The sequence below is a fragment of the Balearica regulorum genome, chromosome Z (genome assembly GCF_011004875.1).
Source record: "Balearica regulorum gibbericeps isolate bBalReg1 chromosome Z, bBalReg1.pri, whole genome shotgun sequence".
Lineage (NCBI taxonomy): Eukaryota > Metazoa > Chordata > Aves > Gruiformes > Gruidae > Balearica > Balearica regulorum.
Window position 1 is genome coordinate 17076297 of NC_046220.1, and position 136074 is coordinate 17212370.

General features: G+C 42.6%; 3 protein-coding genes and 1 long non-coding RNA gene across 6 annotated transcripts; 2 read left to right on the forward strand and 2 right to left on the reverse strand.

The window, feature by feature from the left end:
• Positions 1-36993: 36993 nt before the first annotated feature.
• LOC142599400 (uncharacterized) lies at positions 36994-49234 on the reverse strand. Of its 2 annotated transcripts, XR_012832953.1 has the most exons (4): positions 48037-49234; positions 47471-47572; positions 44630-45761; positions 36994-37513 (listed from the first exon to the last, which is right to left on the reverse strand). It is a non-coding gene; the product is annotated as an uncharacterized LOC142599400 (long non-coding RNA). The 2 variants fall into 2 exon arrangements; XR_012832952.1 differs by lacking the exon at positions 36994-37513 and having other exon boundaries at positions 43644-45761.
• On the forward strand, positions 42670-45426 carry LOC142599399 (cyclin-dependent kinase 4 inhibitor B-like). Its single transcript, XM_075739542.1, has 2 exons — positions 42670-43237; positions 44853-45426. Exons 1-2 carry the CDS (start codon positions 43097-43099, stop codon positions 45114-45116), a joined length of 405 nt encoding a protein of 134 aa, XP_075595657.1. The 5' UTR covers positions 42670-43096; the 3' UTR covers positions 45117-45426.
• Positions 49235-49346: 112 nt separating the features above from the next.
• Positions 49347-59301, forward strand: LOC142599398 (cyclin-dependent kinase 4 inhibitor B-like). 2 transcript variants are annotated; one of them, XM_075739540.1, is made up of 2 exons: positions 49347-49816; positions 58035-59301. In XM_075739540.1, the coding sequence occupies exons 1-2, from the start codon at positions 49553-49555 to the stop codon at positions 58341-58343; spliced, it is 573 nt and encodes a 190-aa protein (XP_075595655.1). In that variant the 5' UTR covers positions 49347-49552; the 3' UTR covers positions 58344-59301. The 2 variants fall into 2 exon arrangements, with proteins under 2 accessions (XP_075595655.1, XP_075595656.1); XM_075739541.1 differs by lacking the exon at positions 49347-49816 and adding an exon at positions 55609-55876.
• Positions 59302-73199: 13898 nt separating this feature from the next.
• Positions 73200-105412, reverse strand: MTAP (methylthioadenosine phosphorylase). Its single transcript, XM_075740308.1, has 8 exons — positions 105376-105412; positions 100475-100561; positions 93639-93697; positions 91115-91282; positions 84154-84256; positions 80429-80668; positions 79797-79919; positions 73200-74169 (listed from the first exon to the last, which is right to left on the reverse strand). The coding sequence occupies exons 1-8, from the start codon at positions 105400-105402 to the stop codon at positions 74131-74133; spliced, it is 846 nt and encodes a 281-aa protein (XP_075596423.1). The 5' UTR covers positions 105403-105412; the 3' UTR covers positions 73200-74130.
• Between the last annotated feature and the right edge of the window lie 30662 nt (positions 105413-136074).

Sequence of the window (136074 nt, forward strand, 5' to 3'; positions counted from 1 at the left end):
CACTTGAAGGAACACTGCTGTTTGTCCCATCCCCAACTGAGATTCAGTATTTAACAACGGGGATCCTTTGTTCCATGAACAGAGGTAAACATTCATATTTAGGAGCAACAGGATTTCCCCACACACCATCTGCAGGCCACAGAAAGAGGCATGTGATTTATGTGCAGGCAGAATGGTTAGACTGGATGGTAACCACTTAAGATCCTATATTAAGAAAATTACAGGATATGAACCATTTTCTGTGGGCTTTTCTTTCTTCAGTAGATTTCTAGTTTAAGTTTCCACTGACTCCTGAAAAGCACCAAGTGTACAGTTACCTTTTTCGGCCAGTCTCAATTTTTTTAGACCTGATAAAGTTATATAATTCTAGGATAGGTTTATGTTTGAATACTTTAGTTTTTATAAACGCTTAGATCCTTTCAAAGTCAGCTTTACTGCACCCACATATTGTATTTATTACCATCTACTTTCATGTGCTATCCACACTTAATAGGATGGAGTAGGATTTTGCCAGTAGTAGCAAACTCCACATGCTTTTCCCAGCATCTTTGCCAAATGGCCATAAAAGTTTTTTTGGTGGATGGCCAATGAATGCTGGTGGTCTATAACCACAATTTCTCAAACAATATGGAAAGAAATCTGTTCTGGAATATCTTTGATCTGCTAGCAAACAAAGCATTTATTCATTGGGATGAAATAAGAGGCATTCTTCAAATCATAAATACAAACATTCTGAAGAGAAAAGAAAAATCTCTGCTACTCTGTGCAGTGGGACCATACATGCACCCCAAAATGTCATAATATTTTTTAAGTCTACTGAGCATTGGTACCTGTATTTTTGTCTCTGTGATGAAATGAATATGTTGTACATTGGAGAAGGGCTCCTATGGCTAATGCATCTATCACTGTATGCATCCCTAACTTGCTGCTGCTGCAAGCAACACAGCCCGGCAGCGCTCCTGCCTTTGCAGCTGAGTGATCAGGTGTAACACCCTGCAGCTGTAAGGAAGGAGTGGGCTCTGGATCTATCCCATACCTCCTGCGGACTCAACAGGTGACCTTCCCAGCTATTCTCTGATAATAGTCAGTTAACCAGGAAGTTCCCAACAGCACTGATGGCAGGGTTAACTTTCACTTATTTTGAAACCACCCTGTATATTTTTTTTGCCTTTGCTACCTTCCTTGTGAGAAAAAAAAAAGGCTCTAATACCACTGCTATATTTGAAAAGCAAACACAGGCTTTTGTCACACATGATTTGTTGGTCACTATATCTCTCACATTTTGGGGAGGGTTTAGAGATCTTCTGAGCAAGAATATGCACTTGGCTGTTTCATTCAGGTCCAACAGCCTTGCAGAGAGAGCTCCCACAGGCTTTCAAAGAGGAATGAGATCTGTACTGGGAGCTTTCCAAACAAGGCGCTCTAAACCTTTCAATTTCTGGTTGTTGGTTTTCTGTTGGTTTTTGGTGGGTTTTTTTAAATGTAGAACATCTCCATAAACTCCAGTGGGTGTAAACTCAGCCCAGCTTTCATTACAACTCACCTTAAGATCCATTTGAGAAAGAAATTTCTCAAACAGGCCATGTCTGGCACACTGAAGAAAGCAGAGTAGAGAGGCACATTTCCAGAGATTTCAACATCCCTGCTTTGCCTTCTGATACCCATGTAGCTGGTTGTGGCACACCTGCATGTGTCCTTGCCCTGAAGCAATAACCGTCCTGAGGAGCTGTGAGGATGCATCTCTGCCAAGAGCCCGTTCAGACTTATCTGCAGAATGCCTGAACGGAGCTTCTCAGGCCTTGTGGCAGTAGAGAGCCCAGGTCTGCATGAAACAGTGAGAGATCTGGGTGAGCTAGAAGGCTATATGCAGACTGGAAGAGGAGAGGGTTGCTACAAAACAGCCATCAAGGGGTTAACAGCCCAGCCCAGAAATGCTTTGGGATAATGCCATGTGCCAAACCTGCTTTCCTTCCTGTTCATTCAGCAGGAGTCATCCCCGTCACACACTATTAGGATGCAGCTGAAATAAAAATAGCCTGTTCCCTGCAATTCTCTCTTCAGCTGGGCAGGGGTTTTTCATCCAGGAGGAGGAATGGAGCAAAACGGGAGGAGAAGGATTTAACGGAGAAATGCCTTTGCAAGTCTTGCCACCTCAGGCAAAGGCAGCTGCCTGGGTATCTGTACTAACATCAAGATGTCCCCTGCTTACAGCCAGCCCCCTCAGGACTCTCAATTTCTCCTGCTTGCACACCAGTCCCTCACAGCACTCTAGAGCAGTGGGATGCTTTGTGCTAATCTTGTTTTCATTGGTGACAGAGAAACACCACCATTAGAGATAAAGCTATAACCCTTTTCAAATCACAGAACAACACTGCACAGTGATGTCGTTAGGGATTTTTCTCACTTTCAGCCATGTAAAAAATCAGGAAATGAGGCTACTACAGCTGTTTAGCATTCCTCTGCATTCAGGGACAGTCATTTTCAGGACGCAGCTGATCCCATTTGTCCTAAACACTCAGTTTAGGGTTATTCTAATTTTTCCCTAAGACTAGATTAATACAGTCTCCAATAACTGGCATTTCCCATCTCTAAGTCCCATCTGACTGAAAATAGCTATTTGAGGCCTTTGTAAGAACTACACACATACAGCTCATAAAGCTATAGTCACAATGAAATGATGGTGCCAACTCATGCTAATAAAAGTATGTTAGCAAGGGTTAGGGCTCTATGTTGCTTTTGCAAATATCACAGCAGTTGCAGATGGACCCTGGAAATCTCTGTCCAGTCCTGATGTCTATGCTTCAGAGTATATTCTGGCAAAAAAGCCACAAGAACACTCCTTAGTCTTGAAAATTTTCTTTGTAATAAGAAATACTTGAGAAATCTCACTGATTAACACAACAAAAACTTAAACAGGGATTTGGTCACAGCCTGGCACTACTTACATTTGGGGGATGTTTTCAATACTGTATGCTTCTTTCAATCAAGCAAGTAAAAAGACATGAAGTCATTCAGTGGCTGGAAGCTAAAACTGAGAAGAATGAGGGCTACAATAAAGATGTATATTTTTCAAAAGGAGGATGATTGGCCACTAAGGTGGTGATTGGTTTTCTGCCAGTGAAAGCTTTTTGATAAATAAGATTGATCTGTCCACAGACATACTGAAGCACAACTGTGGGGTTGATACAGAAATTGCTTGTGGGGTTGATACAGAAATTACTAAGCCCATTTTGGAGGTGGTAGTAGTAACTCACTTTTCTCCCTGGACATACAATAGTGTCTTTGCCTCAATCTTTAGGGCTTCCTTCAGAAGTTCTCCACACATCTCAAAAGATGGAAAGGAAGAGAAAGGAACATGGGGAGGTATTATAGAATATTTGAGACAGTGATAGGTAACTGGTGAACTAGTAATTCTCAAGTGTGTTTGCAGCAGAAAGCAACAAGGTTCTTGATGCAAACCACAATGAAGAGAAGATCTATCTGTTTGATGTGACAATGACCGTAAGAGGCAGATATATGCAATCATTATGACACTGCAATATGTCATTTTTTTCCTAATAGTAGAATCCACAGTTGAATAAAAGATCAGAATCTCAAAAAATAAGTCTTCGCTGGCATCTCAAGAGTATGGCAGCCAGCAGTAAAAGAGAAGCAAGACACCTTTCTAGACTTCAAACCACAGAGGAGATAAAAGAAAATTACTTTTTATCCTCTTTTTCTGAACTTCTAGGTTTTCCTACCAGTGAAGGAATTGAGAACTATATCCAGACTGTCCAAAAGAGGAGCATACTAGGTGCATCATTCCCACCATCACACTTCATAGTGGAGCAGGGCTCTGATGCTTCAGGCATGAATAAACCACACAGGGTCAGCAGCCAAAAAAAAAAGACATTCTTGCCCCAATCCAGTGAAAGCACAGATGATAAAGCCTTGTCAGGCAACACACACCTACGTAGCTTAGAAAACCTGCAAGTGGCAAACAAGGTTACAATCAAGGAAAACGTGGAGATTTATCGATGGGCTCTTTGCAGTGTTCTCAAAATTCCCTGATAAAGGCAGAAGGTTAGTTCTAATGAGTCTGCTGGCAGAAACATCATATTTTCCTCCATCCAAGCGATTGGATGATCACACTCGTATGATTGCCTTTTGTGCGCTGACTCACCAGAGGGCAGCAGCTTTCCAGATGTGATGTCAGCCCATAAAAACGCAAGTCGTCCCTCTTGCTCACCCGGTCGGACTATCCCTCTTCATACTGTACACTGATGTCAGCAATCCCATTTTGCATGCTCTGCTGGCAAGCTAAACATCACAATGTTTTGGGATAATGACAAGTCAGGTAAGGTATCTGATCCATGGTTAATTCACAGTTCAGTCTCTCAGTGTGTCTGTAGTATAAAAACCATCTCACACAATTAGTCTGCAATGAGTAACATGTCTAGGATGATCTGCTGCCTCATACAGACAGACTTTTCTGCTACATCAAGGCAAATTGAAAAGATTTTTTTGAAAGACTCTTTGCTTTAGCACCTAGATATGCTGGCAGCAGGACACGCCTTCTTCCCCTCAGTTTTCTACTTTTAACTGAAGGATGAAGAAAATTACATCTATCCTCTATTAAGACAGGCAAAACCTCAGTCTTCCAGGAGTATCCCCTAGCAGGGAGAAAGCCTGACATCTGTCTGTCGCTGGTGATGAGTATGTCTGCAGCTACCCTTCGTTATTAGCTCCATTCCCTTTCCTATCCCCTCATTTCCCATGCCAAAATCAGGATACTATTTCCTTCCCAGTGGGGAGGTTAGAAGAGTTTCTGGGAGGCACTGTGTTGTATGTGCCATACAGCAGAACAAAGCACAACAAGCAGGAAAGCTTCATCACAGTGGCATTTCTGTTCTTGCTGCCTGGCTTCTAGGTGGCCAGGTGTAAAACAAACAGCTCAAAACTTGCAGCACAGACTTGGTGGTGTCATTCATACCAAACTGGAGATAAACCAGCTGCAGAGACTGAAAGGCTGAGTCCATTTCCATTTCAGCTGAATGGGAATAGTGCCACCGTTCACAGCAGGGCCTGCAGTTTGCCACCAGCCATGTGAGGAAATATGCCTTTAGCGTTCATCCCGAGGGGAGCTCATTGAGGGAGCACACAGGACGTATGTCCTCTGAGCAGCGACCAAGATTTTGGACAAGCACAAGATGCAGCCATGGCATAGTTAGAGACAGAAAAACAAAACCCACTGGTGGTTGCTTTAAATACCTCTGCCTAGTCCAGTGCTTCAGGGATGGTGAGAGGAATTGGAACAAACATTATGGGAATGCAAAGTCTTATCAAAAAATCCCTATCAAGAGTCTATAAGAATTTGTCAAGTACCAGGGAAGCGTGCCATACATGCGCAGGAGTGCAGACTGGAGCATAGTAGGATCATAGCAACACGTTCAAAGCATAAACCCCTCTCCATGCACCCTTTGCACTTGAGACCAAACTTCTCAAAGATCCTTAAGTGTTTAGTTGCATGTGGAAGCACTGACTCAGAACAGAAATAGTGAATGCTGCATAACAGAGGGGACTTCCACCTTCCATCAGCAGATACCACTTAGAGATTAATTACTTGGACCTTAAACATGCATTTTGGGTCCTACTTGAACTGGAGCCGCAGTGCAGATGAAATCACCAGTGTTTTATGTCCACATGAACACTGTCAAGAAAAGGCAGGCCCTGCTCTAAGTCATTCACTGTCTAAATAGGCTGGAGGAAGGACGGGAAAGGAGGGACACTGAGAGGCCAAAGGGCTTAGTGAAGGTCCTCCCACAGCAGAGCAGGAGCAGGTCGCATCCCCCAGTCCAGCTGGTCTCTCTGCGGTCATTCGTGCAGTCAGTGCTTATCAGCTTTCCCCTCCCGGCCGGCTCAGCTTTCTGCAGTGTTGATATAATTTCTGGAGCAAGATGAGAGATGAGAGTGAGAGTGAGAAACACTGGTGGTAAGGTATGCAGGTCTTCCAACATGTCTGGGAAAACACAGCACATCAGAGGGAAACGGAATAAAATGATTTCTTGTGAAGGAAAAGACCTTTTCATGACCCAGTGGAGACGAGAGTGCTTGCAGCTCATCCCCCAGGCAGCGGGACCACCCCTGGCTGCCCAGCCATGGTGCCCATGCTGCAGAGGGGTTGCACAGATGCCCTCCCCAGGGCCATGTGCTCCTGAAGCCCACACAGGACTCTCTCTGGCTTTTATCACACAGATTCTGACTAGCAAGTAGGGAAAAGACCAACAGAACAGGGCTGAAGTTGTCTACATGGGGAAAGCACCTTTTCTCCAGCACTCCAAAAGTTGTATGGCTACACTTGAGCAGAAGAGGACTCCTCGTCACACGTGAGCCCCCCTGCATCTGGTTCATAATGTGAATTCAGCCTTCAAGAGCAAGGGCTAAAGTCCTACTTTTCTTACAGAAGTACTGGTCTCCAGTAAACCCTTCATGTGTCCTGTACAATTCATCAGGACAGATACAATGTTCTTCAGTTACTATCCCAAATCACCTGGATTTTTTTCCTCTTCAACTGAAATCTCATTTGGTTCAAGTCTTTCTAAAATATCTTAACTAAATTAGTCAAATTATTTTCTCTATCCCTGTTTTTCTAAGGTTGTGTGCAAGCGGGTTTTTTAAAATACGGGGGTAAGGGGCATGGACACATACATCAGGATCGCAAAGACCATTGTTTTGGATTGATGAGAAGAGCACGCATCTAACATATATCAGGTTGCATGGAAACATATTTTTGCCTAAAGTGTGAATTCTTTTGTCCAAGATCATTGACAAGGAATTAATAATGATGCAGCCAAACAAACATTTAACCACTGTAAACTGTAGAGACTTTCTGACAGCTTTAACAAAGTTTATCCTTCCAGCAGTCCCTGTCAAGCAGTACGGTATTGCTTAGCCTCAGGAAGGGTGGCACAGAAGACTCACAAAATTTAGATTTAACAAGAGTGAGGGGAAGCAGGCAGGAAGGAGACACATTAATTATTCGTATGAGCTTCAACCCTGCAAATTAATTCTTAGTGCAGGAGAAAGACACTCTTGCAGAGGTTACAGCAATCAAAGGGCACCCTGCAGCATCAGCAGGGCTGCAGCCAGAAGAGGTGTCACATAAAATGTAGGATATGGGTGCAAAGAAGAGCTGCTGGAAGCTGTTGCCATCAGTTTGGAGGGCAGTGTGTTAGGTTCCTGGACTCATATTTCGGAAGGACCTCCTTCTTTGTGGTGGGATAACAGCACTGCAGGTGTTTGTCTTGGAAAGCACGAAACTTCCCCTGTACTCCACCAGCTTCACCCCACGGATGTGGGCATTGCTTTCTGCTGTGGCTGCTGGGTGGCTTCAGAGGAAGACAATGCCTAGCCTTCTAAGAAATAGGAAGAGTTTTTAAACACCCACCCTCCCATAACCACAGTTCCTTTAATAGATGATAATTTTATCACCAATTACTAAAATTGAGCACTTGCAAGCCTGCAGCTGTATTTTTGTTTACCAGGCTTAAAACTTCAGTCCATGGAGTCACCAGGAGATCAGGCCCAGCGATGTCCCCCCAAGTTTCCTCCAAGATTGTCCTCCTTCTCCTAGGACGCCTCCAGGAGCCCCCACCCTTGTTTACCCTCCCCTTCCCACCTCAGCAGCATCCCAGCTCTCTGTGTGTTGAGCACAGCTTGTGCTTCCCAGAAGGTTTGTTGCCTCTCGCACCATCCCTGTCTCAAGCTAGTCATAGCACTACTCCTTTGCTTTTCAGATTGCTGCAATATAAGGGATAAAGCATGTAAGCAGCCATGGAAGCCATCAAAGGGGACTTACTTTGGCTTTTTTTTTTTTTTTTTTTTTTCTGTCATTTGCATGGCAACTCTTCTTTAAATCTGATTCAGCATTGTCATTTGCAGCTCAGCCAAAACCATCTATACAACCACATTCATACCAAAAAAAATTATTTAACAACAAAAAATCTAACCTTCAGGGAGCCTGTTTGCAGAGGTAACTGTCATTATGTAAGGTTAGGTTTCTATACATAATACAGATTTTCAGGCACTTGATAGTTTCCTAAGGGAAAAATATAATTTAGATCATGCATTATAAGAGTAGCTGGCAGCTACTGGTAGCAAACAAAATATAGTTACAAATGTTTACTTTTTAACAGATAAGCAAGAGTCTTGTGTCTTCCTGGAGCCCGACTGGAATTCAGATATTGTTTGACTTTTTCTCTCCCACAACACTCATTTGATCTTATAATACTTTTGAAACCTTGAGCAAATAGAATACTGCAAGTTAAACATTACATGAGTCAGATGTACCCATTACAATGACTTCAAAACAACTGCTCAGAAGAGCGTATATCTGTAAGCAAATATGTTAATGAGGAATTAAGAGTAACCAGTCTTTACCACACATCACTTTCCTAATAATTCACCTACCAGCTCTGTGAAGATTTCTGAATATAACACCACTCCTAACCATTCCTACAGCTTCTTTTTATTGGTTGGGTGTTTTTTTTCCCCATCGGAGAAGCCCAGAGCATTTGACATCTGTTCGTTATTTACCCAGTGCAATGCACTTGGCAAGCACAGCCAGTTCTGCTCATTTCATCACAAGAGTAAACCGAGGCATGGTGAGGCAGAGCCTCACTGCCAGTGTTAATGGCTTATATGGTGCTATGACAATTTACACCATATAATGATATACCTAAGGATGTTAAATTGGTTGCCAGGACTGTGAAACAAGTCATGGCAGAGCCGATAGCAGATGGAGACTTTGCAGTTCTGGTCACCTCTGCTGACAGCACAGCACCTGCAAATTGGACCACTGGTAGCCCCCGAGAAAATGCTGTAGGAAGGGAGTTTGTTGTCATGAATCTCAAGAGTACTTTTTTTTCGTATTTGAAGATTAAAAAAATAACCCACTGATGTACATAAAACTTGTATTTGAGACATATTTAAATATCCCAAAAATTAAAATACATAAATCCAATTTTTATTTTCAAAATTATATTCATCTCCTCTAAACTGAATTTTCAGTGATCAAACATAAAACAATGACATTTAAATTCAAGGGTTTCAATTTAATAGTTTTTTTAATTTCCAAATGTAGAAAAGTGATTGTTGACCCCATCAAAAACAATGCAAGAACTACCAGTAACCTCAGTGGATTTCACCCAAAATAAAATGTGAACTCCTGCAGGTAACAGCTGAGGACAAGCATCCTGAAAATGGCACCTTTGCTTGCTTGGGGTTGAGAGGTAGATACTTTTTTAAGCTGAACATAGCCTACAACATACTAGCTTTGATCTCTGTAGCTTTCTCAGTGTCACACTAAAGCAGTCCAACAAACAACCTTGTTAAAAAAAAATGTCTTGCATAAGGTAAAAGTTGGTCTAAAACATCTCTTTAGAAATGAAAGTATTGATGATACAATGTCTGAAGTAATACCTACACTTTTTATTCGAAAGGATCTTTGGATTATTTTATTTCACACAGATTGATGTTACCATATCTTCTCTAACCTTCTATGTTTGGGAGTATGTTTTTCAGTTTTAAACATTATTCTTCCTTCTTTGTTGTCTGCAGAGGTATATTTTAAGATAGTATGACATTAGTTCTCCACCAACAAACCAGTTACCTGACCCCAAATTACGTTTTCATTTCCATATCAAATCACGTGCATTTATGTTTACTTCAGTAATTTTCTCAGAGCTTTAATAAGGCAAAGTAACTTCATTTATTTAAAGCTTTTTTGAGTGCTTGTTATTGTTGTGTGTAAGTGCCAGTAGGAAAAGGAAGTGACAAATAGTAATTTTCAGGATTTTATTTTTTTAGGTACAGAATTCCGCACCAGATTAATAAGAACTGACAGATTCTACATCTAGAAGTGTGTTAAGAAGACAGTACGTGTATCCATGAAAGCAATGGAAAGATAATTTAATGTTCTTTGGTATTGCTAGCTCCAGAAATTATGAGTTTAAATTGCCTTTTTCTTGACCAAACAGGTATTTTCAATAGCACTGATTCAGAACTCACAAGCTTTGAGACTATGTAGTCCACCAAAACCATTAACAGAACCTTTATTTATTTTAACAAACAAATGAATGCAAGCTCCCTCCTGACCTTGGAGCCAAGAGAGAGTGTGTGTAAGTCAGTGCATTTGCTTTCCTTCTGAAAAGATTTCTGAGTAGTGTGAACATCCCAGAATACCCATACCACTTTTTCTGGTGCATTGAGATCTAAATCGTGTAGTATATGAAATTGCTTCATCATGTTTTGTTTTGTGACCTCTGCCCCACTTAAAAATTGTACAGAGAAGACCATTAAAAGGGTGAAGTTATTATTATAAAAAGCTCGGTCCCCAGCACAGGCAGGTTCTGTGGCTAATGAGAGGACAGATACTTCCACTTACGTGGATCTTTTCTTGGACAGATTTGCCCAAAATACACACAAGTACAGGAAAGTTAGCTGATTTCACCTCAGCAACCCAAACCTATATTACAAAAAATATTAATAACTTTTTAGTTAGTTTCTACCTATAGTAGAACAGCTGTGATTTTATGGTTATTGATTTTTTAAAATTAAGGATTCCGGTACTATAAGACTAATTTTGTCCGTAGTATTAACAGAAACTAGACTTTTTTGCATGTTGGCTTCTAGTTTTACAGACCTCCACTTTAGCACACTCAGTGAGTACAGAGCTATTCTTCTCTTCCCAAAGACCTTTCACCTTTTTGGCATTTCACTCTAATGGAAACCGGACATGCAAGAATGAAAGCAGAGCCTGAATCCCACAAAGCAAACTTTGGCCGCAAAAGGCTTTAGCTAAAGCTGCTTTCTTCATCTGTCCCCTTCTGCCTGGATTTCTCCTTGGCTAGACAAAGGTCTCCATGGCCACCAACATTTCCATGGCATCTTTCTCTGTTGGTATATCGTGTGCATGGCCTCTCTTTCCCAAAATCAGATGTTGGTGGACTGGGGCAGCTGAAAGGAAGGTGCCATGAGGCCATCAAGACAAGCTGTTTCCTCCTTGTATATGAAGACCATGTTTTTGTGGGCATGTACTCGAAGATCTGCAGTTCTTTATTTTCTTTTTCACAGGTGCATGACAAGTCCTCAGCTTTTGTTTTGCCCAGTGGTAGGCTCTGACGTGATTTCCATCCACCTCTCTCAAGATACTGCAGTGACAAAAATAAAACCCACCAGGCGTATTCCTACCACAGCCATAGCAATTAGTCTCATCCCAAGGCAGGTTGAGATGCATATCATGGGCTCTGATGTAATGGCCTTGTGCTCAGGAGCTAGACACAAACTGTAGACTAAAATATTTCCTCCTGAAATACAGAGTTCCATGAAACTAATGTACTTTGTGGAAAATTAAATGGGGTTGGTATTTTGATGTGAATATTTTTCTAACAAATCTTTAATATTCAATCACTATTTAAAGGTGGATTCTTTTTAATTAATCAAGTGGCTTCAGTCTCTGTTAAAGAACTTTGAAACCAAAGCCCTCTGATCAATCTGTCCTTGAAAAATGTTGCTGTTTTGATTTGCTACCTCATTTCTTTAACAAAGCCTGAGAGCTGAAATGCATCAGGATGGAAGCTGCGTTCTCAAACACACTATGGAGGGCTAGCCACAGGCCCACCAAATCAACCCTCATCTAATAAACCTCAGTCGACCACTGTCAGCTCCATGCAATAGCAGCCTTAGATTTCTTTCAGATGACCCATCAGTACCTTCCCCGCAAGCCTTTGGTCCCTCCTCTCATTCTCCCAGCCCCAGAAAGTACCAGCAGCAGCTTATGCCCCTCGCTCCTCTTCTCCTCCTTCTTCCCCAGAGGTATTGTCTCAGCTGCTTTCCATTCCTGAGCATGCTTCACTTTGTTCCTCTGCAGAGGGGCAAAGAAGCCAAATGAGAGCTTTTTTTAAGGGTGTTCCTTCATCAAGTCTTTTGAATGTTCACTTGCACTCAAAATAAAAATGAAACTCAGGGCTCCCGAGCACAGTACAGCAGTGGTCTTGTTTTGTTGCAGCTCTTGTTGCAGCAAGTAAGCTACGAAATCTTGCAATGGACACAAACCCAGATTATAGTTGACAAATTGGGTGAGTGTACTCTTGGCTATTTGACACACAATTATATTAGAGGTCAGACGCAAATGCTACACATATTATATGTTGCACAGATAGACATTTCTCCAGAGCAAACCCAGTCCACATCAGAATAAAAATTGTTAGCAATGCTGCCAGATTTGAAATACTCATGTATTTTACCCTCTTGCTCTCAACTGTTATCCTTCAGGGCATCACAGAGTATCTTGGAAAACAGCTAGCATTTTGCTCTGCATAAAACTGCTGAAACTGTGTTTGTTTTTAAAAATTGCCTAATAACTGAGAGCTTCCTTGCCAAGATTCAAGCTTGAAGCCAAGTGCAAAGACCATATTAACATCTTGGAGTGGGGGAAGGAGAATTTGTGTGTGAAAGAAAGAAGTAAATCAATCCCCTATCACAGGGAGAAAGTAGAGAAAGTTCAAAAATCAAAGCACTTAAAAATGAGTAAATGACCTGAAACATAAACTTGAGGGAGGGTGGAAAAGAATCTTGTTTCCCCATGGATATATCATTGTATTATTTCTTCTAAGATCTAAGACCTTAAAGCAACCTTTTTTTTTTTTCTTTTTTTCTAGGAAAGGGGATGAGAATAAATTTAAATTCCACAATTCTTTTAGAAGTTCTGCTTTCATTGTTCCCTACATTGACAGTGTTAAAGACACTCAGATTTCAGTGACATGCCATTTTTTAAAAAATTAGAGCATCAGACTTCCAATTCAAAATCTTCTTCAAAATACAGAGCATTAACTTTTTCACAGGACCACCAACTTAAAGCAAACAGCCAACATAAAGCAAAACAGATAGTTTCCTGAATCCTCTCCATAAAAGCTTGCAAGACTGTCATCTGACAGTTGCAATATCACTCTGAGACTCAGGATCTAGGTACCATTCCCAGCTGTATCCCAGTACTCCTTTATGCACTTTGGACAAGACATTTACCTCCATATGCCTCGATATTCCAAATGTAAAATGGAGAAAATAGCTTTGTGCTACCTCATGGTACTTATATTCTCTATACATGTTGTCCTGGTTTCAGATGAGAGGGTTCATTTTCTTCACAGTAGCTAGTATGGGGCTATGTTTTGGATTTGTGGTGGAAACAGCATTGATAATATAGAGATGTTTTTGTTCTGTGGACCTATTGTTGAGCAGTGCTTACACAGAGCCAAGGCCTCTTCTGCTTCTCGCACCGCCTTGCCAGTGGGACGGCTGGGGGTGCACAAGGAGTTGGGAGGGGACATAGACAGGACAGGTGACCCAAACTAGCCAAAGGGGCTATTCCATACCATGTGACATCATGCTCAGCATAAAAGGGGGGCTAGCCAGGGAGGGGCGGTAGCAGCTCCAGGATGCGTGGCTTGGGGACAGTCCAGTTTCGGGACAGGCCTGAGCGTGCAGTCTGAGTTGTACGGTCCTCAGGTGACAAACTGCATTGTGTATCACCAGTTTCATATACTCTGTTAAGTACTGTTTTGTTTTGTTTTGTCTTCCCCTCTCCCTTTGCTATCCTAGTAAACTGTCCTTATACCAATCCACCAGGTCTTGCCTTTTCCTTCCTATTCTCCTCCCCATCCCACTGGGGAGGGGGGGAAGTGAGTGAGTGGCTGCGTGGTGCTCAGCTGCCAGCTGGGGCTAAACCACGACACATGTACACATTATTACTCCAGTCAGAATCATTTTTCCCATATTCACTTGCAAAAGCTATTGACATTTACTGGACTCTCCTTCTCTGGCTTTAGTATTGAACACATATCCTTCGATATATAATTTTAAATAAATTAATTTAGGATGCAGTGCACCTTGAAAACCACCAGCTCAGTACAAATAATAATAATGAGAAGAAAGCACCTGTTAATCAGAAAAGGGCAATTCCTTGAAGCTTGGAGTAGTTTATTTAATATATTGCAGGTAGGATCTCTTGCCCTGCCTGAAATCCCAAATCTCCCTTAGGCCCTTTGCAGCTGTCAGGGGAGCTTATCCCTTTCAGAAAATTTAGGTTTGGATCAAAAAATCAAGACTTCCCCAAAGCCTGAAACTGCATTTTGCCTGGTATGACTCCTGAGACCAATGTGCATATTAAGTGTATTTTTTTCACTGTGTCCAGTTTATGAATGGGTAAAACAAACACGGAGGTTAAATGATTTACCTACAAAGTCCTTTGATACAAATAGAAATTCTTGGTGACTTGTATTTCCAACCACCAGATCTAAAAAAAAGACCAATGCCTCATGCCAAGCAAAGTCTGATACCAGACAGGTCCATTTCAGAAGGAGGAGGAAGTCCTCCAACAAATGCCACATGAGTGCATTCCTTTTAACTGAAAAGAAAGCTCTGCCCTTAAGCCATAGCCCTCCTGGTGCACAGAAACCTCACAGAAACCAATTTTACACAGCTGAATTTTGAATCTATTAGGCTAATGCACTATTTTCCTTCCCGTTCCTTGACCTGAGACATACATCTCATAGCAAGCTGGGAGAGATGCTGTTGTTGGTTACCAACTGGGAAAGGGCCAGGAGTTCTCATAATCCTGGATATGCCACCTGCATCTCGCTGTGGCCTCAGGCAGGCAAATGTCTTCCAGCCTTTCATTCTCCCAACTAGAAATAATATCTGCAAGCTGTGAGTGCTCCAAGGCTCATCTCAGTCACTGCACTCCATGACTTGCATTCAAGATTGCAGGTGCTTCACATAGTGCTCTGCTTACACCACAATATCAAAAAAAAAGCAGTGCAGCCTTGCAGCCAAACTTGCCATTTCAGACGTCCATCTTCCTGCTCTGAAGGAACATTGCTAGTCTGTGACTATCCCATTCCGTGATTATTTTGAAAACTAATTTGGTTAGGCTGGACCATACCTGAAGGCTTCCCAAAAAAACCCAACAGCTTTTGTATATAAAACTTCTACCTCGTGAAGCTCAGGCCCTTTCTATTCCATTTCCTTTGTTGGTGTTCAGATTTGCTTCTAGTAAATAGTTTTGTTTTTCAGATTTAACCAATACGAAGAATTTAAGCCAGCCAGATGGAAATACCTTCAGAAAATTACTGAGAAATGTCATGTAGTAATATGGTGAATGAGTTCCAGGAATTACTGAAAGTCACTTGCTATTTATTGCTTAGTAATATAGTACTTGAGGTTTCCTGTCACTAGTTCAGTTGTGCCAAAGCTTAAAACACTAAAATACAGTTTCACATGCTTTGCAAATGCCTGCTTCTACAGGATCACTTTACAAAAAGAACTGACCTGGTATTCAAGCACACATGAGGAAGATTTAAGGACCTTTCTTTATTCACTTTGTGACCAAATTTCTTGCAAAAACTAACTGTGAGAGCAAGAGCAAAAAGGATAACACAGAATTAAACTGCAGTAGGCATCATTCTCCCATGATTTCAGCCAGATAATTCTGTTGCCCTTAACCAATAACTCAAGCACATGTTCATTTCAACTTGCTGCTGCTAGTCCACATTGGCTAGGCAGAGCCCCGCACCAACACAAGGAGAAGGGCTACTCCACATCCGCCTCTACTCCCGCGGCTGTTAGCTGAGACCACAGCGTGGCTTTCACAACCACAGGGAACCAACTTCATCAGCAGCAACACGCAAATGCTCCTGTTCCCGACTGAAGCACATCTGAGCATCTCAAGATGCCCTGCCTACGTGACTGAGGACCACAGACTTACACAGCCCATCAGGGACCTTGGGAGGACTCCAGTCCAAGCCCCTGCCCAGAGCAGGCTCAGCTGTGGAGTCAGACTAGGTCCCTCAGGGTTTTTTATCCTGCTGGGGCTGGCCAGTACTCCAAGGATGGAGATGACACAACCTCCCTGGGCCCCTGCTGCACTGCTGGGCTGTCTTCATGAGTGTTATGGTTTAGACCTGGCTGGCATCTAAGCACCATGCAGCTGCTTGCTCACTCCCCGCTGGCAGGATGGAGGAAAGAATTGGAAGAGTGAGAGAACTTGTGGGTTGAGATAAAACCAATTTAATAGGACAAACGCAAAAAGGAAAAAAAAAAAAGAAAAAGAAAAAATATACAAAACAAGTGATGAACATCACAATTTCTTATCACCCGAAGTCAACGTTACACACGACCTCCAGCTGCCCAGCCTTCCAGCCCACACATGCAAGCTAAACAAGCCAAGGGATTCATTCACCACTGCCCACGAGCAGGCAGGTGTTCAGCCATCTCCAGGAAAGCAGGGCTCCAGCACACATAATGGTGACTTGGGAAGACAAAAGCCATCACTCCGAACATCGCTGTGCAAGAACCCCAGCTGCCACACCAGGCCCCCAGTTCCTGCACAGGGCCTCCAACTGCTGCACGAGGCCCCCAGCTGACCAATTGACACACCTCTCAGCACACACCCCAGTTATAAATGAGATATGATGTCGTATGGTATGGAATATCTCTTTGGCCAGTTTGAGCAGTCCTGGGCTGTGTCCCATCCAGCTTCTTGGGTGCCCCCCACCTTCTCGTTGGCAGGGCAGTATGAGAAGCTGAAAAGTCCTCGACTGCTTGGCAACAACTGAAAACATCAGTGTGTTATCAACAGATTGTTCTCATCCTAAATACAAACCACAGCACTACTGCAGCTGTCAGAAAGAAAACTAACTCTACCTCTGCCAAAACCAGGACAATGAGGAAAGGCCTTTTCCTTACTGTCAGGCTGAGCATCTCCTATTTCAGTGAATGACCATTGCCTCTCACCCTCCTGCTGTATGCTGCTCAGAGGAGCAGCTTTGTCTTCTCCGTAACAGCATTATAGATATTGGTGGGCAGGAGGGCTCAGCAAGAACAGGGCTGCTCCATGGTAGGCACAAACAAGGAGATGTGGGTGCCCCCAGCACAGGCAGTGCCCACAGCCATGTCAGCTTGGTGAGAGTGACCAGTCCCATCTGCAGCCCCAGATAAGGTGAGGTAACAAGTCAGTCCTGGGGTCCACCAAGGGATTCCAGCCACAAACAGCAGGAGACAGGGCTTGGTGCAGGTACGCTATGGTGTAGTGGTCTGATAGGCTGTTGGGTTGTACTAGAGATCTCAAAGGTCCCTTCCAACCTGCACAATTCCATGATAGCTCATTTCCGACCTCACGTTTGTGTTTTGGTGAAGGAGTAATCAAAAGTAAAGCATTTGACCCATACACTGGATGATTGCAGTCTGGTGGACAGAGAATGAACTCCAAACTCTGAATCCTATTTTATAAGAGTAGGTGCACAGTGAACTGAGCCAAAGGAAGAGACTGCGTTTGATTAATTCCCTCATGAGGTTTCTAACACAGTCTACTTGCACACCCAAATTCTGTAACACAGAATCTCTTAGTAGGTTCCTCAACCTTTTTCAGAAACAGCTTTCAGTATGTTCAGTGTAAACAGGAAAATCATTGTCACTGTTATGCACTGTGTCCATCTTTGCTTCTGTCTCCCCTGATAAGCCTCAAACTCATGAATTTTCCAACTTTGGGAGGCATGGTAATATTTTCCAAACAAAGATAATCCTGCCAAGTAAGTAAATGTCATTGGCATTCTTGTTCAGGGAACTATCTGCAAAACCCCAGCCTAGTCAAAACTGATTTTTCTGAGAGCCAAAGCAGGGCATACTGATCAAAAGGAGAAAACAGGGGCAACTTTTACACATATTTACAGCAAAACAGTGAGCAGAATATGGTCTGGACCCATTTTAACTGCCCCAAGGGGACACGGCTTACACAACCAAAGCCACCTCCATGCTTCGTGTGCTGCCACCCTCAGCAGTGAAAATACAGACTTGACTGGTGACAGAAATAGCTCTATGTTCCAAGCCCAGACAGAAGTGGTACTTCTGGGAAATAACTTCTACTAGTCTCTGCATGTTTCCTTAGAGGGAGACTGGTTAAGTCATGTACTCTTCCTTGGAGACGATCAGGATTTTAAGCGATTCGTCTTTCTGCCTCATAGAAAGTCATGTCTGTACACTGGCTCAGCTCTCTGATGTGGTTTTCCACCTATTTATGTGAGTAATGTCAACAGTGACTGAAATGGTATGGTCACCAGCTCCCAGGCAGCACCCCACATCCTTCAAAGGATGTCTTCTGGCTCAGGTCTGCCAGGAAGAAGGCAAGTCTACCAGGACCCTCGCAACAAGGACAGAGGAAACAAGATAAAATAGTGAGAACTAGAGCAAAGGAGAGACTAGAATCAGGAATGCTCTAATTCTACTACTCTGGAGTAAAATCGGGTGTGCTGGGGGTTTCCAAAAAGAAGGATAGCAGCCCAGAGCTCAGACAACTTGGCATCTAGGGACAGAAGGTGAGGGCAGCCTTTATTTTACAACCACAAGGAAGAGACAGCAAGTCTGAGTTTTAAGGGCTTTGCTAAACTGGCAGAGATCTGAGGCTGATTGGCATGTTAGCTTAAATAGCATATATGATCATCAGGGAGTGCAGCCTCCCTCCCTCACTGTCTATACTCCCACCACAGTTCCCAGCCTCTGTTTCTCATGTCCTCCCTTCCTACCCGTAACTCCTGTCCTTCTGCCCAAATAGTTACTCCAAATGACATCTGTGATTACATAGCTCCTCAAATAAGGAAGAGCATCTCCCAGGACTGACCTCCACGTGACCCTTGTATTACAAATACGCCACCAAGACCGACAGCCTGACAGCTAGAAGGCAAGTGGTTCAGGTGGTATATAATGACATTTTTACAGTTGTCTGCCAAGAGCACTGTGGACATTGTTATCAGCATCTTGTGCTTAGGAAGAGCATCTACATAAAGAACTTGTTGAGACAGGAGTAACGGCACTGCAGATTTGTCCCATGTTGATGGTGTTATGTGAGGGGCATAGGTCAGAAAGAGAAAGGAATAGCTGAAGGGTAAAAGAGAATGGTCATCTGGTTACTGTCTGGGCAGTGAATGGGCATAACGTCACTGAGACTGGATGAGTAAAATAGGCTATTAATTCTCCAATTTAATGTTTTAAAGAGAAAATCAGTTTAAATCAATGCTCCTCTACAACTTCCTTTTACATGCTTTGCTGTGCAAGAAGAGGGGTGGTAAATACATACATCTGCTATGCAGTTTGAAATATATTTATTTAGTTCCAGAAATAATTTTGCAAAGATCGCTAGAAGGAATACATTATTCTTAAGTCTTGGAAATGAAAGAAAAATGCAAACTGATCCAGTGGCAGGCATACCCAGAAAGCAAACAAATGAGAAATGTTTCATCTGTTGTTCTCACAGAACAAAGAAGAAAAATGAAAAGACTTTTCATTTCACAGTTTCTTCTCAGAGCAGTCCTCTCATCAGGCAACACAGGCTAACACTGAAGGTTTACAATATCCATGAGGTCTTGTTTCTGCTGCTATTAAACTCTGCAGCTTTACTCACGTCATTTAGGGAATCATATTTTAGAGAAGCCACTGACTTGACAGTGCTTCTGCTTTTGGAAGTATACTTTTTAGGAGGTGTACAATATTTCCTCTTTTCTGATATTTTGTTGTCAGCAAAGCTTTTGATCCTGACATTTCCAAAACACGGCACACAAAAATCAGGTTACCTAAAATAAACCTTCAGATACACTTGTGAAGTAGGCTGTGTACTTAATATTCTGGAAGTTCCCAGAAGACTCAGAAGTAGCATATGCACTGAAAGGGAGAAAGGCAACTCTTTTGTGGTAGGCACATTTTATTGCATGAATTCAGGAATATTTCAAGAATTCCCTCCCACAGTCATACGACAGCTACTTCTGTGGCACTGGAGAAGGGAGGAAGTTATATATTTCTACCCAAGCCAGTGATATAGGAGGCATGCAAACTATGGGTCTTTATACCAGAGAACAAAACCAGAGCTTAAATAAAAATGTTAGTCAATATTTATTATTGAAATGTTAATTTCACAGCAGTGTAAAAGGAGGTGAAAAGTAGAGAGGCCAACCAATGTTTTCCAGTTCTTCACCATTTTCCTGGAGAAGCACAAATACAACAGCATCAGAAGCAGGAATAAGAGCACAGTTCCTGGTGGGGACAGCCTCAAGATTCTTCACATCTTGGACAGAGCAGAGGACACTCAGCAGGAGATACATAGGAAGGACAAATACCTGACATCATCCTGCGAGGTGGCTGTTTCAAGATTCAGTCAAAATGAGGTGAAGGAAGGAAAAGACTTGAACAGTGGTCTTTCACACTTCTGGTCAGAATGTGGACAAAGGGGGAAGATACACAAAGCCAAGCAAGTACAACCCAATCCTGCTCTTTTGTCTAACTCCAGGAAAAATCTGTGGCCAAGAACTCAGATAGATGCACTTTTCCAGCTGGTTGGCACTTTTTAGGGTCACGAAGCCTTGTCTGCAGAGAGTTTCCTTGGGGTGCCTTACCACCTTACTGGCTTTTGTGAATCACCTCTGTCTGGCATCTGGCTCTGTGAAGCTATCATCAGGGGTTTAGGTGGCTCTGAGATCCAGTAATGACTAAACACTAATCTAACAGTACTGGTCTAGCAATGACTGGTGATGACTAGGCTTTCTTCTGTGAAAAAACTTTGATTTTTCTTTCATAAATACAGGAGGGCAAAGACTCCTGCAACAGCATGCCTAACTCGGTGGAGGAGGTCTGAAATGATGCAGTCTACCAGTGTCAGCTGCCCTTTCTGTGATGGGACCTCAAGCTCACCAGAGCTTTGAGATAGACTTGCTGAGACATTTTTCTTATAATGAGCTCCCCAAAGAAATCCAAAAAGCTTCTAAACTCACAAAGTCAGTTTTATTTTAGAATTGGGAAGGTGAGGTCAACAGAAATGTAAAGATGTTTATAACTAATTCTTTCCTGGCACTGGTATCCCTGCTTCCATGCCTGACCAGCCACTTCAGGGGTTACCCAGACTCCCTGGTCCCTTAGGAGTTTCTCTGTCCATCACCATAGGAGCACCTTTTTGGACTTGTTGAATATGTCCTGCCCTATTCAGCAGTCTCTGCTGCAAGGACCTTGCTCTTTCCTCTGGGTCTAGACAGGTATCAGGGTGTCTCTCAGTGCCTGGAACCATATCTACTTGAGCACATTCAGCTGCTTTTGCAGGAAAGGATACTTTTCTCTTCCTTCCAGAGGGGTCCACCCAACACAGTTCTTATAAATGAGCTTAACATACGAGCTGAAAGCAAAAAGGGATAGACACTGTTCACCACCCCATCAGATTCACAACAGGAAACAATTAACAGAAATTTCCCCTACATCACTCTGAAAGTCTTTCAGTAATGCTGGGTTTTGCAATTCAAGTATATTTTCATTTAAATGGTTGACCTGTTTATGTATTAATTTCTTTAATTTTCATATCAGTCATTTTAGTTTCTTATTTTTTCAGGTGCAAATCTTAGTCATTTTGACCCTGAGGCAAATTATGACTACATCAGCATGTGTGAAACCCAGAACTGAAGTTAGATAACATTGCAAACAAAACCCTGAGAGAGGAAAAACTTTCTATTTTGAATACATGTAGAATGCAACTATTGTCACCATTTTGCCCATTGAAATGTAAAAGAAAACTATTTACATTTGGGTCTATTCCTTTGTGTATTTGTAGCACTGTTTCAAGTCCTGCATCTAGTATCCCAACTCACAGCTTCATCAAATTCTTGGGTGAGTGTAGGTAAAGGAGGCAGACACAAAACCCTAATCCATCTCAGGTTTATATGCCTCTGCCTCTGCTCAACATTTTTGGATCTCAGCTATATCTGCTAGCCAATATGAGTAGAGGAAGCTCAGCACATGATATGCTAATTATTTCAAATATGTAAACAGATGGGAGTGAAGCTAGGATACCAGGTAAGAAGGAGAAAGGGAGGTGCGATAAAGTTCTCTGGAGTTAAAAATAGTGGCAGGTATATCTATACAGCAGTAGAAAAGGAAAAGTGAGATTTACTTTTCATACAGGTATGTACTAATCAATGATAACTTCTGATGAGATATAGTATGTTCCTGCATCTCTCCAGTAGCACCATCTGACAGGTAACCCTCTCCATTTCTTTCATGTTTACTGCAGGACAAATGTGAAGCACTGACAATGCATTCTAACTTTCCAGATTTATCTGTTAATCAACGTCACGACTTACCTCATCAGCACAACCTCTTCTCTTACAGGAGAACAGAATAAAAACTCTCCCTATGCTGAACCCCTGGGTAGCAAGAGTTTGCAATATTCAAACTTTTAAGTCCTTTCACGACTATGGGTAGCAGGCTTTGGAAAAGCTCTAAGAAAAAAGGATTGAAAATACACCTCCTTAATCCTGTACTTGTCCTGATTATGTCAATGGAGTCAGGCCCTTTGAATTCAACTGGCTGCAGGGAATAAGCACTGAGCCCCACTTCTGAGAACCACTGACATATCTCAGGACCTTCTCATACCTTCTTTTACCAGACACACTGCTTGGGAGACAAGAAGGAAAACACAGAAGTTCTCGTCTTTCTCCTTTTCTGCTTTATGTGATGGCCCAAATAGGGGAAGATCTTGGAAGAAATGCCCCTGGATTTGGGTCACCTCAGTGCCTGAGTGGATGCTACAAAAGGACTAAGTAGCCCTAAAATGTCTCACCTAGCATGCCACCACTGTCAAGCCAAGCTAGTATAGCTAGGAGCACTGCAGTAAAATCACCCAGGTGCAGTCACTGAATGCTGCTGTTCACAGGAAAGGTGCTTACGTATCCATCCCTGAGCACTCATCAGGTATGAGCATCTGATCTCAGCAGGCACGTTTGCAATAAACATCCCCAAATCTTCTGACAGAAACACCTGGAGTTCTGTAACTTAACAGACTATTTCCTATTTTGTAGTAAGAATTTAGTAAGAAATTGCATGAAGAACGATAACCCAGCATGGTGACCCAGCTATGATATGAACCAAGCCAGAGTACTAATAAATCAAGTGCAGGAACCTGGTCAGAAACTGCTAATGCTTTGATTACTTCTCCATTGATATTTGGAGACTTTCCAATACACCAGAAAACTATGGCAGGTGATTTCCTCCTGGCCAAAGGAAGTTTACAGAAACAATGTCTTGAGATAGGACTCCTTTGTCTCTGACCAGAATCATGTCTTTCAATATACAGAAAGAGAGAGCAAAGATACTTATAAATTCCTTGTTAATCTTTCCAACAACTCCTCTGAAATGAGAATAAGCACATGCAACTGACAGAATAAGTTCAAATTGAGCAATTTGATCAATGCCACAGAACAAAGAGCAGCCAAACTAGAACTCAATCCCATCCCCTAGCTATCCTTTTTGTCTTCTTGCCTGACACGTACAATTAAACTAATAGTTAAACTAATATTTTGTAGGAACTGATCACACTATCTCCTCTCTATTGCTTGAAGTAGTGAGCATAGAGTATCTGCTTACAATGTTACCCAGCAAAAACTGTTGCAAAATGAAAGCAGGAAGTCTACAGAGTCTGTACTTTTATGATTGATCCTTTAGCTTTTAGTAAGCTGAAAAAGTCTCTAATTCTCTTTCAAACTCTCTGTTTCTGCTGTACCAGAAACCCTTATTATCCAATGTTGTAATTTTAAGCAATTTCTTTTTCGTCAGAATTCCCGATAATCCCCATTTCAGGTATAACTGTGTTGATTTTATGTTCCTTTCTATTGCCCTAAACTGCATTAAATTTTCTTTTCTGGAAAAGTATTCATTAGGCTTTAGGGATATCTGAGAAGCTATTTCAAGCCAAGCTGCCCTACGCTGAGTGTCATGATGTCCATATCCCTCCTACAGGATATCAGTGTCTCCTTGTTGTCAAATGTCTCATTGTTTAAGCTTACAAATCATAACCACAGCTCTAATCACATAAAGATTCTTAAAACATGCCAAAATGTTACATTTTTTTCACAAAGCAGAGCCAGAGTTAAAGGTGAAGGAGCCTGAGATTTCAATCTCTCCCATGAAAGCTGCTCCACTTTGTGAAGACAGGACAGGAACCTAAGCCCTGCCTCCTTTCCTGATGGTACCTTTCCTTTCAGTACCAGAGGTGTTGGTTCCACTGACATTGAACCTAGGGGCTGACAGAGCAACTGGAGAGTACGCCACTGCCCAGTGGTCAGAGTACTCATCTGTAAAATGAGAGCTGTGGTCAAATGCCTTGAAGAAAGGAGGGAGGGATTCAAGTTCAGGTTAATGAACAGAAGGTCTCCAACTCCATCACATCATACAGATGTTTTTCTGTGAAACTCCTACTTTAGTAACAATGCAGTGATAATTCCTACTGCATCCAAGTAGCACAGAAATGCCAACATTATTCCATCAGGGATCAGGCATGGCTGACACATTTGGCTCTCCAGTGTGTTTTAAAATACAGATTGCTTTGGTAATGTATGTAAAGAGCTTCAGAAATCCAAATCTGTGCATCAAGGTCCTCAGATACCTCTAAGACTAAACAAGGGAGGATCTCCAGAACATAAATTTGGCACTTAAATAACCATGCCACCTTACTGTGGTTATTTCCAAATGACACCCAGCTGGTGGGAAACAGAAACGCAGTGGGCTGTGTCAAGATGAACTACATCTCCCTCCAACATATGTGTTATTGCTTAAGGAAGTCTAGTAGTGTTTCCAAATTCACAGAAATGTAGTTTTCACCAGGTGGCAGAAGACTCATGACTAGCCTGCAAGCGTTGGACTTCAACCAGCAACCGGTGGACTTTGTTTCATTATTAGCTAATTGCTATCTCCTTTTATGGCAAAACCAAGCAGAATGACCCACAAGTAATAGTGACTTAAGTCCCTATACTCTATGTTGTATTTGAAGATTTCTTCTTGTTCTATTCAAGATGCCTTTTCACACACAGAGAAATGTGCCAATGGCACTTTAAAAATAAACCAAATAAACACAGAAAATGAAATGTAAGCTGTGTAGCATCCTGAACTTTATGAATTAGCAGGTGATTGATAAAATCTTTTGGTGGGAAACAGTAGGCTGGATCCATAGCTAAAGCCCACGAGCTTAGGTCTGTGTTAATCTCCACCACAGTTTACAGCAACTGGGGGTCTGTGCCGTGCTCTGCGGTGACACAGCCACTTCTATGTTGTCCATGAGCACAGCCTTGACACATTTTACTCACCATTGTGAGTAATTTTTCTTGGCGTGTAGATACACCAAAATTTATCATTCAGAACCAGATTGTCACAGTATTTACTCAGCTGTGATTGCAAGCCCAGCTGCCAACAGAGACAAGAAGAGGTACTAATTCCCATCTCTAATATGGGTACAGGAGCCAGTAAGGGAGACAAGGCTACAAAAAAAAGTAGCACTCCTTACTCCAGAGCAACCCAAAGGGAGAACAAGGGGTTTCTAGCCAAAGGCATGTTGTCATCTGCCTACTGAGTGATGCAGGTTATAATGATCCTGACTGCACTATCAGTGTATCTAAAATGGGTGGGAAAATATGAGGTTTAAGTTGGACTGGAAGATTTTCACAGCAGCTAGTAAAGTTGTTTCTCTGGAGAGAAGATCCAAAACTTGTTATTCCGGCCCATTATTTAGGGCTAATTTGATCTATAATCTGGTTTCTAGTTTTTGAAGTTCCTCTCCTTCCAGCTGTACCACCAAATGTCCCATAAAATGAAACAATAACAGCAAAAGGAAGAAGGATAGAACTTACAAGAGAGAGAAAGAAAAACAGAAAGACTGTGTGAGAAGAAAGCTTTAAAAAGAGAAAAAGATTTAATACATTGCTCAGAAACATGTATTTTCTCAAGTGAACTGATCGCCTTCAAAGCAAGCATGCAAAAAAGCATCTTCTTTCTTGTTTGCCACTTATTGTGACAACTTTTACAGTTCTTTGTTTTGGGGTGTTTCACAGACCATGAATGAGCAAAAGTGAGAGACGCTTTCATGCTGGAAAATCAAGAACAAAATTTGTATATGCAAGATTCGAAAAGCAGCTGGTGAATTGGAGCACTTTTCTGAATACTCACAAGGCTTGATTTTCGCAGGAGCCCTGAGCGTGTACAAGTCAGCAAAGAATGAGGAAACCCAGTAGGATATAACTGTTGACAGAAAGAGAGAAGACAACACCCTGTGCTGTGCAATCACTTGACAAAAAGGGAGGTCTGAAATCTAGAGGTGGAACCTGTCATGCAGTTTTGTGGTGTACAGTATCTGACCTCAACATCTTGCACACTAAAGACATTTTTTTATGAGAATATCAGCACTTGTGGTGGTAGCTCCAGGCACTCAGAAAAAAATAATCAAATTCAGCTCTCCCATACCAAATCACATCACTGTTATGGTCTAAATTAAAAAGGTGTTTGCTATGGATTTCAGCTCCCCTGTTGTCAAATCCTTTGCTCTTCCCGCATCTGAACCCCACCAAGGGCTAAATCCAAGAATGACTGCTGAATAAAGCCATTTTGTGCACACACAATGAGCATTTTGTTCAAGACATTTAAGACATATTTTACAATAAATCTTTTCATTATCAGAGGCATTTTAAAAATGTTTCGCCTTTAGTCACAGTTTACAGATTCACTGTGTGTAGTATTAAGTTTGGTATTTGATGCACAACACTTTTTTTTTTTTTTTTAAATGCTTAATCATTTTTGAACCACCCCATGTTTCTAGAGACGGCCAACCAAGGGTAAGTAAACATTTTTGTCCCTAGCATATGTTTTCATATTTAATCTTGTTTCAATATGCAATAGTTTCTTTCTCAGAATAGAAAGTTAGGTGACAATATCTATATAGATACAACTGCTTTATAGCATTGGATTCTTTACGGCATTTCCCTGTGAGGATTTATTTTTTAAAAGATCAATCATTGTGTATTCTAAAGGTGAGCTGTGACATGCCCTTGGAAATATTTTTCTTACACAAATACTCAACTAAAAAAAAAAATTACTTTTGAGATGGTCACAGCCCTATAGCTAAGTATGGCACTGATCTAGCAAAAAATATTCCCTGTACAGCGTTTTATTTTTTACAGTCACACAGTGTCCCACTCATCTTGCTTGCAGAAGCAAGACTGGTTTGCTGGACCCAACCATGGTAGAAATAGAAACCATTTCTTAGCCTTCAAAATGAATGTAATGACAGCTTACATCTCTGCTGAACTTTGCCTCTCTTATTACTGCAAATCACAACAAAAACAAACTCCAAACTCAGCTCCTAGTAAGCACCTCCTATAGGCTGAAAAATCTCATGACCCCCCCCCAAGGAGTCTGCTTAGAACTAATGAAATGAACTGACCAGTATAAAACCATCTCTTCAGGAAGATCAAGCATCAAAGTGACTCAATTGAAAACTCTGCCTGCTGATGCAGGACCAATGATGGGTTAGTAGAAGAACCACATTTCCCTGTGTGAGAAGCCTTCTTTATGTTAAAAAGAGAAAGGGACTCCCCCATACATCTCATTTTTCATATTAAACCTGACCCAGAGATGACTTCCTCAACAAAGACATCTGACCCAAAAGTAACGGGAAGGAGCACAAGTTTACAGCCACCTCCTCATCTGCTTATCACTCCTTTACTCATGACTTCACCTCTCATTCTCTAATAACTTAATTTATCCTGTATTCAATTCTGAGAAGTATATCGATCACCTTATCATGCCGGGGAGGCTGTATTTTTCTTCTTCCCTGGAGTGGGAAGCTGAACATTACCGCTCTTCTACACACAACACAAGAGGCTAATGAGTTTCATTAGACCAGAAAAGCAGCAGCCTCTACATACAGGGAGGCGACAGGGAGGCACCACTGCAGTGTATACATGCTGTCAGATTTGCTTTAGATGCTTTTTAGCTAATGTGGGTACAGGAAATAATGAATTTGCAGCAGCATAATGCTGAGTACTTAGCAATTGAAAGCACTTTCACCCTGACTTCAATAACCAGGCCAGGTAGCTTGAAAGTAGTGTGAGTATGTCTGTGTATGTCCCCCGATGCTGTGCAGAGATGTCCTGAAATGCCTGATGCTGCCATGATGTACCTGCTTTTGCAAGCACAACTGCCCAGCATTACTCATTGCTGCTGTGCAACCTCCCAGATACAGATCCTTTTGCTGCTGCACAGGGCGTTATGGTCAGCCACAGATCTGGCCAACCTCAGTGGACAATGACCTCAATAAATAGAGCAGAGTAAATGAGGGGATGAGGCTGCCTGTTCTCTTCCACAGACAGGGAAGCTTCATCATGTTTACACCAGTTAGACAGTATCATAGAGTAGGAGACAAGCCACAAGTTGTCACCTGAGCTTGCCCCACTGTGTTTGCACCTTCCTCAGCTTCTGCCTGTGAGTGAGTGGCTACAGGGCAAAGTACTTCCCATTTGTCACAATTCATTGGTTCATCATTTGCAGAAAACGGAGATCCCATGGTGTCAAAGAGTTAACAGATGTTATGGAGTCTCCTTGTGAGTGAGGCCCTTGTGTGCGAGTCTGATGTCATAAAATGAGGTCACTGAAAAAAGCCAGGTCAGATATACTCTGACCCTGGTTAGTCATCCCCTAATACTAGTCACTTACCAGAGAAGTCATGAAAGATTTGAAAATGTGGACAGAGTGCACTGTTTATTAACTGTTATTCCAAATTACTTTGTAAGCAATGTGACAATGAGCTTTGGGGAAAATATTTAGTTCTTTAAAGCCACTGAGTCAGTACAGCTTCTGTTTAGAAATCTTCAAATGAGGCTTCAACATCTTTTAGTACATTGAAATCAGGGGAAAGTTAGCAAACATGCCAAGCTGGCCTTACATCACTGTCTATACTTTCTGCAGCAGCAGTCACTGGGTATTTCGCTGTGCTTCAGCTTGTACATGTCTTCAAGGAGAAAGTGCTCAGCAGAGCTCTGATTAACAAGACCTAACTTCTCCTCTGCTCCTTCATCTTGAACCTGTGGCCCAGGGACAGGACTGTTGCCTTTAACTAGGTCAGTTCACTAAAATAGACACATGATCCGCAAGCAGGGAACTGACCTTGTCAAGCAATGACTGATGCACTGAAATCCTGCTTTGCAGTCCCAGCAGCACTTGAAGATTCATGCCTGCAAATAGTTGAGGGTGTCTTACCCACAAGAAACTTTGTGCACATGACTCCACGCAGAATCATCTCCTTGCTGGCGTAGGTCCGACTTGAACAAGTATTTATGGCACGGGTGGTTCGGCCACACTTGAAGCTCTATATTCATGAAAAATAGAGTTTAGTCATCCCCCAAAATCTCAGTACTGGAACTACAGTGAATAAAAAGGAAAGGATCCAAATCTGGGTCTCAGATTTTCTGCTACATTGTGAGATCTGGGGAACAGGGAATGAGGTTATGAGGCTCTGCCTCTTGCTCTCGAGCTACTAACACTCTCACAAACATTACTTTGAATTAGAGAGCTTTAGCAGGTGTCCCTGCATTCCCAACTTCACAAAGGCACAGGCATGGTAAAAATGAGCATTGCAAACAGAAATTCGAAAGAATAAGTTAAATGTGCTCACTGAAATCAGTCCTGCTCAGAGGTCAGTTCTTTGTAAGATCCTATTATGGGAACCAGGATTTATGTAAGAGGAAACCATCTGGATGCCTGTGACCCTGGTTCAGGAGTTGCTTTGTGTCTTAATAAGAGATACTACAAGGAACTACATGAACAACATCCATCACAGCTGCCTTCTGGGTTCTGCACTTCTGTCACAACAACCCCACGCAACACTACAGGCTTGGGGAAGAGTGGCTGGGAAGCTGCCTGGTGGAAAAGGACCTGGGGGTGCTGGTTGACAGCCAGCTGAACATGAGCCAGCAGTGTGCCCAGGTGGCCAAGGCGGCCAACAGCATCCTGGCTTCTATCAGAAATAGTGTGGCCAGCAGGAGTAGGGAAGCAATTGTGCCCCTGTACTCGGCACTGGTGAGGTCACACCTCAAGTACTGTGTTCAGTTTTGGGCACCTCACTACAAGAAGGACATTGAGGTGCTGGAGCATGTCCAGAGAAGGGCAACAAAGCTGGTGAAAGGTCTGGAGAACAAGTCTTATGAGGAGCAGCTGAGGGAACTGGGGTTGTTTAGCTTGGAGAAGAGGAGGCTGAGGGGAGACCTTATTGCTCTCTACAACTATCAGCGAGGAGGTAGTAGTGAGGTGGGTGTTGGTCTCTTCTTCCAACTAGCTAGCGAAAGGACAAGAGGAAATGGTCTCAAGTTGCATCAGGGGAGGTTTAGATTGGATGTTAGGAAAAATTTCTTCACTAAAAGAGTGGTCAGGCATTGGAACAGGCTACCCAGAGAGATGGTGGAGTCACCATCCCTGGAGGTGTTCAAAAAATGTGTAGATGTTGCACTTTGGGACATGGTTTAGTAGGCATGGTGGTGTTGGGTTGATGGTTGGACTTGATGACCTTAGAGGTCTTTTCCAACCTTAATGATTCTATGATTCTCTTGGGGAAGGTGTTCTGCAAAGGACCAATGATGCTGCAGGAATAAAAGGCTACCATATTTGTCCTGTGAATTTCTTTGCTTTCACTGTCCTTTTTCTAATATACACTATTTTGTATTTGTAATTCCCATTCTTGCTTTTTCGTTCTGTCTTCTGTCTTCCACTGTCTTACAGTTCCCATTCCTCACAGCAACCACTCTCATTTCCATCTGCTCCTCCCTGTGTGGACTCATCCTGAATATGAGATCTCTTGAACTTTCTGTCACCTGATCTAAAGCTGGTACATACCAGAAGCATCAGATCATGCAAGGTTCAAAAAACAAGGAGAAACATTAAAACTGAAGGTTCTAGCAAGAGGGAAGGATGACTTCTGGTTTTGCTAGGTCAGAGCTGCTTCTTTCTGCATCTTAGAGACCAGACAGCATTAACAAATGTCAGGCCTACTAAAATATGCAAACAAAGGCATTATCTTTTTTACTGAAATGGAGAAGGATACAGTGTTCTTAGTCTCTTTTCCAGATATGCAAAAGCTTTGCAAACACAGGCACAGCATGCCATTTACTGAGATTCCCTAAGGGAATTCAGTCACTGCTGGGTGTTGGGGGTTTTTGCAGATCCCCTACAGGCATCAAACTTCAGGCCGATGTTTTGGGTTGCTCCATGCCCGGCAGCGGCGGGGGCAGCGCAGTGTCCCCTGTCCCCCCTCAAAACGGCCGCGCTTCATCTAGGTGGCATACGTACCTCTCCTAAAATTTCACACTGAGGTGGGCACCTGCCTCCGGCACTGCATTAGGCAGTTTTTCTATGGGTTATTGCAATTTTTAAAAGAAAAAGGCAGCTCAGCTGCCCCGGGCTCCGCGAGGGCGAGGCAGGGCGGTAAGTGGGAGATGGGGCATTGTGTTTGCCATCCTCGATGAAAGTTATGAGTGTAAAGAGTAAAGGTCGTCATCAAGCAGAATGCTCTTGAAAAAATGCCATTGGTTTTCAAACTCGTGATAGCACATGGAAACTGTGGGAACTGTTAAATTGTCAGACTTACAAAAAATAGATATTCAAATATAGCAACTGTGTGCAGAGTACAGAAAAGCTTAGTTCTGCCCCAGAGCAGCCTGACATTTCCCACAGACATCCACATGCATAACATCAGCCCCAAAAGCAGGACTCATGTCTGCTGGGGCTGAAGTGTGCCAAACGCCTTTGTGTGTGCTGCCCCTGAGTGGTCTGTATTTGCAGCCCGCATGGTCAGGGGCTACATCTGTCACAGGTATGATGTCCATCCATCTGCTACTCATATTAAAAGTGATATTTCAGTGCTTGCAGACATTACCCACAGATGAATGGGACATTCACCACACATCCCTTTTCTCCACTACTGTGAGCGGCAGTCTTGTAGTCTTGTTGACCACTTCCTTGCTGTACTATTACCTCTGTATTTGGAGGTCCTCGTTCTTACTCCTGATGCTTGAATACAAGCTGTTAAAAATGTTTTTTTGGGGGGAAGGGACAAACAAATAAGCAAAGAGCCGTATTATATTTATTGTTAAAGGCCTTATTCATACTGCACTCACAGAAGTGATGCTCTACTTTGCTGTCATCTCTAAGCAACACCACAGATCTAATTAATAACATATAAACCTAGGATGGCCACAGGTCATGACCCAACATATGCCATATAGATATGCATACAAAAAGAAAATGCAAAAAGATACAGTTAAGATGGTAAGGAGCACTTCTCCAAGTCTTCCAAGATACTCCAGTTTCAAAGTGCTGACCGTTACGCAACCATTTTTTGATCTTTTAAAATTTGCTTTCAAAAACCACATAAAACTTTGCTAATCAGCAGCCCTCCCTGTTCAACTGAACAGACAGAGAACCTACAGCCAGCACATGTGGAGGAAATCACATGCCTGGTCACCTGAAAATGCCACCAACCAACAATATCCTGCTGTTGGGAGGCCAGCACTCCATCAGCTGCAGCAGCTGACACTCCTCTGTACCCAGGGTTTTCTACCTCTCTGTTTGGTACAGTCACTGCTTCGGAGTCCAACCAGGAGGATTGCTGGAAACCCAATGAAAGAAGACATGACAAGCAGACTCAGTCTGTGACATTAATGGTCTGCCTCTGCAAAGGAGGCTGTGCTGCCAGCTGGAGAAGCCCTGTCACTCCTCAATTTGGAGTCAGACAGGGACCTGCACCTCACATAAAATTTTGCTGTGGAAGTAACAGAAGAAGGGCTCCTGAGATGTGAAATGTTAGACTTTAAAGGGGGCAGCTAGTGTGTGGGCTATGATCAAGCAGATGTGGTGCATTAGTATGTTAAGGATCATTGCAATATCACACACTGTCTGGAAGATGTATTGAACACAGCAGCAATCAGTGACTGGAAAAAAAAAAAAAAAAGAAAAAGAAAAAAGAAAAAAAAGGCAACTCAGCTTTCCCTTATTGTAAAGATACTTTTTTTTTTTTTTCCCAGTAGAAGTATTTCCAATCACATTCTGGTTGTAAATAAAACTTGGAGGTAAACACATATAGCTTTATAGAGGACTCCACAGTGGTTAGAGGTACCTGAGACTACAGGAATGGTAACTAATGTGCATGTGTGCTATGACAGGTGGGCACAATGCCATTCCAGAGGCAAAAGAAAGTGAAACACCTGTGTTTCCTGGGTAATCACCTCTTTCGTGAATATGTAACTTGAAAACAAACACATGACCAAATGTACTTGATAGCAGCCATCATAGGCTGTCCCCCAAAAAAAACCATAATAGTGTGTCATAACTTGTAGCACATATGGCAGCTTGCACTGCAGCATCAGCAGGCACAGCAAAAGCAGTGAATTAGCTGTATCCTCCTTCCATGAATGGCAGCCGCTTCTGCTCACTACTTAACCTCTGCAGGAAAACAATTAGGGAATCAGAAGCTATCCCTGTGCCTGAAACGTGATGCCACTAACTGATTGTCCAGCATCACAAATAATCCTGAACTGCTTTTGTTCACAGAAGAAAACATGCACACCTACACAGAGTGCCAAATCTGTTGTCTTTTCCCCACTTTGAGTACCCTCTGTGGCTTACAGCCAGGAAAAACAGCTTTAGTGGGATTAATTTTACAAAAGGCAGTGATGCTGTAATGACTATATGTAACCAAGTTAAATGGAAATATGAAGAGGCTTATGGTAATATAGCAGCGTAAGAAACAAGGCTAGTCAGATAACTATTTTTAAGAGAGTATATTAAGGTTACAATCAGTGAGGAGTCTGCTACCATGCCACAGATTGGATCTTCAGAGTCACAGTGTCTCTTCTACCGTGAGAAGACTATACTTGTTGATAAAGAAAGATGACTCAACCCACATTTCTGGACAGGATTGTTCTTTGATAAGTAGTCTTATCAAAGCTTTTGAAGGAAACACTGCATACATAAGAAGTATAAAATGCAATGCGGCACAAGTTTAACATGCTTTGTTATTAAAATAAAATTAATAATTAAAAAAATAATTTAAAAAAATCTGCCAAAGTGAAGTTTTAATGACAGAAACATTAACAGCTTACCTGGTCTGACAAGGAAAGGATAAATCACAGATAGCAGAGATCTCAGGTAGAAACAGTTTTGTTCTAAACTATACCATAACATGCTCTCATTATTGCTTAAAACCACATAAGCTATACACATGTTATAAAATATCCTGTTCTGTTTGATGAGATCGTATATGCATTATTTAAATCACAACAATGCCAGCATTGCCAAATTATAAATTTGAAGTTATTTTAAAACATTTTGTGCCAAGACATTCTGAGTTTGCTGAGTTTGTCTTAAAATATTTGATACTAAAACACACTTACCGTTCCACTAAAACATACTTACTGTTCCAACTACTCACATTTCACTGAACCTTTGATAAATTACAAGGCAAATCTCTTTCATTATTCTATTTACAGAAAGCATCTGTGTTCTCACGTTAAAAATAAACCCACTATATCTCAAGCCCAAGGTCATGGGCTTTTAGAAACCAACACAATATCAAGGTAGGCCTTTCCTGACCACATGGTGTCTCCTTGCTTATCCATAATTATGACAGCTAAGAACAATAAAAGTGTTTTTATAACTGAATTTTTGATTTAGATATTCTTATATAGAAAACTCTGTCACTGAGGATTAAAACATTTGTACACATGACACCAGATTTGATTGCCTGATTAGTCTTGTTCTATGGTGGGAGATGTTAACTTTGACTGCATCTACAGACCTAATCATAACACAAGCATCCCGTGAAATTATTTAAACAGAAAAGGATCTTATGAATAAAACAGGGCATTTAACTGTGTTGAAAACTGTAGAAAGGATATACTTCAGGTCACAAGGCATGAGCCAGAAACGCTAGTAAATGCAAAGTGGAGCACAGAAAGAAACTAAATCATGTCTTCGGAATGTAGGGAAGACTTAACAGTACCTCATTCACCCAGCACAAACCTTTTAGCAGTAAGTATGAACTCTACAAAGCACATGTTGCATGGACAGACACTGCACACGTAATATGCACTCAACATTTTATTGAAGCTTATTTTACTTGTGTAAACACTTTGCAAACAAGTTAACCGGATAATGGGTCTCATTGGGGAGGCTACTGTATATAAAAACACAGGATAGTAAAGGAATCCAAATGCCCAACACCATCCCATCATCAGTAATGCAGAAATACTCAATACCTTCAACCAGATTTACTAGGTTCCCCTCCCCCACAGTTTTGGCTTCAATTCAGGCTCAGACTCAAAAATCATCCTTCTGCCCTTCACTCTGCCTCTAGAGCTGCCTACTGCTAGTTTTGGCAGCATATCCTGCAGCTATAATACACAGTTTTTAACAAATGTATTAAGAAAGAGAAAAATAGTCTCTATTGCAAAGTGGAATGCAAGCTAGACAGGAACTAAAACTTCACCCTATGTTTTTTTCTCTCCTGTACCGTCCCTTCTGCAGCACAGAAACCTATGCTTCTGCCTGCCTAACAGTGGGGTTTGACCAAAGCCTAAGACATCAGCTGCGTCTCCATGTTTTCACCTTCTAGCCATTGCAAAAGGGCTTTGAATGACAAATAGCAAAAGACAAAGCCAGTGGGCAGACTTATTTCTGATGTTTAAAAGACATCAGGTAAAGTTGGAAAGTTAGTTACTTTCCAATGACTTTTCAGAGTGCATATCTCCTTTATTTTGGAAGGCTGTATGAAGCATGGAGAATGAGGGAAATTACAACATGCCAAGAGGCAAAGAACTGGAAGTTCAACATTTGGAAAGAAACTGCTTGAAGAATTGAAAATATTATTCTAGTTTTCCACTAAACACTTACTTCTAGCATTTAATGAATGCTCTGGAGAAAGAATGCTGTGATTGGAGTCAAACCGTTACTCCTCCATTGGGATTAATTTTTAAGTACTTTGGTATGGCCAGTCCAGGGAGTGATATTATCCTGTTTCCTGCTTTTTTGATAGTCCCAGTTTCAGGGTTTACGCAATTAGGTAAAAGGAAGATCTTAGCTTTTTGCAATAGATTTGAAAAGACAACCCTGGGAACTGATATAATTAATAGACAAGCTAAAGATGTTTGAGTGTTTGACAAGCCAAAATGTTTAATGGTGTGATAATTTAAAGCGTGTTATATGGTAACTCATTGCTTGGGCTTTACAATAGCTGGACTAACAGTATACAGACGACTCATATCCTCAGTAGTCTGCCAGCCAGCTTGGGAAGATCAGGTTTGGTATTCCTAACAACTAATTTTCAAGACGATCTACAAAAGAGAGTGGGATGCAGAGAAAGAAAACTTCTAATACTTTTTCATAAAACTTCGTGGACTTTAAAAAAGCAAGACAAAACTAATTTAATATGAATTCTTTTCAGGTCAGCTTTTAAAAAAAAAAGTCTTGACATCCTTCATGTGTTCCTTACTTAAAGGTAGGGCAGGCACAGCTGCCAAATGAAAAATTCAGAAACATTCACTAAGCTCTCAGCTAGCAAATCTCAATCAGTGGACAAGAGGTCTGAATAAACATTGGAAAAAGTAATTAGTCCTTGACACCCATGGGCTCAGGTAAATCAAAATTTCATATTCCAAGATATCTGTATGTTGAAATAATGCATTAAATTGCAGCACCTCCAAGCCCCCAAACCTGTTTGGAATAATTCATATCCTTGAGAATATGAGTTGGCTGTAAGTAGGAAATCTTTTCTGTTCCCTGTGAAGATATAACTACATAGTTACAGAGATAGAGCAATCAATAAGGGTAATTTACTACAAGATGAAATTGAACCTACATATTCTCAGCATGTCTTTATATGCAGCTAAACTGTAGTGAGATAGTCAATAGCTTTTAGCAGCTAAACTCAACCACTGCACTCTTGATCAAAATAGAAAAAATCAGCACAATGTGACTGATTCTCCAATTCAATCTGGTAGATGCATTGCAGCTTAAGCAGAAGAGTTGTCATTAACAATATAAATCTACATACATACACTTGAGGACTGGATTAAATGTTTAATTAAAGACCTGCTTATTGTGAATTTTATGTGATTCAGTAACATAGTCATTGATTGTGGAAGATGTCTGACGTCTGCCTAACATGTTAAGCACTGCTTAGCTCTCAGGCAGCACTTTACCTGACTCACCCTCTGGTCAGACACTCCAAAGATGACAGTTCCTTGCAACTGCAGAATCACAAAGCCGATGGACAGGGTGCACAGTAGTTTTTACCATTTAACTTTGTATGTTGAAAACACATCTCAAACTCACTAGCCTTTCTCCTGCTGTCCCACAGGCCTATGAGCACAATCCTTACCTATGTATGTGAGCCAGAGACACAGAGTGATTTGCTCAGCGCTGTGATGGCGACATGAGAATTGTTTCTTAGATTCCAAGTTGTTTTGCTACACAGATGTCACAAAAGCAAGCTGGGGCTGTGCTAGACTCTGTGAACCGGAGAATGTGTCCTGGATTCTGCATTCATGTCTTTCTCCATAGTCAGCTAAATCTTTGGATATGGAGGCATCTAAAATAAAAAATAAAAAAATAAATAAAAATAAAAAAAATAGATCTAGATGGCACATTTTCTGATGCTGTGGTTTATCAGCACTTCCATAGTACAAAACACAGTACCAAACCTTTGGGCCATCTATGTATCAGGAAACTCTGGTGGAACAAAACTAAATCCAAAATAACAAAATGAGGATAGCTTACAGAGAAGATAGTCTGGTAACATCTGCTTACGTTTTGGTAGCTTACAGCTCTCTGACATAAAAAAAAGCCATTGATTTGTTTCCTAGTTTGAGTGCTTCCTCTACCACTGATTCAGCTATTCTTGGAGAATATTTTGTCAAAGACCCCCAAAGAAGCAAATGGCATCTCCAACATGGTAACCAAACATAGAAGCAAGTTTCAAGGTCTCTCTCACTGAATCTCTAATGCTAACACCTCCAATGAGAATAACAGTGCACACAGAGAACTCATTGCAATTACAACTAGGCAACAGCCATCAAATTGCCAGAAGTGTGTCTATACAGTGTTTTGTAGTGCTCATGTCCACATTGTTTGAAGGAATACATAAAGAACAATGGGGTAAAAAAGAGAAAGTCCACTTCCAAAATAGTGTCAGTACTATTGAAAAGAGACACAAATAAATTTGAGTTAGTGCTTATACTTCCACTTGAAAGAAATCCAAAACCAGCATGTTTTTCTGATTTATTTGTATATTTATTTTGATCTGTGCAAGGAATGTTAGGTCACCAGCGCTGTCTACCTTCCTCCTTCCCAAAGAAAGAGACCCAACTGAGAGAAGAACAGAACCTCCTACTCCAAACATAACTCCCTAAAGGGTGTTAGCAGGAAGGAAAAAACATCTGTGACAAACCTGCCAATAACTTCTTTTCCTGTCCAGTGATAACTAGCCTAATTTCTTGCCAGATCAAGCACAAGAAATTGAGGAAGAAACAGACTTTTTCACAAAGCCAGATTCTCCCCTGCTAAGGTTAATTCTCCCTGATTTGGCAATTAGTATCTGAGGGGAGCACAGAATTGTCACATTTCTCTTACAGGTAGGCAGACTGCCAGAGCTGGCACTTAACTACTTTCAGGTGCAGTCCGTAGGAGAACTGGCCTGTGAACAGCTGACGTTCTTGGAGACTGGAAGCTCACTGCTCTTGCAGTCATGTTATTGCCCAGCTTGAGGATTTTAAAACCTTCCTCCTTGTTTCGTTTGTTTTTATGATTTTATTTTGTTTTCAAATCCTTACCACTGTGCCGCCAAATATTCCTGTTATGATACTCCATTCTTCTTGGCAAACATCCCTGGTGATTTCCTACAGGAGTCAATGATGTGTGTTCTCCCTAGTGAAAGCAGTAACATAACTGACGATGGGGATTTTTACTCACATCTGCACCTACTTTATCAGAACGTGATATATTAAGATTATTCTGCAGAAAAAAATTATTGACAGATTTTTCAAAATCCAAAGCTCTTTAACCTGTACTAAATTACATTTCATTGTGGCAGTTTGGACTAATTACAAAACAATGTTTTGGAAAAACTTACTTAAATTTCTCTGGAGTCAAATCAATGAAAACTAAGAAAATCTGCTGTGAGTAACATTTTCCTTTGTGGTAAGCTGGTTTTGAGTAATATTGAGCTGATTACACATTATGCATACTAACAATTATCTTCCTGAATCTCTTGATATTTCTCTTTTTTTTTCCTTTTGACTGTAGAAATCAGTATCATTGTAGTGCTTGACAATGTAACTTCTTGAGGTTTGTAAGAAATGCTAGCTTCTTCTGAAAGCAGTATGAAGTAATATTTTGGGGTTTAGGTATTTTATTTACCACATAGCCTTGCAGTAATAGGTGAGTTGAACAAATGAGTAGAAAGCCTATGTTTCTTTAGATATGATTTTCATGGGGTTTTGTGGTGGGTTGACCCTGGCTGGGGGCCAGGTGCCCACCAGAGCCGCTCTATCGCTGCCCTCATTCACCAGACAGGGGAGAAAAGGTACAATGAAACGCTTGTGGGTCAAGATAAGGACAGGGAGAGATCACTCACTAAGTATCGTCACGAGCAAAACAGACTGAACTGAGAGAGGGAATTCATCTAATTTTTACCAAGCAAAACAGAGTAGAGGAATGAGAAATAAAATCAAATCTTAAAACACCTCCCCCCACCCCTCCCATCTTCCCGGGCCCAACTTCACTCCCGGCTTCAACCTCTGCCCACCCAGCGGCACAGGGGGACGGGGAATGGGGGTTACGGTCAGTTCATCACACGGTGTTTCTGCCGCTTCTTCCTCCTCAGGGGGAGGGCTCCTCTCATCATTCCCCTGCTCCAACATGGAGTCCCTCTCACAGGAGACAGTCCTTCATGAACTTCTCCGACGTGAGTCTCTCCCACAGGCTACAGTCCTTCACGAACTGCTCCAGCGTGGGTCTCTTCCATGGGATGCAGACCTTCAGGAGCAAACTGCTCCAGCGTGGGTCCCCCACGGGGTCACAAGTCCTGCCAGCAAACCTGCTCTGGCATAGGCTCCTCTCTCCATGGGTCTACCGGTCTGGCCAGGGACTTGGTCCAGCATGGGCTTCCCATGGGCCACAGCCTCCTTCAGGTGCCGCCACCTGCTCCGGCGTGGGGTCCTCCATGGGCTGCAGGTGGAATCTCTACACCCCCTCATCCTTCCTCCATGGGCTGCAGGGGGACAGCCTGCCTCACCATGGTCTTCTCCAGGGGCTGCAGGGGGAATCTCTGCTCTGGTGCCTGGAGCACCTCCTCCCCCTCCTTCTGCACTGACCTTGGTGTCTGCAGAGTTTCTTACATCTTCTCACTCCTCTCTCCGCCTGCAAAAACTCTCCCTGTTTTTCTCTTTCTTAAATATGTTATCACAGAGGCGCTGATGGGCTCAGCCTTGGCCAGCGGCAGGTCCGTCTTGTAGCCGGCTGGCATTGGCTCTGTCAGACACAGGGGAAGCTTCTAGCAGCTTCTCACAGAAGCCACCCCTGTAGCCTCCCCCCGCTACCAAAACCTTGCCACGCAAAACCAACACAGGTTTGTTTGTTAAAATAACATGCCCTGCTTAAAACTTTCACACAATTCCAGCAGACCTGGACTGCTTTTTTTTACCTTATGGATATATCATTGGCACCAAAGCCCTGTCAGAATCCTTTTTCTATCACTAGTGTATGGCTGTCCTGTAGCTGAGAATCAGGATCAATATACTATCTCTACTGAACTGAAAGTATACCTTTCACTACTGGAGTGTTTCTGCTGTACAGTGGTCTACACACCAGGGCATATAGATTTAACTCTTCCTCTTATTTCCTTTTTTTTAATACAGAGGTCTGAAATATCTTTATTTTCTCATTTTTATGGCATTCAGTGCTTGAATAGCAAATTCATTAATAAAGAAAGAGAGAAAAGAAAAAAGAAACAAATAAACAAACCCCACAGAACACTAGGAAATCACCAGACTGTGTATAAATGCTCAATTACTTAACCAGATGCAACTATTTATATGAAGAAACTCTTTATCATGAGTGGCACTCCACACATTTTTACATATCTGAGTATAGAAATAGTAGGCAGTGTGAGTGAAGAAGCAAAATCTGGCACTAGGCTAATTTGATTATAGGAACATCCCAAGTGTTGCAAATAAACCCACAAACTTAGTCACTTTATATAGACAGTCTTCACTGGTCACGCCTGTTAGCATTTTTGTGTTTGCTGCTGATGTAAATGGCTTGCACCATTTAGCACTGCAAATAGAGAGCTTTTTTGGTAGTCTAGCTGTGCCTTTCTGAAGTATAATGCCAAGAAAATTATTTCATTGTTTTGATAGTGTGTATTAATTGCTTCAGATAAAGATGCAGGTAAAGAAGTGGGCAGCATAATTGCCAAAGGATTAAAAAGCAGAGAATGGCGATATGGAGTAGAATTATGATTACAAACTTAGAGATCCTGTGTATCTCACAAAGGTTGCATCCATGCACTAAGGTGAGGAAATGGGTGACTTTATGGACACTTCACAGTGAAAGACGCAAGGGCACTTACAAACCTCAAGAAGCAACATTGTGAAACGTACCTGAATGAAAAAGTGAGCTCTTACTTCCTCTGAGTCTTTGCACAACACTGTGCGCAGTAAGACCCAAGAAACCTTTAAGTCCCTTTGTAAACCACATTTATTGGTAGTACAGTGCGATTCACAAAGCAACCTTTAGGATGAAGAGGAAGCTCGCCCGCCACCGCACTTCACCAATGCAGTGGTTCGGTGGGTTCAGCAAAGGATATATTTTTTTTTCTGTCAGCTCCGGGCCGTTTTTTCCCCCGGAGCGGTGGATGACAAAAGCCGGTGGTCAGCACGGGGGCGGCGGCGTGGGGGGTCTCCCGTCCCGGCGGGCAGCTCGGGGCGGTGGCGCGGCGCGGCCGGCGGCGGGGGGGGGGAGCTGTCCGTGGTGCTGCCGCCTCCCCGCACCCCCCTCCGCCCCGCGGCCCCGCCCCGCCGCATCCCGCCCCCACCCGCCGCTCCCCCCCGGGGCTGGGTCCCCGCCGGGCGGCGTTAGAGCAGCGCAAACGCCTTGTCATGCCGAAAGAGAGCTTGCCCGTCCGCTGTGGCCTTTGGAGGAAAGGTTCAAAGTCTCGACTTGGTGCATTATTTTATTTAAAAAAACAAACAAACAAAAAAAACCCCAGCCGGTTCAGACGGAGGGTGGAGACGTCGCTGTCGCGGTTCGTATCTCCGGGCAGGCTGTCTGCGGCGCTGTGCGCATTGTCTATTACTAAGTGTCTGTGCCAGCTGAAAGAGCTCGGAAGAACTCGCAGTTCACCCTACGAGAAGGTGAAGAAGGGCGGCCACCACTGCCTCCTGCGCCCCTGGTGCCGGTGGGTGCCCGGAGAGTGAGGCCCCGTTAACACCAGGCCCGCGGTCCCCCGTCAACTCTCGTCCTTAAATCCCGCTCTCGTTAAATAAAGCGTTTTGCTCCCTTTGCTCCTACCCTTCCCTCCGGCCTCTTCTACCGGGTCGATCAGGCGCAGGTTAACACGCTACTGCCCTTAAGAGGGAGCTGGGGGGGGGGGGGGGGGAATAAATAAAATAAAAAATATTGGAGAGGCCGCCCCGCCGCCGGACGCTCTCCCGGGAGCCCGGCCCTCCCGGCCCTCAGATGGTAGCGCAAGGCGCTCCGCCCCGGGGCAAGGCCGGGGGCCGGCCGCGGCCGCTGCGCCCTGCCGCGGTGACGGTGACAAAGGCGCACGGGCGAGGCGGGGCCCGCAGGGCCGGGCCGGAGCGGTCCGGGGCGGAGCGGCACCAGCTGTGCGGGGAAAACAAGCTCCGGACGGCTCCGCCGCGCCCTCGCAGGTGAAGGCGGCCCCGGCGACGGCACCGCGCAGACACCTCCGGGCCGGGGCCAGGTCGCGCTGCCCGGGGTGCCGAGGGCTGCCGGGGGCGTGGAGCGGCGGGGCCGGGCGCTCTGATGGGTAGGGCGCCCCCCGCGGGCCGCCATCGCCGCCAGCCCCGGGCAGAGCGGGGCGGCCGAGCGGCGACTGCAGCGCTCCGCGGCGCCCGGCCGCCGGCCGTGTGAGGCCGGGGCGGGCAGGGGCATGGCGCGGCGGACGGGCGTCGCTGCGGCGGACGAGCTGGCCAACGCCGCCGCCCGCGGCGACCTGCAGCGCTTGAGGGAGCTGCTGGACGGCGCGGCGGACCCCAACGCCGTCAACTCTTACGGCCGGACCCCCATCCAGGTAGGGAGGCTGAGGAGGCGGGGGGGGGGTGGGGGGGGTGGGGCGGGTTAGGGACAGCGGCCCCTCCGTGCCCGAGAAGCAGCGGCGGTAGCACCGGGGCAGCCTGCTAGCGCCGGCCGGCCGCCCGCCGAGTACTGCGCTCGGCTGCTGTCGAAGCGGCGCGGCGCAGCGGTTCTTCTCGCCTTTCTGGAAAGGCGAAAGTCTATGACGGCCGCAACAGAGAGGTTTTAGTCTTAGCAACCCATGAGTTTATTTTAACCAACTGAGATAGGATGACTCAAACCCGAGAACTTTAATGCTCATATCGCAATAAACGTGCAATAAAAAGTAACAAGTCACCTTTTCAGAAAGAATTACCCTTTCGTCAAACGTCTCCTGCTTCAGACATCTATTAGTATTTTCCCTCTCCTCTCCCTTTCGTCTTACCTCGTCTCCGGCTGTATACATCTATTCGTATTTTTCCTCTTCTCTCCCATGAAAAAAGTATATTCAGTGATCCTCACGATATACTCACTGACCCGTACGAGCAGAAACATGCAGCTGCGATAGCCTTGCCCAGCAGATCCTGCAGGTACACAGCTAGCAGTCCCAGAGGGGCTCAGTCTGCCCACATTTTGCAGTCGCATGAACATATAGATAGATGTAGGGCCCGGAAGACTAGTAGATACTCGATTTATAAAGCTGAGTTAATTTCCGAGGTAGCTCTAGCCAGCTTCATCTTAAATTTTCAAAATAAAACGAAACTGGAATAATCTGAGAAGCTGTATTTAAGTTTTGCAGACAGTGCTTGCGAAACTCTCTCCTACAAAATGTCGGTGCAGCATTTCACTCGAAACAGGTATCTGTTGCCCTCCTCCGACATGTTGGTTTTTTTTTTTTTTTTTCTGCACCTTTGCGTGCCAGGGATTTAGACCGTGTGCTGAACGCACTACCTGGTGCGCTGGGGGGAAACGCAGCTTAAAAAACGGAGACCCCGAAGGCGAGGCCTCCCGGGCATTTTGGTGCTGCATTGGGCAGGGAGGTCAGGCTAAATGTGCGTTTTCAGTCTGTCCTGAGGCCGAGGGAAGCGTGGGCGCCGCGCTGCAGGAAGGGCAGGTTTCCTGCACACGAGTGTCCCCTTGCCAAGGACCTCCTGGAAAAGCGTCCCGGGTGCGAGGGGGACGGCGACAGCCCCGGGAGCCGCTCCACCGGAACAGTTCCGCGGTCGCCGTTGCAAAGCGGCTCGGGACTTGCCCTCGGTTCTTGCGGAGGTGCGCCGGGAGAGGGGCGAACCCTTCCCCGGTCTCTCCGCCCCGCGCCTGCCGCCGCCCTGCCGGTTCCTGTTGTGGAGCAGCCCCGGTGCGGCCCCGCACGCCTCGGCCCCGACGGTGCTTCCGCGCCGCATTGCCCCACCTGCCCCGCCGTGTCCCGCGGCGCGGAAAATGAGGGTTTCCCGGGCTGCGCATCGCTCCCGCCGGGTCTGTGCTCTCCACCGTTCGTGGCACCTCCGGAGTCGATCTCTAGGCCTCACCCACGGATTTTCCGCTCCTTTCCGCGGGCGATCCCCGCTCCTGCGGGGCTGAACGAGAGAGCCTGAGCGGGGCGGGCGCGGCGCTGACGCTGTCTCTCCCCGCAGGTGATGATGCTGGGCAGCCCGCGGGTGGCCGAGCTGCTGCTGCAGCGCGGAGCCGACCCCAACCGCCCCGACCCGCGCACCGGCTGCTTCCCGGCGCACGACGCGGCCCGCGCCGGCTTCCTGGAGACGCTGGCGGCGCTGCACCGCGCCGGGGCGCGCCTGGACCTGCCCGACGGCCGCGGCCGCCTCCCCCTCGACGTGGCGGCGGGGGGCCCTCACGGACCGGTGGGCCGGTACCTGCGACACCCGCCGCCCCGCGCCTAGCCTCCTCCTGGGCGACCCGCACCCCTAATTTATTACCCGCGCCCGACTCGGTAGACACGAAGTCGAGCAGCACTCACGCGTTGTAAATAATCCCGGGATCGCGTCTCACTGTTTGGATGCACGAAGCACCGGCAAGATATGTATTGTTTTGTACGCTATACTTTGCACGTGTCCATATGTTATCTTGCACTAGAAACCCTCCACGCACCCGTTTTTTTTCACGCTAGAGTCCAAACACTGTGAAGAGAAATAATTACGAAGGAAAACCCTCTCACGGAGATGGCACAATAAACCCTTCTTGTTTTGTCAAGGTCGTGTCTGGGCTTTCTGTTTACCTTCCTTCCCGAGGCTCCCCGCTGGCACTTCCCAGCCCTCCGTCTGAAGGGGACGAGAGGGCCTCCCGAGCCCGGGCCGACTGCTCCCCGTTTGATTTCACTCTCGACTTAAATCGGACTCAAGGGGCGCTGAAACCAATCTCTGCCTCTCCCTAGCAAAACCGGCCGGGACAGCAGCGAATTGAGGCTTCCTGGTGCGACTGCGGCTTTGGCAAATACCTGCTTAAAACCACGTAAGATGCTGTGCATGTCCGTGCATGAGCCCGTGGCGCATCCGTGGCTCTTCTCATGAAGGTTGTAAACATGGGACCTGGAAGGAAAAAATAAAGAGCGAATTGTGTCTCTGCAAGCCCGATACCGCCCTCATTTGAAGTAATAGGTGTTTTACCAACTTGCAGGTGACCTTCCCTGAGTGACTGTGAGTTTAACAGTATTTTGAAGAAATCGTGACGATTGCAAAATGAAGGTAGCATGGAACTAAAAATTAAAAATCGTACCTCCAAGCTCGGCCCCAGGGTTTCCCAAGCTGCTCGAAGGTGGCATGTTTGGTAAAGAAACAAACTAGCTGTTGTAACTGCAAGTAGTTGTAACGGCTGTGCTGCTGCAGGAGAAACGGGCGCGGCGGGTACGTTAATTACGTGAGAGCTGATCCCTCTTTGACTGACTGCCCCGGCGCGGGGAAGCTGAGTGTGAAGCATCCCACAGTAAAGCCGTAACGGCAGCCCAGCTTCCGCCAAGGGGAAGCAGACGGTCGGGGAGACCCGCTCCCGCCGCGGCGGATCCCAAACGGGGACCGGCAAGGACGGCGCTTCCAGCCTGTGCGGCTGGCGCCGCTCCCGCGGCACGAGTGGGAGACCCTGCCTCCTTCCCCGGACCCCACGCGGGGCTGTGCCCACACGCCCACGGGCGTTACGAACAGAGCAGGGGAAGCAAGGCGTGTAGTGGGAGAGCTCTGGTCTCCTTTCCCAGTGCAAATCCTGGGCACTTTGCAGGGCTACCTGTAAGGAACTAAAGGCGGGGGGGGATTCTCTTCATTTTGCAGTCCTACTGATTGTCCGCGTCTTAGATATTTCATACATAAACCTTAAAAATAACATATATACTTTTATATAACGTATTGGAATAAGTAAATTATTACGACATAATTTCCTACCTTGTGTGCTTTATAATTACTTTGTATGAGTTGGCACACTATAAATATGTATTTTGCTGTTTATGTACACAATATATCTATGTAATACCTATATCAAAATGTACATAATATGCATATTTATAAAAACATTACGATTATTTATCAAGCCTACATATTTACTTATCTGTTGTTTTCATATGTAATAAGCTTATGCTTAATTATAACTACATCATATGCATATAAAATATGTACAAAAATTTCACGTTGTATTTAGTCTACATTCATGCTTGTTTAGTATAAGTATGCCTAGAATATGAATTTTATACATATATATAAACAGAAAATATATAAAATCACAATCTGCGATGATAACACCTGATGAAACTGTGCTGTATTCTGTCTTAGTACATGGCATAGCCATAAGCGAGCCAAGGAGAACATCAGAGACACAGCAGTCAAGTGCTTGCATCTCATGCCTGAGGGAACCAGGTTAGAGCCAGGACCAGCCACAGATATAGGGCAAGGTTAAGACCCTGACCACCCTCTTTGCAGAAAAGTAAGAGTCTAATAAACTGTGCTTCCAACCGTAGTTAGACCAGTATGCCTATTTTAAAATGTCATTTTCTCTAAGAACCAGAATTCAATTTAAAATTCTGGGTATTTCCATTACAGTTTATGAAAAAACAATGATGACAACAACGATAATGATGATGATTATGATAATGACAACGACGATGACAACAACAACAACAACAACAACAACAATAATAATAATGTGTATAATTGGCAGGGAAATAACAGGCTAAATGCCTAATTGCTATAAATCTGCCCCGCACCGTAGCTCCAGGGCCCCTGCCTGGCTTAGGCCCACGGTGGGGACTGCTCACCCTGTGGGAGGATGGGGTCCCCAGCACGATCCCACTCAGCCACGGGAGCTTCCACAGACCCCTTTCCTTCTGGCAGCAATATCGGCTCCAGGGCTTGGAGTTCTCCTTGAAAAGAAGAATAGTAATTGTTAACAACAGCAACAGCAATACACATTTCAAGAAAGCCCTAAAACCATTATATTTAATGTTATAATAAAAACTCGCGCTTTTTATTTTTGATATCGCAAGTGTAATTGAGTACATGTGCGCGCACACACACACGCGCACACACGCACAACCCTCTGCAGCAGCATCTGCGCTCTGTGCACGGCGAGATGCTCCTCGGGCCCAGCTCGGCCATGCATTCAGCGTTGGTGGGTATTTGGTTTCTATTGCCAAAACTGTCAGTACATCTTCCCACCACCGCTCCGATAACCTGCATCATGCACCCAGGCAGGCATTCATTTATCTTACTTGTGCCTTGCCTGTTGGGGAGGAGTCGCCACGAGAGGAGAAAAGAAAAAGAAAAAAAAAGAAAAAAAGCTTCTTTCGAAGAGCTGCTTTCATTTCGAAATTGCTGTTTTCACTCACCCATTTCCTAGGCTTGAAATCGGACTCGGTCGAGGAGAAACCATTACAGGCACTTCTTTATTAACATTGTTGTTAGGGCTACTCCGCGCCCGGGCAGAAGAACGAAACTTCTATTGACATCGGTATTATTACAGTTTGTCCAGCCGAGAGAAGGAGGTGTTTGTCATGGGGAGGTGTTGCATACGTTTATGCTCGCCAGCCTGCCAAAGGACTGCCGCGCTGCTTCCCGTCCCGGGGCTTTCCCCGCCGGCTCTCTGCGGTCCCTGCGCCCCCCTAGCTCCGCGCCGAGCCGCGTCCAGCCGTGCCGTGCCGCGCCGAGCAGGGCCCCGTCGTACCGAAGGAGAGCGAAGATGCGCCCACAGGACCGACACCCTCTGTGCCCGTCACCCTTCCCGCGCCTCGCACGGAGGTACCCCGCACCCTGGGAGGGGGGATGCGCGGGCAGAGAGGCTCCCAGGGAGGGGGGCGGGAAGAAAGGGGAGCGAGACCCCCACACACACTCCCGCCGCCCAGGAATCCTCTACCGAGCGGCGGGCCTTGCTCCGCAACGGCTGTCGGGGGGTTTGTCACCCCTTCGGCGGTCCCCGCGGCAGCGCCGGGAGCCGGCCCGGGAGGCGAGAGCCGGCAGGTTGCTCGTGGCTTTTCAGCGCTACTCCGCTGCTTCCCCAACGCCCGCCCCCCGGCTGAGAAATCTCACCCTTCAAACCGAAAACAAAGCGGTCCGGCACGGCGGAGCAGGGCCGGGGAGAGGGTCGGCGGAGAGGAAACAGTTAATTACCCGTTTCGGTTACCGGCGGGGGGAGACAAGATCCGCTTTTTTTTTTTTTTTCTTCTTTTTTTTCGCTCCGCTACGCAACGGCCCCGCGTCGCGTTCAAATGACCATGTGACAAGGAAATAGCTGCTTGCCCGGGCCAATACTGGCCTGCGCTTTTAAAGTGGCAGGGATCCGCTAGTCGCCCCCCCGGGGCACCAACGCGGCCCCCGGGGGACGGGCAGGGGTCGCGGTGCGCTGGGCCGCCGCAGCCCCGCCCCGCCGAGGGGGTCCCGAGGGGAACGGTGTCCAAAACCCACTAAACAACAAGAAAAAAGCAAAATAACACCCCCCTCAAAAAGAACAAAAAAAAAAAGGAGCGGGAGGCGGTATGTTTGGAGAGGACAGACGGGGGGGGGGGGGGGGGGAGGACATGTCGTCAAGGCTTTATTTGAAAGCAAGGGGAGCGCCCTGCGATTGGCCGGCCTCCACGCCCGTTTGGCGGTGGTGCTCCTCGGGGCGAGTCGGTGGGAGGGGAGAGGAGCCGACGGCCTCCCTCGTCCCCATCCCCCGCAGCCGGTCCTCCTTCGCCCGTTTTCTAGGCGGGAGCCATCATCATGGGAGGCGTTTAAGGGCAGAGGAGGGGGGGGGGGGCGGAGGGAGGGAGGTGAGGCGAAATGAGGAGTCGAAATTAGTCAAACGGAAAAGAAAAAAAAGAAAGAAAGAAAAAGAAAAAAAAAAAGAAAATCCTCTCCAATGAATGGAGGGTGAGAGGGCCGATTCACCGGTGGGGCCCCATCGGGGAGGTATTTCTAGAGCGGCACGCCGGGGGCTCCCCCGCACCCATGACCCCCCGGATAAGGTGCACCGTACGCTTTCGGCGCGCCCGCAGCCTGCGGCGGGCCCGGGCGCTGGGCTGGCGGATACTCCGCGGCGTCGTCGGGGCACTGGGGCGGCGCTGGCTGCCGCGCCTCGCTCTGCTGCTAGTCCTGCGGAGGAGGCGCCGCCGGGGCCCCCGGCCCAGGTAGGGCCCCCGGGGAGCGGGGCTGTTCGGGGGGTGGCGGGGACGGGGCGGGGGGGGGACATACGACACGCTCCGATCGTCGCAGACGGCCCGACGGGCCGGTGGAAGCGGGAGCGGGAGGCGGTGGCTATCGCCCTGGGGCGAGCGGTATGCCCGCTCCCCGCGGCAGCCCGGCCCCGGTCGCGCAGCGCCGCGGAGCCCTCTCCGCGCCACATGCTCAGATTGCACCGGGAACACATGAGGTTTGCACAGGCGTGGGGTTTATTTTTTTTTCTTTTCTCCCTCTCTCTCTCTTTTTTTTTTTTTTTAAGCAGTTGGAAACGACAAGTTCTTACTGCAAATTATTTTTGCCTCTTCCCCCCCTCCGAGAAGCATTTATTTTCGTTTTCTCTATGGCTAATTTGGAAAAAAAAAACCCACCACCACCCCTTACCAGCATTTGCAGACTGTTCCTTGCGAACAAGGAACATAATTATTGCTCTGAAGAAAGAAAATGGCCACTGTTATCCGAGCGTGTATTACTTTCCACTGTTGTATATGACAGTGAAATACAGTAACCTACTTTCCCTTCCCTCGCTGTTACATAAATATGCACAACAAGGGTCAGAGCGGCCGAGTAGCGTCAGAAAGAGTAATTAAAATACACATATATAAAGGACCTTGAGAGACAGCCGAGGTTCAGGCGGGTTTAGAGACTTTTTCCTGATTGCAGAATGCAAAATTGGATTGTTATGGATCTGCGCGGCGCAGCTTAGGCCTCGGTCATTAGACATAATTAGTCACATTATGAAAAATAAAATTAATATTAATTTTGATGAATATTTGAGGATTGTTCTGTAAAATCCTCGTAGGGAGTGATTAGAGGAGTACACAACCTCCTCTAATCCAGGGCACAGGCTGGAGAAGATCAGAGGTAAAAGAGAAGGAAAGTAGAAAAACTTGCCTGAAAATATCTACAAAAATAGATATTAGAGATTATATATATATATATAAAAATGTATATTAAAAAATTAAAACCCTTTCAAGCTATAGGACTCGAAGTGTGGAGATAAAGCAATTCACAGTTTACCTGCTCCAGTCTCTGGTTAGATCACTTTCAGCGCTTTTTGAATATCAGATGTGCAGAGATAGACACACACATGCGTGTGTGTATATATATATTACATATATATATATATAAATCAGAAACAGCATCCAGTTTTCCTTGTGACCTTCAAATACCTCATTTCTTGCATTTGTAGTAGGCCTAAATTCTTAATTTTACACTAAATGGGGGAAAAAGAAACTATAAACTCTAGCTGACCTGAAATGCACTAATTCAAATACAAAACATAAATATAAAGGTGATTATCATCTCGAAGTAAATTCGCTGTAGCAAGGACAAAACCCTCTCATGGATCAGGCAGAGTGGCAATTTCTTTTCTGTCTATTTACACACTTGCTGTAAACACTGCTTTCTACTTCTTTCTTTCTTTCTTTCTTTTTCCTTTTTTTTTTCTCCCCCCCCCCCTTCTTTCTTTCGTTCTTTCTTTCTTTTCCCCCGAGTTTTTCATCGGGTAGACGAGTTCTTCTAAAAGGACAATTAAGTCTAAAATGGTCACTGAAATGTGCTGAAAATCTGATTCTGAAGGGGCTAGGGAGGGGTAAGACAAGGGTGTGTGTTTGATCTAAGGAAAGATGAGGTTTTCCCTTTTGCCTAACGGTGCTCCTTCCACAATAGGAGGTAACAGCGTTACAGTCACAAAAGTAATGCAGAAATATTTTGGCAGCTCGGACGGAGCGAACCCCGAACCCATAGTATTTCGGGCCACAGTTTGCAGGAAAAGGGTGTCTTCTTATTCGGATTAGATGGAAATCTATTTCAGGGGGGGAAAGTAAGTTTGGAAATAAAGAGAAAAGAGGTCTTTTTGCCCTTTCGTATTCAGGGAGACGGGTCCTATTCTCAAGTTTTGTTCAAAATTATATTGCTTAATTAAATAGATGGAACAAAGAAAATTTTTACACTCCTCAAGCAGTGTTAGAGTGAGTCTTTCATTGGAACAGCGTCCACAAAGCTACTTCTGGACCCCGAGTGGGTCCGAGGCGGGGACCGACACTCAAAAACTGGCTAAGAGAGGTAACCCTACAGCTACCCACCCGGGCCATGCCGTGACTTATTTTTCTTGCAACATCTAAACCTGATTATTTGTTAGGATGATGGGAGAGATTTTATTTATTTTTGCCTTTTGTGTGTGTTTGTTTGTTTTGCATTTGCTTTGCTATTTGTTTTTTTTTAAGGAAGGGAATATTTTACCTGATGAAAGCCCAATTACTTTTTGTAAACTGATAGGTGATTATCCAGGGCCATTTTGTCGTTCTACTTTCTGATGCCTCTATTGCATAAAATGGGGGACCCGCAAAATACGCATCTAAATTTTTCTGGAGGGTTTCTAAGAAAAATGTAAAAATATCTAGGGATATTTTCACGGTTATTTAGGGCAGCATATTAAATTCAGAAATGCACTCTGCGCAAGTTTGTATCATACGACTCAGAAAACAGAAACTGAAGTATTTATTCTTTATTATTGCAGGTTGGTGATTTGTGCTTTTTTTGTTGTTGTTTTGCTCATTTTTATGTTCAAAAGAAACCTCTGTGGCACAACTTCTAAAGGTCTAAAATTAAGGTACTAGATTTTCCTGTTCTTACCCAATATGTGCAATGAAGATAATTATTTTTGCAAATGTTCTGACATTTTAAGCTGAAGAGTAAAAGGATACTGTTCAACTATTTCTATGAATCGTTTTTGCTTGATTTTTAGCATAACTCCAAACAACTGGGTTTTTCCCCCCTTAACTGTAAATCAGGTTACCTCCATGCAACGTCTCTATTCCATCCACCACCCCTGCCCCTCATGCGCCTTTTTTTGCCTATTTACAGGTGAGAAAATCTCAATATTAGGTTCTGTATAATTTGTCCTTTTGTACTATTTAATTAACCCCTAAACTTATTACCGAAATACTTGTTAGATAATAAAATAACTCACGTAAAAGTTTTAAAATACTTTTAAAAATTTTAAATCTAAAAAAAAAAAAAAAATCGTTGAAAGGATAGTACTTGCTAAGCCTTAAACAGGGCGTAAGATGGCTGCTTTTGGTAATTGAAAATTACCTTTTCCGTCCTCTGTACTATTACTAAAACATCTCAGAACAATTTGCTGTACTGTAGTATTAAAATGGATCTGATTTCAGCTTCAAAGATCTGTATTGTTGAACACCGACTTTAAAAAGAAATAAGAGTAGAAACGTAAGATGGGGAGATTGCTTAACGTGGATCGATTTTTCTTTTTTTTTTTTTTAAATAGTAAAATATCTTTGCAGTAAGGGTTGCTGGGGAGAGAAGGTGGTTTCTCCTCCCTTCCCACTAACACACCAGTGAAATACAAGGGTCGTTTTCAAAACACATTAGCACAGGCTCGGCTATTATTTCCCTAACTTCAGATATGACAGTGTGTTGTTATGTTTCGATTAATCTGAGGTCGTTTGTTGCTACCAGAATTGTGTAAAATAGAATTTACATGGGGGGGGGGGGGGCGGAATTGGTATGACTTCAATAATATAGCTTCAGATTTTATCGTTTTAATTGTCCAGTACCTTGATAAGTGACGTGGAGGGTCAGTAATCGTTTGCACGGGACTGTATTTGTGGTTTACGCCATTCTGCATTTTCATGGCTTTTTATGGATTTTAGCAGGGAAGGAGATGCAGACAGGCCCTCTGACTCCTCTAGTAATATCTACACTTACAAATACATTGACGTGTGAGTGTATAACTTTTTTATACTTACATAGTCACAAAAAGACACCTATGCATATACTTATACACACAGATGCATAAAATCCACTGCCAATACTATTTCACAGAAAGCAAGATTAATTAGCAATAATATGTAACCCTGCCGCCTCTCACTATTGATTTGAAATTTTAAGACACCTGACACACATAACCAAGAAAGTTTTCTCCTTGGATTTATCACTAGATGGCTATCATTAATAGCAGAGAGTGCACTAAGCACTTGAGGGCACTTTGCCTGTTGGGCGGGGGATCCTTTCCTCTTAATTTCTCAGACTTTACGGACTTTTAAAAAATCCACTTTTAAACTTTATTTGTTGATTTTTTAAAATATTTTTTTATTTTTATTTTTTATGGTCTGCCAGCCCTGGGGTGCACTCCGCACCATGCGCCGAGCAGGCTTCTTACCCCACCCAAACCCACTTCAAATGTCACAACCTGCTCTTGCAATGCCACTTTCCCCAGAAACTTCGCAAGGGAGGCTCAGAAAGCCCCCCAAATGAGAATATTTCGGTGAACCTCTGGCTTGTTTAAACAAGGATAAATTCGTGCTTATTTCTCCTCATCCAAGGATGCCTCTGCCTTTCGGCCGTCCGTACATACAGACATAAATCGCCGTTTTCCCCTTTTCGCCACGCAGGGCTGTTCGTATGCCCGTGCGGCGGGGAGGAGTTGAACGCCGAAGCGAACAAAGGTGCATCTGCAGGGCAAATATTGCTATTGTGGCAATCGCATTGGTTTTCTCCAATTAAACCGAGAAAATTAGGGAACTGACATTGGGGGCGGGAAGGGAAAAAAAAACCACCCCAAACCCACCCCCCCCCCCCCCCCCCAACCCCCAGACTAAAAAGCTTCCTTAATCTGTTTCTCTATTTGATCACTTCACTGTGCCACCTCGGCGGTGGCTTCGAAACGTCCCTCTCTCCGCGTTGCGATGCGGGAATGCAGGAGCCTTAAACCCCCTCCTTCGCCTTCGAGGTGGCGGAATAAAACCTTCAAGTCGCGGGTCGTGGGTGCTGCGCAGCCCCGCGGGCGCTGGGGCCGATCCCCCCCTCCCCTCGACGGGGGGAGCCGCTTCGTGTGTGTGGGGGGTGTCACGGGACCCGCAGCGGGGAGCCGTTTGTCCAGGAGGGATGAGTGGGAGGGCGGAAAGCAGGGGGAGGAGTCAGGTGCTTGTTTTTTGGCGACCTTCACAGCGGCGAGGCGAGGCTCTGCTCCGCGTCTGGCTGCCGGGCGGGGGTCGTACCTTTATCCCGGCTGGGTCCCGCCGCGGTTTCCCTGCCCGCGAAAGGCTCCCGCAGGACCAGAGTGAAGCGATCCTCTTCTGCCGGGTGCCATTAGGTGGATCGCAGACTTCCAACGGGCACGGTTCTCTTCCTCATCCGGGCCGCCCGCTCCCACCCGGCCGTGGAACGGAGAGACGGACCCCAGACCCACCGCTCGGAGGGGCTCGGGTCAGGGCAGGGCCTCCGTCTGGAGGCAGAAGTCAAATCCGTCCCTTTCACAAGAGTCCCTCTTTGCCCTGGAAAGGCTCCCCCCGCCCACCCTCCCCTGCCTTCACAGCCCCCCCAATGTGGGGAAGGATGGCGGTCGCAGGGCCGCAGCCCCCATCCCCTTCCTTCTCCCGCACCGACGACGCTCCGGAGGGAGGCAGCCCCCGCGGGACCCGTCCCATAGTCTCGGGGGTCTGTGAAATCGCTCTCCCCACGGGGTTGCCGAGCTGCTCCCGCCTCTCAGCTTGCGGAGCAGGCTGCTGGCACCTCGCGGTCCCCCCACCGCCCACTCGTGCCCCCCAGGGAGGGTGCGCGGATTTTACCGCAGCCGCCAGCACTGCGCTTCCCTCCCCGCTTGGGGCCGGGGATGGGGGGATGCTGCAGGGCCCTGCCCCGCCCGGGATGTGCGATGGGGGGGGGGGGGGGGCGGGGGGAGGGGTAGGCAGAGACATGACCGGGGGCCGCCTGCCCCGGGGGGAGCCGGGGGCGGCCGCTGCCCTCGGGAAGGAGGAGCTGCGGCACCGCGGCGAGCAAGATCCCGGCCAGGGGAGACGGAAAGCCAGGGGCACCCGTGCGGGTCGTACCGGCGGGGGGCGATGGAGGGGTCTCCCCGGGGCGACAGCTCCGGCGACCGGCTGTGCAGCGCCGCCGCCCGCGGGGACCGCGAGGAGGTGCGGAAGCTCCTGGATGCGGGCGCGGATCCCAACGGGACCAACTCCTTTGGGAGGACCCCGCTGCAGGTACGGAGCAGCGGGGAGTGGGGGTGACAGGTGAGGGGAGATGTCCTCTGACACGCTGGCGGGGGGGAGGGAGGAGAGATTTTGGGTTTTGAATGAATTTTTATTGTTACTATCGGAACTGGACTCCAGCCACAGCTGCCTGGATTCAAGCGGGCACTATTCTGAACCCTCACCCTCCTGCAAATACTAGATGGAGTTTAGAGGGACATGGCTAGCATTAAACGAATTATGCTAGAAGGTACTTACAAGGGGAAGTGCCACTGCAAAATCTGCTTCCAGATGGCTTGAGGGAGTTGACTGTGCTTCGACCATCTTTTCTTTTTTGTTTGTTTTAAATATAGCCTTAATAGGTCTTTTTCCCGAAGAAAATCGCAGTGGGGTCCCTTACTAGTATACTCATGTGAAAGAACGGCACTGAAGATAGCTTAGAAATTGTCACCGAGTAGAAATTGTAACTTGAAACTAGGTATATATTAGTAGTCACTATTATTAGTAGTATTTTTAATATTCACTATTCATCAATAGTGGTAGTATTCATTGATAGGTATTATAAGTACCAGTGTGTAGTGTCGTTGCTTTCCAGGCATTCTGAGAGCTAGAAGTGTGTTATATTAATCGACATATTTAAGCTGAAAGTTTTAAAATGTTCCTTGAACGATGAATGTACTGTGATTTAAACTGGAGTTGTGTATTTCAATAAAAGGTTTTCTTGAATTGTCATTTGAAGCAATATATTTAATGATTCACCAGCTAAGCTGAACAGCCATTTTGGTCCTTGCATTTTATGTGGAAAAGGAAATATTTTCATGAAGTAAGTTACTGAGAGAGGTACTGAGGAATTTATTTGTTTTGTTTCTGTTGTAGTTTCAAATTCCAGACGAAAAGGGTGTGCAAATCGTTGAAAATTTTCTCTTTCCTCCCCTCATTTCAGAGTGAAACTAAGTTCTGTTTCCCTTACCAGCACTTTGCAAAATGGCTGCCACTCTGACATGTGGAGTCTATCTTTCTGAAAAACTTAACCTCTATAGGAATTTTAAAATTATGAAATTTATAAGCATTGCAGCAATTATATTATAAATAAAACAAAATATTTGTACTCCATAGCCAAATTCTCTCAAGAGAGAAAATTATTAGAAAACCTATTGTCTTCAAGATATTTTCTACAGTGTTAAGATTCAATTTATGGAGGTTAAAATTCCATTGAAAATGACCAGAAAATGCGGGAAGTAAAACCCCAAGTGTCATTTTATTGTGTTTTTGTCTGTTTGTTGTTTTTATTTGTTTGTTGGTTTTGTTTGCTTGTTGTTTTTATTTGGTTGGTTTTGTTTTGGTTTTATTCAATAATGCATGATCAGACCTTGCAAAAAAATTTCTGCTTTTGGTTCAGCTGCAGAGAGGCATTTATTGTTCAGCAGGGAAGTTTTATGCATTACCCCTGGGCGCGCAACAGCTTTCCTGGCTCCTGTTAGAAGAAGCACAGGTTTAGCCAGAGCTGAGAGAGAGACAAAAGGCTCGACCCAGAACTCAGGAGAGGGAAAATCCTCACCGGGCACCGAAAAGAGCTAAATCGCTGCCAGGGCCGGAACATCCACTTGCCTTGGCCGGCAGCGCTTGCTGTGCTGCGAGCTGCGCTGTTCGTTGATAAATCAGTAAATCCTCCTAAATGGCTGGAAGCTTAATGCAAGGGCTGTCACAGAATACATAGTATGTATGTATGGTTTAGTAAATGGTGGATATAGATAGTATATATAAGTGGCATATATGTTTGTGCGTATGTGTATGTATCTGTGTGTATACATACACACACACCACAGGTACCATATATATCATGGTACATATAAATGGTATAAAATGTGGAACAGAACATACACATATGTAGTATCTAATCTGGAAATCACACGCATAGTAGCTAATACTTTAATTTGTCATAGAGTCATAGAATATCTCAAGTTGGAAAGAAACCATAAGGATCATCAACTGCAGCCGTGTGCATTTATGCAGGTCACAGCTACAAATAGCTGACATAGGAAAATTACGCCCAAAAGACACCCCAACCCCCAGCTGCGCCCGCCCCATCCCACCCTCCCAGCTCTCCGTAGCCGCGGTGCTCCGCGGCGCGGACGGGCGGGCGCGGCGCTGACGCTGTCTCTCCCCGCAGGTGATGATGCTGGGCAGCCCGCGGGTGGCCGAGCTGCTGCTGCAGCGCGGAGCCGACCCCAACCGCCCCGACCCGCGCACCGGCTGCTTCCCGGCGCACGACGCGGCCCGCGCCGGCTTCCTGGAGACGCTGGCGGCGCTGCACCGCGCCGGGGCGCGCCTGGACCTGCCCGACGGCCGCGGCCGCCTCCCCCTCGACGTGGCGGCGGGGGGCCCTCACGGACCGGTGGGCCGGTACCTGCGACACCCGCCGCCCCTCCCTGCCGCTGCACCGGGAGACGGGCCGGCCGCGGAGGGGGCTGCTCGCTGACCCACCCCCCGGCCTCCCACCCCCTCCCCTCTAGACCATCCCGCTGTCCGCCGTCCCCCCCCGCCCCCCTCGCCGCAGCGCCCGAAGCCCCGGCGGCAGCCGTCCCCCGCCGACAGCTTCTCCACTTGTCCCCTGCGCTCATGTCCGCGGCAGGCACCTGGCAGGTGCTCCCGGGAGCCCGGCTGCTGGGGAGAATCTTCTTCCGTCTCTCTGCCCTAGAGGTCCTCCCGCATATCCCGGGCACTCTGTGCCCTGCTTCTGCGAGGCGACGCATGCTGCTGAATTTTCCAAGAAAAAGCGGAAGAAACCAAAACACGGCCGCGGGGAGCGTTCCTGGTCCGCCCCCCTCCGCTGGCTCCCCGGCGGGCGGAGGACAAGCAGCAAACGGTTCTCCCGTGCTCCAGGGGGAAAAAGAAAATTCGTCGTTTCCCCTTTCCATTTATTGTTAAATTGATGCGGTTTAGGGAACTGAGAACGCTCCGTTTCCCTTAGAGGCTTGCTCACTGCCCTGAAAGCCACCGTCTTGGTCTCCATCATATGCTTGTCTTATTCATGATGGTACTGAATTTATTCATTATCGCACAATCCTTGAGGGCTTTGTATTTTAGCGATACCTTGAGATTTTTTTATATAACTCTCTGAAAGACCGATCAACTTAGCCACCTCGTTTACTAATTTAATTAATCTTCAAATCTTCTCCTCACAACGCCCCGTCCAAATTACAGTGTCTTAAAATATTTAACACTGATCGAGATTACAGTTTGGGAACGACTACAAATATTTCGTATAGATGTATTTAGGGAAGGCTACTCATGTGAGAAACCAATTGGTAATCGTTTAGCTACTGCGTAGTTTTAACATTTGGAGATACCCCGTTCATTCAGACGATCTGTGCAACGAGCTCGGTATATTTAAGACAGCTTTCCGACTCTCTAAACCAGACACTTGGAAACAAAAACGAATGGCCGAGCTTGGTTAAAAATCTGAATCTCTTAATATGCATTGCCCCTGTTTTTCCTACGCGATTTCCATCGTCTACCCAATGTTCGTACTACTTACGCATGATGAAATACCTGTTACTATTCAACAACAAAATGTCAAAGCGGTTGGCTTAAAAAAAGCAATCCTTGTGTTCAACTATTAAATGGCTTTGTATGCATCGCTACTCAGTGTTGGGCGGTGTTATTTATTTCGACTTTGTTCGTGGCTTGCATTTTTTGTGTCTGTGCATAAATACGTATACATACACATAACATATTCACGCAGATTGAATACACAGATGTGTCTTATTCAAGCACATACATAGTCGAGTTAAAAATATCCATGAAACTCGTTAATTTCCTTATTGAAAAGAACGCTTACAGAGCAACAGAAAAGTTCAACTGCATTTCGTACCTTTGCACGAATTTACGATCTTTTTGAAAGTGGAATATACTTTTTTTTTCCTGCAAAAAATTCGATGGCAAGCACACACTGTAGAATAAGGCACCGCGGGCACACACTATGCCTGAAGGCTTGCTTTTTCTCTTTTCTTTTCTTTTCTTTTCTTTTCTTTTCTTTTCTTTTCTTTTCTTTTCTTTTCTTTTCTTTTCTTTTCTTTTCTTTTCTTTTCTTTTCTTCTCTTTTCTTCTCTTTTCTTCTCTTTTCTTCTCTTTTCCTTTCTACTCTTTTCTCTTTTCTTTTCTTTTCTTTTCTTTTCTTTTCTTTTCTTTTCTTTTCTTTTCTTTTCTTTTCTTTTCTTTTCTTTTCTTTTCTTTTCTTTTCTTTTCTTTTTTCTTTTTTTTCTTTTTCTTTTTCTTTTTCTTTTTCTTTTTCTTTTTCTTTTTCTTTTTCTTTTTCTTTTTCTTTTTCTTTTTCTTTTTCTTTTTCTTTTTCTTTTTCTTTTTCTTTTTCTTTTTCTTTTTCTTTTTCTTTTTCTTTTCCCTTTCCCGATTTCCGCAGATACGTTGTTATTTTTGTTGCCCGCGCTTAGGCGCCTGCACTTTGCTCAGGGCGCAGATCGCGACGCCACGTCGTGGCGCCTCTAGTTTACACGTAACGGCTTTCTGCCGCTCGTTTCTTTCGAATAGGGGCGGGGGGGATCACTCTCCCCTTAAATAAAAAGTTATTTCCCAGCTATTTGGGGGCAAAATCGAGAGCGAACCCCGCCGCGGAGGGCCGGCGGGAGAAGGGTCAGCGAATCGGTCTGGGGCGGGGGCAAGGCGGGTGGGGGGAATGTGTTTTTCTTTTTCTCCCCTGCTCCCCCCCCCCCGTCTTGCATGCAGGCGGCAGCCCAGCTCAGCCTTGCGATGATTGCGCCTGAGGGCAGGTGACGGTCCCTCCCGCCTGTCCAAGCTGCCGGCGGACCCCGGCCGGCGCGGTGGGGCGCGGAGCATCCCTGCCTTCTCGGCTCCCCAATACGCCCCGATCCCCGCTGCCCGCCGCCCTGCCCACAGGCTGCCCACCGAAGGAGCCCCCTTCCCCGTGGGAAGGCAGACCGGTACCTCGTGGGGTCCCTTCAGAACCGTAGCAGGTGGAGTGGCATTCACACAGGGATGCACACGGGGTTCCCATGCAGCCTCTCCCCACCCGGGAAAGCCGTGCCAAAAGAGTGTGACTTTCCCATGGGCTTTGCCCTTGGAGCTGCTAAAGCCCAAAGCTTCCTTGGGAACTCATCTGAAGAGAAGAGGATGAAGAGTTTCTGGGACGGAGTTACGCACGGTGATTTCAGACGCGGTGTTAAGTGCAGTACGGGACTGAATGGACAAGGCGTTCACTAGACTGAGCAACTCTCCTTTTACTGCTGCCACCATGAATAGGGAAGCAAAGGAAGAACTTGCATGGCTTAGGAAAGTATAGAAAAAGGTTTTCCCTTTAAGTGTCCAGCCCAGCCTCTGTGAAAAAATACTTGCAACCTTTTTGTCTCTACAAAAACTCTTTAAAAAGATACGTTCAGGTAGCAGCTTTATGCTGCTTTCCTTTCTGTCATAAATGGTCACTCTTTGGACAAGGAGCCAGCAGCCCTGTGTTACCAAGCGCACTTCATTTGTGTGCGTGAACCTCAGCATCTGAATAATGTGACTAGATATTTTCCATTGTGGTGTCCTCTGTCAAGCTTTTATTTTTTTTAATAAAAATACCTTCAGGTGTAATGGCACTTAGAAAAAACCAAAATGTTTTCTATTACACATTTTGGAAATTTACTCTTTGAGAACATGTCTCCCAAGCTTTACAACAGGCATCATTCCCTTTAAATTCACATACATTTACCAAAGTTTATTGTGTCTAAGGGTCCATAGGCTTTGCATATTTTGTTCACAGTCTTTGAAAGCTTCACAGAAATGAAAAACAACAAGCATTTTAGGAAAGAAAGTCATCACCTGACCTTGCCTGGGCAAAAGGTGTGGAAATACATTAACGTCACTGCCCACTTACATAGAAAATAAGCCTCAAGCACTGTGAGTCTCGGGTGGAAAATGGAAATGCTCAGAGTCCTCACAGAAGAAAGTGAGGAATTTTATGATAGTACAGGCAAGCCACAGGACCTGGTGCTGGAGAGAGCACCTCTGAAGACTTACTATCTCACCAGAGCTCTGGTGGGGCAATCACTCCCAGCAGTAGAGATGAGGGATGATCCATCTAGTGGTTCTAGATTTTTTTTATTTTTTTTTTTTTTAAATCAGGTCTCAAACAGTCCTAATCTGACACTCACCGAAGTAATTTACAATCTTTTTTTCTCTTTCCTTTCCTCTTCTTCTCTTCTCTTCTCTTCTCTTCTCTTCTCTTCTCTTCTCTTCTCTTCTCTTCTCTTCTCTTCTCTTCTCTTCTCTTCTCTTCTCTTCTCTTCTCTTCTCTTCTCTTCTCTTCTCTTCTCTTCTTCTCTTTTCTCTTTTCTTCTTTCTTTTCTTTTCTCTTTTCTTTTCTCTTTTCTTTTCTTTTCTTTTCTTTTCTTTTCTTTTCTTTTCTTTTCTTTTCTTTTCTTTTCTTTTCTTTTCTTTTCTTTTCTTTTCTTTTCTTTTCTTTTCTTTTCTTTTCTTTTCTTTTCTTTTCTTTTCTTTTTTCTTTTTTCTTTTCTTTTTTTCTTTTTTCTTTTCTTTTCTTTTTCTCCTTTCCCTTTCCTTTCTCCCTTTCCTTTCTCCCTTTCCTTTCCTTTCCTTTCCTTTCCTTTCCTTTCCTTTCCTTTCCTTTCCTTTCCTTTCCTTTCCTTTCCTTTCCTTTCCTTTCCTTTCCTTTCCTTTCCTTTCCTTTCCTTTCCTTTCCTTTCCTTTCCTTTCCTTTCCTTTCCTTTCCTTTCCTTTCCTTTCCTTTCCTTTCCTTTCCTTTCCTTTCCTTTCCTTTCCTTTCCTTTCCTTAAATAGAAGTAGTAATACTTTAATATACTGTATGAAGAGAAATTAAGACAGAACACTCTTTTTCTCTGTGGATAACAGACCAGAGGACAAATTTCTCCATCTTTCTATCTCTTTGTTACCAAGTACCTGCATGCTTTTGTTAGAAACACTTGCTAAGAAAGTGTTTCTGTGCTGGAGTATGCCCAAGAAGGGGAAGAGAAATGAGAGGTGGTCCTTAGGAGTTGAAAACCAAGAAAGTTGCAACTAAAAGACTTCAGGTTGCCTCACAGAAAGGTACACAGATGTTTGCCACTAGATCCAGCATCGCTCTTGGTAGCAAGTGTAAGCTCAGGATGGAGGGTGGGCTGTGGAAACCCCTATTTGCACCTACTGCTCCAGCCAGGGGCTGTGCAATGAGGAAGAGGGTTTCCAAAAAGGATCAAGGGGACAAGACGTTTATTAGCTCACACCATCAGCAGAGGCCATGGTATTAGAAATACTCTACTTCCTACCACGGAAAATGCTGCCATTGGTGTAGTCATTCTTCTCAGGAAGCAGCCTCCTACATGTGGTTTCTGAACAAAGACATTGTATTGATACCTGAGGAGGTGAGCATGGTAATCTAGAACTGTCCTGGTTTTCAGCTGGGATAGAGTTAAGTTTTACAAGAAGGTGGGATGGGACACAGCCAGGACAGGTGATCCAAACTAGCCAACGGGATATTCCATACCATATGACGTCATGCTAGTATATAAAGGGGGCTGGTCAGAGAGGAGGAGCCACTGCCTGGGGACTGGGCATTGGGCTCCTGGGCTGAGGAAATTGCAGAGTGTACCATGCGCTTCGTGTATTCTAAGTACTGCTTTTTTAAATTTTCCTCTTCCTTTGCTGTCCTAGTGAACTGTCCTCATCCCAACACACAACTTTTACCTTTTTCTTCCAATTGTCCTCCCCATGCCACTGCGAGGGGGAAGAGGAGTGAGCCAGTGGCCACTTGGTGCTGAGCTGCTGACTGGGGCTAAACCGTGACAAGAACATAAGAGTTTGATCTCCCAGGTGGGGAAAGTTCCAAGATAAGCATCTTTCTCTACATGGTGTTGGTGGCTGACAGCACAGACTGGATAACAAGGTAAGAAAACACATATGCTGAGGCTGGGAGGATGAGGCAGAGGCACAGGGTGTCCAGAACAGGGGGAAAAGAGGCAGGTCCAGCTCAGGGAGGAGGTGCTGAGAGGAAGGGGAGACAAACATGGCAGAGTGTGCCTAAAACTGAGAGAATGCACAACACACATTTACCTTTACCCCACCCCATGCCAACCTGGGTTGATGGCTTTGTGTGGCTTCTAAAACAAAGCTCATCCCTGCAGACATCCAACGTACATGGCTGATGAGCAGTGGCACTTACAGTTAGACAGGGGACTCTGGCAGAAATCATGGGAGAGGGGGAATTCCTTGCCTCTGGATATGAAGCATTTGAACACTGCTAGCTTTATGGGTTTTTTACATCTGTTTTCACCTTAGGCCCTGGGCAGCCAAAGGGCCAGAGAAGGAAGCGGGAGTTGAGCCAAGGTACCAAAACCACCACAGAGTGGAGAATTTGTATCATATATGGATCAGGTACAAGGACAGAGCTGATTCCACTGTCCTCCTCACATACACTTTAAGGGGAAAGCAACTCCTCCCATCACCTTCCTCCTGTGGGCTTATCTTGCTGGTATATTTTCAGGCAGATGTGAAAGAATGATTTTAAGTATTTGATCATGGTGTGAAAACAAATGAAACATATTTCAGAACCTTCTTACACAGTGGATAAAAGCCCAAACAGAAGCTGCTTCCTATAAAAAACACTAATTAACAAAACACAGATTCTAAGGTCAAATTAAAATATTTCCATGAGATCAAATGTCTTCCTTCTTGTGCTAGAGGAACCATACTGTAGGAAACCAAACAACTGGACAGACTTCACACGTCCTCTAAGATACACTTACATTCTTCATTCCATATGTTCTTCATTCCATATGTTGCTAAATGTGAGGATTGAACATTGTACCCAAACTTTTTTTCTTTCTTTTTTTTTCTTTCTCTTTCTAAGGTGTACATAGAAACCACTGTATTTTTTAACTCAAATTGTTCCCCTAAGCAATGCCATTCAACACTGTGGACATTAAGATACCCTACAGATTCACATAATCCATTTCTTTTCTACAGATGTATAGAAGCACACAAGCTATTATGATTTATGAATGTACTTCATTTGAATATATTGTCCTGTTGTTGTTTTCAGTAAATGCTCAGGCAGTTCTGTTCACTGGTAGCAAGGCAAATTGTTCACCAAATGTCAAGCTAAATAATGTGCACAAGAAACCCGATGCCATGAGGAATGCCTGCCCTAGAGCAGGAAATTTGAAAATACTGAGAGGTGTATGCATCCAAAAATAACATCTTGCAAACAGACTAGTCCAGAAAGCTGGTTCACAAAAATTATATGCAGATGTTACTTTTGCATTTCTCAGACTCATGGAATCACATATACACAGATTGGTAGGGATTGGAAGGGACCTCTGGAGATCACCTAGTCCAACCTCCCTCTTAAAGCAGGATCACCTAGAGCAGGTTGCACAGGATTGTGTCCAGATGGGTTTTACATATCTCCAGAGAAGAAGAGTCCACAACCTCTCTGGGCAGCCTGTTCCAGTGCTCGGTCACCCTCACAGTGAAGAAGTCAAATGTCAGTCAACAAGTTTCATGTCAGTCAACAACAATTTCTGGAAAATCCCAGTCTACATAGCCATGGAAAAACCCCCATGATGTTAATTAAAAAATGGAGAATCTTCTGGATTCCACTCAGATTTATTCTGCATAAATTTTAAACATTCTGTTTTCTGGTATTGCTACTGAGACCATAAGGCATTTCTCTTGCTCTGCCCTGAGTAGAAGACTGAGTCAGAAGATTCATAGTGTCATTCATACCTGCCTAAGTTTTCTGGAAGCATGTTATTTATTCAGTGATAATCACAAGAACAATAATCTTATTTCTTACTGCTTGGTTTCATGAGAATAAAATTGAAATACAATAGAAAATACAGATATAGAGTTAAGTGGGGGCTTTCCTACCTACAGAATCTTTTTACTCTCTTTCAGTAAAAACACTAAACTCATGTTATATAGTTTAACAAAGATCAAGAGATCCAGATGGCCAGTTGCATGGTAGGAATTAGGCTATTGAACAATGACTTTATTGTTCATTTACAAGAATTAGCAGAAAACAGACAATCCAAAGTTTGATTTTTTCAGCCTAAAGTTTTTTCCATAGAAATAGGGCCAATTCCATAATTATTTCAAGACTGCTGAAAACTAAATTGCTTGTCTTTCGGAGTGCAGTTCTGGGGCAGCTGGCAGACTTAATTTTTCATAAGTGCTGTAAGGAAAAGCCCTTTCCTCCTGCCACCTGGCCATGCAGCCCCACTGTGCTGATGCCACATTGCACCCTTTCATGACCTGCTTTAACTTGCTAATATGGTGGGAGCTGTTCCATTTTGGGGAAGGGACTGCATCTGGGTTTTTTTGCTGGTTCTGTGAACCAATGAAACCTAAAGAGGAGTTTGATGTGCATCAGAGCCAGAACAAAAATAAGGAGCAGGGAGGCATAGAAGAGATGGGGAACAGCCGCCCCATCAGTACACAACATGCACTGTAAAGAGTTGAAAAATCCCACCAATACCTGTGAATAAATTTAGATGGGAATCTTTGTAATCTTCTAAATTCATGCAGGTGGGCCTGCTCTATGACACCCTGATGTTCAAACAGAAAGCATATTTCTCAGTATACCTAGTTATGCATGGCTTTGCACCACAAATTGCCTGAGCCAATTCATAGCAAAGGTGGTGGTGAACTTGACAATTATCTAAATAACCAATTGCAAACTGTTGAAAATAAGTGATTAAATGTTAATTTCAATTCTCTTGCACTGTCCTGCTTCAGTCAGTACTGCAATGACAGTGGGGAAAGGAAGCAGTCGTTAAAACAGTTAAGCCAGAGTTTCCGTCTTAGAGGGCTGATCCCGCCCAGTGCTGAGTATCTCCTGAATTAATTTCTCCCCTTACTGATACGCTGCTGGTTTTGATAAACAAGATACTCTCCTACTGGTTACAGTTCTGGGAAGCCCAACTGCTCTTGGGTCTGTTTTGAATACTAATATAAAAACTAAATTCTGATGTCACATGACACTTGTGTTGATGCTGAGAGATGCTTTGGATGTTGTTAGTATGAAACAGTGTGAAGTATTTGCTAAGTGAAAATGAGATATGAGTGGGCAATTTTACATTAGCAAGATAGATTAATGTTAGGCTGCACAGAAAGATTTAGAGAAAACAGAAAAGGGAGAAAAAGGTTAAATCTAATGGCCTGCCGCACAGTCTAGTTTGTAGCATATTTGAACCTGCAATATTGCATTGGCATCAGTACTTTACACTGTTAACACACATGCTGGAGGATGCTCTGAGCAAAGTAAGTGGAGATGTCTTCCAAGAGTAAAGGACTTTAAAAGCCTTGGATATCTGGGCTAAGCAAAATACAACATCCAATCAGTGAGAAGCAGGATAGGACACAGTAGCAACTCCAGTTAGAAAGAGCAAATATGATACAAGTAAGTGTGGGGTGCTGGCTTGGAATATAGTCAAGGGCTGTTTGGGTCTGAATGCTACTGAGTCCAGATCCAGAAGTCTCTTCAAGTCAAAGCAGATGGAGATCTGTTGCCTGTGACACATGTGCCAAGATGAAGCAGACCTAACGCATGCCACTGGAGGGACAGTTAGACAAAAGCTCCTGAGAGTGAGTGTATGTCTTCCTCTTGCATTTGTTATTTAGATGTTGAACTTCCCTTGCAGTGACACTTCTGCTTGTAGTCTGTGTGAATCTGGGCATTTCATGTAGTTCTAAACTCTGGCATTTCCTTCATAGCCCAGTGGAAAATTTTACAAGGAATTAGTTAGTTATTGATTCTGTATCTCCCAGTCCTTGGCTAATTCTGGCATGCCTCCTGCTTTGTGCTATTTACAATCACTCACTTTCATTCAGTCTCCCCTCTGTACACATGGGGAAAAAAATTAGGCTTTCAGCATTTATTTCTAATACACCCACTGTTTCCCAGCTGCATTTCTCTATTCCCCCAAGACAAATGCTGCATAGGAGCACAAGACTTCAGCACCTCCTGGTAGCTCTAAGGGTGATCCCTTTCCCTCAAAAGCCTTGAAAGCATTCAGGCCATACAAATCAATGAGTTACTTTAGGACAATTCCACTGGAGAATGAGAAGCAGGCTTGAAAAATGTAAGGTTAAATTTCATTAGCTAATACTTTATTAGGCTTTCCATGGTTCTAATCCATCTTGCATGAGACATGCAATTTACTCACAGAGAAGCTGCTTCATTTGCTTCAGTGGTCAGTATTTAGGTACCTGTGTTGAAGTAGTCAATGTTTAAATGAGGCTAAAACGTAATGGTTCAGGAAACATACACATAGCATCCTGAAAGGTCTTGCTGAAAGCTTTGTTAATTTTTATAAGAGACAGTATTTGGTATAAGAGATCTCAGTGTAAAACTCTAGCAGTAAGTGCAAAACAGGTTATGTTTAACATACAGAAGACATGAAGTTTCTGTAAGAACATCAATGACATCAGGGGATGGAGTGTACTCTCAGCAAATTCCCAGATCATACAGAACTGGGAGGAGCGGCCAACACACCAGAAGGCTGCGCTGCCATTCAGCGAGATCTGGACAGGCTGGAGAGTTGGGTGGAGAGGAACCATGTGAAATTCAGTAAGGGCAAGTGTAGGGTCCTGCACCTAGGGAAGAACAACTCCAGGTACCAGTACAGGTTAGGGCTTGACCTGGTGGGAAGCAGCACTGAGGAGAAGGACTTGGGAGTGCTGGTGGACAACAAGCTCTCCATGAGCCAGCAATGTGCCCTCGTGGCCAAGAAGGCCAATGGTATCCTGGGGTGCATTCAGAAGAGCATGGCCAGCAGGTCAAGGGAGGTTATCCTCCCCCTCTACTCTGCCCTGGTGAGGCCACCTCTGGAATCTTGTGTCCAGTTCTGGGCTCCCCAGTTCAAGAAAGACAGGGAACTACTGGAGAGAGTCCAGGGGAGGGCTACAAAGATGATGAGGGGACTGGAGCATCTCTCACATGAGGAAAGGCTGAGAGAGCTGGGTCTCTTTAGCCTGGAGAAGAGAAGACTGAGAGGGGATCTCATCAATGTTTATAAATATCTAAAGGGTGGATGTCTAGAGGAAGGGGCCAGACTCTTTAATGTGGTGCCCAGTGACAGGACAAGGGGCAATGGGCACAAACTGGAACACAGGAAGTTCCATCTGAACATGAGAAACAACTTCTTTACTCTGAGGGTGACCGAGCACTGGAACAGGTTGCCCAGAGAGGTTGTGGAGTCTCCTCTGGAGACATTCAAAACCTGCCTGGACACAGCCCTGTGCAGCGTGCTCTAGGTGATCCTGCTCTAGCAGGGGGGTTGGACTAGATGATCTCTAGAAGTCCCTTCAACCCCTGCCAATCTGTGAATCTGTGACTCTGTGAACCTTGAGAGGCATTTGTTTTGGAGTCAGATGTTTGAAAAGTGGGCGACAGCCACAATTTAACATCCTATATCCTGGTAAGCCATTTACGAGGCCAAGAGGTGATTTTCCAAGAACCTCAAGGTAGTAATTGTTAACACTGATTCTGATGTTATGATATAGGACCAGCATCAGTACTATGCAACAGAAGGCAGCACTCCAAATCTATCACAGCAAATGGACTGAATAATTGTTGTAAAAAATAAAATTGTCATGGACAGACAGTCAGAAGAGAGGTAAAGCTGATCAATGAAGTTCTCTGCATGTCATTGGCTCACTCTTGTCAAACCAGAGGCATTTTGAGTCTAAGAATGGCCACTGTTCTCTGCTAGAATGTTTTTTTTAGTAATGCAGTACATTAAATTTGTATCTTCTTGTTCTGTATCACACCTGCAGTACTTCCTACAATAAATTTAATACCTTTCTTAGGGCTGTTTAGAAAGACAATCGAAAGCCATTGTTTGGCCTATCTTTATATAATTAAACATTACGTATGGTTTTGTTGCCAGTTACCATCTTCATCCTGTAGTCTGCTGGATAAATATCTCCCAATACATTTCAAAGAGTATAAAATGCATGCTAAACTTTGCAAAAACACAGTACACACTACCACTATGTTACTGACTTTATATATATTCTGCATGAGATGCCTTCAGGTAACAAGCCTATGTTGACAAAGCAGATAGATAGGTATCATCACAGACTCATAGAATGGTTTGGGTTGGAAGGGACCTTAAAGACCATCTAGTTCCAACCCCCCTGCCATGGGCAGGGACACCCTCCACTAGACCATGTTGCCCAAAGCCCCATCCAGCCTGGCCCTGAACACTTCCAGGGAGGGGGCATCCACAACCTCTCTGGGCAACCTGTGCCAGTGCCTCACCACCCTCATATTAAAAAAATTACATCCAACCTAAATCTACTTTCAGTTTAAAATGGTTGCCCCTTGTCCTGTCACTATAGGCCCTGGTGAAAAGCCTCCCTCCAGCTTTCTTATAAGCCCCCTTCAAGTACTGAAAGTCCACAATAAGGTGCCCCTGGAGCCATGTCTTCTCCAGGCTGAACAATCCCAACTTGTTCAGTCTTCATAGGAGAGGTGCTCCAGCCCTCTGATCAGCTTTGTGGTCCTCCTCTGGACTCGCTCCAACAGCTCTATGTCCTTCTTATGTTGGGGACCTCAGGACTGGACGCAGTACTCCAGGTGGGGTCTCACAAGAGCGGAGTAGAGGGGCAGAATCACCTCCCTTGACCTGCTGGTCATGCTGGTTTTGATGGAGCCCAGGACATGGTTGGCTTTGTGGGTTGTGAGCTCACATTGTTGGCTCATGTCCAGCTTTTCATCCACCAACACCCCGAAGTCCTTCTCTTCAGGGCTGCTCTCAATCTTTTCATTCCCCAGCCTGTATTGATACTGGGGGTTGCCCCAACCCACATGGAGGTCCTTGCACTTGGCCTTGTTGAACTTCATGAGGTTCACACGGGCCCACTTCTTGAGCCTGCCAAAGTCCCTCTGGATGGCATCATATCCCTCAGGCATGTCAACTGTACCACTCAGCTTGGTACCATCTGCAAACTCAATCCCACTATCTTATGTCATTGATAAAGATGCACACAGTACTAGTCCCAGTACAGACCCTTGAGGGACACCACTTGTTACTGGTTTCCAGTTGGACGTTGAGCCATTGACCGTAAGTCCTTGGATGTGACCATCCAGCCAATTCCCTATCCTTACCTAGTGTTTCACATCTAGACTTAAAGAATTTGTAACAGAAATTTTAAGAAAAAATACTAACTATGGACGTGCTCTGTGTCATGCTGTTCTGTGACACTGTAAGTACTCCATATATAAAACAAGAAAAATAACACAATTATCTTTATATGTCATTCTGGAATATATATAAAAAGAAACCCAAGGGGGATTGAAAATGGAAACAACTTGCACGTGGAAAATAAGGAGGTGACTGGTGACAGCCAACACGGCTTCACTAAGGGCAAATCGTGCCTGACAAATTTGGTGGCCTTCTATGATGGGGTGACAGTGTTGGTGGATAAAGGAAGGGCAACTGACATCATCTACCTGGGCTTGTGCAAGGCATCTGACACTGTCCCACATGACATCCTTGTCTCTAAATTGGAGAGACATGAATTCGATAGATGGACCACTTGGTGGATAAGGAATTGGCTGGATGGTTGCACTCAAAGACTTGTGGTCAATGGCTCAACGTCCAAGTGGAGACCAGTGACGAGTGGTGTTCCTTAGGGGTTGGTACTGGGACCGGCAATGTTCAACATCTTTGTCGGTGACACGGACAGTGGGATCGAGTGCACCCTCAGCAAGTTTGCTGATGACACCAAGCTGCGTGGTGCGGTCGACACGCTGGAGGGAAGGGATGCCATCTAGAGGGACCTTGACAGGCTGGAGAGGTGGGCCTGTGCAAACTGCATGAAGTTCAACAAGGCCAAGTGCAAGGTCCTGCACGTGGGTCGGCGCAATCCCAAGCACAACTACAGGTTGGGTGGAGAATGGATTGAGAGCAGCCCTGAGGAGAAGGACTTGGGGGTGTGGATTTATAAGCTCAACATGAGTTGGCAGCATGTGCTTGCAGCCCAGAAAGCCAACCGAGTCCTGGGCTGCATCAAAACCAGTGTGACCAGCAGGTCGAGGGAGGTGATCTTGCCCCTCTACTTCGCTCTTGTGAGACCCCACCTGGACTACTGCATCCAGCTCTGGGGACCCCAGGACAGGAGAGACATGGAGCTGTTGGAGCGAGTCCAGAGGAGGGCCACGAAGCTGATCAGAGGGCTGGAGCACCTCTGCTATCAGGACAGGCTGAGAGAATTGGGGTTGTTCAGCCTGGAGAAAAGGCAGCTCCAGGGAGATCTAATTGCAGCCTTCCAGTACCTGGAGGGGCCTACAAGAAAGATGGTGAGGGACTGTTTATCAGGGAGTGGAGTGACAGGACAAGGGGTCATGGGTTTAAGCTGAAGGAGGGTTGATTTAGATTAGGTATTAGAAAGAAATTCTTTACCGTGAGGGTGGTGAGGCACTGGCACAGGTTGCCCAGAGAGGTTGTGGATGCCCCCTCCCTGGAAGTGTTCAAGGCCAGGTTGGATGAGGCTTTGGGCAACGTGGTCTAGTGGAGGGTGTCCCTGCCCATGGCAGGGGGGTTGGAACTAGATGATCTTTGAGGCCCCTTCCAACCCAAACCATTCTATGAGTCTATGATAACTTTCTCTTAGAACATCCAAATAGGAACTTTATGGCTCCTATCCATTTCACTAAAACTGTCTAGGGGGCAAAGATAACTATGAAAATAATTTTTAAGGCCAGTCATCTCATTTGGCTAGATACTAAAGGTAGTAAAAGGCATGTCAGATCTGTAGCCTTCTTCCTGTCAAGCTTCTAGCTCTGGCTCCTGCAATCTAAGTTCTTTAAAAAACCACCAGGAAATATGGAAAGGTGGTTAAGCTATTTTCCCCAGTACCTGAGAAGCACCTGTACTGGTTTTGCTAGGGAGAGCATGCCTAAGTCTAAAGGCTTTCACAGCAGGAGACTGGGTGTCTAACAAAACAAGACTAGCAAGCTAAAAAGTTTATGTACCTGCTTATTTAAATTTTCCTTTGGATTAATATCTTTTTTTTACACTACTGTGAGAATCCGTACCTTTCACGTTCCTGACCTTTCCCTTGTTTGGCTTGGATTGCACTTCTGTCTCAGCAATCCCCATTGTTTCACGCACTTAGAACCTTGAGTTCTAAGCAGCACAGTATCTTCCAGAAGCACTCTTTCTCATAGTGGCGTTTACAAGGTATCACCACCAACCTGTTCCACGAATGGCAAAAGCCATTGTCAGACAAACACAATTCACTCTCTAATGACTAGAAGTAAATAAAAAAAACCCAAACAATTTCCACACAGTTTGGAGAAGCAGAGGCTTCATTTGTTTTATTTACTAGGCAAGAAGCAGCAGATTATTTTATTGAAGTAAAATTCTATAAAAAAAAGAAATGCATACATTCAAAGCACTCAAGCACATCCATCACCTAAAGCAGAAACTAACACCAGAGTTGTTCAGATCAATGAAGCAGCAAAAGGCCAGCACAGTGTTCAGGACACTGGCAGCAAAGTACTTTTCTGTACAGTTCTGTAAGTCATATAAGAACATCTTCAGGTACCAATCTGACTTAGGCAGTACCTTTTTTTTTTTTTAAATGAGAACATTCATTGATTACACAACTGCTGCTGTGAAAGAACCACCACAATTATTAAACCTTGTCTTCTAGCACACAAATGAACACCACTGCTTTAAAAAAAATCACTGAAATAAAAAATATGGATAATGTATAAAAATAGTATAATTTTTATTTTGAAATACCAGTTTTTCTGCTATGTTTCTGAAGTTAACTGTAACCATTTGCCTTGTCAAAGGAAACGATGGGAGGCAGAAATAGCAAAGCAAATAGCGTATCTGTGAATACGCTTCCTCAGATCTTATTTTTACGAAACTGCAACAGCATATTACCTAGACTTTCCTTTCTTCCACCAAATAAAAGGTATTGCTGAATAGAGGATGACAACTCATTACTTTTTTCTTTGACCACTGTCTGATTCAGCTTGACAGTAAAGCTATTCCAAGTTTAAAACATACTCAAAATCTAATTTTAGCCATCTTATACATTATCAAGCATGATGAAGATTATATAAAAGTTGTCTTATACATTATCATCGGTCAACGTTTATTCCATTCTTTTATGCTTTAACAATTTTTGAAGATATTGTAACCTCTGGAAGTTCGAAAGTGACCCACTCTTCCTTGTGAGCACCCAAACTTCAAGCTGCATCCAGGTTGTTACTGCTTTGGCAGGATTACCGAACACTGCACTGTTGTCTGAAATACAAAGTCAAAGTAGATGAATGGTTCCTCTGCCAGCGCAGAGCACAATTACTTTTCAATGTAAAGGCAGACTATATAGCTTCCATTTGGATTACAGGCAGATGTTAACTCTTTCCATGTGCATAGTATCTCCAACCTCCTCCAACACGACAAAAGTTAAAAGAATTACAGGGAAGGCATAACCCACAACAGTTTAACAACTTGTATTTACAGATTTTTAAACCTATATAATAGGCTTACTGGTGTTGAGAACAACAATCTCTATCGGCTTTGCATGGCAAGGTTTTGGTAGTGGGGGGGGCTACAGAGGTGACTTCTGTGAGAAGCTGCTAGAAGCTTCCCGTGTGTGACAGAGCCAATGCCAGCCAGCTCCAAGATGGACCCACCACTGGCCAGGGCTGAGCCCATCAGCGATGGTGGTAGTGCCTCTGGGATAACAGAGTTAAGGGAAAAAATTGCTGCGCAACAGCAGCCAGAAGAGAGGAGAAGATGTGAGAGAAACAGCCCTGCAGACACCAAGGTCAGTGCAGAAGGAGGGGGAGGAGGTGCTCCAGGCACCAGAGCAGAGATTCCCCTGCAGCCCCTGGAGAAGGGCATGGTGAGGCAGGCTGTCCTCCTGCAGCCCATGGAGGTCCATGGTGGAGCAGATATCCACCTGCAGCCCGTGGAGGACCCCACGCTGGAACAGGTGGATGCCCAAAGGAGACTGACCCCACGGGAAGCCCATGCTGGAGCAGGCTCCTGGCAGGACCTGTGGCCCCGTGGAGAGAGGAGCCCACACCAGAGCAGGTTTGCTGGCAGGACTTGTGACCCCGTGGGGGACCCATGCTGGAGCAGTTCGTGAAGAACTGCAGCCCGTGGGAAGGACTCATGTTGGAGAAGTTGGTGGAGGACCGTCTCCCGTGGGAGGGCCCCCAGGCTGGAGCAGGGGCAGAGTGTGAGGAGTCCTCCCCCTGAGGAGGAAGGAGCGGCAGAGACACCGTGTGAGGAACTGACCACAACCCCCATTCCCCATCCCCCTGTGCTGCTGGCAGAGGTAGAGAAAATTGTGAGTGAAGTTCAGCCCAGGAAGAAGGGAGGGGTGGATGGAAGGGGTTTTAAAGATTCGGTTTTCTCTCTCATTACTCTGATTTGATTGGTAATAAATTAAATTAATTTCCCCAAGTTGCGTCTGTTTTGCCCGTGATGGTAATTGGTAAGTGATCTCTCCCTGTCCTTATCTCGACCCAGGAGCCTTTGGTTGTATCTTCTCTCGCCTGTCCAGCTGAGGAGGGCAGTGATAGAGCAGCTTTGGGGGTCAACCCACCACACAATCATACTGCAGAAACACTGAATTAAGGACTTTAGGCTCACGAATGAAAAATTGTGCAGCTTGCTTTTTAAGGCTAGCATACTGGCTTACATGCATCATATTCATAGAAAGCTCTTCACACATATAATCAGAATGCTCTGAAAATGAAGTTCCTTTAAAAAAAAAAAGCTGATTTCTAATGTTTCTTCATCAGTTTTGTAGAAGAGCTATCAAGAATAGAAACCTTTCTCTAAAGGTGCACTGATTGGGAGTGAATGAAGTACTCATGCTCTGCAGGGACAGGCAACTTTGACATCAGCAGCAGTCAAGGGTGGGACCTGAAAAACACTTCAATCTCAGCTTTCTGGAGAGGTCCTTAGCTTGCAAGGACCACAGTATGTAGACCAATCCAAGCTGAAGTGAAGCCTTGACGAATTTTCCTCCTCCACTCTATTCACCTGAGCCAATTCACTCTAGTCACATAAGTACATTCACTGATTTCATTGAAATATTTTTTGAGGAAGAAAATTACTCAAGAATATTTACAAGATCAGAGCTCTACATACAGAAATTATGAATGTTGGTTTCAGTTTGTAATAGGCTAGAAAAAATGACTGAAAAATGTTAACCTTTATGCCCTTCAACTTGTTAGCTACCAAACATATTAAAGTTTAAGTATGCCAATGAAGTGTGTTGAAACACATCTACAATTACCCAATCTAAACTATCCCACAGTATTCACTTACGACAGCTGAACTCCAGCATCTTTACTCTGCTACTTGCATTCCTTGCTCCCCACAGGATGTTGAATGTCAGTATTTCATGAACATTACAGCAACAACTGTCAGTGATTATCACCTCACCAAACAACTCTTTTCAGGGAACAGAAGATTCAGCTATACATCACCCATGGTTGACCTATCCTACCCAGAAACTTCCCTGACACCAGCCAGAAATCATTTGGACCACTGTGACCAATAGCATCATCTACGTTTCCTGATCCATGACATAAATACAATGTGGTCACACCGTGTTCTGAAAGAGTAAATACTTTCTACCCTGGCCATGCCTCAAAATGGCAGGCTGTAGGAAGATGCTGTGCCTGCAGAAAAGTTTGCTCCAAACCTTTTTTTGAAGCTCATGTAACCTGAGCCTGGAAAAGGATCTCTTAACAGCAACAGAGCCAGGAAATACTGGCCTAAAGACATCTTAGGCAGTTAATAAAAATAGTAACTTTCAAGCTACACTTAAACTCACCGGCATACCACAGATGAAAAGACACATGAAAAGGATTGGATGGCAGGCAACCTATCCTTCAGCAGAAAAACAGCTCCTGGACACTTCTGCTTCAACACTCCAGGGTTTCCTGAAGACTACTGTGAGATTCAGATGTGACACCACCACACGTGTGTGTGTGTGGATGGGATGTATACCTCTATGGAAGGAGACATAAATGCAGCTGGGCAAAGAGACTGGCAGCATATTTTCTCCTGCCTGGTGAAGTTCCTCCAGTCACAGCAGCCAGATTATCACTGGGAAAAGTTGTATCCATGTAGAGCTTTAGGGTTTTCACATGCTTCTTCAAACACTAGAAACAGACACTGGCAGGTGCCCATTTGGGATGCCCGCCTGAGGCTTGGGTGTACGCTGGCATGGCTTTACATCCTCACTGATCACAGAGTACCAGCTGAGGGCTTGCTCAGCTCCCTCATTGTCTGCATTCCTTACCACACTACCACAGAGTATGCCAGAGGCACTGCCTTGGAGCTCTCGGAAAAGGTGCCTCTGAAAAAGATCAGTTCAAAACCCCTCATCATCTGACCTTCAAAATTCCCAGAGTAAAATATACAGAAGAACACTTCACATCTGCAAAGAGGACAGTTTTTTAAAACTCTTTATGGTTCAACTACACACTTGTGCAGAGGCACATATACACATCTCTCTACTGTACTGTGTAATTGCCTCTCTCCTTATTCACTAACACAGAAGCCTAGGACCAATCCTTCATCTACTTTACCACCATGTAATGCCTCAAACTGAAAGATTTTTAGCCTTTCTTGCCCTTCCTAAGTAAAATCAGAGGAAGCCTCCAAAGCCTCAGACTTTCCTGTCATCTTCCCAGAGTACTTGGTTGTGTTAAATCAGAAACAATTGTAACTCCTACTCTCCTGACATCAAATTTCAAGCCCCGCTGCCCATACCTAGTTCCTGTTTCCAGTTCTTCTAATACCTTCAGATCAACAACCTTTCTCAGTATACTATCACTCAAGCCAAGCCAAACTAAAACTATCTCAATATTCATCACTGATAACAGGCAGTAGTAGATGCTTAAGAGAAAGAGTGTAAGAAGTGGTCATTCTACATTAGAATGGAGTGACCTCTGGTGCATCGTATTTTCTTCTTTCAGCAAATACTAGTTCAGGAACTGAGCTGGAGGAAGCACTTGAATTGGTGTTTTAAACAGCTGACAAGGAACCGAAAGAAGAGTTAGCATTCATCAAAGGCAAATCTTGCAAACTCAGTGCCAGCTCTTTCCAGTCACCTGCTCTTTCACTCCTGATGAAGAATCAAGACAACGATGCAAGGGAAAGCAACAGAACACTGTTACTGAAGTACACCTGCCAGAATTGCAAGCAGATCCCTCAGTACCTAAGCAGCGTTATACGCTTGGGAAATTTCCTTGCATGCCAGCATGACCAAAGTAGTTATCTAGCACATTCTTTAGATTATTTGTTCAAACTCTGAGCTTTTTTGCATAGCCAGGCATCTATATTAAACAAAAAGTGTGGACCAGTCCTCTGAAAATGTTTTCTGTGGATTAGAGGGGAGAAGGAATACTGATTGTGTTGTCTCCCTTACCCATCCATTACACAACTTTTAAGGACTGCAAAGGGGAAAGGGAAAAGTCAGTTACTTCTCACAAATGTACAGAGGGGACATTAAATTAGCTGTTTCAGATAACTGGCTGAGGAAGAGTCATAAACATAATCCAAGGCCTCTTAATAAAAGGTAGGTTTTCTAGTGAAGGACCAGCAAAAGACTAATTTCAAAGATTTGGGTTGCACCTCCATGAACCTGATCAGGTCAAGCATGCTGAAAAGTGTCTGGGGTGAATTTTCCTTAATGTGTCTTTCCTTTAGGACACTGACTAAACTAGAGATGAGAGTAACTGACAACAGAATCGTATTGGAAACAAAACTGAAAATGTGATCCCAGTCAGAAGACATGGAAGATTTTTACAGCACATACAGTTCTGTTGATAGCTGAATTCCAGGGACACACTTTCAAATATATGAAAACATGACTTATGCCTGTGTTCATCTTTCTTACCCATTCAAACTTTAGTCAACACAGTGATTTTCAGAAAAGAGAAAGAAAGAACCTAAGAGAGGAGAGAGTTATCAGAGACTCAACTCTCTCAAAAGTTTCCTCAACAGGCTTCCTCCTTTTCAGACTGCTGCTGCTTCCACTAACAAAGATCCTTGTGGTTCATTTCTGTCTGCTCTTTGTCTTTCACATTCCAATTCTTTTTCCCTGTCTCCCACACCACCTCAATGTAACCCTCAGTTACTCTCATGCTTCACACTCTTGTACTCTTGGAATTGGCTATTTGTTTCAAAAAGCTTGTCGAGAAGTTCGATAGATATCCAAACTATTTTAATATTGTTATTTCCCTCTATGCTATAGCCAGAAAAGAATCTCAAGCAGGCATGTGAAATAGAGATGATGTAAAACATGTAAATAAACTCTTGTCTAAGAAGAATTCTGCCTAAAAATTTCCTCACCAATATATTTTGAAATGTTTTTCTTTTCCATTTTATTTCCCCATGCACTGTGGATCTGAAACCTGTGGGAAAACCCAGTTCTAATAATTTCAAACTGGTTATTACCCATATCTTGCAACAGACTCCTCTCCCTCTACATATTAAAGAACACAACCTGGTTTTTGATGGTTCAGTCTTCTCCACTTGGGTCTCCATTGTTCTAAGCCAAAGCTGTGTCGAGCTACAGGTTTTGCATTTGGATATTCACATAGATTTGTATCTTACCTGTGTTATGAAGGATAACACTTCATCAACCATATGTAGAAGTCCTTAATTTTTTTACCTTTTGTAACACTTACTGTAAAACTGAAGCTAGATCTTTGCAATAAAGCTTGTGAGAGTCTTAATGAATTTGTTTGCCCATCCTGAATGGATTTGTTTGTTGAAGCATCTACTCTAAGAAGTTATTATGATTTAAGCAGAAACATCTTGGAACATATACCTATATTATGCTTATATATGCATACACTGTCCCCAGTACTTATCAGCCTCATGTGTGTACTTACTTTCAGGGTGTGCAGGGTGTCGGTCCATTCCATGGAAGCTATCTGAGGTATAGCAGTAAGGAGTATGCTAGTAGCCTTATTTGCATTCCCTTTCAGCGTCTTTAAAACTTTATCCACTGAAACCTAGAAATACAATAAAACTGAGTGGTGTCTCTCAATTTTGATGGCACATATTTTACATACTCAAATTCATTTAACTCATCCATCTCTAAGTGAAAAGGTGAAACCTTAAAATACCACAATCATTTTAGTCAGTGAAAACGTCTTTCCTCTGTGGGAGTATGTTTGCTTGTATGTTACACAAACAGGAGACCTAAAAAAGATACATTATTTTGCACAGAGCTACAAAAGAAAAAACACCAGACCAATTATGGGATGACAAGCTCATACACCCCCCCCCCCCCCCCCAGATTCAGACAAGCAAGGACAAAAGATTTGTGAGGCAAGTTTATGAAAATGAATGAGGTAGCAACAATTGATTCTGTTCTTACTTTCACAATTGTTCATCCAGAATAACTCAGTGATACTGATGTAAGAATAGATTTAGTTCAATATGCGATCTCTTATCAAAACCTACAGGTTCTCATCCAGATCCCTCAGGACAAGACCCAGATGAAAAAAGTTTCACTCACCGCTTCTTCATGTTCCTTCCAGCAGTCATAATCGGTTGCCATGGCAATACTAGCATAACTCATTCCAGCTTCTTTTGCAAGAATCACTTCAGGCACTGTGGTCATGTTGATAACATCAGCTCCCCAGCTGCGAAACATCAAGCTTTCTGCTCGAGAACTGAAACGTGGGCCTTCGATTGTGATCATTGTCCCCTTGGAATGGCACTGAAGCCCAAGCTTCTTGGCAGTCTCAATAAGAACCTGCAAAACATGCCAATATCAGGAAAAGGAAATAGTTTTCCTGGTGCACTACTTTTGCATCCCATCACAAAACTTACTTACAAAAGAAATTACCTTTATACAAAGCAGTCAAGCTTCATAATGGCTACAGCTATTCAAAACCACAGGTCAGTTTCAGTTTCCTTATCCAGCAAGAGAAATTAATAGTCCTACTAGCAGGAATGATCTTGAACTCATCCGATTTTGTTCGTATCAGTTGGATTACTGTTTTCAATGCAGACCAAGAAGATTGGAAACAAACATTTTTGCATGGTATTTAGGCTGTGCTTACACTGAGAACAGAATGGTGAAATTGCTTCACTGAGCACTACATCACCACATGGTGGAGTCAAGCTGGTGACAACAGTAATAGGAAATTTATTTTTGAAAGTAAAACTTTACAAGCGTATACTTCAATGAGTACCCTGGGAATCCATAGAGAAATTATCACCAAATTTTCCCATGCCAGTGACTGAGCTGTACACTTTACATATACCATGTACTTCACATTAGTCTTTATAGTTCCAATTAGGACCTTGTATATGGTAGAACCATCATGACTTTCTTGCTAAATGGCCCGGCTAGCTACAGTTGATACAGTAGGAATAAGAGTGTATCAGCAAGTGTAAATGGGACTAGGACACCTTTAACTGTCCTGAGTAGGAAGGTAAAAGTAACTATGATGACATCTGTTTAAAATGACCATCAATGGAAAAGAAAAGCTTGAAAAGAAGTATAAAAGGAGCATGAAAAATTGTGACAGGACAGAAGAGACCTTCATAACACAGCAGCAGTGAAAACCTAGTCTGACACCACTAGAAGCTGCCTTGTCAGCATCATGACCTTCACACAAGCCAGGTGGAACAGCCTTCCTCCAAAATGCTGTGAGAAGCCTGCACTCCAGTTGGTCGACCCGCCATACATGGGTGCAACAAGCAGCGATACCTTGAGCATGCTGTGTGACCTTGTGGGGCGCCTCCTCACTGGCATGTGCATCAGCAGATTGTGTGGAGCAGCACAAGTACACATAAAGCTGGAGCACCCACATCTCTCACTGCAGATGCGCATAAACAGGTAAACCTGTACTTGCAGAAGAGGGTGGGTGTGGATGTAACCCACATGTGCTGGGGAAGGGTGTTCGAGCATGCCACTGTGTGAATATGCATCTAAGGGTTATGCAGAGCTTCTAGGGATTAGCCACAGAAGGACACTTAGAAATCTGTAGATGTTTATTAACATGCTGTAAGTTAATCTATTGTTAATCATGACTAATATTTTGGTTTATTGCTGATATTCATTCTGAATGTATGATTCACTGATTGCCAGTTAATTACATATTGTTAATAAATCAATGGACAACTTCAATTGTGATGACTTAAACCACAGTTGAGCGGTACTTCCTCGAAACTGTTTTCAAAGTTCCAACTCCCTACAGGATGCTGCAGTGAGCCCCAGCTTCTGAAAGTGCTTATAACCAAGGCACTCTATGTTATTAAAAAATTTGCAGTCAGAAAAAAGATAAGCTCCTTTCAGATTCTCATTTAATTTACAGTGCATAAACCAAATACAACAGAGTATTTTCATATATTTGCACAAATGCAATTTAATATAGTTTTCAGTTTTTTTCATGCAAAATGCCTTAAATTGTCTATTACATTAATAATTTTGGCTTTATTCTTATTGCATTTATCTATGAAATTCCCTTGAATTAGGATAAACTGGGCTGAAATTATCCCAACAATTCAACAATTTTCAGTGATAGTTCCAGGAAAAAGTTTAAGTCACTTATCTGGCATTTTCAAATGGTGTGAAAGTATCCCTTTTCAGCCTCACTAAGAGCTCAAAACCACATGTTCTTTAAAACATCTGTTAGGCTGATTAGAACACATAGGCTAATGAGATAGTGATCACATGTGAGACTGGGAAGTACCTAAATGTTTTTTCTCTGTTTTAAAAGGAGCATGTCTCTGTTGGATTTTCAAAAAATGTAATATCCAAAGAACACTGTCTCTAGGTACTTAACAACTGAATGAAAACTAGCCTTGGCCTATGTTTCTTGCAACCTCAGGAAATGGCTTATGTGTATCTACTTACCTTTTGTAAAAAATGAGAAAGATACACAGCGTGAAGTACTGCTAATCACTTCAGTAATAAATCCATTTTTAATCCATTTCAGAAAGTATACAGTTAGCTCTCAATATACTCCTTGCATCTGTTGTGACATGACATCATACTCAAAGTCACTAAGCAACTATATGCCAACTAATCTTTGGCAAGAGCATGTGGCTAGGCTAGGCAGAATTCGCTGCTCAATGGAAGAAGGGCAAAAGCATGCACATGTATAATACACAGTGGTTTGTTCCCTTGTGAGATTTAAAATGTCTTTACTTCATTGCAAAACTTCATTCCCAGCATTGCTCCACTAAGAGTGCTGTGGACCTGCTGGTGGACATCTTGAAACCACACTGTGTCTAGCCAGCTAACAAAAATAGCCTCTAATGACACTGGAGTGAATTGGTGACAAGTGCAGAACAGCTCAGTAGTACAAATGTTTGTACATGCGCTGCCTACAGATTGGGCCACCTGCTTCACAATTCAGCTTGGTCCTGCTCAGTGTAGTAACTGACTGCACAGAAAGCAAGCCGCTTAGATGAATATGACTGATTCCGTACACATTCCTGTGCCCGTGGAGAACGTATCTCCTTGCAGCTTCTGATCAGAGCATTCCACAACAGCACAAAATAAGCAGCTCAGTCTTCACCTTCCCTTTTCCTCAGATCTAAGAATACACTAAGGTGGCACATTTAGTCACAGATAGCTTATAAAGGTGCTGAAAACCAGAGCAGTGTTTCACATTGCTTAGTCAAAGTGGTTTTGAAGCCTGAAAATCCTGAAGTGACAAAACAAAGAACAACAGTTAAGAATAAAAGGCTACTGTAATTTGGCTTGTTTCTACATTTAACATGCTTTAAGCTAAGTGTAGACTCTCCATCACTACCCACTGCTACAATGCACCAAAGCATAAATGCAATATTGTAATTTCTGTGAATGCCAAGTACTATTTATTTAATTCTTTATATTAAGTATGTAGAGTGCTTCTACCATAGATGCAGTTTTATTCAGAACAAAAAGGAACTAATTCCTGGTTCTATCTTTCTGCTTTGTCCACTCTGTTGCTCTCCTGGCTTGTTACCTGATAAATAAAGGTATTTTGTCCTGTTATTAAGACCCCAGGGAAATCTAGGTTGCCAACTGACATCTTCTGCATACCTCCCTTAGGAAGATAGCGCCTATAGACACAAGATATTTTATTTCCCATGCCTTCCAAATGTTATGACATATCTGAGAAACAGGAATAAAGAGGTGTAGATTGCCTCTGTATTCCAAGAGTTCATAATTAGACTACTATATCATGAATAAGTGCCATAAAAATAACATTTCTAAATACTATTACAAAATTCACTAACCTCTCTGGTTTTGGTGCAGAACGGCTCTGCCATTGGAATGTGACATACTCCTGAAAGACTGGAATGTTGCCCATCATATAAAGTACAATGTCTTTTAGTTGTCCTAGAAAAGCAGAAAACATGACAGAAAGAAGAACAGGGAGAAAACAGAAAACAAGAAATTGACACAAATCCAAAAATACAGCATTCCTGGGAGGGAACAAAGATATCAGCATGGTATTAATGACCACCTGTTTTGCCTCTGTAAAAACCTTTCAGAATTGAGCTCAAGAGTATAAAACTGTTACTCCAGTAGTGCACTGCCAATTAACTGGATAAAATCTATTGTTAACAAGACACTGAAATGCTGATTTATTCACACACAAATGACACAAACAGCCACATTATGCTGCGATTCTACTCAAAAGAAATCAGCTAAATTTAATAGTCAGGAAAGAAATCTCAGAAAAAAAGAACACAATAAGCTTTCAGGAAGGAAAGGAATCGAGTCTGAATTACCACAAAGCTAGTCAAAATAGAGCTTGTTGATATCATTGCATTGCTACATTGAAAGGATGGGAATTTATAGGAACAGTTTCCTGAACAAGAGAGGTGTGAGTTCAACCAGAACAGGATGTCTTCGTATTCTCAGAAAGATTACACACATGCATTGGCAGCTTGCAAGTAGAAGAATGCTTTTTCTCCCTTCTTTCAATTGAGAAACTGTTTCCTTGCATGGAAATGGTCAAACATGCTGCAGAAATTACCATTCAGCATGTCACTTTGGAACTGCTACCCACTATCACTCTACCTTCAAATGCACTGCCTCAAGCTAATTCAGCCAATCGGATGGCAAAGCCCCTCTGGAACAAAACTGAGACATTCACTTCTTCCTCCCAATGTGTCACATATTGTACTTCATAGGAGAAAAGTAAGGCAACAGCCAAATTCAATCTGCAGTTAAAATACAAAACTTCTGTTGGTAATACTGCTCACACCAGTTCCCCACCCAAGTCACCAGTAAATATTTAAAAGATGGTTTTGGATACAAGTTACATGTCGGAGTAAATCTGGAAAGAAAAAAAAAAAAAGAACCAATAGGGTAGCCTTAAGGATGAGATTATAAAACAGGAAAAGAGATCAGCAAATTAAAAACATGCAAAATGGGATACAGCTGTTAAAACTGGTTGAAACACTAATATTAATTTTTCCTTTATGGGATACTGAGGAGCTGCAAACAGAATGTATCTGATTTTACACACTTTTTTTCAGTGTCTGCTAATGCATTATTTAGAATTAGAGGAAATGGGAAAAGTCATAATCCATTTCCTGCATTATAGTATTTCAGATGTTGTTAGTCAGGCCCTTTCACTCAGGAAAGCCCTGAGGAAAGATCACATATGTATAAATACTAATCTCTGACTTTCAGATACCCTATGTTATTTGGAAAAAACGGCCACATCGCTACACGGTCTAATAAAGAAATCCCACTATGTTTAGTGCCATACATACAAACTGCATGGGAATAAATTGCAACGGTAAGACCTGCCACTGACTGCTCTGAGCAACGGACCACATGTTTGCCACTCAAGAGCGCAAGAATTTATCTTCTGCATTGAAGGCTGCAACTCTGCAATGGCCACAGCTATTTGATATGGGGCCAGCTGATGTGTCCGTAAATTGCTAGGCTTAGGGTGAGAATAAAGGCAGATTTGAACCAATCTCTGATTCTTGCTATCTATGAAGTAATGGCTGGCACAGAGGAAAGCCTTTTAGCTTCTCTTCCTTTCTGTAGCCCTGCTACTCTAGTCAGGAGTTGGCCATCCTGATCTGTCCCACTCTCCTGTGTGTGAAGTACAGGGCAGCAGCACATGATTTTCACCACTCCAATACTGTTCCTCTCTATCCCTTGCACAGAGAATGAAGGTTACACAATCAGATGCTTTCCTTACTCTCAAAGAGTCTAAGAGCTAGAGAGCAAACGACAGTATCTGCCTAAAGCTCCTCTCATCACAGGAGTTTCAAGACCTTCCCCATGTACCCTGAGTGACTCCTTACGGAGCCAGCAAGAAACAAGAAATAAGGAACTCAAGAGCCACTCTTCAGTCTGCTCCTTAGATCTCACAGTTTTAAATGTGAAGTCCACATGCCCTCTATCAGAAGGAAAGCCTGCTTAACAGAGTTAGGACTGAATGTTATACAATCGCCTGATTGTTTACATTAAAACAGGAAGAAGTCACCAAGTGCCTGCCTACAATCTAGCCACACTACTTGTAGTAGAAGCGCACAATCCCGAAGGATCAAGCACAGCATAAAGGGAAAGTAGGGAGATGGTGCCAGTGGGGGAGATCAGAAGCAGCACCTGAAAGCACTGGACTGATAACTTACAAGCAAGCACCTAAGAGCCAGGGGGCTGCATAGCTCCCACTGCCCTTCTGACTTCTCTAGGGCTCTATGGAGAACTCCCACCAGACCTTCATGCTGCCTCTGTGCCAAACAGGGAATGGCAGTACAGGAGAAAAGGGTATTTTTCCCCAGGAAAGGGGCATGTATGTTTTTATGCATAACGCTCGTGTATTAAGCCCAAGGAGACAGTGATACTCGTAGTGCATGCAAACCCTCGCGCTGCTGCATAGTTTTGCCATGCCCACCCTGGCCTTACTACCTTTTCAAATTCAAAGCTGCATGTACTGCAATTTTGAAGGTGTCCCTAGAGTTTGTATTCCCCACCCTGCAGCAACAGCCACACTTTTAATTGGACAGTAAGGTGGCTTTTGTTCATTTTTATTTTATCACAGTCATAGAAGATTTTCTGGCAATGCTGACTATGACTGATGCTAGTAAGCAAAATTCAACTCAAACAAGTGAACAAATCAATCATTTCCATCTGTGACAAACAGCCCTCTACCACTTGCATCATCACCTTCCCCCTTCTTACAGTACTGTTGAATTATCAACAAGCTATTAGTAATTAAATAAAATAGTGAAAATTCATACTGGCATCTGCTGTACAAAAAGCAGTCTCATCATGCTCTGCCTCTTCAGCGACATTGAAAGAATTTTACAGAGCGTAACAATACTGTGGTATATGTGACACAAAGCATTCAAACAATAAAGTTGGCAGCTGTTACAAGATTTCTTTTATGAAACTATTTTCCGCATCTTCCTGTCTGAGCTGGGTCATCCCAGTAAGTAGTTACCATCTTACTCTTCCTAGCAAACAGCAGCAAATCAAACAGAAAGTATTAAAAAGCTCCTAATCAGTCTGATCTAGCCAGCTGACTAACAGCACTGTAATAAACTAATAGGAGCCAAAGGCATAAAAAAAAATTCTTCCAGGTGTTTTTAGGCACTTGTTTCAAAGAAAAGAACAACTGTTGTAGCCCGTAATAATTCCTGTGGTTTCTTTTGGATTTGGAAGTAGGGAGAACACTATGTAAATATTTTGGTACTTATTTAACAAAATATATCTTTTATCATTTAAATATGTATACTAACAGATAAGCATGAAGAAAGCAGAGACTCTACGAAATCAAACAGTTACTAGGAGTGTTAATGATCTGCAGAATTAAGCTCTCCAAAGAGACAGTGAGCTCTAAGTCCCCACTACAAGTCAAACTTAATGCCCTAAACTAGGCAGAAGTCCTACACAACTCCATATATTGAGATCCTGTCATTAATGTCACAGTGTGCATCCACAAGAGGAACAAATTACAATTACTGCCTACAGATTTCTGCTCAATTCTACCTCTTCTCCCGTTTCCATTCACTATTCCTTCTTCTTGCTTCATACCTGAAAAAAGAATAATGATGTGCTCCCTTATTGGCAACTAGAGCCCAGATATGGAAAGGTACTTGGACACCTAGAAGGTACTGATTTTAATGGCAGCTTGAGTAAATCCTTCCCACCTAGACCCAAGCCTCTTTCCTACGTAGTGCCTGGTATGGGTTAATGACTCTACAGAAGCCAGGCTACCTTTCAAGAAAAATAACCAACTGTTTTTGCAGCTTTAACCAGTATCTTCTTTCCAAGACTGCTGACATAGTTTGTTTGCAGGACCCTAATCTTTCATTAGAAAGTGTTTTGGAAAAATTGCATCTTTTCAGACTTTGATGGACAATTAATCTATTTTATCCCATGAAAGTATCTTCCCATTAGCATTGTTTTCCTAAGAATTTATGATATATAAAATGCAATCACTCTTACAGATGATACACCCCTGTGAACAGCAAAAATGCAGACCCTACCTCCAAAGAACCAGCAGTCTAACACCCACTGGCAAAGATCATTGGGGGAAAAAACTTATCACAGAAATCAAATTGTCAAATGAAACAGACTATTACGACTTGTCAGTTTTCTGAATTAAAGGGCAAGCTAGTAATGATTTTTAAATTCATATTACATATTGTTTTTCACACTGAAACATTCTCATATGCTTTTCTGAGAAGCTGCTTTCTTTCCCAAAACCATAAAACAAGTTCTCGTAAGTTCCCACTCTTCTACTTTGAAATGAAAACTTACTTGCCTGAGTGAAACACTGCTCACGTATGGGCTGTGCCATTAGTACTGGTGACCATCTGAATAAACTCTAAATGAAGACACAGATCACAGAATCACTGAATGGCTGAGATTAGAAGGGACCTCTGGAGGTCATCTGGTCCAACCCCCTGCTCAAGCAGGGCCACCTAGAACTGGTTGTCTAGGACCACGTCCAGGTGACTTTTGACTATCTCCAAGGATGGAGACTCCACCACCACTCTGGGCCACCTGTGCCAGTGCTCGGTCACCTTCACAGTGAAAAAGTGTTTCCTGATGTTCAGAGGGAACCTCCTGTGTTTCACTTTGTGCCCACTGCTTCTGGTCCTGTCACTGGGCACCACTGATAAGAGCCTGGCTCTGTCTTCTTTGCACCTTCCCTTCAGGTATTTATATATATTGCTGAGATCCCCTCTCAGTCTTCTCTTCTCCAGGCTAAACAGTCCCAGCTCTCAGCCTTTCCTCATAGGAGAGATGCTCCAGTCCCTTCATATCTTTGTGGCCTTTGCTGGACTCCCTCCAGTACGTCCACGTTCCTCTTGTACCAGGGAGCCGAGCACTGGACACAGCATTCCAGGGGTGGCCTCACCAGTGCTGAGTAGAGGGGAAGAAGGATCACGTCCCTCCATCCGCTCGCAACACCCCTACTAATGCAGCCCAAGATACTATTTGCTGCCTTTGCTGAAATTAAGTGATTCCTGTCCTTTCACTCATCTTCACATCAGATAAATATACTGATTTGTTCTATGACCTTTTTTGTTGTTCCTCTTGAAAATGACATGTTTTTAAACCCCAAACTTAACCAAGCTGGTTATTTCCTTTCCAGCTCAGAAATTATGATGCAGACTGGCAAGTGCTGGGAAATTTAAAGCTGTGGGAGGAGATTAGCTAGCTTCAAAATGAATTGTAAATTTTTATAATGACATTTTGGATGAAGGATGGTCTCAGATTTCATATCTGGGCTCATTTCCTGGCTCTGTTAATGTTTTTCTGCCTGACCTCTGCAAGAGTTAGCTTCTCCGTACTTCCACCCTCATCTGTAGCAGATGATAACTCTGCAATCATTCCAACTGTTTCTTGTTTAAAACTGCAGGCTTTATGGGCCAGAGGCTACTTCTTACCATGCATGCAATTCACAGCTTAGCATGGTTAGGCTCCCCTCACCTACCTAGGAGTCAGCTAGATGATAATGTTGTCAAAATAACTGGTGCTTTACTTACAATCATCCAAACTGTGTACCCAAGTATGTTTAATATCTTTCCTACTTACATCAGTATTGATACTAAAATTACTCATTTCCAAGTACTACTGGCAGAATAGGGATGATTATGATTTAATCTGTATAAACAAAGTGATCAGACTAAATACTTTTACACTTGAAAAAAAAGACCATTGTCAGCAATACAGCTGCTCTCCACCCATAAATCAACTCTAGTGTAACAGGAAGCAGTTTATATGGGGCTTGCTCCTGCAGGGTACTGAGTCATTTAGATACACTGTACTTAAAATGTACTCTCTTACCAGAAAAAGCATTTCAGTTACACATACAAAAAATGTCAGTAAGTCAAAACTTGAATAGCACTGCAGAGAACAAACCTAGATATACATGTTCAGTTGGCAATGAAATACTGCCAGCTGACCCACAAAAGCACAAAGAAGCTGCATAAATCACTCCAAACACTTAAAATTGGGTGGAATACCCAGTACTTCCAGATAGAGTACATCTATTGGTACTAACAATAAATTTACCTCTTAATATGTGAAACTGTATTTTTTAAAAACTTGGTGTAGTTAGTGATCTTTACATGTAACTTATTTTTTTCCCCCATTTGCTTGAATTTTTCTAAACATCAGATAATCAAGGAGGGGAGGACTGACTGGAGTACAGAGACTTTGGAAAAAAATTACTTCCTTGTGATTCTTAGCAAATTAAAAATGTTTGCATCTCTCCTTGTTTTAAAACAACCTCCTCTCTTTTCCCACTGTGTCGCATTTGATCTCTTCTGTAGAGCCTCATTATAACTACATATATTTTCCTACCTGGCTCCTACTATGCTTTCTTGCACCTCTCCATCTCATTTCAGATTTTTCTTAAAACTTAGAACAGCCTGTGGTCTTATCCATGTTCCTTCCCCACATCTCAGAATAGGAGATCTCTTCAAAATACTCTTCCCAAGAAGCTACACTTTCTTTCATTCAAGGCTATTCTTCAAAGCTTGGTATTTCTTCTATCTTTGTTAGAGCTAAACTTCTTGTAATCTCATTCCTGTCTCCCATTATGCCTTCTTGTATGTATCTCAATTTTTTGCCATAAGAACTGAGGCTAACACCTTGTTCCACAAAAACTTAATTTAATATTAACGTGTTATCATATGGTTTAACCCCACTGGTCCCCTTGTTTCTCCCCCAAAACAAAGAACACAATGAAAACCAAATGTTACTCACCTGTCAATGAATTGGTCAATTATGACAAGATCACCAGGTTGTATTTCCTCTCGTAATGAACCACAGGCAGTACTCACTAAAACATGAGAACAATTTTCTTCTTTTAAAGCCCAGATATTGGCACGGTAATTGACGTTTGATGGCATAATTGTATGATGCCTTCCATGTCTGCAAAGATACATGTTGTAAGAGTAAAATAAATCAGACTGAAATTGCCTTCCTTCTCCCAGATAAACAGAATTCCAGAAAATGTAATTTCCCTAACAACATTGAAAATGATCATTTCAGCTACTTCCAGTGTAGCCTTTTTTCCTAACCGTATTAAGGTTCTCTCAGTATTAGATTTAACAAGTAGTGGTGTAGTTTTCTTTTTAAATACAAAATTTTAAGTTCAAGACTGTAATGAAAAGAATCTTGAAAATACAATCCAAATATACTTTAGCAGCTTCAAGAGTACAAAAAGCATTTTTCTCTGAATTTTCTAAGTCAGTTCCATAGGTTCTGAAAACCCAGGTGCAGCAAATCAGATCTTTCATACAGTACAACAAATTTGCAAGATTTATAAACATCTCTACAAATTTTCTGCTCAGAAGTGCTGTTGTATTCTCCCACACAGAAAAGAGCAGCACATCACAGGAAATTTAAACCAGAAAGAACACACTGCTTTAATCTGTCACTTTCCCAAAGAAAACAGTAGAATCACCCCATTTTTCTTTTTGCTCTTAAAATGACCTGACAGCTTTCATAAATTACAAGAATGACTTCACACTGTTGCTGTATATTTTTTCACCAAGAAATGCAATAGTCTTTCATTTTATTTCTGTCATCACCACAGAGATACATCACTCACATAATGATTAAACACATTTGAAAATTATTTTCAACCATGTAAGAGGAAAGGAGGAACTTAATTTTACAATTCGTTCTTTCAGAGAGACCAAAAGGTCTTAAGAACTGGATCATTTGGGAATGGGGAGTTGCGCATAACATGACCACACACAGTCAGGCAGGAGTGCCATGTCATCATTAGCATTTCTGATAAGCTACTAGGCGTGTAGATTCATTGTGTAATGTTGCAATTGTTGTCATAATCTTCTAGAACATACATGACTTTTTTTTTTTTTTTTTATAATTAATCTGACATTCATGAGCAACTCTGTTATTTTTCCCAAAACAGAAAGCAAAGTTGCAGGTATCTTAGCCCCAAAAGTAAACTCACAGGGGTTGTATGTGAACGGTCATAAATCCCACTGAGGATGTGAACCACAGCTGAATTGTTCAGCTATATGTAGCCCAAGGCCTACTTTGATACAGCACAGCTATGAGATCTTGGCTTAGCATTTGATTTGGGAAAATGAGAAAAATGTTGTCCAGGTGTAATAAAATACACGAACAAAGTCTATCCAAGATAAGAAAAGTAAACACAGACAGAAGTGTAGTTGCAGAGATGATAACAGTCAGCAGCTTAACTGAAAAACACTAGCATGAAAAAAATCAGGGCCATGAGTGTACCACTTGGTTGTAATTGCCCTGGTCAACCTCACCCTGGGCCTCGCCCCAAACACCCAGTGCCCATGAGCCTAAGTGCTCCTGTCTCCAAGTTCAGGCCCCAGCCTTCACCCCTGGCCTGAGCCATGTCACAGGCGTGCCTGTCCCCAGCCCTGTCTCCCAGATGGCCTTCAGACCTAAGCTGCAGTTTGTCTCCAGACCTGTTTTCTGCGTGGACTTTGGACACATGCTGCAGCCTTGTCTCCAACCCTGCCTATGGCCCTATCCCCTACTGCTCCTGCCTGGACTCTCTGAATGGAAGCTGGACTTAATTCATCATCTTGACCTGTCAAGGACTGCTGAGGGACCCTGTTGTCAGCATCCATGCTCTCCACATGCTGAGAACTGTTAGGATTCTTATACTTAATCCAGTTGCACATTGGTCCTAGGTATCCACGGTTACATTACTGTGAAATTCCTATGCACTCATCTGCAGATCCTGCTTCCAGAGTCTTTTCTGAGTATGGTAAGAGATGTCCGAATAAAAATGCCACAGGGAGAGAGAACAACATGGGATGCAGACTCCTAAGCAAGAAAGGAAACAGCCAGAGGACTCATTAATCAAAGGGAACGATCTAGAAGAGTCTACAGTGGTACCAGACATACAGTTCATCTGGAAACAGGCAATTTCCCAGTTTCACAAAGGAAATTTGCAAACACTGGGACAGATTACTGAAGTTATCAGGTACCACCTACTTACCACCAGAGCAGACAACTTTGCAGGTTGCCAATCCTACTAGGGCAGCACCCCTCACTGGATTTCTCTTTCCTAACCTAGACAGTATTTTTAATACTCTCAGTCTCTGCAGCATCATATTTGTTCAGGAAAAACCCCAGACCTCTGCTGGACTTTGCTAGCAACCACACACAGCAAGATAAGTCAGAGCAAATATTCAGTTCACCTAATGTAAGAAGAAAAAACTTTTGAGAAAACTTTAAGACACATAATATAAACCCCTTTGAAATGCTCATTTACCTTGCCAACAGCACACAGTCCACATTTTTTATCTTCCCCAATATCAGAGCATCCGATGGCTGCAAAACAAACAAGTAAGAATGAGTTACAGCTTGACAATCACATTAGAAACCTTAACTGCTACTTAAAAATAAGCAGGATAGTTATGAAAATAAATACTTGTTAACACTGTGGTTTCACATTTTCTTCAGCTCAGCTCTGTAATTTGATACGGCAGACTAGTAAAACAGTCTCGAACAGGAAGATCAAACTTGACACTGGAAGGATTATCATAATTTTTCTGTGTTCATTCTAACATTATTATCACAACTCCTTACTCTAGGGTTTGAAACAGTAATACTTTCAAATACTTTGAAACTATTTCAAACAGTGCTACACAAACAAGAAAACAGAAGCATGTACATGTTGCCTTTAAATTGGTTAGCAAGTCTCCCTCTCTAAACTTGGTTGCATTTTGCTGAACAGGTGCCATTCCCTACTAAAAGCCCCCTCCCAACAGAAATCACATTTCATCTGTCCCTTTCCATAACATTCCCTCCTCTCTTCTCTGTCCTTTTCCTACCAGGGTGTAAGGAGGAGTTCTAGACTCCTCCAACCCACCCTTCACTTCTCCCCCCGCTGCTTCCTGACAAATTCACTCCTCCCTGCTGGGAGTCCTGCTTTTGGAAGGTGCACTGTGATACAACAGCGAGGTTCTGGTACACAGTGGCAGAAGCAGCGTTGTATTTGGTCAGCCCAGGGATGAGGAGACAGCGTGTGCTCTCCTCTCACAGCTACAGGAGAACATGCATCCCTCCTGACTAACAACCAGTCATGAAGCTACAGAGAGTATTTGGGTTTTAGCTGCCCAGCTGGGACACGTGCCATGCTTGGAGATGGTCATATTGCCCACACAGGGCAGTCCTCAAGTCACCAACTGCCATTACAACAAATTAACTGCTCTGTAGGCTGTGTTCTGCTGCTGGGCTATATGCACCAGAGATCTGAAATACACAATGCTTCTAGCTTCCCTTTTTGTTAAAAAATATAAGGCCTCTGTTTAATTAAATGCTAAACTGCATTTGTGTTGAACAGTGGTGCAGTTGGATGTGCTGCTTCTCCTGCCCAATTCAGAACTGCATGGATTCCACTTGTTTTATTGCAGTGTTGAAGAAACAGTAAATAAATTGGAAGCAACTCTATACCAATCTATCCTTCCATGCTGTGGGATTTAAAGCTGAAATAGCTATTGACAAAATTACAATTTATTTACTAATCACAAGTTTGCATGTGTCTGGAAGGACTCAACACATTTGCATTTAACAATGTTCTATTGCCTGCTACTTGATATGATTTTATTTGTATTTTAATGCTAGCTGCATGATTTCAATTATCATTTAGTTTTACAGCTGTTAACTCTATTACACACATGAAAATTTGCCAAGATCTAGAATAAAGTAATATGTGAGTCCCACATCACTGCATTTTAGAGATACTAATTTCTAATAAAAACACCACTTTCTACTCCCTATTGCATAGCTCATTTTAGTAATTTCTAATGTGAAATCTCTTCAAAACATAGATTACTCTATCACTTTGGTTTAAATTCTGCCAGAGATAGATTTACCACATTTTTTCTTATAAAAGGAATGTTCCAGAAAATTTTAGAACTGTAGTGTATTCTGCCTTCTTTTTAAAAGTCCCCATTTAATATTAAACTATTGACATATAAATGTTTAATCTATTTACCTTCTTTACATATACTCTTCTGAACCAGACATGGACTTAAGAGTGAAATTTCATACAGGGCAAAGGGCATTTTGATGTTGCAACATTCCATAACAATGACAGTTCACAATAATTACCATTTGGGGTTTTGTTTTTTGCATTTGTTTTGTTTTGAGAGCACACATTTGCTGTGTGCTGTAACAAATACGCAACTTAACTCACAGCAGGATACAAAAAAACCCTTGAAAACTAAAGAGGACATCAGCTAAAATTCCTTGCCTCTTATCAAAAGTAAAGATCAGTAAGTTGAAGACTGGACCTTTTGCTTTACATGTGACAGATTCAAGTTTATTGCAAGAGATAGATTCAAGTTTTTATCAATTTCCAAAAGATTTTGGGTAGAAAGGTGCAATTTAGCAGCTATTTGATAGTCATCTCCACCACAGAACTCCACTGAATTCTGCATACATTGCTGATGCATCGAGAATGCAACAGCTTTGAAATCCAACAGGCTTCAGAAATCTAGTTGCAGCAGCCAGGGTTTCCTTCCCTATCTGCTGCCATGCTAGTCACTTCAAAAGGTTTCAGGGTGGCTGTGTAACTGGACCAGTTGTCATCTTTACACAGATTTCCACAGAACACATTCAGGGCATCTTCCAGGTGACTGCATGAGTACCTTTCTTGCTAGAAACATGGCAGAGAAACAGATTTGAAGCAAAGAATGCGCTACTAAACAATGAACTGACAGTTTAAGAAAAGAATTTGCAGATACCCCATCATGGGTCATTAAAAAAAAGAGGAAATAAGGATAAATCAGTGGGTGTAAAGTTACAAACAAGTGAAAGATACATGAATTTCAAATGATATGTTAACTGTGTAACAGAGCTAGTGTATGCTTCTGTTCTGTTCTCTTTTCTCCCACAAGTTCCTTCCAGTGCTGTACCTCTCTACTGTCATCTCAGCTGTAGTAAGGAGCTTTGAAATGCTGAGAAAATAATAAAAACTTCCAATTGAACAATCTGAATTTAAAGATGTAATGCAGTATTTTTAAAGCAGGATTTAATAAAAGGCCCAATAAAAAGTTCTCAAACATTAATAATTCATATACATATTTAACTACTTCCCCCTTCTGCAAAATCTAAGTCAGATCTATATTACTCTGTGTTACAAAACAGAAAAGGAAGCCAAGAACCCTGGGCAGTTAACACTAAATTATGACAGTAACAAAGAATTGAAATAAATCCCCTTTGTCCACAACATAAATATGCATAAACTATTGTTCATGTGGTGCTTACAGAATTCGTTTTTTCCTTGTCTCACCTCAGAAGCAAGCTGAAACAGAAAATAGAATGAAGCAGCAAAATAAAAATCTCAGGAAAATTTCAGATGGAAAAGTATCTCATAGGTTCCCCAAGCCTTCATTCTACCTGTGACCTAGTTCAGGAACCAAATGATGTACATCGTTTTGGGGAGGTAGAAGAAAAGCTTAAGTGTTATGTCACATGGTCTGATTTTCCTGATGCAAGCATACAAAGCTCATTTGCAAGGTGGACCCTCCCCACACTTTGTTTTACAGGTATACCTATGATCAAATAAAAAAAAAGCGGGGGGGGGGGGCGGACCATAAAATAATTTTCTAGAACAGGAAGATATTTTGCTGATTTGGGGAAAGCTGATTCAGAACCAACTTCTGTCATCCAGAAAGGAAAACAATCTAACTGAAAGTATATTCTGAACAAAGTTTTATTAGTAGCTTCAAAATTCAACAATGATGATGAATGCTGTTGCAAGCAATTTTCTTATCCTATAAGAGAACAACATTTTCCACAGCTGGAGATGGAATGCCAAAAGCTTTTAGGTATTTTGCATAGAATACCAAATTTTTGATGCAATGAAAGTGGTGGAAGCAGACAAAGGAGAAAAGAAGGCTGAAATATTAACAGCTGTAAGCTTTTTTTTTTTTTAGAAGAATGTACTGCATATTCACTAGTATTACTGATGTAGCTTAAAAGATGATGGGAGGACCAATGCCAATGTTAAGAATTGCAAAAGTTCTCATAGTAGATTCCTTTAAACTTTTCCAGATTTCACCTGAAAAAAATACCCCCATGAATGATGTAAGTGTAGTTATTAAATGATTCTGACAATTCAAGAAGGCCAAAGCAGAAGACAATTTAAGGACTCTATATGAACAAAATGTAAGCTATTATTCCTCTTCTAAAAGTAAAGAAATAGCATTAAAGAAATGTCTATTTTGTTATTGTCGAATGTCAAAGGTGTCAAGGAACGTCACCACCAGAAAGGTTTTCAGCTAGAAGTCTTTTGGCTATGTCCTTGCCAAGAAACTTAAGAATTAAAAAACACAATTTAAGGAAAATAGAACTGCATACTTTGCATTTTTACAGGATAGAATGAAATGGACATACACGTTTTAAACTATGCCTTGGATTTTTCTTTTGGCATTCAGATATCCATTTTCATTCTTCCTAGTTTTGCTTGAACTAAATAGGCCTGATGTTGCATCTCTAATTCTCTCAGCAATTAGAAGACCGCAAAGTTCTGAACAGTTTATTTAGATTAAGCCTTCTACCTCTTAAAATTTCAGGCAGATTCTCTCTCCACTGATGTCACAGCTCTATGAAAAAGCATCTTTATGGCAGAAAAATTTGGTTTTATTTCACTAACAATCAAGAACAAAACATACCTTTAGAAAAAAATACTAACATAAACCAAAAACTTCTGAAGTTTTCCAAGCACACTTAAAAAAACCAACCCACTTCTCATTTGCCCCTTTGTACTTGGCAATAGCTGCTTCTCTCATCTCTGTTGTTCTAAAACGAGAGGCAGGCCACGTAACATCTTCTCCCTGAATGCTAAAAAGTCTCAGCAGCAAAATAAGCAAATATTGATCCATCTAATAATACCGATTAAATGTGAGGTTTGTTTCTGCTTCAGTTTAAGTCAATCAACTTGACCTGCTCAATGTACATCATGCCACTGGAACCTGTGGTCTAAGCCCTGCACATCTTACACTAGGGCTGACCCACAAGTTGCTCCATGAGGATGAAAGCTGCATTCAAACACTGAAGTTAACGCAATCCTATGCAGGGCTGAATCTACATGAAACAACCATCAGATCGATGGCCTGAGTTCTCAGAGTTCAGATCTACAGGCAGAGAGAAGACAGGCCAGCAGGGGTAAGGACGGAAGCTTGCTGTTTGGCTGTGCTCCCTTTCACAGATACAGAAGCCCCAGGAAGTTAGTTTTCCATCCAGGTCAGCTTAACAGTCCCAGTTCAGCTGATCACAGTATCTAGAATCCACACTTGGGTTCCGATCATGACACCTCAGTTATAGATGCCCCCCTCCCCCCTTTCACAGAGACAGAATATTCACAAGCTTTTTCTTTAAGCTGAGCCTATGCTAAATGCATAATACACCAGGCTCAGACACAGCAAGTCCTTTGATCAAGGTTTCTCACAAACCACTACAGGCAACCAAGATTTATTTTCTCCTATTCACGTTGCATTCTGTGAAGAATACAGGAAAAAGACAGTAGCTAAACTGCTTCCTAAATGAAACTAAAAAAGCCTGCTGTACTGACCAAAGGTGCAGGACTGAGAAAGCTTTATCCACTCGCTTGTGCAGGAACCATCCTGCAGGTACCTCTACTCTTCTCAGTAACACTAAACCCCGCTGTAGGTCACTTACCGCACTGCAGAATTTGTCCCCCACCAGCGCTGTGACAGAACAGCCCCCGAAATACTGTGCTGCCACTGTGCCCTTAACTCTGATCTTAACAGACTCCAGTGAGGGAGAAGAGTGTTTCATCCTTACTGGATACAAAGGCATATCTATACAAGCATAGTGGTATTCTTGCTCTGTGAGCAGTCTCCAGACACAGTCATACTGTCACCATCTATGGCTCCCAAAAACCAGGGAATGCAATGGCAACTGGTTTGGTTTGGCCAGTGGATTCTACCTCAGACCAATGGTGGCTACCATTTCAAGAGCAGGGTACAGAAAATGGAGGAGGCAAGCTCCCTTCATTCTCTTGCATTTTGTTAACAGATTTTGAAGGATGATGAAAAAGTCAAATGCATTCTTCTGATTGTTTTCTCCTCCCTTCATCTTTACCTCCTTCCCCTTCTTGAATGGTGTGCACCCAAAGTTTGCTTGCTCTTTACACTCTTACTCCCCACCTTAACCCATTTTGAATAGAGGCACAGATTCAGATTTTCAGTATCTCACCACAAGTGCTGAGTGTTCTGGCAAGCTTCTACCCATAAAATGGCTCCTGCTACCACATGACAGATGTTTTATTGTGTGTATAGTAGGTCACACTGGTAGATTTCGTAAGATACAATTCCAATGGCACCCAGAGTCCCCTGGTCTTATGACATTACAGAATATCTGAAATCCAGTTCTATGAACTTCCTTTGTCAACTAGAGCCTCTTCCTGCCTTGATGTCCTCTCTATAAGACTCTCTCATCCTTTGTCTTGCCTGTTCCTATGATAAATGCTTTGAAGCAGGAATTGTCCTTCATGACACACTCGGCACTGTGTATGGAGCAACACCCCTAGCCTCCACTCTCTCTTGCTAAAGGCTGAAGCGATGTGAAAGAGAGTTGGTCAAGAATAACTGTGCCGCAAAAACAGTTTCAGAACTTCATTTTCAGTTCAAATTATGTGGTTATGAGCATGATAGTAAGGAGAGCGTTAGTATATAAAGCTTAAGTCAGTGGATACAGGATAAATGGTGTGTATATATATATACACACACATATATATATATATAAAAATACCTCAAAGGACAGTTTTCTGCAATTCAAAGGTTCCTGGAGCGATCTCACATACACTACGGGTCACACAACAGCACAAATCTGACTACAAATTCAAGACTAAGTTTGTAACTTCACCCAATCTACAAACGAGAAGAGGTATAGTCATCTTTGTAACATCTTGTTTCTACAAACTAAGAATCACACAATATGTAGCAACTAAAAGGAAATAGTCTTATGACAGTACCCCCTTTATGCATTCATTTAACAGTCTGAAAATTCTTAAAGCATACACACATCCTCAAAAACATCAAAAGTCTCAGTAACAAAAAAATAGGTTATACAGACCTTGCCATAAGGAGTATCAACATATTTTTCTGTTCTTCCTTCTAAGATATCCGGATCATCCAGGCCAGTTCCACCAATAATTCCAATCTTACACAGAAAAGTACATATTAGTTGTCTTGAGATTACACTGCATTTAACAGCATGTCTGAAAAACTAACTAGGCAGCTATAAAATGTATTTTCTGCTTGGGGTTAGACTATGTGTCAACAAAACAGTTTCCCGGAAAGGAAATTTCAAATGACTGATTTTAAACAACTGTATTTAACTTGCCAATTTCTCACACTCTGATTCTCCTCTTTAAGGACACCAAATTTAAAGAGCTATGAAAAATGCACAAAGATGTACCAATTCATAATTTATTTCCAATACAAAAATGAAGGCTATTATTTGGGAATGCCTCTAATAAGTGAGAAATACCTGCATAAAGCATATTATAACAAAGGCTTCTTGTTTACAGTCCTATGCATAGCGAGCCATACTGAATACCAGGCATTACTGTATAGTATTATACGTACAAAAGAATGAAAACTTTTTTAAAAAATTAGAAGGCTTTTGTGTTGACTTGTCAAGATCTAAGAACTTCCCCATTTCTGTAAGTAGTCTCTGTACAGCTTGTGAAAGGGGGACAGGTCAACAGCATCTTCACAAGTGAAATAAAAGGAATCTGCTGACAATTTCACCCACTGTAAGGACTGCTGGGTTTCTTCACATATTTACAGTTACGTCATCTGGTACCTAGGAAGTTGTAAGTGGTCATCCAAACTTAGTCTGCAGCTGTGTCACTAATTGTCTCCTGTGTAGACGCACAGGTATCAGGTTTTATTTAACTCACAACCTTTCCCTAAGTAGAAACTTAACAGGCTCTTGCTCCTCCTACTTTTTTTAGAAAGTATTTTCAAGTACATTTTTTTTTTCAATTTTTTATGTAACTGACTAACAGTTTCAAAGCATAATGGAAAGGGAAATGAGAGGGCAAAGGAAAGGGCCACTTAATACATGTTTTATTTCCTTAGGAAATCAGGCTAAAAGTCCTATGTTGTGTTTCGATACAACTTGTAGTGAAGATGCATGAAGTAATTCACAATTATCACCCATCTGTCATGCTTTAGTAATTGTCTATTTCTTGTTCTTGCTCATTGCTCATCTGTTCTAGTTCTTTTGTGGAAAAGAAAAAAGAAAAAAAAGGTAATTTGAAACATATATTCTCACTGAGACTAAATTCACCTGTGACTTCACACTCCAACTAAAGAAAAATGCATCTGCATTTTCTTGTTTCTAATCCATCATTGGAAAGTATCTTGTTTTTGTCTTTCTAGGGATAATTCCATTTTCAATCAAGTTTTCTGATGAGTTTAGAACACTTCTTGCTCTTTGGATGCAGCAGGTACTGTCAGGCCCTTCACAACCTCAAGCTTAGTAATGTCACCATTTATCACACACAGAGAAAATGCTACTACTTTTTTTTTTCCTACAATGCGACCACTTGTTGCAAAGTTTATCTATCTCACTTAACTTGAATAATTCACATAATGGCTGAGTTGCTTATCATGGAAAAAAAAAAGAAGGAATCATGGCATGACTTATTACTGCATGGTTCCACCATTTTTAATTACTTTTGAAGATAGAAAATTTCTCAAGAAAAACCTCCAGACTTCAATGTACAAGAGACCCCTTCCACAACACACACCCAATTTTCTCTTACTCTAGCTTCTTCTTAATTTTCACGTTCATAGAGACCTCATTTATTCAACCACAATATTAATTGATTCATCAAACATTTCATTTCAACACACAGAGGCTCTGTGGTCTTTGTTACACACCAAATATTTCACTGAGAAAGCTTTCCACACCAGGTGGTGTAAACGCTGATATGCTGAACTAGCTTTAACAGATCTACTTCCTTTTGCTACCCCCCTGTGGAGCACAAGGAGTAGTGCAAAAGAAAACACCAGTAAAATCTATAGACTCGAACCCTAAACATACTCAAGCATTAGGGAAGACCTAGATCATTGTTTGCAGTAGTATTGATGGGTCGTTCCCACGTTACTCATGTTGCTTATCGCAAATGATCGGACTGTTAGTTAGATTGCTCATGAAAATCCTGAAAACTATAGATATTTTAGGATAAACATTTTTTTGCCTAAAGAACTGTGTAAGAAGTGTGAAACAGGAGCAATCACAAACCTAAAAATCAGCATAAGACCACCTTTAACATTGTTCACGCATGCATTCTGTGAACATGGAAGATTACTACATTACAAGAAGCCAGGATCAAAATGGCGCCTATTTTTTTTTAATCTACAAAAAAAATTGTTCCTTCACTAACTTCACTAGTTTTAGTTTGGCATAATGCTTGTTTTATTTGTGCTCTATGACTAAAGATTGAAAATATTCAAAAGGGAATGCTTATCTGCCTGAATTTTTATATCTGGCAAAGTGAAAGTTGTTGGGGCTGAAGAAAATAGTGCAATGCTGGAGATACCAGCTACAGCTACGTGACATAACAGTGCAATGGTTTAAGATCCTTACGAACACAAAAATCCAGCACTGTAAGAGGCCCTTCCTGTAGCAGAAAGCAGGACACCTGATCTGTGGCAGCACAGAGCTCGGTCTGTTCACTGCAGCATAAGCCTGGTAAGGTTGCTTTCAGATTTGCTCTTGGGCTCCCTGCTCCTGCTGCTGCAGTGGCATCCATATGTGCTTGTGCTGCACAGCTCAGTTCCAGGCTTTTACACCAACAGCCATGCTGTCAGAAATGGCAGCAGTGCAACTAGCTGGCAAAATATTCACAGCTCCCAGGTTGAAGAACCCACAGCACAGAAGAAGAGCTAGACTACCTTTAACTTGCTTTTGCCTTCTTCCCCCCGCAAAACACCTCAGCTGCAGTTTGATCAACCATCAACCCATCTCAGGCACACTGGCTAGAGAAATGCTGGGCTCACTGTAATTCACAGGAGAGCTACCAGAGTGGAAGGAAAGTTAGGCCAGCTGAAATTTGTTTAAACAGCTGCTTCTCCAACCATGCAATGCCAACTTGGAGCTGACAGCTCCAGCCCTAAAATTAATTTTACCTCTTTGCAAAAGAATTATTTTCCTCCAGTTTACATAATCTCCAGGAATATCAGCTGTGTCTGGGGGCTGGAGACCCCCAAAAATGATCCTATATTAAATTCTGCTTTACAGACCTTCTAGTGAATTATCAAAAGGAACGTAGCTTCTCTACGCGCAGTGGGGAGATACCCAGCAGCCCAGGCATTGAAGGCAAGGAATGGCAGAGAGGAGTTGACTCACAGAGAAAAGTCTCACCTTTCTTCAAAAGGCAGAGACAGTCACATCTAGGAGTGACCCCAAGAATGGAAAGATGCAAGACTGTATGCTCCATTCCAGACTTTGCATCCTACAAAGGGACATGAAGGACACGTAAGCTGTAAAAATTAATGGAGGCTGTAGCTAAGGTTATGTGGAACTAAATCTAAAGTAAAATGGCATTGCAGCGGAACAAAACGTGAAGTATTTTACTATGGTACACTCCATTTCAAACACTGCGATGAAGAGCAACAAAAGTGAAACCTAACAAAAAGTTATCACACTAGTAATTACAAGATCAAAAGCCTTTCTCTGTGGGAGTCCAAATAACGATCACACTTAAGTGTATGCCTTTCTTCATCTCCTGTTTGGTGAAATTTCTCAAATAAGTTCAAGCACAAGACACAGAAGCGTGAGTGCAGTAACAGTCTACGCTTGTTCATCTGAGAGTCTTAAATACTAGCATATGTTAAGCGTTGTCATGATCAGTTCTGAGCCTTTGTGAGAACTAACAACCAATGAACACATCTGTACTATTCCCTTCTATTTTAGGGACAATGAGATGAGGAAAAAATGGCATTAAAAAACCTTGCACTTAGGAGAAAAACAGCAAAATGCATGCAATTTACAGTTAAGAGAATAAACTTGCTGTCTCTGTAAAATAAAGATGCCTTATAACTGATTTCTACACACTAGAACTGGGAGACTTACTTCACCACAGAAAACTAATGCATATTTTGGTCAAAACACAAACCCAGAGTTTCAGCCTAACTGGCCTGCTCATCCCTGACGCAGACCGTCATATTTTGGAGCCATTTTTTAAACACATGGGCAGACAACTCTTAGGCGAAACTTTTGTGCCAGCTCACTTCTGATGCAGCTTCGGGGCTTGTGCACCTTGCGATAGTTACAAATCCGCCCGGTCCCTCCCACGGACAAATCCGACACACGGCAGCCAGTCGGAAACTCTGAGAAACAGAGGCCTACCGGCTGCCATTTAACAAAAAAAAAAAAAAAACAAAAAACAAAAAAACCACACACACACAAAAAAAAAAACCAAACCAAAACAAAAAAATTTCATCCCTACCGGGATGGCTGCGCGAAAACCAGTGGGGACGGCCCGGGCCGCCCGCCGGACCACTGCCGGGAGACAGAGGCAGGGGCCGCCGCCTGAGGAGCGGGGAGCGCCGTGCGGGGGCTGCCCGCGTGGCGGCGGAGAGGGCCCAAACGGGCGAGGCGACGGCCTGGGGACACGCGGCCCGGCGCCGCCCGCCACGGCGGCCCCGCTCCCGCCTATCACCGCTGAGAGCCGCCGTGCTCCCGGGTCCGCTCCCGGCGCGCGAGGCGGAAGGGAGGCAGGAAGGGTGCGGGGCAGGGCAGAGGACAGGCAGGAGCTTTGCCCACGCGCTCGGCAGCGCCAGGAGGGCAAGCAGCGTGGGCCGCACACCTCCCCCTCCGGACTCCCGCCTGCAGCCGGCCCGGGAAAAGAGGGAGGCGACAGGCGGGGAGGGGTTGAGGGCGGCGGTGGGCGCCGCCTCCCACCAGCACTGCCGCCACCTCCTTCTCAACCCATGACGGCGCGGATCCACGCTTACCTTCACAGCCGCGGCGGCAGCGGCCATATTGGCGGGGGGGGGGAAGGAGGGGGGCGGTGCCGTTGGCAGCCCGCCAGGGCCGCGCGCCGCGTGTGGCCCGTCCCGTCCCCGTCCCGTCCCGCCCTCCTTCCCCGGCGCCGCAGCGGGAGAGCCGGCGGAAGCGCCGACGTACGCGCCCTTCGCTAGGTGGCAGCGCTCGCCCGCGCTGAGGGGACGCCGCGCCGGCCAGCGCCGCCGGGGGACGCTGCCCTGACACCTCCGGCCCGAGAAGGCGTGGGGGAGGCCCGGCAGCCCCGCGGCGCCGCATGTCTCTGCCTGCGGCCCGAATGAGAGAGGCCGGGGGTGCCCGAGGACTCCGCTCCCCGGGCCTGAGGGACCAATGTCCAGGTCTGAGCCCGATACTGGCTGTTCTGCCTACTGCTAATGGCACAGCTGGAATTCTTCAGGAGACGATTAGGAACACAGGACGCGGAACAGCTCCTTGGAGTAAAGTCTTGTTTATGGTGCTTTTGTGACACAGCATAGGACACAAGTGCTGCTTTTTTTTTTTTTTTTTTTTTTTTTCCCCTCGGGACACGACCTTTCCCAAAGTGGATATTGCCATCCCGTTATTTCTGAGTATTGCTATCAATATGCTGTTCCCACATTTCAATAGTGGCCTCATCAGAACATCTCCAGTGTGCTTTTGAAACACCGCTATCATCCACTCCATTAGCTCAGGAATGTTATTTCATCCTTGAAATGTGTCCTCAGTGGAGGTTTTAATACTTTTTTAAAAGCTTTCATCTTGGAAGTACTTTTAGTAAAAGTCAATGAGAATGCTTCTATGTTTAAATGCCATCACAGCCAGGGTACCCATCCTATTCTTTTTAATACTTCTAATCGCATGTTTACATTTGATTCTCGGGGAGTCTTCACTGACTGCACGTAAACAGAGTGATGCTGCAGTTGGTGGTATGTAAATACTTTTCTAAGTTATGCTGCAGTTCCAGAAAACAGTATTCCACAAATGTTGTAGTATAATGAAAATAATTTATCTGCTTAAATGTGTAAGTGTGTGCTAAAAATGCTAACTGTTCGCTCAGCCTTGCTGAAACCTAACTCCCATGTGGTCCATATTTCAGCTGGACCACCTACAATATTCCTGGACACATGGTGGTTTATTTGATTACCCCTCAAAATTCCTCAATTTGTCAACAGACGGTAGAACTAAATAGCACCATAATATCCCTGGGGCACCCTATTAAACAGTAACATGAAACAAAAAAGTGATTAGACCTAGATTGCTTGAAATAGCAACACAAGACCAAAATTCCAGCTCTAACCTCTGTGAAAATTCCTAATTTATAGGGTTTGTAACTAAGGGGAAGAGATTTCATGTGAAATGAAACCGCATGAAGTTCAGGAAGGCCAAGTGCAAGGTCCTGCACTTGGGTTGGTGCAATCCCAAGCACAACTACAGGTTGGGTAGAGAATGGATTGAGAGCAGCCCTGAGGAGAAGGACTTGTGGGTATGGATTTATGAGAAACTCAGCATGAGCCGGCAGTGTGCGCTTGCAGCCCAGAAAGCCAACCATGTCCTGGGCTGCATCAAAAGAGGTGTGACCAGCAGGTCGAGGGAGGTGATCCTGCCCCTCTACTCCGCTCTTGTGAGACCCCACCTGGAGTACTGTGTCCAGCTCTGGGGGCCCCAGTACAAGAAGGACATGGAGCTGTTGGAGCGAGTCCAGAGAAGGGCCACGAAGCTGATCAGAGGGCTGGAGCACCTCTCCTATGAGGACAGGCTGAGAGAGTTGGGATTGTTCAGCCTGGAGAAAAGGCGGCTCCGGGGAGATCTAATTGCAGCCTTCCAGTACCTGAAGGGGCCTACAGGAAAGCTGGAGAGGGACTGTTTATCAGGGAGTGTAGTGACAGGACAAGGGGGAATGGGTTTAAGCTGAAGGAGGGTTGATTTAGATTAGATGTTAGAAAGAAATTCTTTACTGTGAGTGTGGTGAGGCACTGGCACAGGTTGCCCAGAGAGGTTGTGGATGCCCCATCCCTGGCAGTGTTCAAGGCCAGGTTGGATGGGGCTTTGGGCAATGTGGTCTAGTGGAGGGTGTCCCTGCCCATGGCAGGGGGGTTGGAACTAGGTGATCTTTGAGGTCCCTTCCAACCCAAACCATTCTGGGATTCTATGATTCTAAATTAAAACCCAATTAACTTTAATTAAGATTTTAAGATTTTAAATCTTAAGATTTAAAAGATTTAATACGGTTTAAAGATTTATGGTATTAAGATTTAATACGGTTTAAATTAAGGGTGATCTTTTCAATATCCAAAAATGGTTCTGAGAACAAACTGGTGCATGTTTCAGGAAAAAAAAAAAAAGTTTTATTTTCTTTCTGAAATAAACATATATAGAAAGTACATATGTTTAGCTCTCCAACCTAAATATCGCTTTAAGTGATATGAAAAGGTAAACACTGTATCATTATATATTAATAATTACAATTTTCCTATTTGTGGTAATTTTTCTTGTCACAAGTCCATACATTTAAGCAGAATATTCATTTACCATATGATCTTTCATTTTGAGAAACATCAATAGTTTTAATATATATTTTATTACTATAGATAGATATAATTATCAAATGTAGAGCTTTCAAAAATAGCCAGTATATTTTTAATGGGAAGTACTTATTTTTAAAAGTATTTGTTGTAGATTTTCTTTAAAGCAACTATGTCTATTGGAGAAGCCTCAACCATCCAGACATGCCATTCTCAGGTGCCAGTCTGTGCTGTCTGTTAAAAATGTCACATATCTTCTAGTAAATACACACTCAGATTCATCATACGCACTACCTGTTATTGCCGCTGAGAAATCTGCTGAGATCTGGGAGGCAGTTCACTGTATACCAGAAAAAGGATATTCCTGATAACTTAAGGCAGTAGCAGCTAGTGCTGAACTTGCGGAATTTGCTCTCTGTGCATCTTTAAACACTGTATCCTCTTGTCTTCAATGTTAGAGATCCGCCTGCACAGCTGGGATGTTTGTCACAGATGCTGAAGACTTTTTACCACAGTTCAAAATGTGCGACTATACTGATGAGAAATGGACTTTCGAAAATCAAAGTTTAATAAAGGGAGAAAGAAAGACATGGGAGAAGTTACATGTTAACTTCTTCAGTATGGTGCATAATAGCCATAATACCATATTAAGCCTGAAATTTATCCTATTTTTCTCATTTTAGGTTGGCCTTTCTATTGGAGGTACAAATTCTATTTTTCAGTACAGAAAATCTTTTAGTAAATAATTTTTGGCAATTCTACTCCATTTTCCTCTGTTGAATTGCTTGTAAAAAGCTGTGTCAGTTGTGTTGCAGTATTCCTCTTTTTACCACAACTATGTGCAATCCATTTGCTTTTCTGCTTCTATTTTTTGCTTCTTTTTGAATATGAGAGCTCATTTTCTTTAAATAGTGTGAAAATATTCTCTATTTGAACTCCCAGGACCCTAAGTTAAAACAGACCTTTGTTACTCTTATTTAAAATGTGCTAGCTGTTCCTGCACAGGCTGTTCCCATGGGAGTTTGATACTGTAGCTGTCCAGAGAGGTACCAGCTTTCCGACTTCATGCTTATGGACTCTCTGTAGTGTGATGTATTTTGTAGGAATTTTACTCCATATAAAGCTCTCTATATATCCAGGGTAAATCTGAACACAGAATAGCAAGTAGAAAAGCCTGCTCATGCTGAATTGTTAATCCCACAGATACATCAAGAAACGTTTGGCTGGAAGCTCAAGAGAAGCTTCATTAGATGGGGTTTCCAAAGATGTCTAGTCCGAGGCACTGTTTTGGCATGTTCCAAACAGTGGGTTGACAGCTTATCCTCAGAATCAACAGAAAGAGCTGAAAAACTGTATTCTTGCAGACAAACTAGGTACCTTTTCAAATTTAATACCATGCTATTTGCAATTTAGCAGTTAACTAGCAAGGAAAATCTGTATCCATATGAAATTTTGCACTTCTTCAAGTGAGCTCACTGTATATTAACAGCTAGTGAATTCCCATTACTTACACCAGTTTATAACATAGGTCAAGCCATACAAGCATTTAAGCCTTCGAAATGATTCAACTGTTCAATAACAGGTAAGAAATGGTGTTTTGTGAAATAAACATTTTTAAGTGCTTTCATTTCTGTTGACAATATACTTTTGGTCACTCAGTTTTGAAAAGCTTAAAAATGAAATCCTGTTATAGGACTGGGAGAATCCAGTTCAGTGACTGTTACGTGGCAGTAAACTGTAATCTAGAAATTCTCAATGCAGTGTTTATCACTGTGAGTAGTCAGCTTTCTACAGTAGTCATTTGAAATTGGAAGCAGGTAATCAAACACCACCCCACCAAAAACACCACCATAATATTCAGGAAAACATAATGAGCATGGATGTTCAGGGTGAACACACACTATTAAAAAAACACCAGTTACAGGATTAGTAGAGAGGTTGTAATTTCAGTTCACAATTCCATTTATGACATTACGGAAAACCTTGAAATAAAATGATAGCTTTGATTTTCCCAGAGGGTGTACTTTGTACTTCATATTGTAAATGAGGGAATGTAAATCCATTTGTCTGACTAAAAATGAGTCATGTAGTAGAGTTTCATTTCACTTTTTCAAAAATAAGATAAATGCACATTGTCTTGGAGTCTCTCTGATTTGATTCTTCAGTATTTCAGGCGGCTGTGTCTCACGGGCAGTGTTTCCTTGGCTTAAGTTAAAATAATGTGTAAGAACTGAGTCTCATTTACACCTTACACCACTCAAAAAAAAAAAATACAAAAAGACCTTTAAATGAAAGTAAGTAATTTATGCACCACATTAAGGCCCTTCAAACTCCAATGCAAAGTGTCATTTTTTTATGCCTTGAGGGAATTGTGGTGACAGTCCACAGGTAGTAAATGTCTGAAAACCCGGTCCTCCTTAGAATTACTGATGGAAAGGTCTGACAAATTAAATTCCCCACAACTACCTAACAGCCATATGGCTGACAAAGTTGTGAAATCTTGGTCAATTAACTGAAACATTCTTGTTTGTGTAAGAAGTACTTTAATTACACAAATGGTATATTATTTAGTTAAATATAGAAAACAGTCTATGTATAAGAAGATAATTCTTCACAGTGCAAAACAAAGCTAGGAGAAGGGAGTCTAATGCTGTGGGCAGATAATTAGGATATAGTGACCCTTGAGTTTTAATCGCTTTTGTGACATCAAATACTTTTGTGCATTTAAGTAATTTAAACTCTGTCCCCCCTGTAAAGTCATAATCATGTTGATAATCAACCTTAACTATGTTAAAAGAGTGTTCAGATTAGCTAGAGTGTATTTGTGAAAAAGCTTTGAAGATGAAAAGCACTGTATCAAGGTAAAAGGTCTTATTATTTTTCGTTACAACAAAAGTTGCTGTAAAGAGGTAACAGTGCTGTGTACATATAGCTGAGCTTTGAATTCTTCTTGCTAATCTTACTTCAAAGAAACATTCACATTGAAGAGAGGGGAAAATAAAGGCTCAGTCAAGTCAAGTTTACCTTCTGCATTCATTTATGCAGATCTCAGTGTCAAGAGTTCCCATTATGCTGTACTGCTTGTAGACTTTGTTGTTTCTGTCCTACAAATTCACGACATTTACTTCAGTAGGAGTATTGCACACCTGTTAAGGATCCTCTGTGTCCTTCTACGTCAGCCAAGACTTGATCCAAAGAGGACGCTCCTGTTTACCATATGCTCTTACATGAAACTAGCTTTCTCTTGCACATTCCATGTCAATTTTATGTTTTGTCCCGTATATTGGAAACAACTTGTTGGACCTTGTCCCCAAAGTAGTAATTTAAAGTTTCAACTGACTTCAGAGAAAAAAAATGAATGTCTGTGTTAGGTATTAGGACAAATAATTTTTAAGCATAAACTTCAAGGCTATGTTATGGAAACACCCAAACATCATGTTCAGGAATATCTGAAAACCTGTTTCCAACGGTTACCTGGAGTTACCTGGAGTTTATTGTTTCTACAGCTCTCTTGTGGAACAGAAAGTTCTGAACTCTCAAAAGCATGCCAGCAAAAGGCTAACCAAAGAAGTTAAAGCAACCTTTATCAATAGCTGAAGTGAAGATGGCTGTGCTGGTTTTACATTGACTCTGCTATGGGACTGGAACACTTTACATAGGTCCATCCATTTGCAAGATGAATGGTTGGCTTTTGCCTAATTTGCGCCAAGTGGAAGTATCTTCAAGGGACCATTTTAGCAACACAGAAGCAGCAGAAAATCCCTTCCCTAGCGTGGTTTTTTTCTCAAGGAGGAACCATCAAGAAGCTGACCTCATCAGCTTCAAAGCCTTGCTCCTTGAGCACTAAATACCTTTAATGAGGTGAAGATTGCACACTCCACAGGCAGAGCAACTCTGCCAATTGCAGGTGAAAGGAGAAGAATTTTTCAGCTTACAAGCAGTTTACTGATGTAGTATTTTGGAAAGCTTCCATGCAAAGAAATATGTACTGTATGAGATCAGGTATATAAAATCTACTGCAGTATAAGATAGCCTGGTCCAGAACTTTGACATTTGACATTACTGACACAAGTTATTTCAGAGAATAAAATCCATACTGCAATTAAGCAGTCATACTTTTCTTCCCAATTGTAGTGTACAGCCTCAAAGTCCCCATTATCTTCTGTGATGCCACAGAGAAAAGGGCACCCTAGATCATGGGGGAATGATTACAGAGGATGAATAGCTGCACTGATCTGCTAGAATTTGATGTATGTGCTTTTCCCTAATACTGCACATCAGGTTTTGTGCATGAAGTACCTGAGTGCATGAAGTGCGTGAGTGCATCCATATCACCTGTGCATAGAAGTGCTTATAAAATTAATCTAGGTAGCTATAGTATGAGCTGCTTCCCCATGTGGCTCTGGAGGAACTTGCTCATCTATTACTTGTTTCTACTTCCAGATTTTTTTTAATATACACATCAGCTTAGTTCTAAGTTCATCAAACAAATACTAAAAGAGGAACAATGAAAAAGACTAGCATAAATTTTCCATTGGTTTATGTTCAGGTGTAGTTATTTGAACCTCAGCTGGGTTTTGTTTACCTGTAACTCCACTTTGACTGTGTCTTGACTTCAGGTGTCTTCCTTGGCTCTGCTCAGGTATCACTTCCGTGTGACTTTGATGACTAAAAGTTAGGTAATTGTAAACTGCACCCCAGGGGACTGTCCCAGGAGGCATGGTGACTCAGAGGCATCTGACGCAGACTGCCTCCCTGCTTCCTCCTGGCCGCGGGCGGGCAGGTACTCACTGCTGGCCTAATGCATCCTTCAGTTATTACATGCCCATCCCACGCAGCCTTGCTGTGGAGGGTGAGTAGTGGGAGTGGGGCCAGATCTTAACCTTGTTCGTGCCTCTGCCTGCTCCCATTAAGTGAGCTCTCAGTCTTTTTCCCTACGGTTAGACTGCTGGTCTGGCAGGTCCTCTGTGGAGTTGAATAGGTGCTTGGGCATTTAAGGCTTCATTCTGAGGTTTGCTGGTGCTTCTAGGCAACATCTGTCTATGTTGTGCCAAATAAAACCTGTATCATTCTTTCATGTGAGTCCATTGCAGGTACAGTTCATGTCCTTCAGCAATGTGATTTCACTCTAGCAGCAGACTAGCTCCTTTTCCTAGTATGAGAGGGTACTTTGCTAATGTAGCCTGTGTGGCAACACTGATTAAGCCGTGATGTATTTGTCATCTTCCGGCTCATCATCCGGCTTTGAATAGTAATTAAAAATTAGGTCCATGTATGTTACTTGAAAAAGATGAGTTTCATATGTATTCTCTATATTGCCATCTTCAAAAATAATGAAAGAGGCTTGAGCTAAGAAGATGACAATTGAAAAAAGAGTTTAATTCAGTAACTATTGTAAAATATTTAGAATGAAGCTGAAGAGGTATTCAAAAATTTCTACCTAATATTTCAGTTGGTCTCATTATAGGGTGACTAATACAATGTAGTAAAATAAAACCCTTAAATTAAAGGACATCTTACTTTCTGGCTTAGTAAAGGGGCAATACTTTGAACAAAGAGTTAATTTCTGCTGGTATCCAGTATGTGTATGGCATTCATCTTACTGTAGTGAGAAACATGCAATATTTTAAAAATATTTCTGCTAACAGCACCTGAATGAGAGGGGAAAACTACTTACAGATGATAGGCTAAAGGCTTGATAAAGGAAGAGGTCAGGGTGTTGAAATACTGAAGACCTCAGCTGGTACTCAGGTGTCTGTGTAGGTGATCAGTTAATGGGGAGAGCTGCACACCTTGTAATGAGATCAAAGTATCCCAAATGCCAAGAGAGACATCACCCAGAGCTTGCAGAGTAACTTCTGTGTTGTCCCTGCTACAGGTTCAGTCTTTTGGCAAAGCTGAGCAGGAGGGCAGTGCAATTGCAGTGAATAGTTCTGCCATGGTCATGTCTGCAAAGAGAAGGGAAAGAATTTCCCAAAAAGCCTTTTCCAGAATTCTCTGGGTCTCGAGTGAACACACAGGTGCATCCTGAGACTTCACTGCCTGGGCATCTGAGTCTCACCCAGACTGAGACACAAGGAAAACAGCTCCTTGATTGTGGCAGGAATCTCCATCAGATGCTCATGTGACAGAATAAGTTTTCAGAAGCTGAATTTTTTTCTATGAAGAAAAGACTATCTAATTTCCACTGTTTTCCTTTGAGCAAGAGTTAAGAGAGAACTGTAAGGTAAAAATCACAGTTCTTCAGATCAACATCCTTTGCTGCTGGTTTTTAGCTGCTGTAAGAAGTAGAACGTAATTAACAAGAGTATTATTTTGCAGGGTGTCTCTCTTCTGAAACTACACCTTGCTGTAGCTACCAGTGTACCTTTGCAAGGAAAAATCTTTAGTGTAAACAAGCAAAAGTGCTATTTATTGTGAGGGCCGTGCTTTGCAACTGCACAACGTGTATTGAAATGGTCTTTGCTTCGAAGAGCTTACTGTTTACACAGATCCAAACAGGCAGAGAGGACATGAGACAGAAACAGAAGCAACCAAAGCTACTTAAGCAATGAAAGTACAGAAACAGAATCCTGAAAATACAGAACCAGGTCTCCTGACTCTCAATCCCATACTTCTTCACTGAGCCAGACTGTTAGAGCCACCAAGCTTCCTCAAGCAATGACAAGTTGTAGTGGACCAAATCCTAGTTTTGAGATCATTTACATTAAGAATTCATCCTGATGCTGCTCATTGTCCCTCCATGCTCCTAACAGCTCAACCATCTGCACCCCTCCCTGCTTTAAGAAAAGGACTTTGACCAGGCTTCCCCAACTTTCCTCAGGACAATGCATAAGAACACATTTAAATTTTAATGAATTCAGAGAATTCTCAAACAACTTGGAAAGCAGAAGGAATGCAGCAGAAGACCACTATTGTCTCTAGAGTTAATCAGCCTGAATTAAATGAAATTGGAATAGTTTTAGGAGCCTAAACCCCCACATGGATAGAATGAACTGTTTAACGGGTTTGTGAACCCTGTGGAATCACCACTGTGCTTCTAAAAATGTCTGTTCCCCTGTTTTCTGATTAATAAGAGTAGATTTATTTAACAATATTAATTTTCTAAGAAATTAATATAAATGTTTGGATGAAGAAAGGGGAAGGGTTATGCTGGGATAACTGATTTATCTTGTTACTATAATGCATTATCAAAAACAAGCTTTAGCAAACTGTCAAAAGCTGTTAGTAGTGTAAACCCCTGCAGCCATAAAAAAAGCTTCGTGTGTTGGTAGTCCTACCATGAAGCAACAGCAGAGGGTTAGAGGAAACAATGCACTGCATAGACATACCATAGGCCCCTGTAGGGATGTTCGCAGTGGGCCTGTGATTGGGATTTGTGCAAAATTAAGAGCTGTACAGTCTGAGAGACCACATGGTTGCAAAGCATTTCTTGGCAGTCCTGAAACAGGATATACCACATTTTATGGATTTAGGTAGGAGCTGAAAGACAACAGTATTGCTGGAGGATGCATTATAGAGCTGTGGTACTTCAGCTGCTAAATGAAGTGACATCTACACAAGTAATTCTCAATGCCCTACTTAGAAAGTACTCAATGAGAGTACTTAGAAAGTACTCTCAATGCCCTACTTAGAAAGTACCAGAAAGTCACTGCCTTTGGTGGGGCTCTAAGGAAACCATTTTCAACAAGTATGTAGGAAAACTGCTTGCACTACAACAGATTGCATGATCTGATGACTCATTTGAATTGCAGAAAGGAAGGTTGACTGGGAGAATAAAGAAAGATTGGCAGAATAACAAAATAAATATAAATTGACGTGTGAGCAGGCAGGACACGGTGCTATCCTGTGTGGGTGTACATACTGATGGTCTGAATGTGCTGCTTACTATTGTTGTGAAAAAGGTGCTAGTTTAAAAAATGGCAGGTAAGAAGTGGAGGATTTCAAAAGTTCTTGGCAAAGGGCTACTGACTCGGTGGGAACAGAATAACTTCAAACCCATCTGATAGCCAGATAAGGTGCTCCTTTATTTTCAGTATTATTAATAGCTGTGTCATAGACTTTTGAGTGAAGTTAGGCTCATGATAATTGCTTTTTATATGAGACACAGAAAAAATGGCTATGGAAGGAAAAACCCCACAAGCAACAAACTAGAATACGCAGCTAATATGTCTAGCTACTTTGGCCTGATTATCTAATCTATTTTTCAGCTGATATTCTTGATAGGGGAATTTTCTATTTCATTATCTCTCTAAGTCAGCAAGGAACTGAAAAGAAAGCATGAGTTTCTCTGCATCGTATGTGGTCTGATGTCCTGGACCACAACAGAAGATGACAAGGCCTGTGGAAAGAGAGCTCATGCTATTTACCTGTAAAAGGATCTTTGCACCCTGCACAGAGGGAGGAAAGAAAGAAGCTTGTGATCCTTATAGACAAATACAGCTGTTTAATAGCTTTTGGCCTTTGCATTCCTCTACAAAGAGCAAGGAGAGAGATGAGGATAGAAAAATTTTAAGTAATGCTTAAGCTTCACGTAGGTATTTTAGAGGATTTTCCTGGGGACAGTTGGACATATTCAACCATTCTGGCTCTGTGTGTATCTGCACCCTCTTTTCTCACCTCCTCCCATTAACCTTTGACATTACTGTCCAATGTCAATCCAGTCCAAGGGAGAGAGAAGTCTGAAAGATACTTGTTCCTTTAAGATATGTGAAAATATGTGGCTGGGCAGCAGAGGGAGAGACAGTTAATAATCCCCTCTTTCCCACCTCTTCGTCCAAAGAAAAAGACTAAAAAACTTTTATTGTCAAACAGAAAATCCTTCTGAAATGTGCAAGAAACCAGGCTTCAATATTTCTGCTACTCACATGGTTACTTTTATTTTTTAGTTACACTCTGGCCAAAGAAGCAACTGGATACAAAGACATATTTTTAAAATTCACCTCTAAGTGTGCAAATGAGTTAAAACACATTAAGCTGAGGTCAGCAGCAGTACATGCACGCTCATCATTAAGAATAGGGATAACTGTTTTGAGAAGATGGACACGTTGGGTCAGGTTCAGCTGTAGAGAGGTGCTTCCAGTCTGAATTCTCTTTACCCTTTCTCAACAGTAGTGATCTTTTTCATCTCTGCAGGATGTAATGACTGGACAACATGAAAGGAAATGGAAAGTCTGGAAATCTCATTTCTTATTGATTTAAACCACAAGCTAAGAGGCACTTGGAGAAAAAATGCATCCTTGGGCACAAGGAGTGCAGATTTTACACATTACTTTTTTTTTTTTTTTTTTTTTAATAGCACGTTTTATTCCTTTTGTACTTTCCCCCTTTTCTTTCATTGTAAATTCTCCTCATTCTCCTTTGTTTGTAGGCTTCTGTTTTGCCCATGTCATTCTGTCTTCCCAATTTGCCTGATGAACTCTTGCACCTTTATTTTGAGGTTTCTGGAAAAAAAAGAGAAAAAAAGAAAAGAAAGTAAAAGCTCAAGAGACTCAGAAAAAAAACAGGTCTTCTTGTAACTCTTTGATGTTACTGTGGCTTACTCCACTTCCAGTACAGTGGCAAATACATATGTGCAGCAAGCTTTCTCCAAGAAATTACGTACTGGAATAAGTTTTAGTTTGGATTGTTCACTGGAACGATTTCCTGTAACTTTGTCTGTGTTAAAATTGTGTTGATATTTGGTCATATAGAGTCTAAATAAACAACTTTCTGCCTGACAAGCTTTCAGCAAACTTACATGGCATCATTTGGCTGTCCCTTCCAGCCTGGGAAATGCTTCTTGTTATTACACAACACCTTTTCTGACTATGTTGAAGAAATGGAGTTGACATCCCATTTAAATATGCTCTCTGCCTCTCTAATCAGCTGTCAGCTGTATTGCAATATCATGATATTATGCTAAACAGAATGCGTAGCTGCCATTTGGCTGATTAATTAGTATTTGCTGATAAAAGTTTGTAAAATGTAAGAAATTGTTATATTCATAAATGTGCATAACAACATGTTACTTTGGGCATGAGCAGAAAAAATCTTCTTAAGGAAAACTTTTTAATGAAAACTTTTAAAAGAAAAACTATTCCTTAAAAGGAAATTTACTCATATATTGCATTTTGTTATTTTAGTGTCTTTTTTTTTCTTTCACCTAAGACCTAGAAAAACACTTGTCAGACTTTAAAAAAATAAAATAAAATCCAATAGTTAAGGTCTTTGCTTAACATTTAAAAATGACGCTTTGTCTAGTCAAGATATTTGTTGTAGAGGTAGTTTAAAAAAGTGTCAAATGCCTCTCTTATTATTATATGACCAATAAACTAAATACTTTTTATTTTGCTATACTAGAGCAATTGTTCTAGAGAAGGGATCATATTAAACATGAAAGATGACAAAATTCCAGGCAAATTTGAAGTAAATTGTTGGATAAAATGGCTGGCTATAGCATAGAAAAATATTAATCTCAGAAGTTAATTGGCTCACAACTTACCCATTGGCTAAATCTAAGATTTTTAAATTTAAGTGGGTGTCTAACACTCATATCTAGCTGGTGGATAGTTGTAGGGAAGTTAGACATGTTTGAGGTTTTGCAAAATAAAACGTGCAACCATCCAGTATTAGCAGACCTTAAATGAATTTCACAGTTGACTTAAATAGTGCTTAGCATTGCCAACATGACTGTATTCCTTATGCTAGAGTGATAGTTTATCAGATCCCAAACCCAAATCCTCCCAATAAATATAAATAATCTCTCATCTATTCAGAGAAATAAGGCACATACCTGTCATTCATTTATGAAGCATGATTAGACTATTAACATCTGCAGCTCAATTCACATATGCAAAGAATCAAATTATGCCTTAAGGGAAATAGGTGGTGTGAAGAACTTAAAGCAGGCTTCTGTCCACATAAATAGAGTTTAAATGCCATGGTGAAGATTTGTGGTGAAGAGGCTTCAGGCTATTTCTTTAGTACATAATTTGGTCTCATGCATGTATAATGGGGACAGAGAGACCGTTCTTAACAATGGACTAGAATTGTGTGGGCAAAGAGCAACAATATTACATCATTAAGTTTTTTGAACACAGTCCATCATGTACTTGTAGAAGAGAAAGCTGCTGTAAAGAAGAACTATGCTCTTTTGCCTTTGAACTGAAGATATCTAACATTCAAGAAAAACTTATTACAAGAGGAATAATTAGCGAAATCATTAACAATCTACTTCTCCAAATCTTCATAATTTCTGCAAGTTAGAAGTACTTTGGTCCAAAGAATCTGCCATGTTCAAAGTAGAAAACAAAACCAGTGTTGTCTTAAATTTTATTCCACAAAAAAAGAAAAATCCCAAAGTATTTCACCTTCCCAACCTTTTGGCACTGAGCTCAACCCACCACATTTGCTAAGCATCCTTTAGTAGTATTAATTTTGTAATGCTGTATTACTGAAAGTAATCAGCACTATTTGTAAGTTCCTTTGATTTGATATCACACACAGCAGATGAGAAAGTTTTCACTGCAAATTAGAAGATGCATCATTTCTTTATTGACCCCTTGTGCAGCTTAAATTGCACACATATGCCTTACATTTTCTTCAAGCCTAGTCACTGTAAAAATGATTCTTTTTATGAAATTTCTGAAATTATGAACATCTACAAGATTCAGATTAGATGTGTTAGGGTTTTTTTCTGAAATATTTGGCACTTATCAAGGATTTTGAAATAAGATTGGTAACAAGCACGTGAATCAAATTGTTTTTTGCTTGCTTGTCCAGATGATTGTTTTATATGACTGAGTCAACACAAGTTGATCTTTAACCATGGAAGTAGTCATGTTAGCTGCAACACTCCAAGTTATGGGCTAAATCAAACAGCCACCATTCAAGCAATATATATTCATGAAAAATTGGAGAAAAAAACCCCTATATAACCACCACTCAACCTCCAAAGAGTATAAAATGCTTGAACTTAAAGTAAATCCTGGTGTCTTTGATGAATACTATTCACAGCTATTTGAGAACGAAGCATTCAATGCCCATTTGTCAAGGAGATGAAGGATTTGGCATCCACACTGAAGTGTGATAGTCAGCAAAAAAAATGAATGAGGGGGAGGTACCATGGGTGGCCACCAACAGCCAAACTTTAACTATGTCTGCTTCAGGAAATGGGGAGGTTCCTTCTTCTGTTCACTTTGCTGCTTTGACATGAAATCAATTTCTTTTTATATCTGGCTGATCCCCATGGCGGCAGAAGTTGGCCAAAGATAAAGGCATTTGAAAAATCCTCTCTCATTTTAAAAAAAGTAATGGTGTTCCTTATGAAATACAGTAGTCAAGAGAGTGGCAGAAATACCCTTTCACCTCTTTATGTTGGTGGTTTTAGTCCCGCTGGGTTTGTGGAAAAATATGGTGATACACATGTGAAATGGTTTGGCAGCTGGTCATTGCCAAGCAGACAGGGACCCCACTACCCAGCCACCTCTCCTTTGTCAGCTGCTACTTCTTGCAATGGGGCCAATAATTTCTGATCCCAGTATGAGCTCTCCCGAAACAGGATCATGGTATATTGCCATAGCAGTAGGCTGCTGACTCTGTTAGGTTTGGCTTATGCCCATTGATAAGCTGCCATTCATGGGGGGGTGTGTGTGTGTGTAAATCTCTAAAATAAAACCTGTTAAATGAGTCAGTTCTGTTCTTGTGCTTTGAAATGTTTAAATCAACTTCCTAAATAGCTTGGAAACAAGCTATTTAGTTCTGAATAGGGAGTGATAGAGCTTGGTAGCACTCATGTATTACATGGTGCTTTATTGCTCTGAGCATTTGCTTTGATTACCAAAGCACATGCTGAAAAACGCCAACTGCTCAGGTCTAATAGCGTGTGCTTGTTTTCTCTCCTTTCAGACTGATTACAAAAAATTACTATTGATTGACTAATTTCACAGATTCTGTCTTTGGATTTCACTGGGAAACTCCTAATGAAATGGGTTTGGCTGATACAGAGCAGGAAGTTTGACGAGTACTGCACAGTAGTTAGTACGTTTATACACTGGTGGGGAATCTGTAACGGACAGCATGCTTTACAATTGAAAAAAATGTCTTTAAGGAACTAGTACAATGCTGGTTGTATTCTATGGCCTCATTTGCTGCCCTTTTTGCTGACTTTTCCTCTAAGTAGCCTGACCCATACCTTTTTGATTTTTTACAGAAAATACTTAAATTCTCTTAACAGTCCTAAAAAATGGTATGGTGTGGTATGGTAAGGTATGGTATAATAGGAACCTGCAGAAAAAAACAGCAGTATATTATGCAGGATCACCTGCTAAAATCCTGCTTACATACAGGAAAAACGTAATTGTTTTACGTGCATAAAGAGCATGTCACACTACTTTTAAATATGAATTATTACCCGTGGATAAACTACCCACCATGAGAAAGAAGTATTATTTAACACTTCACATCAGTTAATGTATGATTTTATGTATCTGAAAAACACTGCTTAAAACATTCACATAATGATTACCAATTGGTACTCTGATCACTTTTGTGTTCAAATTTGGAAGCTTTTCCAAGCAGGAAATATTTCATTGCATTATTGGAGCTTGTGATCTGTGAAGGAAAATGAACAATATCATCATAATTGAACTGCAAAACTAATACAAGCAAAGTGTGCAATTAATATGTTACCTCTGTATTAATGCATAAAGCTCAAGAAAGGAGGAATTCAAAGTCTTCAGACATGACACACCTATATGGTTGTTACTATTGAGATTTGTTAACAGGACTTACATGACTGAAGTGTTGAAATTATTGGTGGACACCTATTTACAAATTGGTAAAAGGGGGAAAGTAGTGATATATTGTTGATTTTATCCGATTTATTGACAGCTTGGAGGTCAGGTTATTGAGTCTGGTAAATGACTGGATAAAGCACTGGTCGAAAACCTTTAAAATCCCCCAGTCAATTCAGATTTAAGAGCCAGCACATTAAAATGCACATCTCTTGTTTAAGGCACCAAAAGAAAAAGGTTATTATCCAAGAGTAGTGCAGTTATGAAGATGCATGCTCAAGAATTTGAGCTGCCACCACCGCTAATATGGCTTTGGATTTTCTATAGTTCCCAGAAGGTCCAATTCCTCTACCACCAAAGTAATGCAATAAAGCGACCAGTGCTGTGTGGCAGCTCACTCTGGTAAAGCTGGCATAAATTTAGTCACTAAATTAGCACTAAGTGCCTGCAGATGATGAATGACTTGCTAATGTCTTCTGTGCAAATGGGACACATATCCATTTATTAATTTACATACTTAACACTATAGAATTGCCGGCTTTCCCAAGAAGAAATTACTATTGCAGGGAGACATTTATACAAAAATGAAAACAAAACATAGTTATGTTATGATACTGTATAACTGAAAAGAAAAAAAAAATGCTCAAACTCCTTATTTTTGAAAAAAATTGGCTACTTCCATCAAATGCACCTTACTAAACCAGCAAATGTTTGAAGCATGTTTGCAGTTCAAAGTCTAATCAAGAAAATATTTCAGGATAAGCTTAACTTTCTACTCTTCTGTAGGTTAAGATGGATTTTCTACCTTTTCCTACTGATTTTATTTTTCATTTGATGATTCTTTTTAACCATATTTTTTTAATGAATCAAATTCCCAGGGAGGAAAAAAGAATTTTTTTGTGATAAAAGGTAGGAGAGAGAATCATACTCAAAAACCAGCTAGGCAACAGAGGGAGGGAATCACACAAGCTGTAGTGCCCCCTGGGAACATGGCTCAGAGGTAATGGGAGCTACAGGGCAGCTAAGTTACAGCTTCTGCATGGACCAAATGTGCATTTTTCAGTTTCTGGAGAAACTTCGTGGCGGGGGGGGCGGACACGGATGCACACGGACGACGGACAGGGGACAATGAGGTGGAAGCAGTTAATTTTGGGAAAGACTTAGGTTCTTTATCTTACAGTTTCATTAGAAATACTAGTGAGGAAAAAAACCCCAAACATCTTTATACACATACATCTAGGAAATAGATGGAGAGAGACTTTTTGTCAAGGAGTGTAGTGACAGGACAAGGGGCAATGGGTTTAAATTAAAAGAGGGCAGATTTAGATTAGGCGTTAGGAAGAAATTCTTCACTGTTAGAGTGGTGAGGCACTGGAACAGGTTGCCCAGAGAAGCTGTGGATGGCCCCTCCCTGGAAGTGTTCAAGGCCAGGTTGGATGGGGCTTTGGGCAACGTGGTCTAGTGGAGGGTGTCCCTGCCCATGGCAGGGGGGTTGGAAGTAGATGGTCTTTGAGGTGTCTTCCGACCGAACCATTCTATGATTCAATGAAATTACGTATTAGATACAATATATGCCACATATTTTACTAGGTACCAAATATGCAGCCAGTCTCCTAGAAATTGTAGTCAGCTTCTCACAGGGATTGTTACTAAAAACAACTTGGAAAGATATTCATTTCCAGGACCTGGGAAGAACAAGAAAAATAATATGGGAATGCTGGAATATCGTTTACAGGAAACTGGTTTCTCAAGTGTTGTCTCTGAGTAACACCATCTGGGAGGAATTTTCCATTCAGATGACTTTATTTTTTGTTGTTAGAGTACATCAATAAGTGCTTACAAAAGGTCACCTAAAAGTAGGTGAAACCAGGCTTGAAGTCCCATGGGCCTCGCTAGGTTCAGGTAGGGTGAGGGGGAAGATAAACACCAGTGAATTCAATTAGACTGTGTCCTGAGCAGGGGACGGGGATAGGGGTTCTGCACCCTGAGCCCTCCTTCTGGCAACCTTCAATAATAACCATCTCCTGTCATAACAAAGACAAGCTGATGAGTCATGACTCTGTTGTAGACATTTTGCCCTGCTTAGCCACAAATCAGCAAATCCCAACCAATGGCAATTTATAGCAAATATGCTGTTAGCCTGCATAAGAACAACCGGAACAAATGAGTGGCTTGGACATCTGCCCAGCTCTGTATAGTGCATACATTAGGGCAGACTCAACCTACTTATCTCTTCATGCTTCCAACCATGGCTGGTGAATTTGCATATGCAAATATTATGGCTGATTTGAAAACCTCTCAAAGCTTTGCTTTCGAGTGTTTTATAAATCAGACCACTGGGATAACACTGTAACAAAATTAATTCAAATATATTTTCCTCAAAAGTCACAAGACAAACCCTCTTGTTCCTTTTCACCTCAAAAATAATTCTCAGCATTTGATGGGAGATGTCATGGGACAAAAACACATTGTGATGAAGAAACTAGTATGGACAACAAAATTCTGTGGCTACCACTTAGGGAGGAGAATCAGATCTGTGTCTGACTCATTATCAATACTTACTCAGGAAAGAAGAAACTCAGTCCACTTTAAATGGTCCATGCTATGTCACATAGCACATAAGGCGGTACATACTTTGCAAATTGCAAATGATACAGATGAAGAACCAAAGTCAAGGAACAATCCTTGTATGAATTTGTAAGAGGAAACCCAATGGGTGTAGGGGGTCTTAGTCCAAAGCAGGGGAGAGGGGATCACTGAGACCTCAGTGTAACTTTGCTTATATTACATAACAAACATAACAAATAGGTTTAGTACTGTCAGTGGTGAAAGACTATATATTAATGTACCATTGGCCCAACCTAACTTGTAAAGCCTTAGTATATTTGTAAGACCACAGTGAAATTGCTGGCCTGCATTGTCATGACAAGATTAGCGTCCTTCTCATTTGACATGATTTGTAGAACATAGGGCAAAAAGTGCAATAATGGCATGGTTAGGATGCCTGGGGCAATGATAAAAGCAGCGGTCACCTCTGAGCCACTTTCAAGGAATAGACTCCCCTGGGGAAGAGCTGCAGGATGAAGACAAGGTAGCAGGAGGATGCTGTGACTGGTCACTTTTGGATTGGCTCAGCAAATGACTCAGCAATGATCAATCTGTCCAGAAAGTGGAGGAAATGAAGCCCAGAGGGCCATAGGTCATGGTGTCCTAAGCAGCTAAACGGACAACCCAAGGATGACAAGGGTGGTGTCAGCAGAAGAGGGCTGGCATTGATGACACCGGGTCATGAGCATCAGCTGCTGTGGTGGCTGTCCTTTTTCCAGATCACCCTGACCACATGTGACACCCTAAAGCCCCGTGCCATCAATGTGGATGCTCAGGGACAAAAGTGGGTCATGCAGACCTTGTAGCACCTGGACAATCCAGGCATTTGGGAGCAGCCATCATAATCATAGCAGTGTACTGATAACTCTTCCATGACTGTGTGCTGCTAAGCTTGTAGATATCCACTGCCTATCATCATGGTCATCTCATAGTTATCTTACAGTTGAATACTGCTAAACCATAACTGTAACCACTGTTGTTGAGCTTGCATTATTGTAATTATATATTACAGTTGTATAAACTATCACACTGCACATACTATTAAGCATCATTATATAGACCTGACATAGTCACAGTCTCCTTCTTGCTGGGTAATATCTCTGCATGCTCCTGCCTCCTGGCCACCAGAGCTCCTCTTGCTACCCCTACAACACAGTTAATTTCCAGGACAAGATGTGCAAAAATTTCTGGCTGTGCCTCCTCCACCCATCCCTAGAGGCACTTGTAAATTATATCCCCTTTACTGTGTCAGCATGCGCAGTGACATTTCAACATGCCAGAGTGGGCAGACAGTTTGTAAACAAGGTCTGCCTTTCCAAAGTGCCCCAGGAGATCTAAAAAAGTAAACCCATCAAACTAAAAAAAAAAACAAAACAAAAAGCAAACCACAAACTAAAAAAAACCAACTATGAAGCAAAAAGACTAATAGATGAAGGGGTGCTGTGAATACCTGGGATGGACCTACTGTTTTTTTTCATGGCATGTTAAATTTACCAATTCTAACTAGAGAAATCTATTTTGATGTAGGAGTTGCAAATACTGACATGAACGTGCTGCTCAAATGCAACTTCTCTGGACAGGTGTGTTATTTGCTCTAATCTATGAAGAAAGCCTCTTGATGCATAAAGATAATTCAAAAATTTGTAATAATATGGAAAATTTTCTCTGTGACAGGTTGACATTTTAAGAGTCCCCGTGGCTTGACTTAATGACTCTTAACCCAACTATTTTCTGGGATAGCTATTTGGGAGTTAATACATTGGCCTTGTAGCATAGCTCACTGAGGAGCAGACCGAGACTTTTTTAAGCCAATGTACAGTTCTGATTTCAGCAACAAAACTGTCTTTTGCTGAGTTTTCCACTTCCCTGAGAGATATTAAAACCCAAGGACATCTGGATGAAACCGTTTCCATTCTGGTACTGACACAGATCAGAAGGGAAGGAATGAGTAAAGCTAACCACAGACTGTTTCATAGACTAATGCCAACATTCAAATTGTTCCACAATCAAATCTCTGAGACTTGGCATGAAATTTTGGCTCCATCTTCAACATGATAATGGAGCAGTGAGGTGCTGGAGATATGAGTAACCCCTCATTCTCTGCCTTTCATAAAGAAGAGACAGTTCAACATTCAGGGATGCTCTCCTCTTCTCTTTAATGATAAAAGAAGGTAGCAAAATTTCCTGACGGTTTTTGGTGTTTGAGAAAAGTCTATTTCATGGTTAGCAAGTGTTCCTTTGCACTTCTCCTGGATACATAAGATGTCCTATTAACAGTTCAACAGTCTCTCCAGTTCCTCAGAGAATACTGAAGGACTCAGTTAAGCTTCATTTAAGATTCTCTGCATGCTTATGGCTTTTAGTCTTCTTGTAAACAATACAAAAATTAAGACAAAAATCATCACATACCAGATGCTGCAATTGTAGAAATTCCCGCCTGAAGAATTATCACCCAGAGGTAAAGACAGCCAAAAACTAATACAAAGGAATCTAGAAAATATAAAACAGAACAGCACTCTGCTTACAGAAGAAAAAAAAAAGGTGAAAAGAAAAAAAAGAGAGATATATAATGAGCCATCTGGAGCTGGATATTACATTTATTCCCGCCAGATTAAAAGAGTGAATTAAACCGCAAACATTTCAGGTATAATTACTGTTTCATCTTGCAAATATGTTTCCACGCTCAGAACTCATTTAGTCTTTATCACAAACCCCAATTCCCTCAAGAAAAGGTCCAGCTCCTCACCCCTATCCAAGCTGTGTCCGCTATAGTGAGTGAAAGGAGGCTTGGCATTACAGTCAGCAGCTGCCAAACAGAGGGTGGCTTCACTCTCCGTGTCCGTTTTTCCAAGGATGTCCCAGTTACCCAGCCAAGCACTGCCAGGGCACAGCAATACCATGGCCATATCTGCTTCCTACCAGTAAACCATCAACTTCAGGGGCACTTGGCACTGCCAGAGTAGCGAAAATCACTAGGGCATACTGTAAAGAGAAGTAAGCCAAAGTATTTAAAAGCAGCTGGAAGGACCTTTTGATTTGTAAAAAGGTTATTTTCAAATTGAAATGGCTGAGGGTACATGAATTAGTGATATCAAGTTTCTCTCTTGAATATTAAAAATATTAGACTGTCTCTTCTTACTTTACAAAACATTCATCACATAAACCCCAACACATGACTGCACATTTGCCAAGTGTCTCATTCCATGTATGTCTAAATTTCTATGATCTTTCTTTATGCAGCTGTTCACCACCATTGTATATCATAAACTAAAAGCATCAGTAATTGTATTTATCAGCTGCATTAGGTTTAGTAATTGGAATTGCCTTAAATTCTATATACTGCTTATCCTGGAGATATATGTATTTCCAGTTCAGAGGAGGTGTTAGGGCTACTTTGGACCGAATGATACCAATAGCATGATTGACTACATTGACTACTGACTACAGATAAGTAGAGCAGTTGACAGGAGCAGAGCCCAAAATACGTACCTTCGCTTGTTTAGGAAGTTTGCTCCATAGTCCTCGTAAGAGCAGCTGATGTCCATGTGTACACACATCAACATATATGTATGTCTGTGCATACAGACCAAACCAATCATCTGTAAGTGGGGGGGTTATCTTTGCATGCATGGGTTAAAAAATCATGTTGTGATCACATGGCACATCTATAGCTATTTTCTTCCTCTAAATGATGCCTTCCCCAGTAACCCACTCTCTCAGCCACTGGCATAGCCTAGGGTATGAGCCAGGAACTGAAGTGTATTTCTTTCCTTTTTTTGTTCTCCAGTACTGAACCTGCTTCACATTGGCTTAACAAAGAAAAGAGCTAGAAACACTTTTGGGAGCTGTATACGCTACAGGGGTGCCACCAATGCTGTGGTTTGCTGTCTACTGAAAGCTCCACAGACACCAATGTCCTCTGGTTTCTTCAGTCCATGACATATTCCCTCCCCAACTTGCTGCCTGCTGGTATTTACTGGCTGTCTTGGGAGAAAGTTCTCCAGGGAGAGGGAAGATGAGTATTAGATTTTTCTGTTCTGGAGAACAATTACAGCATTTCACCTTCACAGGTTCATGCACATGCTCAGGTTGCTCCTGCCCCTGTTAGCTTACCTGCCTCTCTTATCACCAAGTGTCTATCCATAGTGTGTAACGCTTCTGCGTGTCTGCTGGAAAACAGGTACCAAATGCAGTTTGGTGAGTGCGCAAAGGGGCATGGCTTTGAGGAAGGAGGCTGGAGGTAGTCCTGACCTCTCGAATTTGTGTGAATTTGATTCATAATGATGTTTAAAATAAAAAAAAAAGGTATTTGTTTTTCCATGACTGGCGAAGGATGCTGAATTCTCCAAATGAAAGGGGAAGGGGAGAGCCGAAGCCAGAGGCAAGCACCACCTCCTGAACCAGGTGAGTGGCGGGCAGTGTAGGGCTTGGCTCAGCCCTCTGAGGCAGTCACTCCTCTGTTTCTGATGTCAGTGCTCTAGCTACATCATATTGTCCAAAGCCACAAGCGTCCATGATGTCAGCACAGCTGCTACATACAGCTAATGGGCTGAAAAATTCCTCTTTTCAAGCCTGTGTTTATAAACCATCTGGACGTGTGTCTGGCTGTAAAACTTATTTTGAACAGAACTTTGCACATTTTACTAGGTGCCTCCGAGAGTGTGATTTCAATAGCATGATGATTGCAGATGAGTGAAGCTGATGACAGGAACTGAGTCTGGGACAGAGATATGGATCTGTTTAAAAAGGGAATACTTGGCAGTACATGAAGGGGTGGAGAGGAGAGGGCAAAAGATGGGAAGACTTAGGACTGTAGAAAAGAGTTCCTCTTCTTCAGGAAGCCCTTGGGCATTGTACTGTATGGGCTATTTATGTCTCTTGATGGCTAATTGAAGACCCCACACATGGCCACTGCACCATTCTTGTCAGCCCTGAAGTGGAGCCCAAGCCCCCTGGGGATCCTCGCCCTTGCTGTAAAACTGCTGCTTTGGAATAGTTGCTTTGGGAGCAGCACAGCTAATTGAGCCCAGTTTTGCATGGTGTGGGGTGCTGTCTCCCCTTTGCCCCCTCCCCTCACGTCCCATCCTCTCCCTGGAGGGGACACCTGTGATTCTGATGGGACCTCCTCTCCCTCCCCGGGCAGAGGACAGTGCATGGCCGGGAGGGCCCTAGTGCATTACTTGCACAACTGCAAGCAGTGGCTGACGTCTGCAATCCGCTCTCTGCACTGTCACTGTCAGTCTCCCTCTGCTGCCTGTGTGAAACACGTCTCTGAACCTTGCTGCATTAGCTCAGATTTAGTCAACAGGTTATTAAGAAATGGGCAAGGAGACAATTAATAGACTTCTTATTAAGCAGAGTGGCTTCAGCTCTGTTTCCCAAGGGAAATCATGCTGTATGTGCAGAATCAGTGCCTGTATAGCTAAGACAAGCTGGGGAGGGAAAGAGGTCAGAGAGCTGCAGTGCCCCTGTGAGCCTCCCCAGTGCTGCACGTGCACGGCCTCCTGTGAACGCTGACCTTCTCTGTCCCCACTACTGCTTTCACCATGTCTTGTGTTAAGCAGTTTTCCTTCCAGTAGCATTCAGGTTAATCTTTCCCTGGTTAAAACACCACTGAGCACCTTCTGCTTGTCATCACTGAGTTCCTGTATTGGGTTACTTCACACATGTGTCCTTGAGTAAAAAGATGCTATGTCTGATTAGGACCACTTGAGCTAATAGTAATCTGTAGATTTATTTTTTTTAAACATGTTATATTTTCCTATTTACCTACTAAGGTTACATAAAGACAAGGGTACATGAGAGAGACAAGGCAACCACAGACTACTCCAGGCCAGTTTCATTCTCAAAAATGAAGTCTTGCCCTGTCTCTCTTGCATCTCTATATGACTGCCTGTTGGCTCAAGTTCAACAAGGTTTTGAGCCATCCCTCTGTCTTGGCAGGTTCTCCCCACTTTCCTTTCTTCACACTTACACTTACAGACTCTCAGTCTGTAATATTGAATTGATAGTCTCAATGTCTGCTTTTATAAATCTTGGGCACTTGTGCTGTGCAATGTTTTTCTCTTTCTCAAGGATATGGCCATTCCAAATGACACATTTCATTACTTCCACTCTCCAAATCCCACACCTTCATCACAACATTATCATCCCTGACTTTGGCAAGTAGGGGCTTAGATCGACCCTTTCCATTCCTTTTTGCTGCTGCAAAAGATCACTTTCTTAGATAGCAGCAGAGACAGCCTCACTCTTTGTACCACGACACTGCTTCCCTCTTCTTATTTCTCACCAAATAGAGGTGACTGCTTGTCCCTGTCAAGGTTCTTCATGTTCCAATCTCTACCTTTTCTCTCTCATTTTGTATGTCAGGTGATTGATACTGCAGAGTACTTCACAGTGCCAGCATTTGCTCCATTTCATTTTCATCTTCAGACTTTCTCTCTCATTGCCCTTTACAGTCAGAGGAGACCAACAAACCACATCAGTGAGATGTACTATCACCTGTCTCACACTAGTAGCATGACAGCTGCTTCTGCATAGTTGCCTTGCTGTGCTTTATCAGCTCTCAAAAAGGCTGTCATTTTATTCCATGTTTGCACAGATTACAGTGCAGCTAAGCTCTCTTGGGCTCCCTGGCAGTACAAATATAACTCAGAACAGAAGGAACTCGGATCTTCTGAAGTTATAGCCACTGGTGCTCACAACCACTGGTGCTCCTGTGTTTACTGTGGGGAGAACAAAATCAAGCATTTTCACTTCTGGATATGAATTATTATCCTATGAATTCAGGTGTGCGCTGAGACGACACATTACTCACATCATTAACCTTAAGTCCTAAGGCACTTTTCACAAACTTAAAGCTGAGCGTGTTTTTAAAAGGTTGCAGGAATGTGGCTGTAATCTTGAAAATTGCCACTGTACTTTAGCTTTCTTGAAACTTCTTCACATGGAACAAATTCACATTTCCTAGACTTAATTCCAACAACAGATGATTTCTTTAAAAACATCACTACAAAGGTTTTGTTTAAAGGGGACTTTAGGACCAGTGCAAATTGAGCCAAGAGAATATGTAAAAAGGAAGCAAGTTAACTTTTGCCAGCAACAGAAAAAAAAAGGATTTTTTTTTTTCTTCTGGCTGAGTTTTTACATAGATTTGTTTTAATAAAAGCCTTTACGTGCACATGCTGTGTCTTCATTGTGAAAAAAAGGCATAGGGGTTGCATGTGATATAAGGCAGGAGGAAGCTATGAATAAAAAGACTGGATCTGTCCTACATGAATTTGGGGAAGTCATTTTACTTCTCAGCCTCTACCACCAGAAAATGTTAATGCTTGTAAGGCACTGTGGTCTAGAGAGGATAAACTGCTGCAGGAGCACCAGTTAGTAGTACTGTTAGTAAGTTTCTGACAAGTCAGAACTTCTAAGAAGGCAGAGAAAAATGGTGAATGTACCGTTACATCCCCAACAAGGCTATGACTTCATTGCACAGTCGTGTGGGAGGAAAGAGAGACTATCAAATAACTGGCAAAGGGGTAAAGAAAGTAAGTTCACAAAACATGTGAAGTTTTGCACGTGCTGCTGTTGAAACACTCAGGAACAAACTCCAACCAACCTTTCAGATGTTTCAAAAACATTATGTCAACCTTTCCATCTCCCCCACACAATGCCTAGCACTCCTATGTGGTCTCTGTCCTCCTCCATAATGCATCAGAAATACCTAATCACCATTGTTATAATCTTTTGTCAACTATGACATTAGATCAGTTCAATCAGATGCAGACAGTGAGGTCACCATAAAGGATTCAGATGATGACAGAAGCAGTTCGCTATGCATAAAGGAGTTGGTTATTATATGACATGTTTAAATTTATAGGTTCAGTTCATCTTTAGCTAAATTTCTAGTTATTTAACAGCTGTTATGAGTCAGCCAGAGAGAGGATTAGTTTAAAAAATGTGGTGGTAAGAAATGCTTTAATCTTGAGCTACAGTACAAGAGCAAGTCTGGTCAGGTCATGTCTATTAAAGGTGGTTCTCCAGTAGTACTTAGGAGTTTATCACTGTTCATACAAAACAGGAGATGGTTTGATATAGTTAATCCTGCCATCTTCATATTAACCCTACCAATTTCAGAGATAGTCGGGAGAGATTTTTGTTCAGGGCATGGTACTATGCTTAAACATTTTCAGACAAGATAATTTTGCAAATGAATACTAAAGTGGTTTGTCTTATGCAGAGCCCTGTACACTCATCATTCTGTTATGACTCAAGGTTCTTAGGGTTTTCCATTTCCAAGGCGATGTCTTACGGACTTCTTGCTAGCGTGTGTTCATGTCACCTCTCTTATAAAGGTAATGGAGACGTTGAAACATTAAGTCAGTGTTCCCGTTTTTGTCCACGTCCTTTACCTCTAGCTAATAGGTATAAAGAGAATGCAAAGCTATAAAGCTGTCAGAATGGCTATTGGAAGATATCCCAGTTTCATCGGTTTCCAGTCTAATGTCACCACACCATGCTTAATTCAGCTTGGCAACTGACTGGGTTTAGACTGCCAGGAGAACAGGGAGGGAGGAAAGGCATATCCAGGCACTGCTAACCCATTACTCCTGAGCTTCAGGTGGTCACCAATGCCACCGGGACATGATAGAACAGCCAGATAAGAGCAGTTCCGGTACAACACAGAAACACAGGTATGAAAAAGCTGACTTTAACTTCTCTCCAGACTAGAGAAATAACCCTGGCCTAACATAGTTGTGATGGGTAGGTGCTAAATGTCTCTGAGTTGTGGGGCAGGGTGTGAAAATCAACACAGCACCCAAACAGCTACAAGGCTGCGAATCTGTCAGCCTTCAATCCCTGCAGCCCAGAGCAGTGCTACCTCTGAAAAACTTTTCTGAAAACTGGAAATTCTGCAGAGATCCCCTCACACAAAATTGAAATCCCACTGCTGGGAAAAGGTTAACTCCCTGAAGTAGCCATGGAAAAGTAGGCTCTTAAGCATTTCAAGCACTTACTCTAGTAGACCCTGTTTGTTTGTTTGTTTGTTTTAATTCAGATTACATAATACCCCATAAAAATTAAGCCAATGTTTCTTCACAAATATTTATAAAAATAAAGACTGTTTAGCCAATGTTCAGGTACATAAAGATAAATAAATACAACTGAATTGCTAGTCACATTTCTAAGGATGTGTTAAACTCAAAGCGGTGGCTACCTAGGCAATTTCTGAAAACCCAGAGTGTACAAGGAGTCAATCACAAATCAGACAAAGGAGCTGTGAAAACAAAGTATTAAAGCAAAGAGAAAGTTTCTGGGAAAGTACAGAAACTGTATAGTCTCTGTGCTACTTGTTAACTTTCCCATTTGCTAACTGGAAAACAGGATGGTAGGAACCAGCAGACAGCAAACAGCTTTGCATTTGGACATGCAAACGAACTTCTGTAATAATAACAAAATTTTATTTCAAATGTGGCCCCACGGATTTTTTTTCTCTTCTCTTTAATACCGTAGTGGTGTCATAAAAGATATGTCACATCAGATCTGTCAGAATTATTTATTTTCTGTAATGATAATAATGCTAGAAACCCGCAAAAAATTGCAACAAACAGAAAAGCAGTGAATTAAAACCAGGAAACTTACACTGTTTAAGCAAGAAATCCAGCTGTGTTCTTAGGTAAACTGGATAGCCTGAGGGAAAACCCTGAAAAACTGTTCTAAAAATAGGATTATGGGGTTTTTTACAAGAATGTGTGTTTCCAGATTATAATTTTCCTTATTATTGAGAATTATGTGCTGCACTCAGCCTAATTTTCAGCCTTGAATACTTTAGAAGTTGTGATACTGGTTCTTACCAGGCAGTCATCCCCCCCCCCCCCCCCCATGGAAATCAGTATACTACCTGGAAATTCAGGACAGTGCTGGAAGCTGATTTAAAAATCTAACATTTTTCAAAGCCAAATTTCATATTTATAACTGAAAATGTGTTTAATGTATTCAGCATTTTTTTACCTATCAAGTTATCATCTAACCTTATGATGATGGAGCTTCTCAGAGATAAACAGTAGACATCTCCATTCACACCAGCACCCAATATAAAATCATACTTCATTCCTGACATAATTGCAGAAATTATCTACATCAGGAAGGAACAAGGAAAAATCTATGCTGAGTTTTCACTAATTTTTAAGGCATAAATTTTGCACCTAGACACAAGGAGGGAAGGAGAGGAAAACAAATTAAAAATTAGTTGTGCAAAATTGCAGAAATATGTCATTCTATCCTTTGATGAACAGGGACAGAAATAAGGATGCACTTAAGTGCTTTGCCATACTTTACCTAAATACCAGCTTGTTCCTGAGAGATGCTCTCAACTGCACAATTTCAAGCACACCCAATTTCAATATATTCCAAATTCAAAGCCTTTCCTGGTTTTAGTCCATTACTTTTTAAGACTCTAAAGAAAAAGATGTTATCAACATCTTAACTGAAAAGATAGTTAAAAAAAGTAATAAAAAGAAGGCACATCCTCAGTTCTCATGGAAATTTCCATGATTTCTTAGAGAAGAACACAACACAGCAATTAAGTGCCTGAAACATTGATTTGGATCTCATGATTTAATTAGCAAATTGCACCTTTGTAGAACTTTTCACAGAATGATAGAGAAAAAGAAAGTAGGCCTTTAATTAGTCATTTTAAATTATCTCTGTATCGGAATTGTTATTTAATGAACACCTCTGATTAAGTTTGTTTCATTAAATTATGAGATCTGAATCATACTATGAGACCTGTATAGACTTATGAATGTTAAGGGGGAAGGAAGTTGGTCCAATATGTGTCAGCCTTGACATCTAAATTATCCATCTTTTTGCTAATGTGCTTGTGAGTTGTTGGGTTTTTATTTTAATAATAACCATACCATTGTATGGCTGCATTCCTGTTGTCCTCATCTTTAACCTGGCTTTATGAAATAAGTTAGTACATAAGACCCTAATTTGTAATCCCTATAGGTATACTAACAACCCTTAATACCAAATGATTTTCACAAAAAAGAGTTTGAAGTATTTACTTTGTTTTGGTCCACATGGTGCTTTTTTTTTCCTAATTGTATCTGTTTTGATTAAAGCTGCCAGTTATAGAAAAACAGAAAAATAAATTAAAATAGTTACATGGTAAGAATCTTCACTGTGCTGACAATGCTAATGAGATAAAAATGGGTTTTACCTTCCATCAGCAGAGTAGCTGTCTAAGCACTGTTATCTCAGTGTAATTCTGATCACAGTAATATTGCTTTGTCTTTTCCATTAAGTGCTTACACACTTTAAAAGTTCTTTAAAGATCAACATTAGACAATTTATGTCCCAGGAATTAAATGAGAAATGATTCTGCACGGAAAATTCAGGATCTTTTGCATAGTACCGTGAAGCTGAAGATTAGAGTCATAAAGCTGAGGCATTCACAATAAGTGTGTCTTGCAAGCAGTAAAAAAAAGGCCCTTGATTCACTATCATCCTGATAGTTTTTCCTTTATTCATGCTGAGTAAGAGTTTATGAAACTGCTTTCAATTCAGGTACTTCCATAGTAATGCAATGTACAAAATAAGTATGTGTAAAGGAAGGAGTTATCACTGGTGAAGTTGTTCAGAGAAATAAATAACTTTTGCTTTTTCTTTCTTGGAAAAAATTAAAATTTAGCTTCCATATTATTCTCTTACTGCAGTAGACGTTACTTAGAATTACTGCAATTTACAACATTCTGTCGTTAGAATTACT

Coding starts and splice junctions, on each gene's coding strand:
- MTAP (XM_075740308.1), bottom strand. CDS start 105,402: ATGGCCGCTGCCGCCGCGGCTGTGAAG. Junction 100,562..105,375: donor CTGCCGCCGCGGCTGTGAAG/GTAAGCGTGGAT, acceptor TTTCTGTGTAAG/ATTGGAATTATTGGTGGAAC. Junction 91,283..93,638: donor GACTGTGTGCTGTTGGCAAG/GTAAATGAGCAT, acceptor GTATCTTTGCAG/ACATGGAAGGCATCATACAA.
- LOC142599398 (XM_075739540.1), top strand. CDS start 49,553: ATGGAGGGTGAGAGGGCCGATTCACCGGTGGGGCCCCATCGGGGAGGT. Junction 49,817..58,034: donor CGCCGGGGCCCCCGGCCCAG/GTAGGGCCCCCG, acceptor CTCTCCCCGCAG/GTGATGATGCTGGGCAGCCC.
- LOC142599399 (XM_075739542.1), top strand. CDS start 43,097: ATGGCGCGGCGGACGGGCGTCGCTGCGGCGGACGAGCTGGCCAACGCC. Junction 43,238..44,852: donor ACGGCCGGACCCCCATCCAG/GTAGGGAGGCTG, acceptor CTCTCCCCGCAG/GTGATGATGCTGGGCAGCCC.